Source organism: Cajanus cajan, chromosome 6 (assembly GCF_000230855.2).
Source record: "Cajanus cajan strain Asha chromosome 6, NIPB_CcT2T_4, whole genome shotgun sequence".
Lineage (NCBI taxonomy): Eukaryota > Viridiplantae > Streptophyta > Magnoliopsida > Fabales > Fabaceae > Cajanus > Cajanus cajan.
Window position 1 is genome coordinate 12,130,657 of NC_138522.1, and position 144,179 is coordinate 12,274,835.

Here is a 144,179-nt window from a genome sequence, read left to right on the forward strand (position 1 = left end):
GAGACTCTATGTGAGCTCTTCTAATTCGAAAATTTTTCCCTCTCCTAAAGTTCTAGGCTAGACTCATGTCATAAGGCATCACATGCAATTATGCATCACACATCATACATGGTCTGCCCACCATCATGATCAACAATTATACACATTCCATAAGACATCACATGCAATAATGCATCATACATCATACATGGTCTACCCACCATCATGATCAATAACCATACTCATGCCATAAGACATCACATGCAATAATGCATCATACATCATACATGGTCTACCCACCATCATGATCAATAATCATACTCATATGAACATATACTCATGTCATATCATATTTAAACATTCATATATATATATATATATATCATCACCAAGCATACATATGAAACACACCTCACCATACATCATATATCATACATACATGATCTAAAACTTCAACTTTAAACATGTATAAGCATCAATTTCAATCCAAAAACATCAAACTCACTCACGCTTGGTGCAACCAAATCACGGCCTGCCTAACATCCAACCCGAGAGCCCTAAGCTCTTCCACGCCCGGCGCGCTCAACCTGTGCCCAGCCTAATCCCAATCAAAGAGTTCAAAAACTCATCCAAACCAGCAAATCCATTCACATGCAAACACAAAAACACAATGCATAAGCTCCACACAACACAAAAACAAACTGAAAATCAACATGCACCCATCCGATGCATCAAAATTACCAAAAACCTCATTTTTTCCAAAACCTTGAAAAATGAGCGAATTCTCCGAGCCAGCCATGGATCCTCGATTTTCATGCATCAATTGAGTCACTAAACTCACATGCAACTAAACGACAAATATTCTAGCTTCCCTCACCTGAAAATTGGCTCAGAATAGCCAAGAACTGAGAAGAAGTAGAATTACCTTTCGAAGCTCAATCCAGAAACTTCAATCCACCCAAAGCAAGCTTCCTAGTATGAATTTCAAGAAAAGACAAAAGACATTAGTGATTTAGAGGAGAAGAAGAATCATACAGAGAAATTTGGGGGAGAAAGGAGCTCACAGACCCAGAGTCCTTCTCTTTAAAACTTCTCTCTAAAACCTCTTTCTAAGTTCCCTTTCTTCTCTTCTCCTCAACCACATGCATGACGCCTATTTATAGAAATCTGGAGTGGCCAGAACGGCCCATTTTGAATTCGGAACGGCCCGTTCTGGACTCAAACGTCATGTGTAAAATTCACATGTAAAACAACCCGTTCTCAAATCAGAACGACCCGTTTCTGGGGTTGCCTTTTACTCATAACGACCCTGTTTGAAACGACTCGTTCCCAACAAGGATTTATAGGCCTATTTAGTGGTTCAGAACGGCCGTTCCAGTTGGGAAATGACCCGTTTTGGGCTACTAAATCACCCTTGTTTTAGTAGTTTGGAACGGCCCGTTCCAATTTGGGAATAGCCCGTTCTGGGTTACTAACTACGTCACATTTTGTCCATCATCTTGGTTGCTCATGTCCTTTTCCTTTATTTCTTTTGTGTCTGTGTTTGTGACTGTCTTCGTCTGATGTGTTCCCTTCGTTTGCTCAGCCTTTATTTACTACTTGGCTCATGTCTCTTGGTCCTGGTATGGATGCATATCAACTTGCCTGTACTTATATCTGAAACACTAGTACACTTGTTAGAAATAACAATACGTATTATATTTGTCTCACTCAAAACCTTGTTGGAATTGCTTTCGTCTTCGTCTGACTTAACACTTTGTATGTGTTTAAATTGTGTTGCAGGTGATCATTAGCATGAGGATGTTGGTGATGAGGCTTAAGCTTCAGTTGAGTGTGCTCTGATAGGATATGTCACATCGGGGTGTAGCTAGGCTTAGTTTAGGATTTCATTATTGTTATTTTGGTTTGAAAAAAATTCATCTTTCATTTTCTTATAAATTTCGCATTTGACCATGATTTAAGTTTATGAATGTGAATTCTCTACTCTTATGTTAGTGGAACCATTATTTTAATTCAAAAGATTTTATTTAACACAAGAAGATGTTTTTATAATTATTATATATGTATGTTGGGGTAGAGGATGTCACACATATCAACACTAAAGAAATGTGAGACCTTATCCTTGATATTAGTTAAATTTGCTAATATTGTTTAATTAGAACTCCAAGTGTTGGAGCTCTATTAATTATTGAAGGGTGTCAAGGAACATGCATTATAGATTTTGATGTTTAATTTTAATTTAAGTCACCTATTTGTTGTTAGAGTACGGTATGTGATTTTACTTCCAATTTTTTCACTAATACATAATAGTGATTTGAATAATCTATGTTGTTAATGATATAAAAGTAAAAATGAATGGGGAAAAATTAGGGATTTAAAAATTAACTAAATAATTAAGAACTTAAATTAAAATTTGAATTTATTAGGAAGATCAAAATATAAAATAGTATTTTATGAGGACTAAAGCTAATGTAAAAAAAAATTGCATAAAAGTCATGGATGTCATGTGTCATTCATGTGACATAAATTATCAAGTGGATGTCATATGATTTTCTTGTCACCCAAATTGTATCCACTTTCTAAAGTGTATTTGTGTTGGAGGTATTATAGTTAATATAATAGAGTTAAGGTTCAAAGACCCAAAAAATAGATATTTAAAAATATAATGACAAACATATTACTTTAAAAGTCAATAATTAAAATCAAAGTTGAGACATTTTTAAGAAATAAAAAAATTAAAAAAAAAAAGCTACTAGTCCAATATTAAAAACTATCAATCACCCAATATAATTAGTTACTTGCAAGATTAAAGTAATCACCAAAATACACATTTCAATAACTTTATGACACTATTATTCAATAACTTATGCAACATAGTTAACCATTAGTGCCACAAGTATATATAATTGGAAATCCTTCCTCACAAGTTTTATAAGGAAGAGGAATTTTCAAGTTTTATCAAAAAAAAAAACTTAAAAAGAAGATCTTTAAAAATATATATATGATATATTTTAAGATAATGAATATTTTTATAGATGTAGACAGAAAAAGTCAAATCACATTAAATAAATTTTGTATGATCTTTTTTTATTTTTTTATAATATTGACTTATTTGTATTCTCTTATTTTTATATGTAAAAGAAAAGGTTTTTTTTCAATAATTTTTCTCTAATAATGTATAACAAAATATCAATATGGGTGAACGGGTTTGGGTTTTGTACAAAATAATTCAGCCCACGTTATTCAAACTCCTACAAATATAACTATTACTATACCAAGAAATATTTAATACACATCATCACTGTGACAGAATCTTTACGAACTTTAACGTTAAAATATCTTTTACACATCTCACTCATATTCACGAAGTCTCACCTTGTCGGAGAACCCACGAAACAAAACAAAACAAAACCAAAAATGTCTCGTACCCGAGTCAATTTAGAAGTCTTTCTTAACCAACTTTATTATTAGAACTAGCAGGTATATTTAAAAATAAATAAATAAAAAAATAAATAAATAACCTTCTTGACTTCATTAAATAAAATAAAATAATTAGAGAGTTAACTTCTTGTGTATACATTATCTCTCAATTTTATCTGGGTGTATTTTAGGGATTAAAAAATTATTTTCAGATATATAAATCTAGAGATGTCATATTTTCATGTTTGTTTAAAATTTTGAAAATAAAATATCTTCGAGTGTTTATTTATTTTTGAGAAAGTAATTACAACATGACCTGATTGACTTCACTTTTAGTTTTATGATAGAGAATAAGAAAGTTGTATTCAAATGAGAATGTAGGAATAAATAATTTTTTTATTTTAATTAATTAAAATTTTGAAAATATGTGTTAGAGTATTAAGTTTCTACTAAACTGGCTTTTAAATATTCTCATAAATAATATTTTTATGATGAAGGGTCATAATTACATTGATGTAACTTTTACTAAGTATTATACCGCTTAATAACTTTTATATTAAATGTGAATTTTGTAAATCCAACCGTTAAATTGAAAATTCTTATAAAATTTTACATTAATTCAATATGTTTTAATAGTTCATTTTTATAAAATAAAATTGACGTAATATATTCATTTTAAAATATACTAAAATATAAATATTTTGGTTACTTTCAAGTTGTTTCAATTTTAATAAAATTTGATATATATGTATAAATAAATATGAACTTTCAATCTAATGATTGAATTTACAAAATTTGCATTTAATATAAAATTATTGAGCGGCATAACACTTAATAAAAGTTACACGGGTGTTATTATAACCCCTTATATATATATATATACTCTTCATGAATTGTATGAAGCCCGAACACATCAATTCAAGTGCATATGAAACGGATGAACTACCAAATATGCCATAACGTCTAATTAACATTAACTTACTAATTAATAAAAGAGGTGGCATATTTCGAGTGAAGGGATTAATGTTGAAATAGTCAAAAAAGAGGAATAGTGAAAAGCAAAAGTTCTTTTGGTTGAAGGAGCTACTAGCTAAAAGAAAAGTAAAAGCAGAAGCAAACAAACAATGAAGTCTAGCTTTTAGTTGGTTGCACGAAATTAAAAAGAGAAAAATTAATGAACACCACGTTGTATTTCCTTGTCTTCAAAAGATATATGTCAAGAAATCTTCAAGTTTAAGACTGCCAAGAGTAGCTGGGGAAGTCAAACCTGAAAAGACAGCTATGGCAATTTTCCTCACAAAAAAAGTCTTGTAAGCTTTTTCTGTGGAACCTACTTTGCCTTATGATTTCATGCACATCTTAACTTTATACTACACGATAGAGATTGTGTATTTTGTCTATGATTGTTGATACACTTGGTTCTTTCTCAGATAAGTGGGACCTAATAACACTCATTCAATCAAATCCAACATGTAAAGCAAATTAACTTTGCTTTTTAAATGAACCAAACAAACTCAATTAATCAAAGTTACAATTAAATACCATAATTTGAATTAGGTCTTTGCTTTAAAATTGATCCAAATCAAATGAGGGTCTTTTTGTATTTAAATGTATGAGTTTATCAATATATATATATAAGGAAAGTTCAAACGATATCGGTCTAACTTTTACTAAATGTTATACTACCCAATAACTTTATATTAAATGTGAATTTTGTAAATTTAACCGTTAGATTGAAAGTTCTTTACTCTTAAATCATATATACAAAATTTTATATTAATCCAAAATAATTTGATACTTCATTCTTATAAAATAAAATTGACATAATATATTCATTTTAAAATATACTAAAATAAAAACGTTTTGATTACTTTCAAATTGTTGTTTAATTTTAACAAAATTTGATATACACATATAAAGTGATATGAACTTTCAATCTAACGGTTAAATTTACAAAATTTACATTTAATATAAAGTTATTAAGTGGTGTAAAACTTAGTAAAAGTTACACCGGTATAATTATAACTCCTCGTGTATATATATATAGAGTAAACTTGAATGACGTTTTTTTTTAACCACGGTACAAAACATCTATTATGAGCCAAGTCGAGGCAAGAATGATGGAAGCTTAAAGCGAAATTTGAAAGACTTTTATACCTGAAATAAAAAAAATTAAAAAAAAAACCTATATTTTGGGTCTCTTTATCAATATATGTACCTCTCTTTGTTTTACAAAATTTAATACTAAATATTTTTTAGTTTGTGGGTACTAAATTTACTTTTCAATATAATTTATTGATCATATTTAAGACTAAAATTCAAATTATTAAATAATTTGATTAAGAGGCAGAAGTTACTATTACATGTTAGTCTTGAATAATCACTTAAAAGCCTGTGATAAGGAAAGGAAAAGAACTAATTCAAAGATGAAACTATAATTTTCCATTATGAAAGGAATGTATCTAACTATATATATATATATATATATATATATATATATATTACTTTAATTCACTTTTCTATATAAGCATAAGTGACAATACATTTGTCACTAATTGGATTGTTTTTTCTGATTTAGGTTTTTTATTATTATTATGGAAGAACGCTAACAGCATATTATTTTTTGCTGCTATATTCTCTTATAATTAAAATTAAGAATAAATATGAATAGATAAGATATAATATTTTATTTTTTAATAAATTCTAAATAATTAAAAAATGTGTTAGTAGAATGTTTAGGCAGTAGAATAGGCACTAGGTAGGTGTTGTGCTTGAATAGGAACCTGTTGTTTGGGTATTATAAAATGTGGTGCTCCTTAATTTGTGAATGGAGATTGAGTTTGATGACATTTAATGCAGAGACAGAAGAGAAGACAATTGCACATTTGCACTATATTTCGACGTATCCTTTGTTGTCCTCTTACCATTGGCCATGGCAAAATAACAACCTTTCATTTTAAGGGTGATTCGACACTAATAAGTGCCATACAAATTATACTTCAGCGCCAACTTTTTTTTTTCTTCCTTTATTCACATTAGTGAGATATTACAAGGGTCCACACAATTGGTGTCTAGGATTATTTAAAAGAAAATAACTTTGTAATGTACGGTTTTTTAATTAAACTTTTATTTATAATAAAAATATAATGTAGAGTTAATTAATGAAAATTTTACTTAAAGAATTAATAAATTGGTCTCATTAAAATAGAGACTAAAATGGTGGTTAGACGATCACTACACCAGTATGTGCAGAATTAAAGTATTTAGTCTATATAATATAAAAAAAATTATATAATTAAATTTAAAAAATCTATTAGAGAAAGGAAAATAAATACTAATTATTAACTTTTTCTTTTTTGTGTGAACTATCATCAGTATTAACATAAAATAATAAATAAGAGTTGTCTTTAATTTTTTCTTTTTTCTTTATCTTTAATTTATTTGTTTTTTTTTTCTATTTTTTTTTTAATATAAACTATCTCAGTGTAATGAAATCTTTAAATCAAATTATGAATTTTTACCTTTCCTTTGCAAACTTCTTTGTTATGTATTATCATAATTAATCCATTTTTTCGTTACATAATCGTCTAGTTTGAATAAACTTTTCGATCAAAATATTTATAGGACAAAAATAAAATGGCAAAGATGAATTAAAATTTCTGTTAGTATATACTATAATTTACATCATAATATTATTTTTCTGAATAAACTCTTCAATCAAAATATTTATAGTAAAAAATATAAATAATAAAATATAAAATGAATTAAATTTCTGTTAATATATATAATTTACATCACGATATCTTATTTCTATCTTTTACACATATTCGTATTGCATGCATGTATATTTTCTTATGAATTTGCATAATTTCATAATTTTGGTCATGTTACTACTTTTTGTTTATTTTCTACGTAGGAAAAAGACATCTTAACCTTTGGAAATGATGGGAACAAACATGGACCAAATGGAGAAAAAAAAAAGAGAGTTACAGGCCACCATACCTACGTGTAGGGAATCCACACCACCTGTGAAATTGTATGTAAGTTAATTAGGGATGATTCAGGGCTATTTTGTTTGATTCCAAGTTCCTACTAGCTTATATGATCTTTGGGATGCTTCACAATTAATTTTTCTTTTAATATAAATGAATTTTTTTAAAATATTAGTTATCTTATTTAATAAATCGACTAATGTAAACTGAGGAATGGCCAACACATAATAGTCTTGGTCCTTATAATTTAAAATAAATTTTTTAGCTTTTATAATTATTTTTCTTTTAAGAAAAATTAGTTTATTTAGCTTAAAATAATTTTTTTAAATTTTTATGCTTACAAATTTTTAATTTCTTTAGTCTTTATTGATAATTATTTTTGTAACATTGTTTGTTTCATATTGATGTGATAGAAGTATTTAATTGTGTAAGAATAAAAAAAAAAGTATCTTAATAATGGACAACAGAAACTAGTGCAAAAAGAGTTTCTTATAAAAAAAATTTTGTATCAATGTAATTTACACGATATAGAAAGTAACGTAGTAAAATAATTATAAATATAATAAAACTTTTTTAATTGTCCTCCTTCTTGTGAGACCCGTGGCTGTTCTCCCTTTTCTCCCTCTTAACTCTCTTTTCTCACTCACTCTTTTTCTCTCAAGCTGAAGAGGTGTTTCATTAGAGGTTCTTCTTCTCAGACGCAAGCCGTGTGGAGCTAGTTGGAGCCGGATATTCTTTGCTCTTCCCCGTTGAGCTCTGTCGCCACCGGCCCGAACGGGCCTCGGCGGTCGCGAAGACGGTCGAGCTCGCTTTTATTTTAGTTTTGAGAATGTATTGGATTATTAGAACGACTTGTTCTCAAACTGAGACCTTGTCGATCCTATCCAATTTATTTATTAAAACGTCTCACCAATCCATATTAATCCCAAGCGGGACCCTCCATGGATTAGTGGTTTTCGTAAAAGGAGGGTTCGTGGAGTCGCCACCAATGTTTTACTCAAAACATTGGAAAAAGGGATAAGGCAATTGATTTTATAAATCAACTTTGGCCATTACAACCAGAGTCGGGTAAGGGAGTCGGTTACGCGTGGGGAAGGTGTTAGCACCCCACAGCGCTCCTTTCGGGTTCCCTATGACAGATTATATTCTAAAATAACAGTATAAAATTACTAAATTACCCCTATTTATTATAAGCGATTATAAATTAACTATCTACATGATGACAGTTTAAATATGCACACAGAAAGCAGTAAAAGGAAGGATTTAAGAAGAAACCTCTTGAAGCGTGCTTTTATATATTGAGTAAAACTGGGAAGCTTTTTGGCGTTCCCTCGCTCTACAAGCTCGCTCGCTCTCTCCTATAAAATTTTGACTATGGAAATCCGGAGGATTTCCCTTCGACTAGGTTCGAATCTCCAAGCTAAGTGCTCGGAATTCCAGAACTTCGTCGGATCGACTCCCAGAGAGATTTCTAGGGCAGAACACTGCTCAAAAACCCCAGAATACTCAAGGAGGGAGTCAAAACTGAGTGTGAAAGTGTGGAATGACGTCCAATTGACGTCATATTTATAGGGAATAGGCGCAATACGGCCTACAGGGGCAATACGGCCGTATTGAAATTTTTGAACTTCAATACGGTCGTATTGAAGTTCAATACGGTCGTATTGAAATTCAGAAATTTCAATGCGCCCGTATTGAGTTCGCTGCGGTTGTATTGAAGTGTCAATACGGTCGTATTGACTTCAGTACGACCGTATTGAAGTGTCAATACGGTCGTATTGACTTCAGTACGGCCGTATTGAAGTTTCAGAAACTTCAATACGCCGTATTGAGTTTCGCTGCGGCCGTATTGAAGCTTCAATACGGCCGTATTAAGTTCAGTACGGCCGTATTGGGCTTTTTCCCTCCACTTCCTTATTTTGAGCTATTCTAAGACCTCTAGACCTACAGAGAACCCTCCTAGGGCCTTCGAGGAGTCCTTCTGGCTGATTATCCTTCAGTCTTCGAGAGTCTTCAAGCTTTATTTCCGACCCGGACAATTTTAGGGGTCTACAGCTGCCCCCCCTTTACTTAGTCGGACGGTCTTTTGGTGTACCGGCTGACAAGTAAAGGAGTTGACCCAATTGTCCGGGTGATGTGCCAACCTTCTGACTTGTAGCGTCTTCCGGTGGAAAATTATAGAGTAGCCTCTCCAGGTTGTTGCATACCTCGGCGCTTCTGACAACCTCGGTAGCTAAGTTTAACACCAACGTGCCTCTGACGACGCTGATGGCTGAGTATTGTCTCTCCAGACCTTGAGTATTGTCTCTCCAGACCTTGAGTACTGTCTCTCCAGACCTTGAGTACTGTCTCTCCAGACTTTGAGTACCGTCTCTCCAGACTTTGTTTGAGTACCGTCTCTCCAGACCTTGTTTGAGTATTGTCTCTCCAGACCTCGTTTGAGTATTGTATCTCCAGACCTTGTTTGAGTACCGTCTCTCCAGACCTTGTTTGAGTACCGTCTCTCCAGACCTTGTTTGAGTATTGTCTCTCCAGACCTTGTTTGAGTATCGTCTCTCTAGACCTTGTTTGAGTATTGTCTCTCCAGACCTCGTTTGAGTATTGTCTCTCCAGACCTTGTTTGAGTACCGTCTCTCCAGACCTTGTTTGAGTACCGTCTCTCCAGACCTTGTTTGAGTATTGTCTCTCCAGACCTTGTTTGAGTATCGTCTCTCCAGACCTTGTTTGAGTATTGTCTCTCCAGACCTCGTTTGAGTATTGTCTCTCCAGACCTTGTTTGAGTATTGTCTCTCCAGACCTTGTTTGAGTATTGTCTCTCCAGACCTTGTTTGAGTATCGTCTCTCCAGACCTTGTTTGAGTATTGTCTCTCCAGACCTCGTTTGAGTATTGTCTCTCCAGACCTTGTTTGAGTATTGTCTCTCCAGACCTTGTTTGAGTACTGTCTCTCCAGACTTCGTTTGAGTATCGTCTCTCCAGACTTTGCCTCTCAAAGATGAGGTAGTTGAGTATAGTTTGTCTCCACAGTCCACAATGCTGCTTCGACGGTTTGTTTTTCTGATTTTGTGCCGCTGAGGGCTGGATAACGCAGGGATCCGTCTAGGGGATGTGCAGTCATTCATAGGTTCTTGTGTCCCAACTTGCATTGCTTAGTTGGTACCCATGGGAATTTTTGACTCCTTGGGGTGTAGACACAGATGCTCTCTCTCTGAGTTGAGCGATGCCTTATGTTTGGCTGACGTCCTTTTGACGTGAGTGGAGTATCCCGGTTGTCCTTATTCGGGTGTCTCTCTTTGATTTTCTGATTGTGTTGCCTCTGTGTAGGCTATTATCCGCTGGGGGATTTCGTCGTTGATTTTGATTAGCCTCTTCTGTTAGGCGTATCGGCTTGACGTTCGATGTTTGGCTAAGAGCCGGATTCCACTTGGGGAATACTTATTGATATTTTTGATTTTCTTCTCCTTTTTGCAGGGATGCCTCTTGAGTAGGCGATTGGGGATTTGGGGATCTTATTGTATCCCAGAGTATTATTTAGGAAGCCTCTACAGGCTTAGCCTCGCTCAGCGCTTTGAGTCGGAGAGCTATCTTCCACTGAGGAAGTGTTAAGTCCTTTGACTTGTATATACTGTTTGGATGATCGCACTTCCATTGGGGATTTGCGTCGATTTTGCTTTGATAGCTCTCGCTGGGGATTTTTCCGTGAGCTTGAGCTGAGGTTCCCTCTGGGGAGTATTATTTCTGCGAGCCTCTCCAGGCTCAGTTATTCTGCACAGTTGGGGGAGTATTATTTCTGTAAGCCTCTCCAGGCTTTAGTTATTCTGAGGAAGTATTATTTCTGCAAGCCTCTCCAGGCTCAATTATTCTGAAGGAGTATTATTTCAGCAAGCCTCTCCAGGCTCAATTATTCTGAATGAGTATTGTTTCGGCAAGCCTCTCCAGGCTCAGTTATTCTGAAAGATGTGAAATCTTTGTCTTTTTTTGTCGACTTTTGACTTTTTCTGTATGTTTGCCTTTTTTGTCATTTTTTGGCTTTTTCTGTATTTTTGCCTTTTTTGTCATTTTTTGGCTTTTTCTGTATTTTTGCCTTTTCTGTTGTTTTTCGGCTTTTTCTGTACAGAAATGTCTCAGTTATTATGAGAGAGTATTATTTCGGCGAGCCTCTCCAGGCTCAGTTATTTTGTAGGAGTATTATTTCGGCAAGCCTCTCCAGGCTCAATTATTCTGAAGGAGTATTATTTCGACAAGCCTCTCCAGGCTCAATTATTCTGTGGGAGTATTGTTTCGGCAAGCCTCTCCAGGCTCAATTATTCTGTACGAGTATTATTTCGGCAAGCCTCTCCAGGCTCAATTATTCTGAGAGAGTATTATTTCGGCGAGCCTCTCCAGGCTCAGTTATTTTGAGAGTATTCTTTCGGCAAGCCTTTCCAGGCTCAGTTATTCTGAGAGTATTCTTTCGGCAAGCCTCTCCAGGCTCAGTTATTCTGTATGACGCTGTTGATTTTTTGAATCTTTGCATTTTGTTTGCTGTTGTCATACACAAGCAATTTTCTATTTTTCTATTTTATGCGGTTGCCTCATGATAAGGTCTTTGAATGTGCAACTAATGTGTGTGTGATGCACAAATGCAATACAATTTTTTTATTTTTGTTCATTTATTTAGAAAAGTGAGTGGCTCTCCCTATCCTCTTCTTCTTGGAGGACTTTCTGTCATTGACGCGAGGGAGTATTTTTGTGAGCCTTTATGCAGGAGATTATGGATTTTACAGGAACCCCTCCAATTTTCTTTTATTGACCGATTATTAATGGAATTTCGTACAATTTTTATGAAAAACCAATTCAGAGGCATAATCACATGGTCAAGAAAGAAAAGAAACAAATGGATATTTTTATTGATATTCACAAGTGTTTTTACAGAGAGATATACAGAAGGAAATTTCTGAAGAATGGCTGGCCAAGGTAGGCTATACATTTTTGGCTTAAACAATTATATCTGTAATTGTCGCTCTTCCCGTTCCCCTAATCGTTTCGGGTGAGATGCCTGAGCCAGGAGTGTAGATACTGCAAGACGCTTGCTTCTAGAAGATTATCACTTGAACCGCCTTTCGGTTTTCGGTTCAAGTGATCGTTGCTTGCTTTGTTTTTATATCTTATTCTTTTGCCCCTAACTTTTGCTTAGGACGTATCCTAACGGGGTAAATTTGCCTTTGTTTTGCCTAGTACCCTTGTACTGGCAGGCTTTTTATTTTGCCCTAACTTTTGCCTAGGATGCCCTTTTTGGGTTTTCATCCTAGCGGGCCTATGCAAGCAACGTCTTCAAGCATAGTACTTCTTTACCACGTCAGTGTTGACTGGGTATCGAAGTTCTTCTCCATTCGTGTCTGTGAGGATTAATGCTCCTGCTGAGAAGACTCGTTTTATCACTTATGGTCCTCCGTGATTTGGGGCACACTTTCCGATTTTGCCCTTTTTGAGTTGGTAGTAATTTCTTCATTACCAACTCTCCCTCATGGTAGACTCGAGGGTGGACTTTCTTGTCAAAAGCCTTCTTGATCTTCCTCTGATAGGCTTGACCATGGCATATGGCGTTCAGCCGTTTCTCTGGGATAAGGTTTAACCGGTCGTGTCGGCTTTGAACCCTTTCTGCCTCGGAAAGTTTTGTTTTCACGATTACCCTTAGAGAAGGTATCTCGACTTCGATGGGTAGAACTGCCTCCACCCCATAAACGAGTGAGAATGGAGTAGCTCCTGTAAATGGACGTACTGAAGTCCTATAGCCATGAGGAGCGAAGGGTAACATCTCGTGTCAGTCTTTAAATGAGACAACCATCTTTTGCACTATTTTTTGATGTTCTTATTGGTTGCCTCGACTGCCCCATTCATCTTTGGCCGATATGGGAAAGAGTTGTGATGCTGGATCTTGAATTCTTGGCACAGTTCTTCCACCATTTTGTTGTTCAGATTAGATCCATTATCAGTGATGATTTATTTCTCCATGCTTCCACTAGATTATTCTAAAATCGTTGGGACAAGAGAGAAAAGAAGGAAAGGGTATATTTTTCAAAAGTTTGTGTTTTAGAGGGGATTATTTTTCAAAAATGGTTTTTGTAAGAATGGATGGCCAAGGTAGGCTTATGTGTTTAGGCTTGTTTGATTAAACACTTATGAAGTTAAAAAGTCGTGTTGTGATTTGACAACTTGGATAGCTTCTCTTGAACCTTTCTTTTTGAATTCGGTTCATGGTACCATCATGGATTTCTTTTACTTTTGTTTGTCTTTATTTTTGCCTAAAACACCCTTTTGTGGCGTTTTAACGGACTTTTGTTTTTATTCATTTTTTGCAACCCTAACTTTTGCCTAGGTCACCCTTTCGTGGGATTCCTAGCGGGTTTTTTGCTCTTATTTTTGCGCAGTCCCTTTTTGGGTTTCCTGCCGAGCTTTTTTTTGTTTTTAGGATTTCTTTTTACCCATGATGGCACTTGTCGAGGCCAAGGGAAGGTGCTCCAAGTTGTCACACACACCTCCACATAAAAATGATGTGGGTTTATTATTATTAAGATGATTTTAACCTCATTCATGTTTATTCAAACAGGGTTAAAAATGATGTGGTTTAGAATTTTATTATAAGCAAGAAAAGAAGCAATGAAGAATGATTTTATTATAATCATAGCGGAAGCATGTGTCCTTATTTCATCACTGATATGGGTCCCAATATTGACCTCTTTTTTTCTCTCGGCCATGCCCCAAATTTATAGTCTCCAATTTCTCTTGACAAGCTTCTTGATCTAGCAATCTTTGCAGATCCGGAGAAATGGTTTCCTCATCACTGTCCAACTCAACCCTTTCACCTTCGGATCCCGGTCAGAGCGAACAATTACAGACATAATTATTTTATTGGTTCTGTTTAGGTTTAGAATTATTAATGTTAATGAGGAAAGAGAGAAAAGAACAAAAAAGAGAATAATGCCTCTTTATTGATATGTATTAAAACTGTACAAAAACCCTTATTTACATGAAAAGGTTCTCATGATCTCGGGTACTGATCATGAGTCCCTAAAAGAGAAATATGAAGGGGCCCTATCGTGGCTTGTTCTTCTCTCTACTCCTGCTTTGGCAGAGGATTCTTGCTCACATCGGGCGCTGTCGAATCGAAGGTGACCCACCCGGCATCAATAAGGTTTTGGACCTTGTATTTGAGAGCTAGGCATCTCTCTGTTGAATGCCCTGGTGCCCCCGAATGGTATAAACATTTGTCTTGTGGCTTGTACCAATCGGGGTAAGGTGGGTCGATCTTCCTTGGTGGAACATGAGCTAGAAGTTTGGCTTCTACTAGCTTCGGCAGGAGATCGCTATAAGTGGTCGGAAGTTTATCAAACTTCTTCACAGGGATGAATTGCGATCTTCCTGACTTCGAAGTGGAAGAAGATGAAGAAATGGTTATGGCGTTGACTCCTTCCTCCTTCTTCTTCCCAAAGGTCTTCTTAGCTTCGAATGATTGGGAGGGCTTTGCTAGCTTCCCACTTTTAAGTCCTTGTTCCACTCTCTCCCCAATGGTGATGATGTCCGAGAAGAGTGTCGTTGTGTTCCCTATCATTTTATCGTAATAGGGACCAGTCAACGAGTTGATGAATAAGGACACCGTCTCCTTATCCGACAGCGGGGGCTCTATCTGTGCCGCCAACTCCCTCCATCGTTGGGCGTACGCCTTGAAAGATTCATCATTTTTCTTACTCAAGGCTTGAAGATCTGACCTATCGGGTGTTAGGTCGATGTTGTATTTGTAGCGCTTGAGAAAGGCGTCGGCCAACTGCCTCCATGTACATACTTGATTTCCATCTAGCTGCATATACCAGTTGAGTGCGGTATCAGCCAAGCTCTCTTGGAAGCAGTGGATCAAGAGCTTTTCGTTTGTGGCATATGCAGCCATCTTTCGGCAGTACATGGTGAGATGACTCTTGGGGCAAGTCGATCCCACGTATCTCGGGAAATCTGGCACTTTAAATTTGGGAGGGAATTGAATATCCCTTACTAAGCACATGTCGGCGGCATCTTTGATGTCAAAATCATGCCCCTCCATAGCCCTTAGCCGATCCTCTAGGGCGTGGAATTGTTCTTTTGAAACTTCGGGCTCTTTAATCATGATTCCAGCCCCAATAGGTATGGCATGTGGAGGATCTTCTTCATGCTCTTCCTCCTCTCCCTCATGATGGGACCCATGGTCACTGTGATGAGATCCATGAATGTTATGGTGACGCATGAGTTCCAACATTTGCGCCATCTGCTCTTTGAGCTGTGAAAGCTCGGTCGTGAGCTTCTTGTTTTGTTCCTCTAGCGCTTCCATTTTCTTGATTTTCTTTGCGCGTGTGAGGACAGAAAGGTGACCAGCCACTTTCTAAAATGAATGTTTATTCTAATTAGCTTATTTATGATATGAATAGACTCTTGATGTGAGCTTGATAATCTTTCATCTTTGAGGCGCTGCCTTTTTAAGATGAAAGTTTATCACCCTCCCTAGGCTATTATCTCTCCACAACGGAGAATCTCAATAGTCACGGGTCTCTTTCACTCACATCGAGAGGGTATTAGTGAACCTATAAATGATGATGAGGATGCATGAGGTATTATTGATAATGATGTCTATGCTCCTTACTTTTATTATATTTTCACACATGGTCTTTCCTCTCATGTCATGGTTTTTTCATGCATGGGGATTATTCTTTAGACCTTATCACGAGGTTTATTATTAATGCACAAACAATGTCACATAACGAATGCACAAACAATTCACTCATCCACGAACAGTCACGAGCGAATCACGAGGTAGGGGTCTCCTGCAGAAAAGTGCATATTCAAGGAGGATCTAACTGTTCTCACTTGGTCAAAGGCCCCCAAGGTGCCCCCATTATAGGGACCCAATTCCTCTCATCGTAGGTCGATGGAAAGCTCCAACGCACCGTCGGACTCAAGTTCATGGTTATCACCTTGAGTGATGTTTTCCGACAACGGTCTACGGGCACCTATAGACCCATTCGACAACCGGCCGTACTAACATCCACTCCCTATGGTTAATCACTCATGCCCCCGGGTATAGAGGGAACTGTTGTGTGCAAAGGTTTGTGTGCAGTTTTTATTTCAAACAATTGCGTAAATTTTAAAAATACAACAGTTATTTAAAAGCCACATAGATAAACATGTTATCATACAAACAAGGGGTAATAAAGTAATTTTAACTATTATTTGTTAAAAATAATCTGTCACTAAATGGGACTGACTCTCGAGGCTTCCCCAGTGGAGTCGCCATCTGTCGCCACCGGCCCGAACGGGCCTCGGCGGTCGCGAAGACGGTCGAGCTCGCTTTTATTTTAGTTTTGAGAATGTATTGGATTATTAGAACGACTTGTTCTCAAACTGAGACCTTGTCGATCCTATCCAATTTATTTATTAAAACGTCTCACCAATCCATATTAATCCCAAGCGGGACCCTCCATGGATTAGTGGTTTTCGTAAAAGGAGGGTTCGTGGAGTCGCCACCAATGTTTTACTCAAAACATTGGAAAAAGGGATAAGGCAATTGATTTTATAAATCAACTTTGGCCATTACAACCAGAGTCGGGTAAGGGAGTCGGTTACGCGTGGGGAAGGTGTTAGCACCCCACAGCGCCCCTTTCGGGTTCCCTATGACAGATTATATTCTAAAATAACAGTATAAAATTACTAAATTACCCCTATTTATTATAAGCGATTATAAATTAACTATCTACATGATGACAGTTTAAATATGCACACAGAAAGCAGTAAAAGGAAGGATTTAAGAAGAAACCTCTTGAAGCGTGCTTTTATATATTGAGTAAAACTGGGAAGCTTTTTGGCGTTCCCTCGCTCTACAAGCTCGCTCGCTCTCTCCTATAAAATTTTGACTATGGAAATCCGGAGGATTTCCCTTCGACTAGGTTCGAATCTCCAAGCTAAGTGCTCGGAATTCCAGAACTTCGTCGGATCGACTCCCAGAGAGATTTCTAGGGCAGAACACTGCTCAAAAACCCCAGAATACTCAAGGAGGGAGTCAAAACTGAGTGTGAAAGTGTGGAATGACGTCCAATTGACGTCATATTTATAGGGAATAGGCGCAATACGGCCTACAGGGGCAATACGGCCGTATTGAAATTTTTGAACTTCAATACGGTCGTATTGAAGTTCAATACGGTCGTATTGAAATTCAGAAATTTCAATGCGCCCGTATTGAGTTCGCTGCGGTTGTATTGAAGTGTCAATACGGTCGTATTGACTTCAGTACGACCGTATTGAAGTGTCAATACGGTCGTATTGACTTCAGTACGGCCGTATTGAAGTTTCAGAAACTTCAATACGCCGTATTGAGTTTCGCTGCGGCCGTATTGAAGCTTCAATACGGCCGTATTAAGTTCAGTACGGCCGTATTGGGCTTTTTCCCTCCACTTCCTTATTTTGAGCTATTCTAAGACCTCTAGACCTACAGAGAACCCTCCTAGGGCCTTCGAGGAGTCCTTCTGGCTGATTATCCTTCAGTCTTCGAGAGTCTTCAAGCTTTATTTCCGACCCGGACAATTTTAGGGGTCTACAAGCTCTTCTTCATATTCTTCCCCGTTTCTCCTTCCTGGAAGCTCGAATTTCTTCACCGAGGTAAGGGAAGTTAGTTATTTTTGTGCTGGCTGCTTGGAAGTGAGCTAGAAACTCACTTGATGGCTGATTATTGCGGATTGATGGTGGTGTTTGATGAAATTTCGTTTTCGGGGTTTTCCGGGGTTTGATGAAAAATTTGGAAATTTTCCTTATTTGTAGTTGCATGTTGAAAAAGCTGGTATTTTTGAGCTGTTGGATGAAAATGTGGAGTTTTGAACCGATTGCATGTGTTTGGATGACTTGATTTGTGCAGGTTTGATGAAAATTTTCGAACTGGTGAGAGTTACTGTTTGAATTTGCGCCGGGCGCAGTTATTCGAGCCGGGCGTGATTTGAAATGGGGAATCCCTGGGTGAATCACGTCGGGCGTGGGGAGAACCACGTCGGGCGTGGGGAGAACCACGTCGGGCGCACTATCAGATGTGAATCTCATGCTTTTGTTACTGATACTGCGCCGAGCTCAGGATAAGTGCGCCGGGCGCAATGGACCTCTGTAGGTCTCTGGTTGAGAATTGCGCCGGGCGTGATTTTAATGAGCCGGGCGTGCGTTTTTCTTTCAGAATTTGACTTTATAGTCTTCATGAAAGTTGTAACCTTGGATGTTAGCTTTCTAATGGCACTGGAAGCACCCAAAAAGGAGTTTTAGAACTCCAGATATGGTTGTTTTAGTGAAGAGGGGTCAAGCTGCCAGCATTGCTTGTAGCTGTTGCGGTTTTTATCATTTTTCATAAGGTAGATGAAGGAATTAAGACTTAGTGTCTTCATGAGAGAGTTGTAGGAAATCTTCTTATCTTTCATATGAGATAAGGATGAGCATGGTAGGTGTAACAGCCCATTTTTCGTGGGCCAAAGGCCCAATTCGTGGCCCGGAACGGGCCATTTCAAAATTGGAGCGGGCCGTTCCGGAATAGTTAGAATGCCCAAAATGTATAAGCAGAACGAGCCGTTTCAATTAGAGAACGGGTCATTCTGGTTTAGAGAACGGGCCATTCCAGTGGAGAATTTTGCGTAGTTTCGAAGGGTCCAGAACGGCCGTTCCACTTTTGGAACAGGCCGTTCTGGTAGGTGAGCCTGAAATCCTATAAATAGCGCCCCTAACCTCTCATTTTGACACATCTCTCATTCTCCCTTCTTATTCTCTGCTGTTCTCTCTTCTTTTCCTCTTCTTTTCTCTGAAGACCAAGGGGCATTTAGAGGAGGAGACCAAGAGATTCCTGTTTTAGTTCAATTGCTGTTTATCCAGGTACGGGGGAAAAGGAAATTATTTATATGTAGAGTTACATAAGAGAATTGGGTAGAAGAAGAACCCTTAGGATTATGATCAATTTTATAATTATTTCTGTTTGGAGAATTATTGGTCTTATTTGATTCTGTATGAATTTAGGATTATGAATATATGATTTATTTGTAAAAATGATGCTCTGGAAGAGAGAACAAAATTATAGAAAAGTGCCTATAGGCTAGGTTTTGGAAAAATTGGAATATTTCTGTTTGAGAAATTGGTGATCCCATTAGATTCTGTATATGTTGAGGATTAGAAATACATATTTAATTTGTAAGAATGATGATCTGAGAGGGAGAACGAAACTGTAGAAAAGTGTCTGTGAGTTAGGTTTTGGAATAATTGAGGGTTTTACTGTTTATGTTAAAATTATATTAAATTGATAATTCTATTGATTATCATATTAACTTATGATTGTTATTGCTATATTACTTGATGAAATTGATGACTTAGATGTGAATTGCTTAAGATGTATGAAACTCATTATGTTGGACTTATCTGATACGTGTATGGAATGGAACTATGAGATGTTGTGTGGAATGTGAATGAGATGTGATTGTGGTTCTTCACACCTATGACCAGGGGTGAGCATGGCTCGGGATTGTTACATGGGTATCGTGACCATGGTTAACATGTCAGGGGTGAGCACGGCCCTGGGTTAGGGGTAACGTGACCTTGGCACAGTGTTATATCAGGGGTGAGCACGGCCCGAGTATGTTACATGAGTATCGTGACCTTGGTTAACATGTCAGGGGTGAGCACGACCCTAGGTTAGGGGTAACGTGACCTTGGCACAGTGTTATATCAGGGGTGAGCACGGCTCTAGATTGTTACGTGAGTATCGTGACCTTGAATAACATGTCGGGGGTGAGCACGACCCTGGGCTAGATATGCTACAGGGGAATCGTGACCTTGGCACAGTGTTATATCAGGGGTGAGAACGGTCTTGGATTGTTAAATGAGTAGCGTGACCTTGGCATAGTGTGAAGTGCAAGATTTTTAATGATTGGTGTGATTGAGAATTATGACGTGATGACGATGCATGATTGATTGAAATATGATATGTTGAAATATTTATGAATATTAAGCTATAATGAGATAATATGTTGCGTTTTCTTATGTGCTATATATATATATAGATGTTTTCTTTTCTCACCGTACAACTCGTGGATGTTTTAGGTGAGGAAGATCCGGGCTATGTGTAGCATCTAGAATGTCAACAGTTGATTTATGGGTATGCTCTGATATTGTGACATCGGGGCAGAGGATTTCTAGGACATGAATTGCATTGTATATGGAGTTGAACATATTATTTTGAAAACATTTTGTAACCTCTTATGTTTTATTTTCCAAGTTTCATTTTCAGACTATTTTGGATATTGAAGAATGTTTCTAAAGGTTTTTATGTGAACCCTTTTACCTATGTTGAAAACTTTATTTCCTTAGTTTATTTATATTATTACAATATATGTGTTGGGGTAATAAGGGTGTCACAGTAGGAGTAGTATAACTCCTAATACGCTGTTTTATGTGGAGGTTGCCATTTTACAGTTAGTGATTTGGTTAAGTTGAAAGTTGTTTTAAGTGCTTAGGTTGATTGGTGTTGTTTGGGTGGATAATTTGGCATGATAGATGAGTTTTAAACAAGATGGATAAGTCGCATTATGTGTTGAACATGTTGTATGCTGTTTGATCTGTTATTGCTGTTAAGTTGAGCTGTGCCGAATGGTGTTGAGTTGAGTGATGATTTTGATGTGCTGTGAGATGTCTATGTTGCATCATGATGTTAAGTTGTATTTGATATCTAGTGTTGTGCTATAAGTTATTTAGATGTGCTGTGTTGTTCTGTAAGTTGTTTAGCTGTGTTGTGTTGTAAGTTGTTTAGCTATGTGTGTTGTGTTGTAAGTTGTTTAGCTGTGCTGTGTTGTGCCGTAAGTTGTTTAGCTATGTTGTGTTGTGCTGTAAGTTGTTTAGCTATGCTGTACTATGCTGTAAGTTATTTAGCTATGCTATGCTATACTGTAAGTTGTTTAGCTGTGCTGTAAGTTGTTTAGTTGTGCTGTGCTGTGCTGTAAGTTGTTTAGCTGTGCTAGATGCTGATATTGCTGTGCTGTGAGCTGTTTAAGCTGTGGTGAATATTATTAGCTGTGATGTAAGCTGTTAATGTTGTATGCTGATATTGTTGTGTTGAGCTGTATGTTGTTATTGCCGCTATGCGGTGCTGTTATTGCCGCTATGTGGTATTGTTATTGCTGCTATGCGGTGTTGTTATTGCTACTATGCAGTGCTGTGCTCTGTGCTGTTAGGAGCTGTTGTAGGCCGTAAGGCTGAGCTGTTGATTACTAAGATTAGAGGAGTTGTTTTCGAAATTATGTCATCCCATTGTATGGATGCAGCGACTGTGGTGCTCATGGGGCTCAATTTGTTGAAAACCCTCCCTGAAAAGCTGACCCTTAGAGTGGTAACTTGTTGTTCTCCTCTAAGTTCTTAGTGGTCCCGTGTGTGGGCAAGGTCGAGGCACACGTGTACAAAGCGACCACGGTATAGGGGTCAGGTCGAGCTATACCGATTACAAGCGACCAATACTAACTGATATGCGTGACGACGCATTGTGTGTTTACTGTTGTTTACCGCTGTGTACTGCTATTTACTGCTATTATTGCTGAATGATGTGAGATGTATGCTGTGTTATATATTATAAGCTGATGTTGTTAAGCTGGTTGATGTGCTGATAGCTGTAGTTGTTTACCATTCATATATTTATATATGTATGTTGATTCTTTTCACTAGCTTACCCTTTGTTGTTTCCATGTGTTTGGACTGCGATGATCATACGTTGTATGGGAGCAGAGCAGGGTTAGGTTGGTGACTTGGGGCAGGTCTGCAACTGGCAGATAGAGCTGATTCTTTTTGCTATTTTGTTGTTTTTAGCTACCTAGTGTGGCATTGTTGGATGAAATTTGTATACTCAGATTTTAGCCCAGATTGGACCTTGTATATATATATATAAATTCTAGACACTAATTGTGGAGTTAACTCAGGATCACATTAATTGTGGGATGATTACCATAACTAGTGAGTTCTTGAGGCAGGTTGGACAGAAGCAGTTGTAAGATGTGGAGTTGGTGAAACTTCATGGTTTGCTGGGAACTGAGAAGGCTGTTGGTTTTGAGCTGGGAGGAGGTCCTACCGCTAGTTGAGTTCACGTACAATAATAGCTTTCATGCTAGTATTGGGATGGCGCCGTTTGAAGCCTTGTATGGCAGGAGACGTAGGACTCCTCTGTGCTGGTATCAAGATGGTGAGTCAGTGGTTGTGGGACCGGAGCTAATCCTACAGACTACTGAGAAGGTGAAGCTGAATTCAGGAGAGGATGAAGACTGCTCAAAGTAGGCAGAAATCATATGATGATAAAAGGCGAAAGCCTTTAGAGTTTGTTGAAGGGGAACATGTGTTTCTGAAGGTGACCCGACTTCTGGTGTGGGTAGAGCGCTGAAGGCAAGGAAGTTGACAACGAGGTTTATTGGTCCCTATCAGATCATACAGCGTGTGGGTCCGGTTGCTTATTGGTTGGCTTTGCCACCGTCTCTTTCAAACCTACACGATGTATTTCATTTGTCTCAGTTGAGGAAGTATGTTCATGACCTTGGTCATGTGGTGGAGCTGGATGATATGCGGGTGAAGGAGAATCTGACGTTTGAGAAGTTGTCAGTAGATGTGGTTGATCATAAGGTGAAGGAGCTGAAGGGCAAGTCCATTGCTCTGGTGAAGGTATTGTGGAATGCAGCTACTGGTGAGGCTACTTGGGAGCTAGAGCAGCAGTACAGGGAGCGGTATCCTTTTCTTTTCCCAAGTAAGTCTGTTTTCGGGGACGAAAACTTTTGTTGTTGGGGAGATTGTGAGACCCGTGGTTGTTCCCCCCTTTCTCCCTCTCAACTCTCTTTTCTCACTCACTCTTTTTCTCTCAAGCTGAAGAGGTGTTTCATTAGAGGTTCTTCTTCTCAGATGCAAGCCGTGTGGAGCTAGTTGGAGCCGGATATTCTTTGCTCTTCTCCGTTGAGCTCTTCTTCATATTCTTCCCCGTTTCTCCTTCCTGGAAGCTCAAATTTCTTCACCGAGGTAAGGGAAGTTAGTTATTTTTGTGCTGGCTTCTTGGAAGTGAGCTAAAAACTCACTTGATGGCTGATTATTGCGGATTGATGGTGGTGCTTGATGAAATTTCATTTTTGAGGTTTTCCGGGGTTTGATGAAAATTTTGGAAATTTTCCTTGTTTGTAGTTGCATGTTGAAAAAGCTGGTATTTTTGAGCTGTTGGATGAAAATGTAGAGTTTTGAACCGATTGCATGTGTTTGGATGACTTGATTTGTGCAGGTTTGATGAAAATTTTCGAATTGGTGAGAGTTACTATTTGAATTTGCGCCGGGCGCAGTTCTTCGCGCCGGGCTGATTTGAAATGGGAATCCTTGGGTGAATCACGCCGGGCGTGGGGAGAACGACACCGGGCGCACTATCAGACGTGAATCTCATGCTTTTGTTACTGATACTGCGTCGGGCTCAGGATAAGTGAGCCGGGCGCAATGGACCTCTGTAGGTCTCTGGTTGAGAATTGCGCCGAGCGTGATTTTAATGAGCTGGGCGTGCGTTTTTCTTTCAGAATTTGACTTTATAGTCTTCATGAAAGTTGTAACCTTGGATGTTAGATTTCCAATGGCGCTGGAAGCACCCAAAAAGGAGTTTTAGAACTCCAGATATAACTGTTTTAGTGAAGAGGGGTCAAGCTGCCAGCATTGCTTGTAGCTGTTGCGGTTTTTATCATTTTTCATAAGGTAGATGAAGGAATTAAGACTTAGTATCTTCATGACAGTCGTAGGAAATCTTCTTATCTTTCATATGAGATAAGGATGAGCATGGTAGGAGTATTATAACTCCTAATACGCTATTTTATGTGGAGGTTGCCATTTTACAGTTAGTGATTTGGTTAAGTTGAAAGTTGTTTTAAGTGCTTAGGTTGATTGGTGTTGTTTGGGTGGATAATTTGGCATGATAGATGAGTTTTAAACAAGATGGATGAGTCGCATTATGTGTTGAACATGCTGTATGATGTTTGAGCTGTTATTGCTGTTAAGTTGAGTTGTGCCGAATGTTGTTGAGCTGAGTGATGATTTTGATGTGTTGTGAGATGTCTATGCTGCATCATGATGTTAAGCTGTATTTGATAGCTAGTGTTGTGCTGTAAGTTGTTTAGCTGTGCTGAGCTGTGCTGTAAGTTGTTTAGCTGTGCTGTGCTGTGCTGTGCTGTGTTGTGCTGTAAGTTGTTTAGCTATGTGTGTTGTGTTGTAAGTTATTTAGTTGTGCTGTGCTGTGCTGTAAGTTGTTTAGCTATGTTGTGCTATGTTGTAAGTTATTTAGTTGTGTTGTACTATGCTGTAAGTTATTTAGCTATGTTGTGCTATACTGTAAGTTGTTTAGCTGTGCTGTAAGTTGTTTAACTGTGTTGTGCTGTGTTGTAAGTTGTTTAGCTGTGCTGGATGCTGATATTGTTGTGCTGTGAGCTGTTTAAGCTGTGGTGAATATTATTAGCTGTGATGTAAGTTGTTAATGTTGTATGCTGATATTGCTGAGCTGTATGCTGTTATTGCCGCTATGCGATGCTGTTATTGCCGCTATGCGGTGCTGTTATTGCTGTTATGCAGTGTTGTGCTTCGTGCTGTTAGGAGCTGTTGTAAGCCGTAAGGCTGAGCTGTTGATTACTAAGATTAGAGGAGTTGTTTTCGAAATTACGTCATCCCATTGTATGGATGCAGCGACTGTGGTGCTCATGGGGCTCAATTTTTTGAAATCCCTCCCTGGAAAGCTGACCCTTGGAGTGGTAACTTGCTGTTCTCCTCTAAGTTCTTAGTGGTCCCGTGTGTGGGCAAGGTCGAGGCACACGTGTACAAAGCGACCACGGTATAGGGGCCAGGTCGAGCTATACCGATTACAAGCGACCAATACTAACTGATATGCGTGACGTCGCATTGTGTGTTTACTGTTGTTTACCGCTGTGTACTGCTGTTTATTGCTATTATTGCTGAATGATGTGAGATGTGTGTTGTGTGCTGTGTTATATATTATAAGCTGATGTTATTAAGCTGGTTGATGTGCTGATAGATGTAGCTGTTTACCATTCATATATTTATATATGTATGTTGATTCTTTTCACTAGCTTACCCTTTGTTGTTTCCATGTGTTTGGACTGCGATGATCATACGTTGTATGGGAGCAGAGCAGGGTTAGGTTGGTGACTTGGGGCAGGTCTGCAGCTGGCAGATAGAGCTGATTCTTTTTGCTATTTTGTTGTTTTTAGCTACCTAGTGTGGCATTGTTGGATGAAATTTGTATACTCAGATTTTAGCCTAGATTGGACCTTGTATATATATATATATAAATTCTAGACACTATATGTATATACTTGTTCTTTTCTGTGTGGTGTTGGGCAGTGTGTAATGACCACCCGGGTCATTACACTTCTCGTATATTAAGGTAAAAAAAAATTCTTTTGATTTTTTTTGTTATTATTGTTTAAATGTTAATAATGTGGTGGTTCGGAAGTAAATATGGTGATGGAGAAATGCAAAACGCGATAGCTACAAAAGAAGATGCCAGAACAAGGGGAAAAGAGGGTGGTGGGGAATGCAAAGAAATGTGATAAGAGAGAAAAGGAATGACAATGAAACATGAAGAGATATGATGAGAAAGAAAAGGCATGACAATGAAATGTGAAGAGATGTAATGATAGAGAAAGAGTGTATTAACGAAATGAAAAGAGATGCAACATCAATTAAAAAAGAGCATAGTAGTAGAATACGAAAAGATGCAGCGAGAGGAAAAAAAATATTTATTATGCTTAAAAATAAGATTTTTTATGTCAGTTATTTTTATAATAAATATAGAAATTAATATTTTTTATGTTTATTTTTATAATTAATATAAAAAGTCAAGACTTTTTATCTCGTCAAAATTTATGAAGAGTTTAAAATCAATATAAAAACTTATTTTTACTTGTCATTAAAAATTTAAAAATTAAAAATATGTATTTTAAACTATAGAAACTAAAAAATTAAGTAAATGAAACTAGAGAATAAAAAAGTAATTTAACCATCTATTTTACATATTTCTGTTTGGTTTACAAAATGATGTACTTTTAATAAGATTACATATGGATAGAAGAGTGAAAAAAGTTAATAAAATATGATATTTTAAAATTCCTATGATATAAAATATTTTAAGAAAACATATGAGAAATAATAAAAATATTATATTTAAATCTGTTTCTTTATTTATCTTATTAACATTATTTAAAGAAAGTTTTTATTTAAAATATAAATATATTTTTTTTCCTTCCATCACCGGTGAAGTTTAGGATTTAATGCTGATTTATTCCGTGGGATGATGTTTAAGAAATAAAATAAATAGTGAAATGAAATATGATGGACACAATTTGATCAGATGCATAATTTATTTATGCATTGCTGTGTTGAAACTAAATTAATGTACTGTAATTTACATTACATCGTTGATTAATTCCTTCGCTAATATATTTGAATTTTCCTTGAGAGAGGCAATATATGGTTTGAAGAGAAAATGAAGTTTAACTTTTGTTCATCATATCCATAATGTGCTTCTATATTTTATGAGAACAAAAGTGTTGTTGGATTTATATTCTCAACGACCTTGGTGTGGTTGGGAGATGCTGCTGCTCAAGTGATGATTATTCTGACTCATCTGTTGTTGATAAAGTGCTGCCATGTTGTGCAGAATATCCATATTAATTGGCTGCACCAATATAATGTTCTTTGTTAGTCAAAATAAAGAAGCACAAAATTCAAAGGTTTTAACTCTTTTATCTAGCTAGTTTATTATTATTTTTAATCTTATGAAGCATGTCCATTATTAAAAGGCATCACATATACCTTTTTTTAAATACTTCAAATTCAATTATTTGAAAGGAAAAAACAAATTTATTTTATATTTTTAAGTATGAGTTTAATAGTTATATATATAAAATAATTTTACACCGTCAACCAATCAAATATCACTATTAAATTTATTATAAATATCAACAATTAACTTGTAATTGAATGATAGTATCTATGCATCACTCATTTTCTCTTTTAAAGAAATAATAATATATTTTCATAATTTTTTTTTTATTTCCTTAATCAATCCATATGATATATAAAATAACAATTTTGTTTTAGATAAATGTCAACTGTCATAACATGATAGCATAATCATAAGTGGTTAATTCAAGATTCTAGACTAGTTGAGACAAATTTATTTAAAATATAATAATAATAATAATAATAATACTAATAATAATAATAATATATAATATATATAAAAAAACAATACATAAATATTGCAAATAATCATAAACGAATTTAATATATAAAATTAGATGGTATAAAATATAATATTTTTTAAATATATTAATAGTTTAACTAAAGTATGGATGTGTATCTATCTATAATGTAAGTTTGCCAAATAGTCATAATAAAAAAAAATGCATGAGAATAAAGTAAAAAATTCAAATTAGAAAGAAGTAAAAATAACAAGTGTTTTCAAAACTTCTCAAATGTGGTTATACTATTTGACCAATTAATTAGCAATTAATGACCATTCCTTAAAATGCAATGAGATTGATGACATACTTGGTTGAGACCATTAGTATATGGATGAGGCAAAGGAATGGAGGGTGAGGATGCATGTTGGGGCTTTGGAGGAATCATGGAAGGCATCATAAAGGAAGGTGCAACAAATAGTGGGGCAGTGCCAGGTGGAGCTCCTACTGTGGTTGTTTGTTGAATATTGAGTTGGGGGAGTGACCTTGGGCTTGGGCCACTTGTTTGGGCTACCATGTTGTTTATGTTTGCCAAGCCCATTCCCATGCCAAGCCCACCACCCATTCTGGCTAGCATTGACATCTGAAGCTGCTGTTGCATGGCCAAAGGCACCATCATTTGGGGCATGCTTGCCATGTTCATCATTTGGATCTGTGCTTGAAGCTGCTTTAAGTAGTTTATCACCTCATCTAACATTGAAGCTTTATCAGTCTGCAATTTTGCCATGTAAAACATGAATTAGTATATAAAACTTATTATAAATCAAACATATACATTTTTTAAAGTAAATTGGTGAAGTAATTAAGGTTTGTTTATCCATGAAAAGAATAAATTAAATTAATTAAATTAATTTTTTATAAATTATGATTCGCTTATACATATGGTTGAAAAATATACTTTTGAGAAATTTTTATAATAAAACTTCAACATAAATTAACTTCTATATAACTTGTATATTGCAGACTTTAAAATAATAGTCGACTTTAAAACAAAGTAGGTAAGTTAATTTTATCTATATAATATTTTTTTTAATAAATGTTTGTTGTACCGGAGAGACCGTATCGGTCACGTGGGCCAACACGTGCCATTTCGTCAGACACCCATGCATAGCCACGTACAAGCATCACCATCAACGTCGGCTCGGCATGAGGCCGAGAACCGACATCAGTCTGGTTAATGCAAATATGGACCATCATCACTCATCGATTCGGCTCGGTCAGGTACTGTTTCGACATAGAACATACCGGAAGTATACAGGCTGCCGTATACGGACTAGACGGCTCGGTCATTTGCCGTTTCGACTAGTATTCATTAGCCGACTCGGCCTCTTGCCGAAGGGTTAAGCAAGTCATAACAAGTAATCACAATCAAGAAAGGTAAGTACATGATTAAAGCCTAAACGACCAATTAGTACCGTATTACCTAATTTGGTAAATATCTGAGAGGGCCCATCACGCTCAGGCCCATGTCAGATGCTATAAATAGGTCACACGTAACAAGGTATGTCACTGTTCATTAATTATCCTAGAATATCGTGCTTATCCTGACTTGAGCGTTGGAGTGCCTTTTGCAGGTACCTCCCCCCCTGAAGAATCCGTTTGAAGTATCCGTTCGGCCCTTCTTACCAAGAAGACTACGAGTGTATCCTTAAGCAGGTACATTTTGGCGCCCACCGTGGGGCCCAACCGATAGCTCTCGAGAAAGACGTATCCAGCACTGTTTTGACGTCATGGTGAAGACAAGGAAGGCTAACGCTGAACACCAGTCCGAGGAGGAGCATCAGTCCGGGGCCGAAACGGTAGAGGAGATAAACTTGACCGATGTGGTACGGCAAATGAAAGAGGAAATGATTGCCATGAAACAGCAGCGAGAGAGAGATGCCGCCGAAATGGCTGCATTGAGAGAAGAAAATGCTGCCCTGAAAAACCAATACCGAGATCCCACATGGAAACCATCCGAGACGACCCATACTCAGGGGTCGTTTCATTCACACGGACACCACACCCCTGCCAACCACACCTCTATTGCCACCCCAGCCGCTCATGCTTCAGCTAGTAAGCCGATACTGCCGATGCCGGCTGGAGCACATCGGCATCCCTTTACATCAAATATCATGCAGACCGCGCTTCTTGATCATTGGAAGTCGTTGCCTCTCGACAAGTACGATGGGACCACTGATCCCGATGAACACGTAGATGTGTTCTTGACTCAAGTCACTTTAAGCACAACCGATGATGCCGCCTTATGTCGAATTTTCCCAACATCGCTAAAAGGACGAGCTCTGAGTTGGTTCACTCGGCTTCCGGCCAACTCAATTGATTCGTTTAGTACATTGGCCTCCCAATTCACAATTCAGTTTGCTACCAGTAGGCCTCACCAACTGACCTCGTTGGCTCTGGTAAGCATTCGTCAGGAGAAAAAGGAATCCCTTCGGACATTCATGAGCCGATTCAACAAGGCGGCACTGGAAATCCGAGACCTAAACCCGGCCGTCGCCCTGCATCATCTGACTACGGCCTTGAAGCCAGGTCCCTTCGCCAACAGTATTTGCAAGAAGCCACCATCCGACATGGATGACCTTCGGCGACGAGCCGATAAGTATATGCAAATGGAGGAGCTAGCTGAGTTCCGCAACCAAGCTAGAGCAGAAGTAGCGGCAAAGCCTGAAAGGCCAGTCGAGAATAATTTCCGAGGTCGCCCGAAAGAATTGGTACCTCGGGAGAGACCCCCTCGTGGCCCAAGGTATTCCCAGTACACACCACTTAACACTAACAGAGCAGCCATACTAGAGCAAGCGCTGGCCTCGGACGTGTTGGCCGTTCCAAAACGAGCCAGGGCCGACACAACAAAATCTTGCCGCTACCACCGCAATCGGGGGCATTCGACAGAAGAATGCGCGGCTTTAAAAGACAAGATCGAAGACCTAATCAAACAAGGCCAGCTACAGGGTTTCATCGACCGACCGCACACAACTCGGCACGCCGACCGGTCAAGACGGCATGACCCTGAGCAAAGGAGAATGGAACCACGTCAGTATAGAGAACGGAGCCGGTCCAGAGAAAGACGAGATGTCGAACCCTCGTCACAGCCTCGGCGAGTCATCAATACCATAGCAGGTGGATTTGCTGGCGGTGGCTCATCTTCCTCATCGCAACGGAGGCATCTACGGGCCGTTCGGCATGTTCACGCCGTTGAAACAGTCCGTCGGCAATTACCTATTATCACCTTTACCGAAGCCGATTTCAAAGGCATTGATCCCGGAACATATAATCATACACGTAAAAGAATGGGTATTTGGACGACCCTTGATTCAAATAAACGAAGTCTGGATTCGAAGCCCCGTCACCTCGGCACGGTTGGAAAAAGATAGCAGAAGGCTCTTCATCTTCGGGAAAGTTTAAAAACTTTATGGCTGATACGAAGTCCACAAGAGACTTCTTGCTCGTATACCGAGAGTATACACTACCAACTTCACCATGTACCCACGAATACCCGGGAGTCGATATGGGAGGAAAAACTCTTGACGATTCCCCACCCCGACTCGGCTGATCTTCAGAACCCACAGCCGATGCCGAATCATTCCCGCTTTGCGACCGATCGGACCCCGAAGCCGACTCTGCGGAATCGCCCCCATTCGAAGCTGAAGCCGACGCTACCTCCTGGTTCGGCGTTGTCCTTAATCTAGATCCCTCTTCGTCCCCAGAGGAGTCAACATGAACAATGTCCAGGTTAGCCATTACGTACCTGATGATTGAACTTGACCAATTGCTGTTGAGTACTCAAAACGCTCTCAAATATCTTCGGCTCGGAGCAGCTAGTAAGTTTGCATGTGGAAACCCTTCCTCCTACACATCTATTTATAGGCGTTCTTAATAGGCAACTGAAGAGACACCCCCTCGTGCCTACCGTTGGATCATTTAGATCCAACGGTCTAGGGCGCGCAACTCTTCGCATGCGTCATTAATGACCAACGGTTATATCCCTTCGCTTCCCACCATAACTTCTCGCGTACGCCATCAAATACCCAACGGTCACAACCCTTCATATCCCACCATCAGTTGTAACCCTTGGCTTCTTCTTCACGGCACCGATTCAAAAATCCTCTTTTTATTTCATTAACCTTTCGCGTCGCTTCGTTCCTCAAAGGCTGGGGGGCTTGTGTACCGGAGAGACCGTATCGGTCACGTGGGCCAACACGTGCCATTTCGTCAGACACCCATGCATAGCCACGTACAAGCATCACCATCAACGTCGGCTCGGCATGAGGCCGAGAACCGACATCAGTCTGGTTAATGCAAATATGGACCATCATCACTCATCGATTCGGCTCGGTCAGGTACCGTTCCGACACAGAACATACCGGAAGTATACAGGCTGCCGTATACGGACTAGACGGCTCGGTCATTTGCCGTTCCGACTAGTATTCATTAGCCGGCTCGGCCTCTTGCCGAAGGGTTAAGCAAGTCATAACAAGTAATCACAATCAAGAAAGGTAAGTACATGATTAAAGCCTAAACGACCAATTAGTACCGTATTACCTAATTTGGTAAATATCTGAGAGGGCCCATCACGCTCAGGCCCATGTCAGATGCTATAAATAGGTCACACGTAACAAGGTATGTCACTGTTCATTAATTATCCTAGAATATCGTGTTTATCCTGACTTGAGCGTTGGAGTGCCTTTTGCAGGTACCTCCCCCCCCTGAAGAATCCGTTTGAAGTATCCGTTCGGCCCTTCTTACCAAGAAGACTACGAGTGTATCCTTAAGCAGGTACATTTGTGAAGAAGTTTATTCAACCATATCTTAAATTAATAATAACATATGATTCATACCCTAAAGTTAATAACATGTAATTTAAGGAGTTTCAAAACAATCTAAGAGATTAAGAGTCTTATTACAGATAAATGTGAAAGAAATAACCAAATATAGGTGATGATTGTTCTCACCTTATTTGCATTAGGCACCAACCTCTGCAAGGCTTTTATCTTCTGATTAATTCTATCTCTTCTTTTCTGTACCCCAAAAGAAAAAGAGATTGTTAGTACATTAGAAATTAATTAGAACAAATTAAACAGAATTTTAATTTTTGGTTTTTGACTAATTCTGTAGATTATCCGATTAGGATTATGTAATTTAAATAATGATAATAAAAAAAAATTTAAGAACTTGTTATTAACCCGCTCAGACTGGTTATGAATAGCAGCAATTCGGCTCCGTCTCTTAGAGTTGCTTTGGGCTATTTCTGCTTTACTGTCTCTGTCATCTTGGTTGTCTCGAATTTCCTGCACATCATAACATTTAAACATAGATTGCCATGCTCTCCATCTTAATTAATTTTCAACTACTTATAGGTTTCCAACAATTTTTTAAACAGATCCTTGTGAGCCAGCACAAAGGAATTCAAAATTAATACTATCATGTATATAAATAGATATCATGAACTGTTTATCCTAAAGTTCAAGTCTAGGTGAAGGCATATGATACTGTTTCTTTTGGCTTTTATAACATCTCTGACCATTACATATAAAGAAAAGTGAAAGAAAAATTAATACTACCACTAAATGTGTACTCATATACGTAAATTGATATCATTAAATTTTACCATTTTTCACTACTGAATATATCCAGACATTTCAATGACAGTCTAATAGCACGTAATACAATAAATTTAATGATAATCAATAACAATTAAGATATGTAAAATTGAGAATCTCCATGGTTGAGTAATTTGAGAGAAATAGAGAGAAGAGCTTAGAGCAAAAACTGAGAATATGTGAAAATGATTTTCATTCTAATCGCTAACAAAGGAAGCTACAGTATATATATTACATCATCCGACCGTTGATTTCTAACTAACTTGAACCAATCAATGGTTGAGATCAATCAGCTAACTATTAATAGCAAACTAACTAATTAACTTACATTCGGATACTTGCATATCAAGTAACTAACAGCTAATAACTAATACAATTCTAATAGCCCCCCTCAAGCTGGAAGGTGTATATTACACATTCCTAGCTTGGAAATATTCAAGTGAAATGGCCCAGACGCAAGAGGCTTCGTAAAAACATCAGCGAGTTGGTGAGCACTCCGCACTGGTAGAGGATGAACAATCCCAGCTTGCACCTTTTCTCGAATTGAGTGACAATCAATCTCGATATGTTTTGTCCGTTCGTGAAAAACGGGATTGGCAGCTATATGAAGAGCAGATTGATTATCACAAAATAGAGAAATAGGTTTGTAATGTTGCAATTTCAGATCAGCAAAGAGATAGGTTAACCACTGAGCTTCATAACCAGCAAGAGATAATGCACGATATTCAGCTTCTGCTGAGGATCGAGATACTGTGCGTTGTCTCTTACTTTTCCAGCAAATCAAAGAGTCACCAATAAAGAAGCAGTAACCTGTAACTGATCTCCTTGTGTCTACACAAGATGCCCAATCAGAGTCACTAAAACCTTGTACCTTGTCAGAAGAAGATGCAGGAAAGAACACACCTTTTCCTGGTTCATTCTTCAAATATTTCAAGACTCGGATTGCAGCATTGTAGTGAGCAACTGTGGGTTTATCCAAGAATTGGCTTAAATGACTTACGGCATAAGATAAGTCTGGTCGTGTATGAGTCAAATACACCAATTTTCCAATCATTCTCCTGTAACCTGTTACATCAGCATAAGCTGGACCAGAAGCACTATGTAACTTGATGGTGCTATCCATAGGTGTAGATACAGGTTTCGTTCCTAGCAATCCTGCACTAGATAACAAATCCAGAGCATATTTTCTTTGACATAGATTAATCCCTTTTGTTGATCTGGCTACCTCCATACCTAGAAAGTACTTTAGTATACCAAGATCTTTTATACTGAATTTTTCATCCAATACTTGCTTCAATCGACTAATTTCTGTCAAAGATGTGCCTGCTAGTACTAAATCATCTACATAGACAAGTATAGCAGTGAAGTCCTGGCCAGATGATTTAGTGAACAAAGAATGATCAGCTTGTGATTGATAATAACCGCAGGATAACAAAACAGCAGTGAGTTTGGCATTCCATTGCCTACTTGCTTGTTTTAGACCATATAGGGATTTTTCAAGTTTGCAAACAACATTAGGTGCTACTGCCAAACCAGGAGGAGGTTCCATATAAACCTCTTCATATAAGTCACCATGAAGGAATGCTGTATTTACATCCAGTTGATGTAAATGCCAATTGAACTTAGATGCCAAAGCAAGAAGAACTCTAACTGTTGTCATTTTCACCACGGGGCTAAATGTCTCAAGATAATCGATTCCAGCAGTTTGAGTATAACCCTTTGCAACTAGTCTTGCTTTGTATCTTTCTATAGTCCCATCAGCATTGTGTTTTACCTTGAAAACCCACTTGCAACCTATGGCTTTTTTATTTTCAGGAAGAACCACGAGTCTCCAAGTCTTAGTCTTCTCAAGTGCCAACAATTCAGCTTGTATGGCTTTTCTCCAACACTCATCAACCACAGCCTCAGCATAGGTTCGTGGCTCAGAATTAGTGGAAATGGCTAAGGTGTAGTTTTTATGAGTAGAAGACAGTTTATCATAGCTAAGAAATTGAGACAAAGGATACCTGACATTAGAGTTGGTTGATGCAGTTATAGCTCCTTTTAAGGCAAGATTGCAATGATAATCTTTGAGGTAGGATGGAGGTTGATGGTTCCTCTCTGATCTCCTCAAAACAGGTTGGTTCTGATTTGGAATATTCTGGTGAGGAACAGGTGATTGTGGAGGAGAATCAGGAATATCATTTATGTTTGGAATTGGTGATTGATTGAGTAAATGATCTTGAGTGGCAGGAACAGGATTGATATTAGGTTCAGGGTAGTCTAAAAATTGGTCAAGATCATTGAAGGATGTTATTGGTAAGGTTTGGCTAGACATGTCAGTATGAATGTCATTGTTACATGACAGTGACTCCTTTGAAAAAGGAAAAACATCCTCATAGAAAATGACATTTCTAGAGATAAAGGTTTCTTTACTTTTGAGATCAAACATCACATAACCTTTAATCCCTGACTTAAAACCAAGAAATATACACTTCCTTGCTCTAGGATCTAGCTTTTTTCTATGAGCAGTGAGTGTAGAAGCAAAACACAGACAACCGAACACCTTTAAGTCAATAACGTTGGGCTGCTGTTTAAAGATCATTTCATAAGGTGTTTTGTTATTTATTCAATGAAGAGGGTTGTCTGTTAATAAAAAAAAAACTGAGTGAGACACAGCATAGTTCCAGAAACATTTGGGTAAAGAAGATTGGAACATTAAGGCTCTAGCTATCCCTAGAATATGCTGGTGTTTCCTCTCAACAATTCCATTTTGTTGAGGAGTCTCAACACAAGATACTTGGTGAATAATCCCTTTTGATTGAAAAAATTCAGTCATATTGAATTCGGGACCATTATCCAATCTTATGCACTTGATTCTTATATCAAACTGGTTCTCAACCATGACAGCAAAAGATTCTAGTAGTTTAGGGACTTCGGATTTCTGTTTCATGAGAAAAAGCCAAGTATGACGTGTGTGATTATCAACTATAGTTAGGAAATATTTATGACCAAAAGTAGAAGGGACAGAAATAGGACCCCAAATATCCACATTTATTATATCAAAAGGTCTATTACAGTGAGAATCACTAGAAGGAAAAACAAGTCTTTTTTGTTTTGCATAATGACAGATATCACAAGGGCTATTATTACTATGCTTGGTACATGTAATAAAAAGAAAGGTTTTGCTAAGAACTAAGAGTTTATCATGGGAAGGGTGTCCAAATCTTCTGTGCCAGATATCAGTATGATTGACCGAATTGATGTGATGAATGGCTGCAGTTGAAAGATCAGGAGGTTTGACTGGTTTGAATTCTGTTTTTAGTAAATTTGTGGTTAATCCTCTAGACATCATTGCATATAAGCCCCCTCTGAGCTCAGCTGCACCAATCATCTTCAATGTATGGATATCCTGTATGTGACAATTAGAAGCAGAAAAAATACATTTACAGAATAGGCTATTAGTTAGACGAGATACTGAAATCAAATTAAAGGTAAAACTAGGCAAATATAGGACATTAGTCAAATAAAATTGGTTTGAAAACATCACAGTCCCTGCAATCTTTGTAACTGTGATGCTGTCATCAGGTAACTTGACAGAAACTGATGGAATTTGTTTATAAGATTGGAATTCAGACAAGGAGAAACACACATGATCTGTGGCTCCTGTGTCTAGAATCCAGAAATGAGACTGGTTAAGCTGTTTACCTGATGCTGAATTGGTTTGGGTAGTGTTTAAGGTAGTAATTTGGTTTGTAGAATGTTGAGACTGTGATATTGAAGTTTGTTTGAGTAAAACCAATAAAGCTTTGTGTTGATCAGGTGTGAAGGTAAGACCAGAATTCTCTTGATTATCCTTTTCAGATTGAAGTTCATCAATTTCATCTTCAAACTGTTCCTCATTAGAACCAACCAAATTATTGGCTGCAGCAGTGTCATTGTTCTTGAAATAATGTGCAGGAAAACCATGTTTCCTATAGCAAATATCCTCTGTGTGTCCAGTTCGGTTGCAAAAAATGCAAACCTTAGTGTTTTGACCTTTTCCAGTGTATTGTCCTCTACCTCTACCAGATGTAGAATTGGCTGTGTTACTCTTGTAACCTCTTCCCCTAGATCTTCCTCTACCAACAGCATTCACAGAAGCAGTGGCTAAAGTCTTAACTGAATCATCATTCAATAAGTTCATTTGTCTCTCCTGTTGGCTTACCATAGAATACACCTTACTTATATCTGGAAAAGGTTCCATCAACATAATTTGGGATCTAACTGCTGCATATTGTTCATTCAGTCCTTTTAAGAATCTAATAGCATAGATTTTGTCTCTATTTGACAGAATTGTTGGCACAAGTATGCAGTTACACTTAATTTGACATTGACAACTAGGAATAGGCATAAAATCATCTAACTCCTGCCATAAACCTTTCAAATAAGTGTAATAAGCACTGATCGACAAATCTCCTTGTTTAGCAGCAAACATTTCTTCATGCAAATCGCAAATTCTAAACATATCTCCTTGATAAAATCGATGTTTAAGATCTTTCCATACCTCTAATGCAGTTGAAAACCACATCACACTCTGAACAATTGTTGGAGAAATCGAGTTATTGATCCACGATCGAACCATGATATTGCATCTACTCCATGCCGCAAACGTATTGCCATCAACATTCGGTTTTGGTAGTAATCCATTCACGAACATGTGTTTATTCTTGGATTCCAACGCCATAATCATCGCTTGTGACCACGAATGATAGTTACTGCCATTTTCATTCAACAGAGGAGTAACCAAGCTAGCACTTGGATTTTCACTAGGATGCATGAAAAAAGGACTTGTCGGATCATTGAGGTAATTCACCACCACATTAGCATTCGCCATTGATGAGAAGTAAGTTCAATCACTTCGATAACAGAAATAACAGAAAACTGAGAATTGTTGAAATAGTTCCCGCCAAAATTGAAAAAGAAATTTGCAAGTTCAATCGCAAGAATTTGATGTCTCCTTTGCTAAATCAAACTTCAATCAGAAAAAGAAAACCGAAGAATGAATCGATCGCAGGAAATCGATGTCTCCTTTGCAAGATTCGAATAAACGGAAAATTCGATCAAAAAAGATCGGAAGTAACAGATTGTGAAATAATCTGTGTTGAATATAAGAAGAGAATGGAGGATCAGAGATTTCGCAGCGGTAATCAGAAACTCCTTCAAAAGGAGCTCTGATACCATGTAAAATTGAGAATCTCCATGGTTGAGTAATTTGAGAGAAATAGAGAGAAGAGCTTAGAGCAAAAAACTGAGAATATGTGAAAATGATTTTCATTCTAATCGCTAACAAAGGAAGCTACAGTATATATATTACATCATCCAACCGTTGATTTCTAACTAACTTGAACCAATCAATGGTTGAGATCAATCAGCTAACTATTAATAGCAAACTAACTAATTAACTTACATTCGGATACTTGCATATCAAGTAACTAACAGCTAATAACTAATACAATTCTAATAAGATAAATTTTGAAATTATCTTAAAAAAAATAGTTTGTAACCTAATTTAACTTTATAAAATTAATGTATATGGTGAAAATTATTCCTAATTATAAACATTATATATGGATATGTTTGTTTTTCAATTACGTTGAACATAATCCAAAAACAATATATAACTTATTTTAGTTTTTTTATATTGAAAAGTGAAAAAAAGTCCGTTCAAGTGATTTTAAATGGATTTCAAAACATACACTATAACATTATTGCTAGTGAATGTAAGATTTCCAACAAATTGGATTATTAGGTTGATTTTGATCCATGTCTTCCTTCAATTTTATCTCGTAAAACAAGTTGTTCATTATATTAAAAGTTTGTTTGAATACATGTTTAGAAGTGTTTTTGAAAGTTTCTTTACTCAAAAATACTCTTTATTTTTCAGTAAAGAACCTCTCAAAAACTCTTCTAATTTATATCCAAACTGAATCCAGAAAAAAGAAGAAAAAGAGTATAGTATATGCTTTGATGATTAATAACATAAAAAGAAATATGAGCGTATAACCAACAAGCAAATAAGATACCGATCCACAATGACAAGCTGAATCTTCCTCCATGGTCTTCAAAGTTGGACCAGATTCAAGAGAAGCCCATGTCATCATGGTTGCATCGTTGTCCCTACAAAACGTGGCACCAGCACTAGCACAACCACAACCACGACCACGACCACCAAGGATGTCACATTGTTGGAGCACGTTAACGTTAGTGTTGGAGCATGTTGGCTTCCTGGTGGATGATGATGGTGCACCAATGGAGGAGTTTATTATACTAGTAGGGGCATGGCCTTGCCTAGTGAACTTCGATGGTTGTTGGCAACATTTAAACGTGGCTTGTTGAACTATAGACTCTAATGTGTCGTGGGCCCTACTTGTTATGGGCTTTTCGGGTTGAAGCCCACCAAGCCCATGCATGGATAGCTGGCCATTTTCCCATATCAGCTCTGCAACCTCCTCATAATTAGACCTGAACTTCCAACGTGAATGGAATTAGAAGTGCTACTGTTCTTGGTACGGTTGCTTTAATTAATGCTTCATCACTTCGTACATAGACATAGTGTAATTGCGTATTAAATTCTAACTTGTATATGTAGGCATTTATGAAATGATTAGAAAGAAAGAGAAGGTAAGACAATACGGCTTTTTGTTTTTCTCATACATACCATACAGCCACTAACTAAATACAATTCATTTTCTAATTAGGAATTTAGGATCTGAAATGACGACCATTCAAGTGAGAAAAAGAGAATAATAATAGTAATAATAAATATGATAAGTGATATGATGAAAGAGAAAAAGAGAGTGAAAAATTAATATTTGAAAAAATTGTGATCAATTCTTCTCAACCAACGTCGTATAATTAATGAAACAAATAATTGTAAAAAAAATGCTATATGTCATAAGGTTGATTTATTAGTGAAAAATTTTGTGTTTGAATTCTATCAGTATACAAAAGCTCCTCAAACAAACAACAATCATGGTGTATTACAAATAAAATTAGTTTTTGACCGAGTTGTGTGTGGTAAGAAGAAAAAAAAAATTAGACTATGTGTGTGACATATAAGGAAAAATGAAAAAATGATTTCATCCACCATGTGTTTGAGACAAAGAATCAAGAGCTGGAGAATGTCTTAAGCTTTTCTCCTTTACATAAGTTGTTGCCTATAAAAGAATAACTTGAGGAGTGAACAAAGTGAATATATATTATATAAACCATAGATATATGCTCATATAGAGAGAAAAATGGCCTAAATCATATGGTGCTTCTCAGAATAAAACCAGAAATGGCCCCTATGTGACAGATAGAATTCATATCAGGGAAATAAGTAAGAGATTACTGCATTAATGAATCAAGGAATTCATACAAAGTTTAAATACACAACTTCTTTGAAGCTAATTAATTAATATAACCAAAAGAACATAAACAAAAGGAGATGTTTACATTAAACTTTATTTCCTTCCTTTAGCTTAATAATTGGAAAGGAAATCGTTTTGTTTCAAAGGGGAGATAGCAAAACAAGGCCAACACACATGTAGAAACCAACGTATCCCCCAAGAAAATTGAAAACTCGTCTAATAACTCATTTGGGACAGAAATTACAATTTCTCAATGATTCATGCATGATTGCTTGTTGTGGAACAACAAATAAATCTTTTGTTGAAATGATAATAGAGATGAAACCAACAAAAGAAGAAAAAAAAATTGAAGGGTGCTCTAGATGAAGAAAAAAAGGCAAAGAAACAAAAGAAGAAATCATACATGGGGACAAGAAATTAACAAAGTCTCTCTCTCTTCCTAGCCTCTTGGACTTGTTCTTGTCTTTGTTGTTTCAGATTCAAGCATTACTTATGCTTATGGCACATATTAAACTAACACTACACATGATGACACCTCCTTTTCTTTCTCTCTCACACAGTCATACTCATCACTTGTAAATATTGCAATGAAGATTGAACAATACAATGCCTTGAGTTGGGATTTTCCCTATTTTATTCCTTAAAAAATCATTTGGTCCCTATTTGTCCAATTGAGTTGAAAGAGATTTCACACACAACATGTGGTGGCTAAAGGGACTTGAGAGGGAATTGGATATGCTTCATTGGCCCCATCAATAAATACAAGTATATTTATTCATTCAAAAATTTCGTTTCTCTTAGTTTTTTGGAAAAGAAAAATAGATAAAATGTACTACTTTGCTTCCGATTAATTGTACATTTATAAGGTTAAGACAATGTTAATCAATGCTATATTTTTAACTATGCTTTTGTCATTAATTAATTATCTGATATTAAATAATTAATATCGACAATCAAATTTCAACCTATACAATATTTCAAAAATTAAAAGTAAAAGAATTATTAGAAACTGTGGTGTTTAATGTTACTTATGCATTAATGAGAAAACATTTTTATTTATTAGTTTCTTGTGTCTAATGCGAACTAATACATGGCCTTGTTGAAACTACTATATCCATTATATACATTTCTAGTTTTCTATTATGTAAAGGTTGCAGGGACTTACATCTTATTAGTTTTTCTCTATGTAAACTTATATGGTATTAAATGTATGGTATTGAATGTAAGTTTTCTTTTGGTATTTTATGTTTTCTTTTGGTATTTTATATAGATTTATTAATTGAGATTTATGAATTTATTTTAATTGGTTGTCACTTTTTTTGCATTAACTTATACTCTTGTAGAGAAAATGAATAGTAAACATCAGCAATCACAAGAAGCAACCTTGCAATCTTCATAACAAACAATTCCATGTTAAGGTTTTACTAGCACAGGTACATCGATGAATGAATTATTGCAACCACTTTCAGAAGCATCTGATCAAATAGAATTAACAACACAAACAAAATTAGGTAAAGAAAGGGTAAAAAGTGTTGTGTGGCAACACTTTGAAAAGATTAAAACTAATGAAAAAGATAAAGTTAAATGTAATTATTGCAAGAAATTGTTTGGAGGAGAAGAAAAGAATGGAACAAAGTAATTGCACCATCATTTAGATAAATGTATTTCAAAGATTGCTTTATTAATAAGTGGGAAGGGGGACAAACAATGTTTTTTTTTCTAAGGTTAGATGTTGTGGTAAAAAAGAATTGGCATGTGATAGTCACACCACAAGAAAAATGTAAATTTTTTATAGACATAATCCGTCAAAAATAAAGAATTTTTGACAAATTTTTTACGAACACAAATCCATCGAAAAAAAAAAACGTCAAAAAAAATATTCGTCAAAAATATTTTAATTCGTAAAAAATTTCTGACGGATGATTTTGTGGAAAATATTCTTCAATTATTACTAATGAAAATTTTGTCAAAAAATGTAATCTTTCCATAATTTCAGAAAAAAAATATTTATAAAAAATTATTGACAAAAATTCTATTAAAAAGGAATGAGAATTTATTACTCATAGATATTTCGTTGATTAATGCACTATATTTCCAAAGCATAATTCATTTAGTAAGTAGTAAAGAATTTTCTGACAGAAAAATCCATCAGTAAGTATTTAAGAATTTTTCTACGAAAATTACATTGGTATAGTTTCAATATTTGTGAATGTGATTATAATAGATAAAGCTATTGAAATTTTTTTTTCTTTTTTTCTTTTTTTATAAAATTATCAATCTAATCACTTTATATTATTTTCACTTGATTAACAATATTATATATATGTATATATATATATATATATAATAATAGTAATAATAATAATAATAATAATAATAATAATGAGGAAAGATCTATTAATTTACTTTAGGAGTCTACCTAAACTTAATTCATTCAATAATTCATGTTCTAAATTAAAATTTAACAATCCAACCGTTTAAATTAAAGTTGTTAATACATAGATCAAGTCTGCAAATTTTTAAAAAATTTGAAAACCATTTGATACTTCATTTTATTAATTCAAATTGACGGATAATCATTAAATCCTTTTATACATTGATTTGAATTAATGAAACAAAGTATCAAATGATTTTCAAATTTTTTAAAATTCATCACATGTCAAGATGTGAGAAAAGACCCAAAGCGTATGAAGATTCTAAAGTAGGAAAACTTGTATTTTATCATGTTGGGAAATTAAGAAGTAGAAAATTTGATCAAGATTTGTTATGCGATGTGATTTCTCTTATGATAATAAAACATGATCCCCTCACTCTTTTGTTGAAGATAAGAGGTTTAAGGAGTTGCTACAATGCATCTTCTAATGAAAAAATGCAGGACTATTCAAAGGAAAGACTTATTTTGCAAAATGTTGGTTTATTATGTGGTGGTGAGTTTTTTCATATTTGATGTGTTTCTCACATTTTAAACCTTATAGTTCAAAAGGGTCTAAAAGTTGCTAATTATCATTTCTAAAATCAGATAAAGCATCAAGTATTTTAAGGGTTAGAAGGAAGAATGAGGGCATGTAAAGCTTGCGTTGCTAAAGTTGGTGGTATTGGTACAAAGATGGGTTTACAATTAGATGTTGTTACTAGGTGGAATTCCACTTTTCTGATGCTTGAGAGTACACTTTTATATCAATGTGACTTTGGTAATCTTGAATTTGAGGATAGGTGCTATGTAAATTGTCCTATGTACTAATGAAGAATGGGATAAAGGAGAAAAAATGTGTGAATTTTTGTGTCCATTCTATCAAATCACATAATTGATATATGGTTCTTGTTATCCCACATCCAATTTGTATTTCAAGCAAATTTGGAAAATTGAATTCTTGTTGATTAAAAATTTGAGTAATAAGGTGGGACAATTAAAGCTATGGCAATTGAAATGAAGGGAAAATTCAATAAATATTAGAGTGATTATAGTATTATGCTTTTCTTTAGGTGCATTCTAAATCTTTGGTTTAAGTTTGAAGTTTTGAAGTTGTTATAAATAATTTGGTCTTGATCCAATAGCTTGCCAAATAAAGTTGAAAGTTGTGAAACATAAGTTGTATACTCTATATAATGAGTATGTGAAGTTGTATGCAAAAGAAACAACTTCACATGTTTCTTTATATCAAGGTTCATCACATGAGACTTCATCTAGTAGCTTTGCTCAAGGAAACCCAACAGCATCACAATGGCTTATTGTGAATCTAACTTTATGTTGTTTTTTTACTTTCACTCTTTTTTTTATATTTACTTTTGCTCACTAACTAATTTTTTTTTTTTGGAAATAATGTAGGAGTATGCAATATGAAAATGAAAATTTTTCAAAAGTGGGTAAATCTCAATTAGACACATATTTGGAAGAGTAAAAACTTTCTTCTCAATATCATCCAAATTTGGATCTTTTACAATATTGGATGGAAAATAAAGTTAGGTTTTCAGAACATGCTTTGGTGGTTTATGATATTGTAAGTATTCAAATTAATATTGTAACTTCTGAATCAACATTTAGTATTGGTTCATGAGTAATTAATAAGTATCGAACTTCACTACTTGTTTAACATGTGCAAGCCTTGATTTGTACTAAAAAATGGATGTTTATGTTTAATGTGCAAGATATATATTGTATTTTTTAAAAAATAAAAGCTTACGTGATCATGACATCATAATAGGCCACAAAAATCCCAACTAGGTTAGCACCTCAAGACCTACTAATCCATCACCCACGCCTAAAAAATAACATAAAAGAAAATTCAAAATAAGAGCATGGAGGGACTAGACCAAAACTCATGAAAAATTAGCAAAACCTAAAGGAAGGTAATTCACAACGATTCTAGAAACGATTCTAGAAAAATTCATCCCTGATAAAAGTAGGCAAAATATCCCAAAAACAAAATCACCTTTATTCACCAAACCATACCTAACTAATGCATCCGCACACTGATTACCTTCACGAAAAATATACTAACTCAAGAAGGTCATTGAAGAACTATGCTTCATGTAATGCTTTCATCTACTGCAAATTGACCAAGGAACTATGCTAACATTAGAGAAAAAGCATCTAAAATCAATTTGGAATCACATTCAAGCCAAAGACTATGTCAACCCCTCGCATATGTGTGATCTATAGCAAGCATGATCGCCACAAGTTCTGCCAAGAAAGCTGAAGCAATGCCAATATATAAAAAAGGAAAAGCCCCCTAGAAAAGTTCCAATAGTATTACAAATACTAACCATCTTACTAATTTTTTTAGTTGTATTATAAATCTATGATGTTGTGATGAGTTGTAGGAAATGAAGATGAAAATATGAAGATGAAGAAGGATGATCATGCTATATCTAATAGTGGAATCAAATGATAATTGATTATATTTTCTTGGTGTATTTAATCTTTACAATATTTAATGTTTTGTTCTTAAGATATTAAGTGTTACAACTTTGATATTTGTTTGATGTGTTTGACTTTGTTATTTAGTTGGTGTATTTGGATTTTAATTGTTAAAAACATTAGGACTTTATAATGTTTTTATTTAAACGTGCCAGCCTTGATATGTTAATGCTTTGATAATTTATTTTAATTTTAAAATGTTTGATGCTTATATTTTTATATAATCTTTTTATGTATTCTTATTCTTCCTTGTGATTTTATAACATAAAACAAGGAAATGAGAAAAGAAAGAAAGAATAAAGAGAGAGAGAGAGAGAAAGACAGAGGATAGATTTATGTTTTCAACACTTTCTTTTCAAAAGACTACTATACGCATAATCATGAGATACTTTCTACAGTTCGCGGATGATACCTTGATTATTGGAGAAACTACTAGGTAGAATTTGTGGTGTTTAAAGGCCATCCTGCGCTGTTTTGCATTAAGTTCAGGTATGAAAATCAATTTTCACAAGAGCTGCGTGGTTGGTATCCATTCAGGGGCAGATTTCATTGATTTGGCAGCTGCTTTTCTACATTGTAAGGTGGGTCAATTACCGTTTAAGCATTTGGGCTTGCCTCTTGGTGCAAATCTTAGGAAGCTGTCTACTTGGAAACCAATGCTTGATGGCTTACGCAAGCATCTATCCTCTTGGAAGCATAGGCATTTGTCCATTGGGGGGAGGGTGACCTTAATTAATTCGGTTTTGAATGTTATGCCCATCCATTTTCTTTCATTTTTTAAAGCACCAAACTCAGTGATTAAGGAAATTGTGACCATCCAACGTGCTTTCTTGTGGAGAGGTGTCAATGATGGCTCAAAGATTCCTTTGGTAAAATGGGAAATGGTGTGTAAGTCTAAGGTTGAGGGTGGACTAGGAATCAAGGATGTAAGATTGTTCAATTGGGCACTAATAGGGAAATGGGTGTGGAGGTGCATGCTTTCTCCAGGTATGTTGTGGGCTAAAGTTCTTCATGGTAGGTATGGGCGCATTGAGTCCTTTTCTAATTGCTCTAATGTGGATAGGAGGGCTTCATGGTGGTGGAAGGATATAATGTATGTGCTACAACAAGGAAAGTTTTTGTTAGATGAAAAAATTGATCGTTGTATTGGTGATGGGACTAGGACCCGGTTTTGGGAGGATAAGTGGATAGGAGGTTTGCGCTTGTTGGATGTCTTCCTGTATTTATATTCCTTTGCCTTTGATCCTTTGTCAATGGTGGCACAGAATGGAACATGGGAGGGATCTACGTGGGTGTGGAAGGTTAAGTGGAGAAGAGAACCTTTTGTCCATGAAGTTAGTAGTGTGAATACCTTGTTGGATATGTTTTAAGGCTTGCAGATTTTCCCTTCTAAGCAAGATTATTAGAGATGGATTTGTGACAAAGACGGTGTATTCTCGATGAAAAGTGCATACCTTTGGCTGCAGCGCTTGGTGGGTGGAGAACCTAGATATTCTTCAGATTTTCAACAAATTATAAAAAGTCTTTGGAAAAGTAAGGCTCCGATCAAGTGCTTGGTATTTTGTTGGCAAGTGTTTTTAAATGTGTTTCCGTGCAAATATTTGTTAAAAGTACGCGGTGTAGTGTTGGATAACAATTTATGCTCTTTTTGCTCTCTATTTGTTGAAGAGCCCCTTCATCTCTTTCTAATGTGCCCTATGGCTTTTAATACTTGGTTAGCTGTGACATTTATAAAAGACGTTCTCAGTGTTTTCTGGTGGTTTGGGTTTTTGTTATCCGGTCACTATGACTTCATCGAAATGTGATTACCTTTCAACAAGGTGTTAAGGATTGCAAGGAAGTGCTGGACAGCATTAAACTGCGCTCTTGGAAGTAGATAACTAGTTCTGTCCCTAGATGTTCTTTTAGTTACATTAGTTGGTGTAATAACCGACTTTATGTTTCTCATAGTTTCTGCTTTAATTTTTTATTTCTAATTATGTCTCTGTGTTCCTTGTAACGGGTTAGAATACTCCTTGTACTCCTTTTTAATTTAAATCTCTTTTACTTATTAAAAAAATAAAAGACTATTTATTTCACAGGTCGAACTTATCCAACCTATTATAAAAGCAAACTTTGTAGAGAACTTTAAACGGTCAAACTAGCTTGCATAAATAATCTTGAAAAACTAAATAAACTTTTATAAGTTTGTAGACTTAAAAAAAAAGAGAATAAGAATAATTTTAAGTCAAATTTGATGAATAATCACGTATTAAGCCTTGTTTTATTACATAAATTTCTCCTTATCCTAAATAGCATCGACAATTTCCAGCACAAGGAAGACAAGCATACCCTACCACATGGAATTCATCGTTCCAATACAATACATATATGGTCCATTACATTTACATGTCTCAACTCAACTTGTTACCTCTAATTCTATCAGAACAGCCCTATAGCTAGCTAGGTCCCAATTTTTATACCCTTTAAATTAGGTGATACTGATGTTTGAGTAAAAAAAAAAAAAAAAAAAAAAAGGCACACATAATATTTGAATTAAAATTTTAAGAGTTTTTGACTCTTTTTTTTCAATTTGAATTAAATTTTCATTTTAATATTTTTTTATAAATATTTGCATAAATTATTCTGAAATGAATTTTTAATTTTAATTGAAAAACAATATTAAAAATATATATGAAAGTATACCTGTGTTTTGTCCTTAAAATTACATTCCTCTTTGTTTTAAAGGGTTTTGATAATGGCTAAAAACGATAATAATTTTTTATTAAAAAATCACATTCAAGATGAATTTAAAATTATATTAGAATATTTTTTAATAAAAAAATGTTTATTTTTCTCTCATTAACGGACACTGTTTAACATTTGTCTATTTTAAATTACATTTCACTTAAAAATATTAAATTGTTTATAATATTTATCATTTTAGAAAATTAAAAAATGTTTATTTTTACAATAAGTTCTTATTTATCAACTCCTCGCTTAATGATTTAATTAATTTGCAACTATACTTTAATTTTTTAATAAAAATATTTTGATCAAAAGAGACTATCTTCCTATGATATATGTAATTAATAATCATTTTAATTTTTTTTATTCATAAAATTTGTAAGACAATAACAACATTCAATTCTAAGACTTCATATAGATATTATTTCAACCCTTACTACCAAGTTGATTGATATTAATGATTATCTTATGTGTCAGTTGAATAACAAAATTTCACACTATATTATTAACTAGTACTGCTTTAAGAAATTGGTTAAGTAATTAATGAGTACTACTTTTTATTTATTTATTGGAAATCACAATAAAACTATTTAGATATTATGGTAAATTGGTAGTAATGCTTTTTCATGAATTTTTCACTTTTGATTCTAATATCTTAAAGACATTGATTAGAATTTTGTCCATTTTAAATGAAGCACTTCCCTTAATTTTATACATTCTACAAGACATGCAGTAGATATTCATTGATTAGGGTCCAACAGATATTTAGGTCTTAAAATATTGCTGTTCAGAGCTCTATATTGCTTCCGACATCTTTGATCTGACAAAATATCGTTAGGTTAAGGTTTTAAAAAAAATACTAATTTTTAACAATATCGATAGATATTCTTACTAATATTATAGTAAAAAAATATTATATTTATTAAAAAAAATTATCTATATATTATTAAAAAATATTTTTATACACACAATAAATATAATATATTGATATATTATTAAGAAGTGTGAGTATAATTAAGTTATAATAATACATAAAATATATTATCAAATTTATTCAAAATAAATATTAAAAGTATATGTAATTATATATTAAATAAATATATATTTACATATATTGATATATAATAACATTTTTAAATGTGTAACTTTTTTTTTAAGTGTTCCGACATAATTTGAGGCTAAAAAATAATTCAAATTCGATTGATATACGTGAGTGGTGACTGAAATTGTAGGGAGACATGATATGCTATATAAAAAGAAGAATTTCAAAAAACCCCACAAGTCCAATCATGTAGATAAATAGTTCTAAGCTCCTTTTTCTGTCACACGTAACCCTCACTTCCTACGTGATTGCACGAAACGCGATCAGTTATTGAATTGAGATTGAATCAATGGAACAAGAAAGTTTCATGGATATATATTGCATCAGAAGCATTGGAGCAGCTGCAGTGGGGAACAGGCACTAGAAAGATTACCAGAACAGCAAACCAGCATGACATGATATATAGATCTTGTTGAGAGATAATTTGTAAATTCTTTTATAAGTGTTCATAGAATGTTAACCTATTTTGATTCTAATTAATGAACTCCCGAAACTTAACTCATCTAATTTTTTTCGTAACAAAAATATATATGGTCCAACACTGTGCAGGCACCACACACTTGATGATCTCAGTGGGAACATTAGACTTTTATGGCTAGACTACATACATGGCTAGTAATCAAACAAAGAATTTTTCCAGTTGACTTGAGTTTTGCAATATCTATTTATACTTCTGTTTCAAAATCAAACAACACTACCATCCCACCAGAAATGATAATTATTTAATCAAAAGTTAAATTATATTTTTATTTCTATATGATATCAAATTTTTAATTTTGATTTCTTTATTTTTAAACTTGTCAATATTTTAATCTCTTAAATTTATAAAATTTGTAATTTTATTCTCTTTTTGAATGTTCATATGTTGATTATATACATAATCCAATAATTAATATTTAATAATATTTAAATTAAATTATTTTTTTATTTTTTATTTTTACCTCATTTTATCTCATTTTTACCATTTTATAAGATAAAAATGAGAACTAGAAGTAAAATTTTGGTCTAAATAGTATTAAATATCATCTGTTATGTCATCTACTTAATTTCAAATTATGGCTATCGTTGAACCACTAGGGTTAGCTTAGTGGTTGGGAGGGAAGGAGTCGGGATAGTTAGAAGCATGAGGATCTAGGTTCAATTCTCGGTCATCTTTGTAATGTTTCCTATCTTTACCCAAAAAAAAAAAATTATGACTATTATAATCTTAATAATCAAAAGATGAATATTCAATGAAGAGACTAAAATTATAGAATTTATAAAATCTCTATTTTAAAAATATTTAATTTATTTTTTAAATTTTTTAAAATATTCAATGTTGTTCATCTATCCGATTTCATTAATATTGTTTGTTTCAATTTAGATAGAAAAGTATCGAACATTAGTTTCTATACATTAAATTTGAATTATTATCTTATATGAGAGTTTTTAGAGATTATTTTTTGATAAAAGAATTTTTATAGATTCTCTTAATTTTTTATCTTATTCAATTTCATATTTATTTATGAATTAAATTTTAATATTTTTAAAATAAGTGATAGATAAAAATATCTTGTGTCCCAATATAAATTATTTATCTTAAATATAAAATATAATTTATATTTTAAAATATCTATTTATATAAATTTTAAATATTATATATATATATATATATTCAAATATAATATTTATGTGTATATATGATTTATTATAACATTTATTTATATACAACTAATAATTAACCTATAAAATCCACATGCTAAATACTAATTTTTAAAAAGTTAGAACTAAATTTATTATTTTGAAAATAGATAAACAAATTGAATAATGTAAATAAAAAATGTATTAAATTAAATAATAATTTATTTAATAAATTTATGGTTTCCTTCTATTTAAATTAGTTTTAATTTTTTTTACTTAATATTTTTATTTTATTATAAATAACTCTTTTATCCTTTTGTAGTAAATTTTTTTTATTTAAAATTGTTGATCGTAATGATTATGTGAAGATATATAATTAGTTTTTTTATGAATATTTTTTCAATTAATCATAATTTTAAAATTTAGATTAAATCATTCATTCAATTGGTCTAACTGAAGATCGATGTTGTGATTAATTTATTCTAAAAAGAAGAAAAAAAATACTTGGCTCATATTGTACCGGTCAAAACATATTCTAAGAAATTTTAACAATAATCATTTTTAATTTTCTTATTTTTTAATTTAAATCTAAGATAATTTTAAGATAAATAAAATATATTTAAATGTGACACATAAATATAAAAAAAATATTAATTATTATTTAAATTTATCTTCCTATTTTAAAATATTCAATTTGATATTTTTATTTTAAATTGTTGTTGAGCCCAATGATAAAAAAATTAATAAGTAGGTAATTTCAAGATTTTTTTAATGAGTTTCTCATAGTTCCCTCAATTTAAGTTACATTGAGTTTTAAAATAAATATGTCATGTTATTTCAATTTTTTTTTATATAAATGTTATTTTGATTTTTCATACATTACACCAAATCATTTATAGTTTATTAAGTTCAAAAAATATTGTAACAGTCCATTTTTTTTATAAAATATAACATAAATGTTTAATAAATATTTTTTTATATTTTTATTTTAATTAATAGAATTATGTTAATAATTATTTTAATTATTTAACATGTTTTGAAATATAATATAAGTTGTTTTTATTAAAGGTTTTAATTGAATATTTTATTTAATTATTAAGAGGAAAGAGAATTAGTTACTAAGATTAGGTGTTTTAACTATAAGAGGGTTAAGGGAAGTTAAATTTTTAAAAGGGAGTTTTTTAATTAGTTTTTACACATTTTCTATTTTACGTACGCTCTTCTTTTTTGCTCAAAGCTTTGAGATCAGGAGTTGGAGCTGATTATCCATCTTTTTCTATTCAATAAGGTAAGGAAGAGTGTGAAATCTCACTTTAAGTATGGGATTGGATGATAGTTTGTGGGATTGACCCTAATCTTATTTTTGTTGTAGGCTTATGCATGACGAGTTTTTTCTCAAATGTGTCTAATGCATATGTATAATAATGTTAACCGTTGTTGTTTATTATGCCATGAATTAACTAAGCGTGATAATAATATTATCTGTGTATGCTATGTCATATTGTATATCTTGTTTGTGTTTGACTATCTACTTTACACTCTTATACTGTGAGTCAAAGTGAGATGTTTCTTATTCCCTTTTCTTTTATGTTGTTTTCTTTTAGTTGTTATGTAAGCTATCATCAACATGAGGTTATAAGTGCTGGTGATGAGACTTAGGCTTCAGTGTTGGAATTTGTTCTGATAGAAAATGTGATATCGGGTGTAACTAAGACCATATTAGGATGTTATTTTTGTTAAATTATTTTGGATACATAATTTTACTTCCTTACAATTTCATTGATTATGTTATTTTGTTAAGTTAAAAATGTGATACTTTAAACATAATTGATTTATTTATAAAAATTATATTATTCAATTTATTTTACTACTTATATATTATGACATGTGATGACATGTGAGGTAGTAAGTCTCGGACTCAAATTTTGTATAAGAAAAAAGAAAGTGACTATGAAGCCAATGTTATTCTTTAATTCTTTACCGATAACATGGTTTTAAAAAAATAATTTTCAATTTTTAACCACCTTTTTTACTAATTTTTCCAAACACATCTTCTGAACAATTTTTTTCCCTTTATTTTCCAAGCTAAAATTAGAAGCATTATGGGAAAGAACTCACTGCTCACTGAATTTTGTAAATGTGAATTTGACTTTTGAAACGGCTGAAGCATAAATTTTATTTTCTAATATACACACATGCGGTTGACTTTCACGTTTAAACTTAAAGCTTACAAAATGATACATTAGCATAATGCCATCTTTGTTGAATAATACACATGCCACACAACCTGGACAATTTGATGTTACATCATTACATTAAATGTGATAATTGAACACATATAATTTGTTCTTATAATACGATTTGAACAAATTGAGCAGCATGGTTATATCACTTGTATAAAATTAACCTTAGTTATGTGTGATACAATTAGATTTCGTAAGCCATATTAAGAAATATTTTGAACCAACATGACATTTCCTACTGTTTTGTTTTCCAGGGTCTGACTAAATGACTTGATCCTTTGAAGATTTTTTTATTGATAGAAAAAGATTACAACACACAATAGTAAGAATTGAATCTAAATCTTCATGAATTTTTCCGAACTATTAAGCCGAATCTAGTGGTTCGGTCCTATAAAGATTTGAAACAGAAACATTTGACAGGGAGCTTTCCTGTTTTTCTGATTTTCTTAGCTTTTTCTCTGGCCTTGGACTCTTGTTTTCTTTTGTGTTCTTCCAACTGTGCTATTGCTCCTTGTGCTATCATATCTATCCTTGTTATTTTGTTCTTGTAATGTTGCATTTCCATTGCCCTTTTGTGCTCCAATTCTCTCTATAGTTCCATCAGCAATGAGATTATGTTCATAAATTAATATTTACCAAAAAAAAAACTAGAACTCCATGAGTTGAGATGCACACCTTCTTCTTTTCCATGTGTAGTTTGACTTGAATCTTTCTCTCACTCTCCCAAGAAAGGATTTTGGACCTTATCTTCTCATACCTGAATTTTTCTTACAATAGCAGCACATTGGTCTTGGTTATGTTAGAGTGACAAAAATGCAATTAAGCAAAACTAAATAAAAAGTTTAAGAAATGAAAATTATATACCGTTTTTGAATCCTTTCTAACTTGGCCTTTTCCCACACTTTTGCCTTGTCATTAATTTTGTGTTGTGTTATTGGGACCCCTTTATTGTTTTGATACCCTTCTGCTGGGGATATAGTCCTTGAAGAGGGTAGTCTAACAGGAAATGCACTTTCTGTTGTCCTACCAAGTTCTTGTCCAAATGACCTTTTTGTTGAAATTTCCCCTCTCACTACATGTGAAATCACAATTATTCTCAAAGGTAACATTGTATATTTAGTTAGATTGTTTATGAAAATTAATTATCTATAAAATTAATTAATATTTTGTATTAACAACATGATCATTAAAAAAATTAATATATTTTGAACTTTAATATAACTTTTATAAAGTAGATTTATATTAAGATAAAACTTCTATTCTAAATGAATTGCAGGATAAAAGAACTGTATTAATGTTTTGTTCTTCTTAAGCATAGATATGTTATCTGGAAATTTCTAATTACCATTACTAGGTTGCCTTGATATTTTCTCCTCTTTTGCTTTCACAGTTTTGGTCCTTGAAAATTTGGGACTCTCTTTCATTTTCTGCAAATTAAGTAACCCTGCTTCTTCTAATGAATGAATGGAAAATGCAGCTGCTGCAACTGCAGTTACATGTTCATCATCTGGTGTGTGTTGTCGTGAATGTGGATCAGAAAAGGACACCCTACAGCAAAAATAAGAACTTTTTAAAGTTAGTCTTAATTTAAGTTTTGTTTATTTTTAGTCCTTAAAGTTTATGATTAAAAATCATCTATTTCTAATCCTGATCAAAGACAAAAAGAAAATGAATAAACTTAAATAGAGATTCCAATTGAAACTCAAGGAGTAAAAATGTATTTAAATTAAGTGGAAAATCTCAAATAAGAATGGCATCATCAGAACTATTTACCCTTTTTGGCTGAGCCTATGATCCATTCTTTGAAACTTGTTCTAATTTCCACGTTTGAATGTGATGTGAATGAAGATGAAGTGAGAGTAGTCCACAACATTTATAAAGATGAACATGAAATGCTAACAAGCAAGATAAAATGTGGTTTGCAAGCAGCCTTAAGAGGAGGCAAAGGATCTTTTACTTTTTACTTTTCATTTTTTTTGCTTTTCTCCCTATATCATCATCACACATGCACATAAACCATAATCCTCAATTTGTCAGAACTTTTTGATGCAACCTTGGTTTATGGTTTTCTATAATCTATAATTATCTCTAAAGACAACTTTTGGCTCATAATTATTTAGTCTTTTATACATTGCCGATGTTAAGAACAGAACCTTCACCATACTCTGCAGCGATTCCTTTTTCCCTCGAAATGGAAAGGGTATAATCGCATGCCCATAGACATTGATTCTGTATAATCTAAGATTCTAATTTTAACATGTACGCAACCTTTAATTTTAGCAAATACCTAAGTTTTTTTCATTAGGAATAAAAGGGTATGGTAGAATAAATTTATCCTTATGTAATTCTAAGAAAAATAAAAAAAAGTAAATAAATGAGTTTGTCCATATATTAAAATTAACTTTTTTTGTAAATTAAAAATAAATTTTTAAACAAGTTAATATGTTAAAACTTTTACAAATTTGTTTATATGAAAACAATAATAATAACATTGAGGGTAGGATTAAAAATAATAAATTGTTTAATTAAAATTGTGGTAATGGTGATAATTATGGTAGTGATTATGGTGGTTGTTACTCCCATCACAACCATAATCTCCAAAGTCAGGTGGCAATTATAGTTATGTTGATGGTGACAAAAGTTGTGATGATGGCATGAATGGTGACAATGACAATAAAAATAATATAGGTGATTATAATAAGATTTTTGTTATAATTACAAATACTTTTTTTATCAAAAGATAATCTTATTCGAGTCAAATAGAACTATTATTTAATAAGATTTTAATCATAATGATCTATTATTTGTTTTCATGATCTCATATATGCAAGTGTTCTTACAAGAATCGCTTCATATACATATATATATATATATATAGAGAGAGAGAGAGAGAGAGAGAGAGAGTCAAGATCCTTTGACACAAAATGTAAGTTTAAAAACTTATACCAAATTTTATACATCAAATAATTTTTTATATAGTGCAAATTTAAATAATCTAACCGTTGAATTATGTGATTTTATACTTAATATCATGCATATCAAATTTTACATGACTCTAAATTATTTAGTAGTTCCTCATATTGCTTTATTTTAACGGATAATATAATATTTAAAATATATGTAAATATTCATTTTTGAATAACAGATTTAAAATTTTTTAAATTATATGAAATCTGACATACATGATTTTGAGTATAATATTACATAATTCAACAATTAAATTTGAATTATACAAACGTTATTGAAGGTATAAAATTTTGTATAAGTTTTTAGACTTACACTTGGTGTTTATAGATCTAACTCACATATATATATATATATATATATATATATATATATAGAGAGAGAGAGAGAGAGAGAGAGAGAGAGAGAGAGAGGAGAGGGATGCATTTACTTCAAAAGTAATTCTTGATAAATTTACTTACTTATTAACTCATGTGTAATATCCCATTTTTATAAAATATAATATAAGTATTTAATAAATATTTTTGGTATTTTTACTTTAATTAATATAATTTTTTAATATTTATTTTAATTATTTGATATGTTTTGAAATATAATATAAGGTATTTTAATTAAATGTTTTATTTAATTAAATAAAAGGGAATAGATTTGTATTTATGGTTAATATGTTTTAACTAGAGGGTTATAGAGAAGTTAATATTTTAAAAGAATAGTTCTGAATAGTTTTTTTTACGCTTCTTCATTTTACGTTTTCCACATACATGCTTTGTTTTATACGCAAAGCTCATAGAAAAAGATTAGGGAAAAAATCACTTTGGAATCGTGCATTTGCCTTCTTCTACTTATCAAGATAAAGGGAGAATAAGAAATATTGCTCTAGTTGTGGATTTTTATGTTGAGTAGCAAGATTGACTCCTAATCCCATCTCTATTAACTGTCCATGCATAAGGTGTTTCTCCCAATTGCACTTTTTTTACTTCTATTCTTCTTCTTGTACATAATTAATGACATGAATTGTTTTTGTTGTGATAGTGTGAAAATGTTGATTAATATGTGCGAATTGGGTGGTTTGAAATGTTAATTGCATGTTATAGAGCTAGCATTTTACTAATTTTATATGAGTTTATGTGTGTAATTGGATTTGGATAACTTGTAGTCATTGAGGATATGTGATTTCCATGGAGGAAGATCATGTTCTCACTCAACGAGAAGCTCTAGGGCTCAACTCGCTCAACAAGATATTGGTTGCTCAACGAGAAGCTTTAGAGAGCTTAGCTCACTCAATGAGGTGTTTGTTGCTCAACAAGAGGCTCAAGCGATCTCAACAAGGTAACATTCGTTCAACAATTGCTAGATGATTATTTTACTCTTGTGATCTTAATGCTACCTTTTTTCTAATGACTAACTGATGTATTTGAGAATGTACATGAGATATATGATGTGATCTGTGAAGTGAGATCATGTGTATGTTATTTTAGTGAGTCTATTTGGCATGCATCATTTGCATAAAATTTTAGCGTGTTTGTCTGCATGCATCCTTTGTGTAAAAGCTTAGTGATCAACCTTGGGGATAGCTCGGTTTGGGAAGTCCTAGTCCTACCCTCGTGTTGGATGTATCTTGCACAAATCAGCTATCTCAAAAAGACCTAGTAGTATGTCCTCCTATTGAGAGTGCATAGAGTGTGTTCCCCAACAATCTACGTGTATTATTAGTGACAATGCACAAGTGTGATGTTTTATTGCCGCTACACATGATGATATGTAGTCCGTGTCCATTGCATAATGCATTATAATGTTATTTATTATTGTTTATTATGTATGATTGAACCAAGCATGATGATGATATAATCTATGTACGCTATGTTATTGTTGTTGCTCTTGTGGCTTATACAAGTAATCATCAGCTTGATGCTGCAAATGTTGGTGATGAGGCTTAACTTTCATGTTGGGTTGCTATGATGGATTGTTATGATAAGACATGTGATAGTAGGACATAATTAGGACTAAATCGATGATCTTTTTCATGTTTTTAGTTGGAGGACTGTATTTTATTTTCTTTGTAATTCAATTATTTCTGTTATGTTTTTGAGTTAAGTTACGATGTGATTCTCTCTACTATATGGATTTCAATTCTTTATATTATGAGGTATTTCAATTTATTTTCTTTAATTATGTAATATGACATGCGAGGTAAAGGGTCTCACATCATGATCTATATCAATTTTCAATGATTTAATTATTAAATTAAAAGTTTTTAATGCATAGGTCAAGTTTACAACTTTTAAAAAATTTGAAAAATTATTTGATACTTTGTTTTCATTAATTCAAATTGATGAATAATCATAAAAATATTTTATACGTTGAATTGAACATGTATGTTTATTACTATGCTTATGCTTTGTCTCTTGATTGTGTTTGGTTATTCGACTATAGCCGACATTGTGAGTCAGAGTGAAATATTTTTCATTTCTCTTATTTTGTGTTGTTCTTCGTGTATGTTGTTGTAGGTGATCTTCAACGTGATGTTGAGGATGTTAGCGGTGATGCCTAATCCTTGTGTTTGGATTTATACACTAATAGGATACACATTCGAGTTTAGTTAGGTTTGTGTTTCTTTAGTTATGTTTTAAGAAAGTTGTTATTTCTATGGTATTAGTTTTCAATTGAATTTTAGTAGTTTTGTTTTGTTAAAAGGTGATACTCTTTATGTTAAACTTTTGAGATTTATTTATGATAAATTTTCCTATTTAATTTATTTATTGCGTATTATGACATATGGGATAAATGATGTCATAGAACTTGAGAGACACAACTATCTTGATGGGACCCTAATTGTATGTCCTCCTAATATAGAGTTTTGTGATGGCTTGATCCAACCTGAACTCTTAGGCTACTCTGCCTTTAAGCAAGAATAAATGTATTTTATTGGCATCACATGTAAATAGATAGAAGAGTTTTGTCCTTGTACGAACATAGTATACCTTGTATCTTGATATGTGAATTTAATGTATGGTGAGATGTGATATTATGAAATGTGAATGAGTGGTTATTACTTCAACTTTTGTATAATTGTGAATAGAACATTGCTATTAATTATATGTATACTATTGATATCTTTATAATTCGTATGTGTGTGGATATCCAACCTTTGTCTTACACCGCTAGTTGAAGTGAGATATGTTTTCACTCCCTTATTTCCTTTGTGTCTTGTTTTTTGTTAGTTTATGTAGGAGATTTCAAATTGTGTGAGAGTTTAAGCTGCAGATGTGATAAGATGTGACATTAGGGCTTAGTTAGAACTATTTTTATGTTATTACTATATTAGCATTTAGTTTCTTTCTTTTGAAAACGTTTTCACAATTATTTGAATTTCCTTATAATAGTTTAGTTTAGTTTTAATCTTTGAATTTTGAAATTTGAATGTAATTCCTTTTACTCTAAAGTTTTCTTCTACTAAACAAAATATGTTCCATTTTGTTATTATGTCATTTTGAAATTATGCATGAGGAGTAGAATATGTCAGATAATCGAAGACACTAAGAGATTACATCATTTAGCGCTCTCGACTATCAATACCTTATATAACTAATATATCAAGTCATTTGACAAGTCTCGACGAACTAGACACTATAAGCAACCAAATGACTATTTAATACAATATGGTTAAACAAGATAACTAAGTAAAATGTAGATTTAGACATATATTACCTAATTGATAATCCTACACCAATACCTATCAGGTTAGAGTTTATCACGATTAGTATAAATAGTAACACTTATCGAAATAAAAAATAATGTTCATTTATTACTAGCATTTATTACACCAATTAAAAATCTTACTTGAGTTGGAGAAGGAAGCATACAAATACCCTTAAGCATCTACATTTAATATTAGTTATTAGTTTTAATATGAGATGTTTAAGTGTTTTTACATGTTTTAACAAAGTATATTTATTGTTATTCTATATAGTTAAAAGAAAAATTTACCCAAATTTTAAGTGGATACAACTTTATTGTTGAACATATATTCTAATAAATAAATTTTAAAAAATAAATATCAACTATTTGTTAAAGAAATACAAACAAAAATTTTATATATGTTTTTTTTTTATCTTTATATGTTATATTGTTAAATATTATGTTATTTAAATAGTGATAAATAACTAGACAATGTTAAAATTTAATAATCAACAAATATAAAATTATCATTAAGACTAAAATTCTGTATTTTAAAAAATATGAGATTAAATATCTTTATTTTAAAATAGAGGGACCAAAATTGTACATTAAAAAAAGTATAACTTAGTCATTAAATTATATATGTATCCTTATATATACACGTTATTTAACTTATTTATAAATATATATCAATAAAATATTTTAGTATAAATAAATAAATTAATATAAAAATATTAAATTTAATAATTATTTTTATTTAATAATAGATTTTTAATATAAATATATTCATTTAAAAATTGTAAAGTTAACACAAGTATTTTAGTATTATATTTATTAAGTATGATAAATAATATTTTATAAAAAGTATCAATTTATTTATTATTGACAAAAATATTTTATTAATAACAACAATTAAATAACATAATGCTTATATATTATTTTTAATATATATAATTAATGTTATATCATAGGAATATTAATTTATTTATATATTTAAAAAATATCACATTAAAATATATTCATTAAATATTATTTAATATTTATATTATATTATATATATATTATTTTGATAACTTTAAAAATCTATACATATTATAAGAAAATATAAGGATATATAATCTTTTTCTATCATTACTTTTTAGTAAATCTTTATACTTTTTAAAAATAAAAAAAAAACTTTTTTATTTTTTTTAATAATTATCCATAATTATCTAATATTTTATCTATATAATTATTAGAGTGGTGAAGTCTCTTGACCTTTAATAACTAATAAAAATTAAATTAAAAACATTTCTTTTAAAATAATTCAGAAGGAAAAAAAAAGAAATAACGGTTGACAGTTGACAGTCACGGAAATCCATGTTAGAAAGAGAATCGAACACACTCGTATGTGTTCTTTCCGTTCGGCAATCAAACAGCGCATGGATGTATACTTCCTTTCTCCCGTACCCAACAAAGCGCGTGAAGGAACGCGCCACAGCTGGCACGTGCGTAATTCAAATCTCTGAGAACTGCGCCCCTCACTCACATCACATCACTTCAAATCAAATCTCTCGCACTCCCTCTGCACTCTGCAACTGCAACAGCAAATGGAACTGAGCGAAGAACAGCTTCAACAGGTCGAAGCCAACCGCGCCGCAGCCATGGCCAAACGCAAAGCCTTTCTAGAATCCAAAGCCAAACAACAACCCCAAAGAGAAAACACCACCAACAACAACAATCCGTGGCACCTTTTCAAGTGCCAAAAGCTCCCTCTCTCCCCCAAACCCCAACCCCCAAAGTTCCTCGCTCGCCTCCAAATATGTTCCCCCGATTCCTTCTCCGTCACTCCCCTCCCTCTCCCCAACTTCCCCTTCCCCGGTCACCAACACTCCCTCGCCACGCTCACCAACATTCTCTCACACGTAACGCAACTCTTAACTCTTAACTCTTAACTTCACTCTCACACTCTTCCCTTTTGCATAACCCTAATTTCATTCATTTCCCTTTCCCTCTTTCAGGTCACGCCCTCGCATTTCACGCAGACCGCCGAGGGCGCCAAGGCCTGCGTCTTCCACCTCGCCGACTACCGCCACGTGCTCAGGCCGCTCAAGGCCGCCGCGGAGGCGCTGCAGGTTGAGGAGATTCCTTGGGCCACGTTCAACGTCGTCGAGCGCCTCTCCCACTCCTTCGCGGCGGGGCGGTGGACGCCGCTGCTGCCGGAGCACCTGCCGGAGGACGAGGTGGAGCGCCTCGTCGCCAAGCTGCCGGCGACTCTCCGCGCCGCGCTGCTCCCTTTCCAGCACGACGGGCTGAGGTTCGCGCTGCGGAGGGGCGCGCGGTGCCTCATTGCGGACGACATGGGACTCGGGAAGACGCTTCAGGTGCCGGTTGTTTTGGTTTTCTCAGCGATGTGCGATTGTGGTTGTTTTGATTGGTGGTTTTTTGTTTTTGTGTGTTTTTTTAGGGTATTGCTGTTGCCGGGTGTTTTATGGATGAGGGGCCTGTACTTGTGGTGTGTCCTGCTGTGTTGCGGTACTCGTGGGCGGAGGAATTGGAGCGCTGGCTTCCCTTCTGCTTGCCGGCGGATATCCATTTAGGTAATTTTCGTGTTTGTGTGGGGCTTGTTAATGTTGAGAGACAGCATTGGTTGGGATTGAGGGAAATGGTTGCTCTTGATAGGAAATTAGGAATATAGGATGTTTATGATGAGTGATGACAGTACAATTGATGCATTTGAAGGTTATTATGTGAATGGAAGTGTGGTTTGTGATGAGTGAATGGAAGTGTGGTTGAGAACTCTACTGTGAAAATAACTGTATGTGTATGGGGGCTTTGTTGATTGGAGGGTTAGTTACGAGTGATTTGCGGTTGTGGACAATTAGATGAGAATGAGTTAATGACCAAGTTGGGGGTGCTGCCATGTGGAAACTTTATCTGCTTAGAAGGTTTGGAGCTCTCAGGTGGGGTTAAGAATGTTTGATGATGTTATGTGGTCATGTTGATAAATCCAACTGTTTAGTGCCTTATTGCTTTACAACTTGATGTGATTGTGTTGTGCGATCAAGACCACAATTCGCTGAAAGTTAAAAATGGAATATGGGTTTGTGTTAGTAAATCACCAATTAAACAAGTGTATTGTAGAAAAAAAGGAAGAGGGAATGGGTATTAATGCCTGGTGTGAGTGCAAGCACTGTAATCACCGAAAGCAATGAGAAAAAGCATAACTACCTGTACCCATGGCAGGAGGCATGGGAATGGAATGCACATGGGAGGGTTTAGTTGGTTGGAAGAGAGGAGAAAAGGGGAGGAGGGAAAGGAAAGAGAGAGAGGAGGCAGGAAAGATCTGAGTAGAGGGAATTGCAGGTAGAGACCAAGTTCCTCAATGGCTTTGGATTATCTGTATGACTGTATTTCTTTTCCTATTTCTGTTGCTACTTTTTCTGTATATAACTAGTTATGTGTGTTACTGATACTGACATCACGCTGATATCTGTTGCAGACATAAGCTTATACATTATATGTACCATTTTCTATTGGGATCTGGTATAATTCTGAATTTCGTATCATTATGCCAAGCTAGTTCTCTCATGAGCACAACCTTCTGCTACTACCATATAAATAAAATGTTATTTTTGCTGAGCTTTGGCTGTGATAGAAGGACTTTGTGTCCACCTCTGTATGCTTCCTCCTTAAGAAATTCTATTTTAGCCAGCCCCTATGAAAGAGGAAGGTTGTATTAGGCTCTTGAGACGGCCAATGTAAAACATGATGAAACCCCAAACAACTTCTCTTATAATTAAAGACAAGAAAAATAGAGAGCGAAATCTACATGAATTTACTGAATATACCCAAGTACCCTTCAACTGAATATACCACAAACTAAACTGAATTTACTGAATAGCTTCCTCATGCTGGTAGCTTATCAGTGTGGCCTGGCTATCATGTAAGCCAATATTGGAAAGGCCATAGTGATGCCCTGCAAGAAAAAAATATTTTTCTGGTCATATTATAATTTTTTTTTTTCATAAGCTATTTTATTAAAGCTTATCTTTCTTCTAATGTTTCACATAATGTTGGCTTTGAAATTTACACTATATTGGATTTACTGTTATGCAGTGTAAACAATGCTAGAAATCAACTAAGAGTACACAAATGAAAACTTGAATATTGGATTTTTTCTTCTTCTATTTTTTATTCTTCATATATAGTAATTTTGCAGATCAAGTTCAATCCTATTAATTTGAAATTTTGGATATTATTTCCCCTTTTGTTGTATGGACTTTTTATTCATTATTTGTAGCAAAATCTTTATTTTCTTTCATTAGCTAGTTGACATTACACGTTTCTTCAAATCCAGTTTTTGGCCATCTAGACAACCCTGTATATTTAACAAGAAGTCCCAAAGTTGTGGTTATTTCTTATACCATGCTTCATCGTTTAAGGAAGAGCATGCTTGAACGAGAATGGGCTCTCCTGATTGTTGATGAATCTCATCACGTGCGATGTACTAAGAAAACAGAGCCAGGAGAGGTATGCAGTGTTTCCATTTCATTTCTCATTTTTAAAATCTAAAACTCCAAAACAAAATAATGAATGAATCCAGATTTCCTTTCTATTTACTAAAATTGATACATATACATGTGACATTTATGGAGGTAGAAAATTATCAAAGTGAGAACTATTGTTTTTTGTATGTGTAGTAGCAATGATAGAGTGAGAACTGTTATTTATGTGAGTGGCATTGTATGTATGCTAAAAGTTTGTTTATTTTTGGCTGCCCCTCCCTTGCATGTTTTCTGGATCCATCTGTGCATTTATTTTTGTAAAACAATGATTTTCCATTGCCTTTGTGTACATGAGTGGTTGGGTGGAAACTATTGATGTGCTATTCCAAGATAGATGCTTCCTGGTTCCTGCAAATGATGATGACATCATAATTGTTGTAGCTACATTTACAAACAGTTATCTCTTTTTTGTCCCTCTTTGTAATGGGCATTTACAATTTATTAAAGTGAGTGTATAACAATGCAGGGTTAATTTATAATTGCTTGCCGGTAATGAAAACCACTCAGGATTAAAGCACTCTTTAGATATTGGCATAATCACTAAAGCTTATAACTAGTTTTGGGAACTGATATAAATTTGGGTGGAGAGGAAGGAGATTTAAATAAGTGGGAACAGAGGATTTGGTTTTGGGGGGGGGGGGGGGTCTGGGAATTAAATTACAAAGAGTCGGAAATCAAATCTGGTTAGTTAATGTTCATTTTGATTTTTGAAGAACTGCTTTCAGAAGGCAGATTCATGTTCTTATTTGAGCCTTGTAATTTAATGAACTACCCTGTATCTCTGTATCTTTTATTTAGCTAAAGCCTAAAAGTTATTTATATTTTGTCATCATATATTTTGTTTTAACAGATAAAGGCTGTTCTTGATGTTGCTTCGAAAGTCAAGCGTATAATTCTGCTATCAGGGACACCTTCTCTGTCAAGGTTGTAGCATAGATCACAGCAAACCAGCTGTGTATGCAAAATTTTATTTTGATATTTTGGTTTCAACTCCATATTTCTTAACTTTCTGTTATTTGTTGTAATTTGGGTCCTCTGTTCATTTTTTTTAATTATTTTAACACTTGCGTTTTCTTATATCTTATGGTGCATTTCTACCTAGGTGCTCATAGACCGTACGACATATATAACCAGATAAATATGTTATGGCAAGTATATTCTCATTGAGCATCTTCCATATTTAAATTTTCTTTTTACGAAGCCTCTTAATTGAGTTGTCTGCAAAATGCTTCTATTTACAGGCCTGGTTTGCTGGGAAAGACTAAATACGAATTTGCAAAAACTTATTGCGATTTGAAATATATGAAAGGCATCCAAGGAAAATATTTTGCGGTAATCCTGTTATAAAAACACTTCATATCCTTTCTGTGAATGTGTGAATTTGGAATGTATGTATTTGTGTATTTGATTAATCATTATGAGTATCTTCTAGCTGTTGATTAAAAAAAGGAGTATCTTCTAGCTGCCAAGTAGTTATTTCTTACAACAAGAGCATTACCTTCTGTATGATGTATTTCAGCATGATCACCTGTGTTATTCCCATACCTTGGTTGGTAACTTGGTTGGATAATGAAAATGTTATAGAAGTGTTATGTTCTCTATATTAGAAATAAAAAAAGGGAAAGAAAAACTAATTCAAAGGTCTTAGATTGTTTAGATTCTGTGATTGGAGCATTCAATTGCTTCTTTTTCTGTTTTGACCTCTTGAAAGTGTTGTTTAATACCCATCATTGACATAAAAAAGGTTATCATCTTTATAGTCTTTAGTTACTCGTGATGAGGGAAATTGATGAAATTTATATATTTCCGGGTTGATATTTCTTTTTGGGTAGTAATTTGTTAAGAAATTGACAACTGATGGAATTGTGCTGCAGGATTATTCAAAGGGTGTGCGCTTGGAAGAGTTAAACGTGCTATTAAAGCAAACTGTTATGGTGAGATCTCATCCTTATATTAATCATCTTATAGTATTTTACTTTTCATATTTTTTTTCTTGGACTGTTGTCATCAATTACTTCTCTAGAAGCATTCTTCTGTTTTGTCATCAGCTCTTCAAATGGCTAGCCTGGCATTTTGATGCAATGAGAGCAATTTTTTCCTGAAATTTGTGCAGCAGCAGCTTACTAGACTCTGATGAAAATATGATCTGATTGTTCTTTCTTTTATTTAGCCAACCCCACGTAGCAGTATAGGGCTTGATTGTTTTAATTGAGGATGTGATTATTACTCAATGTTTATATCCTTTTTTAGTGTATAAAAAAACCCTTGGAAACATTATTATTTTTAAATAACTTTATTTTGGGTTCACAACTTCACATTAGTATTCCGAGGAGTTTATAACACTTGAATATGAATAATTTCTTATTATTAAATCTGAATAGGTACAATAAAATAAATAGGCATAAAACATAATCAATTCCTAAAGTTTAGGGATTTAGATAAAACTGACTAAAGAGAAGATAAACTAGTATATCTAAACTATATCTTATAGAACTATCTTAACACTCCCCCTCAAGCTAGAGCATATATATCATATGCATCTAGCTCGTTACATATATATGTTATCCTAGGACCTCGTAAAGATTTAGTAAAGATATCTGCAAGTTGATCCTTGGAGCAAATTGAGGAGGTCTTGATGATACCAGAGAGGATCTTTTCTCTGATGAAATGGCAGTCAACCTCTATATGCTTTGTTCTCTCATGAAATACTGGATTAGAGGAGAGGTATAAAGTTGACTGGTTATCACAAACTAGTTCCATATGACCAACCTTGCAAAACTGCAACTCTTGAATTAAGAATTTTAGCCACAAGAGCTCACATGTGGTGTGAGCCATAGCACGATATTCTGCTTCTGTACTTGATTGTGCAACAACACTTTGCTTTTTACTCTTCCATGAGACAAGATTACCACCCATGAAGACACAATAGCCTGATGTTGACCGCCTATCACTTGCATCACCTGCCCAATCTGCATCTGAATATCCAATAATGTTTGTATGTCCTCTATCATTGTAAACAAGTCCTTTTCCTGGTGATCTTTTGATGTATCTAAGGATTCGAACAACTGCAAGCCAATGACTCTCACAGGGAGAGTTAAGAAACTGACTTACAGCACTGACAGGAAAGGATATATCAGGTCTGGTCATGGTGAGATAATTCAATTTTCCCACTAATCTTCGATATCTCCTTGGGTCAGGATAAGGCTCCCCCTGATTAGGCATAAGCTTCACATTAGGATCCATGGGAGTGTCAACTGGCTTACAATTTGTAAGTCCGGTCTCTTCTAAAATATCAAGGGCATATTTTCTCTGAGAAATAGCAATACCGGACTTTGACTGAGCGACCTCAATCCCGAGGAAATAACGTAGGGGACCTAAATCCTTAGTTTGAAAGTGTTTAAATAAGTGTTGCTTCAGTGCCTTGATGCCCTCCTGATCATCACCTGTAATCACAATATCATCTACATAAACAACAAGATAGATAAATCTATGTGTCGATGAGCATCTAAAGAAGACAGAGTGGTCTGTCTCGCAGCGGATCATTCCAAATTCCTGTATAACTCTGCTAAACCGACCAAACCAAGCACGAGGTGATTGTTTGAGGCCATACAAGGACTTTTGTAATTTACATACAAGACCAGACCCCCCTTGAGCAACAAACCCAGGAGGTTGATCCATATAAATCTCCTCCTCCAAATCACCATGTAAGAAGGCATTTTTGATGTCTAATTGAAACAAAGGCCAATGCCTCATAGCAGCCATAGCTAAGAAGAGACGAACTGAGGCCATCTTCGCAACTGGAGAGAAGGTGTCGCTGTAATCCAAACCATATACTTGTGTGTATCCCTTAGCCACAAGACGAGCTTTCAATCTATCCACCTGTCCATCAGGGCCCACTTTAACATTAAATACCCACCGACAACCAACAACAGATTTTCCAGGCGGAGGTGGGACAAGTACCCAAGTGTGGTTGGAGTCTAAAGCTGTCATCTCATCAATCATTGCTTGACGCCATCCTGGATGGGTTAAGGCCTCCTGTATTGTCTTGGGAATGGTAATAGAGGAAATAGCAGAGACAAAAGCATAATAGGTAGGAGACAAACGATGATATGAAAGAAAGTTATAAATAGGATGAGGATTACAAGTAGAACGACTACCTTTATGAAGAGCAATGGGCAAGTCAACTGAGGTAGGTGGGGCCGGAGTAGGTGAGGAGACTGAAGCAGGAGTAGAATCACATGGCTCAATTGAAGAATCATTGGGAGGAACAATAGTATGTGATCGACGCTCATAGGTTATCCCAAATCGGTGTAGAGGATGGTCAGACCTTGGTAGTGCGGGAGGATCTGGTGCCTCTAAAGTAGCAGGTGTGGTAGGAGGCACACTATGATCAAAATGAGGAATAGGCAATACCTGAGAGAGGAGATCTGAGTCAACCGGAGAAACATCTGTGGCAATAAAATATGGTGTATCTTCAAAGAAAGTGACATCTGCACTGGTGTAAAATCGATGCGTAGTAAGAGAGTAACAACGGTACCCCTTTTGGACACGGGAGTATCCTAAGAAAACACATTTGATGGCCCGAGCAGACAACTTAGCACGTCCTGAGAAAAGATCATGGACAAAACAGGTACAGCCAAAGACACGAGGATGAACAGAATAAAGGGGATCCAATGGGTATAATAGGGAATGAGGTACTTGATCATTCAAGACAGACGATGGCATTCGATTTATTAAATACCCTGCAGTGAGGACAGCATCGCCCCACAACTTTGGGGGTGCATTGGCATTCAATAAAAGAGTACGAGCAGTATCCACAATATGTCTATGTTTTCGCTCAGCTACACCATTTTGTTGAGGTGTATGAGGGCAACTAGATTGATGTAGAATGCCATGGGAAGCGATAAATGATATGAAGCAATCTGAAAAATATTCTTTAGCATTATCACTTCGTAAAATCCGAATTACTTTGCCAAATTGAGTTTTGATCTCCGAATAGAAACTTAGGAAAATATTGAATAACTCAGAACGATTTTTCATTAAAAATATCCAAGTACATCTAGAAAAATCATCAATAAAGGTGACGTAATACCTATGTCCTAAAAGGGAAGGAACGCGACTAGGACTCCAAACATCAGAATGAATAACATCAAAAAGAGACATAGCTCGACTATTAATACTATTAGGAAAAGAAGCTCTAACATGCTTTCCTAATTGACACGACTCACACTCTAAGGACTCCAACCATGAGAGATGAGGTACCATTTTCTTTAATTTATTCAAGCTTGGATGACCTAGGCGACAATGAATTAAACCAGGAGACTCAATAGATGCACATATGGTAGAGGTAGAAGGCTGAAGGTAGTAGAGACCATGTGATTTAGATCCGGCTCCAATCGTCTGTCCCGTACTCCGGTCCTGTATCAAGAAAGAATCAGAAGTGAAGGTTATGACACAGTTTAGTGACCGAGTCAACTTACTTATAGAAATCAAATTAAAGGGACATCCAGGAACTAGTAAAACAGATTTTAATGGTAGTGATGGGAGAGGTGATATTTGACCAATACCAGTGGCTTGAACTTTTGACCCATCTGCAAGAGTGATATGGTGTGGAGTTCTAGGAGATGATAGGTTAGGGAAAAGGGAGACATTACCAGTTAGGTGATCAGAAGCACCGGAGTCCAAAACCCAAGGTCCAATAGACGTAGAATGAGAGAGACAGACTGTAGAATTACCAGTATGAGCAACAGTGATGGAAGAAGAGACCTGTTTAGTTGCTTTGAATTGAAGATACTCTTGGTAATCATCGGTAGATAATGTGATTGGATGATTGCCCTTCGGTTCAATCTTGAGCTCTGGAGTTGAAGTTGGAGATTGAGCCACATTAGCTGTCTTGCTCGGAAAGCCATGCAAGGAATAACACCTGTCTCGTGTATGTCCATCTCTCTGACAGTAGGTACAATGGAGGTTTCCTGTACCCCCTTTACCGCGACCACGACCTCGACTTCCACGGTCAGCTGTGCTAGAGATAAAAGCAGAAGACTCAGATTCTGTGTGAGGATCTGCCTCTGGTGAAGGGACCCGAATCAATCGATCTATGAGTTCTTCTACTGTAGGAATGACAGGATTTGTCAAGATTTGATCTCGAACAGATCCGTAATCTTTGTGGAGTCCTTGAAGGATGAACACCATAAACATATTATCAAGTTTGTTTAATATTTGTTGAGGATCATCACTAACCAACATTAGCTTGAGCTCATCAATAGTGGATTGAGCACGATTCAAATATGTCGGCAAATCATTATCAACCATACGAAGAGTTGCCAGACCATGAACAGACTCGTATATTCTTTGGATATCATTGGCATAGACATTTCGAGCCTTCTTCCAAATATCATAGCATGTATTGTACGGACGAAAATGCACCATTAATTTAGGCTCAATGGACTGCCACAATAGAGATACAAGTTGATAATCTGTCCATTGCCATTCATCTCTCACCTCTTTATCAACTTCGGACGCCCTTTTAGTAAGATGATCATAGAGACCCTGACCTAAAAACCACATTTCAACCGCAGTGGACCAATCCAAATAATTTTTACCATTAAGCTTTTCAGATGTAATAGTAGGTGATCCAGAAAAGGCAAAGGAGACCAGCCCCCTTTTGGAAGATTCAATTTTTGGGTTCTCCTTGGGAATCTCTGCCATGAGGAGAAAAAGAAGAAAAACACCAAACAATCAACCACGAACAGAAACCAAACAGCCACAGAACTCCGAGACAGCAACCAATCAACACCAAACGACCACGAAACTCCGAGGCCGCAACCAAACGACCTCCAACAGACCACCTAGAGTGTGACCCACATCCTGAAAAGGGTCAAAACGAGAAGAGGGAGGGCCGACGAGTCCAACGGAGTAAACCGCGTTGCAAACGGAGGCTGGTAGGGTGGCGCGTGAAGCCCGCGCGCCAACGAGCTTCCTCAACGAGAACCGCGCGTGGGAGCGCGTGAGGCGGCGGATGACGGCGGCTCGCGACGGAGAGGCCGATTGACGACCTCTGAGTGTGCAGGCGGTGTCAATTCCGGCAACCGCAGACAAAATTCGAAAACCCTAGAAACCCTAAATGTTGGCGGCTGGATTAGGGTTCCTGGACCAGAGTGCTCTGGTACCAACTTGAATATGAATAATTTCTTATTATTAAATCTGAATAGGTACAATAAAATAAATAGGCATAAAACATAATCAATCCCTAAAGTTTAGGGATTTAGATAAAACTGACTAAAGAGAAGATAAACTAGTATATCTAAACTATATCTTATAGAATTATCTTAACAATAACAACTACTTATTTTGAAAACAATGCTGTGCATTACTTCAATGATGATTTAGATTCAGTGATTTTTGATTTTAAATGTCCATTTGGTTTACTGACTGCATCATTTTACATTTAAATACTTAAATACTGCTGTTTACTTTGTGCCTTTTGTTTATTGTAGATAAGGCGTCTGAAGGAACATGTGTTGCTACAGTTACCTCCAAAACGTCGGCAAATTATAAGATTGTTGTTAAAGAGATCGGATATAGTTGCTGCAAAAACTGCAGTTGGGGTATTGAATATTGATGCCTCTGAAAGGGCAAGTGAAGACATGTCTTTGGAAAATTTGGATGAACCTGATGGTATTGTTAAGGAATCTTTGCCTCTAAATGTTGGATTTCTGTGTCAACTTATGTGTCACATAACAGCTTTGAGTTAATTGTTTTAATAATTAGGATAAATTGCATAAAAATATCCAGAGAAGGCAGTCTCAAAAGCTTTTGAAAATTTTAATTTCAAAAAAGACAAATTCTAGTCCTAGGCATAGATGGTTTATAATTAACTTATGATACTAAAAAGACAAATAATAATGAGGATATCCAATAGAAGCCAAAAAAGTAATAAAACAAGTCCAATTGCAGTCTTCTTGATCTTATACATCACTAACCTACTTTTGAATTGTGAAGAAATAGGAAACTAAAATAAAATTCCATATGCTTGTCAATGTTTGCTTGTACTTTCATAAAAAGTGTTGCTGTAAGTTGGTTTCTTGTGTTGTTCAAAGAAAAATGGCCATGCTACTTTCCATTCTATCGAGATAACATTTCTTTTTCTGTATGTGCATATATAGAAAAGCAGATGTGCTCTGGTTGGTTGTAATGCAGGAAGATTATTATAGAAGTTTCTTCATTCATCTCTTCTACCTTTTGTCAGGAAAGCTTTCTTATCAGGAACTTGGAATTGCAAAGCTTTCTGGTTTTCGTGAATGGCTTGCCCTCCATCCAATCATTGAAGGATCAGAGAATGCTTCAAAAATGATAATTTTTGCTCATCACCACAAAGTTCTTGATGGAGTACAGGTTGGAAGCTGTTGCTTGCTGAAAATCCCTTTGGCTGCATGTAAAATAGTGGAGTGATGTCAGTGACTCAATGTTCTCCTTTTGATTTTTCTAGTTTGCTTTGGGCTGGCTACCATGATATATCAAATTTAGGTAGTGTTTGGTCCAACTTTTTTTGGGTTTTTCGTCTTCTCAAAAAGAGAAGATGGGTCAAACACATTTTCTTAAAAGTTCTTAAATTAAGCAGCTTATTTTTTTTAAAAAGGAAAAAAGTATCTTTTTGAAAGAATTGGGTGGAGGAACTTTTTAAAAAAGTCTAATTTCTCATCTCTCTCTTTCCCCTTGTCTCTCCTCTCTCGCCGGTCTCTTTCAGGTCATCTGTTTTAAGTTAAAAGAAATGAAAGCTATCAAAAAGCTTCTAGTTTACTTCTAAAACTATAATTTTAAACTAGTAACTATAAAGCAAACAAAAAGTTGGACCAAATATAACCATAGTAAATCACGCTCTTAGTCTACCTTCATGAAGGAAATCAGAAGTACTGTTACTTTTATAATCACTTTGACTGTCCGTGACCCTCTTTTAGTGACTGAAACATGTTTTCCTTCTGATGTCTTCTTCAATATCCATTTGTTCGATTGGCTATCATCATACTTTTTGTTGATGATGACCCTCTGATTATTTGATAACTATGATGTCCCACGCACATTTATATCTAGTTTCTGATATAAAGTTTCTCTTTCTGACCCATTCAGGAGTTTATATGTGAGAAAGGGACAAGTTTTGTGCGAATTGATGGAAATACTCTTGCCAGAGACAGGCAATCAGCAGTAGTTTCATTTCGGTCATCACCAGAGGTATCATAACCTTTGCATATTTCTCCTCAATATATCGTGAGAATTTTCTGTTCTCTCTCTCTCTCTTATTTATTTATTTATTTTTTTCTCTCGTTATTTACGGCCTTTCTATTTCTATAAGTTTATTGTATTGGGAATAATAATGTGTTTCTTTTCAATGCTTTATTTCTCCTATCACACAAATAAAATCTTCAAAATACATTTCCGTTGATCAGGCTCCATTGATTATCATTGTTCTATTTGCCAAATTGATGTGATTTTTTTTTTTTATTTAGTTGTGGATACACACGGACTTCACATATTTATTAAACAACTTAACATGTCACATTCAATTCCAAAAATAAGAACCACTTACTAAAAGAACAATATGCTATGAACGGTAAAAATAAGAACTAAATGATTCCTAAAATAACCATCTTGAGCATTTGTGTTACCATCAAACTATATACCATTGAGTGCCCTACTTTTGTATGCACTTTACATGCAAAATGTGTTCTGTGTCATCTGTATCATTTAATCAAGGTTGAACTATGCCTTTTCATTTTGGTTTACTTAGACTAATGAGTTTCATTTTTATGTCAGGTTAAAATTGCGATAATAGGCATTCTAGCAGCTGGATTTGGACTTGATTTCTCAACTGCGCAAGATGTTGTGTTCTTGGAGCTACCACAGTGCCCAACTCTCATGCTCCAGGTTCTGTTTTATTGTATATTACTTCATTAATAAATTTTTATTTATAACTATTGTTGGTTTGTAGAATTGGTATCATATGCCAGTGACTTGTGTTTTTCTCTTCGTGTGCCAATTGATTATGAAAAACATTCATTTGATTTCAAACAATATGTGCAAATGAAGTATCAATACAATTGTGAAAGGTACTGCAGAAAATGAGAAAATTGCATATCCCTAAGTGCATAGAACTAATTAGTGTAGCAAAAGGAATAAAGTAGTTTTATTTCTGTGTGATTAACAATAATAATGAAGCTGTCTGTATTTTGTCAATACCATACATGGAATGTCTATCAATTTGGCACTGTATATATTTGAATGGCAACAGGACTGTGGGGAGTACGGACTCATCTAAAGATGACCGTCTTTAAAGGAACAAAAAAAATGGACACTTAGGTGCATCTGTATTCTGTATAAGATAGTTGATAATATTTTATTGCAAAATTGGAACAGGGCTGAATTCATTTAAAATAACATGAGGCACACTAAGCCAATAGATGTCATGGAACTTATATTCATCTTCTAACAATAATTATGCCATGTATTACACTTGCTGCAGTCTTTTTAACCACCAAATTGATGCAGGGTTGATAATTAACACCTATCAGATGACACATGTAACACATATTTTAATTATGGAATCACATACATTTTGTTCAATCTATTCTTGTTGTATATGATGCCTCCATCATATGATGAACTGTAACATGTGGGATTTTCCTGATATTGTATCTTATGTAAATAATATTTTTATGTTTTGAAGGCCGAGGATAGAGCTCATCGTCGGGGACAAACAAATGCAGTTAATGTATACATATTCTGTGCGAAGGTGATTTAGGTTCTCATACATTCTGAAAGTTTGGGATTAGGGTTTGTTGTGAGTCTTCTGTTATGCCTAATGCTTCTCACAAGTTGCATTTGTTGGTATAATCCATCTGCAGGATACCTTGGATGAATCACACTGGAAAAACTTGAACAAAAGTTTGCAACGTGTTTCATGTACAACTGATGGAAAATATGATGCGAAGAAAGAGATAGAGGTATCATGTTTCTGTTTTTCAATGCTTTTATTAGCTAGTCACTGTTAGTTGTTATAGTGAAGTTTAATTTCATATTGAAAAGCACAAATATTTGAAAATTTTCTTTATACTAGTTGGCTATTTTAAGTTGTACATTAGTATGTTATGATTTATGAGTCTACCCATTTACTTCAATTTCAAATAACTTCAAATTTAAAACATTTGATTTGATTACATATTTGTAACACAAATTTTTAAGCATTTACTTTGTTCCTGGTTGTAACGCTTCTCATACTCATACAATGTGTACTTTTTATGCTCAATGAAATGCAAATGAATACTCTGTACAACTTGGGCAATAAATAAATGGATTGGAGGCTTATGGGATGCTGATGAATTCCTTTTCCAACTTGTGAGATGAACAAAACATATTGATGCTCTTTTCAAGTAATAACATTGTCATAAGTTTACTAAGTTCAATTTTACTTTTCATCCATATAGATGAAGTTCTTTGACCTGATTTCAATACTGTGCAAGTTTTTTCCTGTGAAATGTCCAGAGTTTTAGCTTCTGATAACCTATATATATATATATGATAAGAGACACTTCCGTTGCCACTATTATGAAACAAATGATTGATATTTTGTGATGTGTTAGAATTTTTTTCCTCCCTTGTATAACATCAGCGTCCTTTTGGGGACATTTGGTGGCAGGTTGAAGGTATTTCTTATTTAGACTCATCTTTGAAAATTGATAATTGTGAAGAGCAATCCTCTTGCAAAGATGCATTAGGTGAAACACAATTGGCTACGCAACCTTCTGAAGTAAATCCAAATGAATCAGAAGCAAATCAAAATGATAAAACTGATGAGGGGACTTGTGTTAATAACTCAACTCAGAGTTCTAATATTATGGTAATTCTTGAAGTTTAAACTTTAAATTGCTTTGCCTCACTTTAGCATGTTATTTGGTTGCCTTTGTTTATTTGCGTATTACTTACTCTTTTATTTATTTTTAATTATTATAATTTTTTTGGTAGAATAGGTTGATAATGTCTCCTGCCAAGATTTAGGCAAGGCTTCAGGTCTGGATGGAACTTGTGGTGTTGATGTTTTTGATGCTGTGGAGGGCTTTCAGAAGTGTTTTGAGGACAAAGAACAAGTAATAGGGGTGCATTTTTCTGTTTTTTGCAGCTTTCTAATGTAAAGAAGGACTATACTTTATTCGTGTCTGTGCCTGAGTGCTTAATGGTCTTATTTTTCAGTTGAAGGATATGAAATCAGTTTCAACAACAGAAGCAGATGACGACCAGTCTGTTCATCCAGTTGAAACCGATGGACATTGTTCTAATCAAGTTGATTTTCTGCGATTTGAGGTGAAATTTGTTTTTAAAAGTTGTTGATTGATGTTAGAATGAGTCAGTCCATTGTACAAGAAAATTGACTTCAATTTAGTCTTTGATTCATTAGTTAGCACTCTACATAAGTGAAGCAAAGTTCATGAAACAAATTTATGCTTATTTGTTTTCTGAAATTGTTGTCAAGTGTCAACCATTTAATGTGACTTTTGACCTTTATGATGTTTTTAAGCCTGTTTTAGAAGGAATAGGTGAGCTTCAACTTCCTGGTTGTAGTGTGGGGTTTATGCTTTTCATGGTATATTTTGGGTTAGTGCAGAATGTATACATCTTCAACTGTAAGTGCAGTTAACCTTGGTGCTATGCACAGAGGTTGGATCGTTCAATTGATCATTCTTATGAATATAGGAATAACATTTACTTGCTCTTCAGGTGAGCCCATACACCGGAAGGATCCACTTGTATACTTGCATTTTGGGTACTGATGAAAGACCACAACCACTTCATGAAAATTTTCGACCAGAGGAACTTGAGTTATTAAGTTCTGTTGCTGATGATGAGAAACAGGCACATGATGAGAATCAGAAAATAGAGTCTGTATCTGTCAAGGAAAATCCTGCTTATAGGTCGACTCTTCTGGCTTTTGCGGAGGAGTGGAAGAATTTGAGGTCAATTGAACGCAGGAAGTTACTTGGAAAACCATTACAACTTCCTTTGGCTGTTGAATTATGCTACTTGAGTGAAAGCAATAACCACAACAACAAGGTGAGCACTGTGAAATTAAACTCTGTTTCAATGGATGTGATTATTTTTCTCAAAGATAATCCAACCTTGCTACTGTTTTTTGCTTCTCTAGTTCTTTGGATGCATATATAATGTAACAGAAGTCTATGATTGACAGGGTTTATTAAATGGTGGAAGTAGAAGACGCAAGACACCCTTAATGGAGATTAGCTGTCCTTTACCATCAGATGCTGTTTGGAGAAAGGTTTATCTTCGAAATGGCATCAGTAAAAAGGAAAAAGAATACACTCAAGGCTGGAGTCTGACCGATGAGCCACTCTGTAAGCTTTGTCAAAAGCAGTGCTTGTAAGTCCTATACCAATTATATATTGCTTTTATCTTTTATATCAGTGTTTACTTATTAGTAACTTTACTTTCAGGGAAAACAATGCTAGGACACCTGAATATTTTGAAGATCTTTTTTGTAGCCTTGTCTGCTACGAGGAGTATCGAATGAGAACTAGCAACAGATATCTTCGTGAGGTCAGAACATTGATCATATTCATTCAAATTAAGATGTGGTTGACTAATTTTTCTTTGTTGTTTAGATGTTCTACCTTAGGAACAGAATTGTGTAGCTTTGTCATGTCTCTGAGCTAGCAACTAATGTACTTGAGTTGAGATCTTCAGGAACTTTTCAAAATTGAACATGGTGTATGCACAAATTGCCAATTGGACTGTCATAAGCTTGTTGAGTATATAAGACCTTTGTCATTGGAAAGGCGGCGAGAGTACATAGAGAAAGTAGCACCCAATGTTGCTAAACGAAAGAGCATGTAAGTCAATGAAAGTGAAATATTTTAGGTCAATTCTCTGATGTTATGAAATAATATTTTAGGGTTGTTAAAATGCTTGGTATACAGAAGAGTGTCAATAAACTTGCTTTACCTTGCACGAACAGTCTTCTGAAACACCAGTTGACAATCTGCAGGCTTGAGAAGCTTCTCAATGAACCAACAGAGGGCAACGCGTGGCATGCTGACCATATTGTTCCAGTATATCAAGGAGGAGGTAGAATTTATTTCAAAGTTTAATCCTACTTTCTTTAGGAAGAGTGATGATATCAATTTCTAGTTATAGTGACCTGTTTTTCCAAGAAATGACTATTAGATTGTGTTTCAGACTTAAACATCTTTTTGCAAATATAATTTTGGAAGCGATCAAAGTGTTAAATACTTTGGTACACTTTTGATGGTTTTAGTTGGCTCAATGGAAATGTCAAATATAGAATATTGATGCATGTGAAACATCCATGTTATGTGCTGATACCTATGAATAGATATTATTTGTATTGAATTATCTAAATATCAAGAGAACAGCATGTAACCATATAATTCAAATAGTGTAGTAGTTTTCAACAATGGCCACCTCAGCCACAATAAACCCATTTATACTCGTGAAATAACATTCTTTAGGGGTTATTTGGGGTAAAATTGTGATTTCACCCCTATTTTTTTCATGCATTTTTTCTTCAGAAACATAATATGATTTGAAACCCTTCTTCCATGACCATTCACACAAAAAGTTACCTTTGTTTTGACCTCTGCTCCTTCACACTTTACATGACTTCTTTTACTTGTGTTTTTTCTTTAGAGTTTAGATTTCCTGGTTCACATTCTGCTAATTTTTATCTAATAGTCTTTTTCTATTGATTCCATCATCTTTCATTTTTTGACTTCATTACTATGTTTCTACTGCTCCTAGATTGATGGTGACTGTGTGTGAAAACTGTTCTGTGACTTATTATTTATTATGAATCTCTTTTTTGTTTTTTGTTTTTTTAGTATTGATGTGTAGTCTAAATTATTAGTTTGTATTATAATATTTAAATTATTAAAATAGTGGCCATCCCACTAGCGTTTTCAGAAGTGTCAGCTATGCTGCCATTTGGGATTGATAACTATGTATTTAACTACAATTTCATGATGAAATTCATAGAACTTGCATTGTGGATAACTCGTTAGGTCCAGGCATTTGTAAGGACCATGTCGGTGGATAGTTTATGCTAGAAGAGAAACTGTGAGGTGGGCTAGAATAATGAGAAATCGTGTGAGGAAATGGAGAAAGTAAATTCACTTGGGAACATGAGCAAGAATAATAAGATACCATTGAAGCAAGTATACTGATTACCCTTTCCAGTTTCCACTACTAACTATCTGGGTTCTAAATGGCTTGAAGTGTACGGGTGTCGGGTGTGCATCCAGTATTAAAAGATGCTTAATAATAAGATTGGGTCTGGAAGTTGATCAAGAGTTTCCTTTTCTGGAGAATATTACTGTGAGTCTTTGTTCCTACAGCTCTAACTAACCACAGGCTGGATTTGAGCTTGGCTCTCAAACAGTCCACCACAAGCCTATTTCATGCTAACACATCGGATTGGACTCTAATCAGCAGAATTTACAGAGCTAGGGGCCAAATGGGTCCATCAAGTGTCAACCCCAATCTGTGCACCTGACCAAAGGAGCTATATTAGCATGATTCAGCATCTCCTATATTTGTAAATTTAAAAGCCTGGCTTTTTGTGTGTTCCATCAGGTTCCTTTTTTTAACTGGATAACAATAGTTTTTGAATATTGAGTGACCTTGTAATATATCTTGCTCGGATGGAATTGATTGTGCTGTCATTTTATCATTATGATTTTCTATTTCTTCTTATTGATACCAGAAGAACCCTTAAATGGTGGTTGAACTGATCCAGATGCATTTTAATATTCTGCCAAAGACTGAGTCATTTCAGTTTCTTAAAATTTTCTTCCAACTTTACTTTTGGCTAATTTATTATTGTATTTCTTGTCTTGTTCTGTATATTTTTCAATTGAGCTGTGTATCCACGTCTCTCCCTCCATAGCTATTCCCTTTCTGTGCAGAGTTGTATTATAGCTTTGAGTTTATATCTTGTGTAATTTTTGACGGAGATACTTTTCTGTCTAACCATAATTTCCTCTATTTTACAGAAATAATGGATTTTGGCTGAGTTTATTTTCATACCTTATTTAATTATTTCTATAGGTGAATGCAAACTGGAGAATTTGAGGACTCTCTGTGTGGCTTGCCATTATGATGTTACTGCAGCACAATGTGCTGAACGGCGCATAGCAAGAGCAAAGGCCAGGAAACAACTAAAAGCGTTAATGAATAGCATGAAAAATGATATTAAGAGTGCTGCTAGCTCTAAAATTAAGGTATGTTGCAAGCCTAATTCCCTCTTTGGCTGATGCATAGATATGTATTCCCGGTGGTAGTATGTATGCCAGTCAGTCTGAGATGTATTAATGCCGGTATTTGTATGACAACTTATCTCAGGTGTTCATTTCCATTTAGGTAAGGATAAGACTTACTTTTTTGGATTTTAACAACAGGTGTGTCAACTGCAGCTTTAAGTTGAACATAACCTTATCAATATTATGGTGAAAACCTGTACCAACTGTAACAGGTGAATTTTCCAATTATCAAGATTGCTAATTTTCCATCTCTTTTGGCATGCATGTGCATGGGCAAAAGGTGTTGCAAATCAGCCAATACTAGTTGAATTTCGAATGATGAATGGATCTCTTTTCTTTCATCGTAAAAGTGAGAAAAACAATTGTCTGTCTGACATGAAATTCTAAAGAAACAGTATTATTCCTGAGAGTATTAATTAAACCCAATGGACTGTATGATAGTAGCCATTCAAATCTTTAGGGTGCATTTGGTTTGTAGAAATATTTTGTTTAATATAAAAATGCAAAATTATTTAAAGATTTGTATAAAAAAAATGGTGCATTTGGCAAAGTAAAAACAAGGTACCATTTTTATAATTATTTGTGAAAACAAAAAATGTTTTCATAGATCAAAGGAGCCCTTAGTTGGCCAGTATAGGTTCAGCCGGAAATTTCTATGCTGGGATTTAAGTGGTTTGTTGCTTTTCATTTAGGTGCAGTGTGTCGGTTGGAATTGTCAATCAGTAAGACAAGTCTGCGTGCATTAAATAATTATACTTGTTGGCCTGATATTCAATTCTTAATATTTGATATATGTGAAGATAATAAACTTCAGATTAGTTATTTTGATGTGTTCTAATATTGGTTACTCACTCAGCTATTCTGTATTGAGTTTGTTTCCCAGGATTCTTCTGTATTGGTACCATGCTTGTTATGTTCCATTTTCTTGTTGGCTGCATTCGGCATTAACTTCCAAAATATTTCTTTACATCCTTTACAGTCAAGGATATTACTATACTAAATAGCACCTGATAGTAATTTCCTAGGTTGCTTTGGTTATATTTACACACGCAAGTAAAACCATTAACAAGATAACCCTTGATATTAGAGATCCAAAGTTGATGAGTTATGAGTTTTATTCACATAACTTCATGAATCAAATTCAGGACTGTAGGCGTCTCGAGGACAAAGAAGGGAATATGCCTGAGGATGAGCTTTTAGTCGAGGTTCCTGGCAGTGCCTATTCTTTAGCAGACAGCTAAGCAAGTGGAGATGCAGCTAGGAAGGGATTATGAACAGTTTTTGTAAGAAGAAAAGTAAAATTTTGCAGCCACAGTGGTGGCAACCACATCAGTGCTCCGGAAGAGGTCGACCATGGTAAGGAAGGAGAACTTGCATCGTAGTGTCCAGTCTTTGGCTGCACACCCTACCAATTATGTTCTTCGTAGAAATTCTTTTGAACAGAGATTTTTGTGGTGTCTTGTCCAGTTGAAAAGCAAGCAGCAGTCAACATGTATACTTTTTCTTCTCAAGTATAAGATAATTTTGGCAGTGTAGTGACACAGTTTGGATCCATCCATTTGTAACCTCCACGCTCCACCCATCATTGATTATTGATTGGCATTGTATTCCAACCAATTATTTTCGAGCCATTGTTTTGTAAATAATGTAAGCAATGGTTGTTGAATTTAACTACAAGACTCTTTTGTCATGGTTCTTGTTTAGAGGAATATTGCCCTGCATGGTTTGAGATAATGATTTTTCTACTAGTATAATTAATCATAATGATATTATTATTAACTTAATTTTATTTTCAAAGAAATGAAAAATAAAAAATAACTATAAAATGTCATTCTAGTCTTACTTTATTCCCATTTTTAGATGTTTGTGCCACATCATTTCCTGTATAATTTTTTAAAAACAAAAAATTGAAAAAAATGTGACTTGTAAAAATAGATTGAGAAAAAAAATCATTATTCTATAGGTATTTGAAAATAAGAAATACAGTAAAATAAGGTGATATATGGAGTTAAGAAATACAAAAGAACGAGAATAAGAAAATAAACTGTGCAAAACATCACCTTTGAATAATTGAATTATATAGTTTAAAATATGTATATTTTCTAACATCTCACCCCACAAGATGTGTCAAGTTTACCACCAAACATGTACGCAGGACTAGTTTAATTAATAGTTGAGTTTAAATTTTGGATATCCAATCAAATTTGAATGATAATTTTGAATTTATAATTGTATTTGAAAATATTTCTATTTTTAATTAATGGATTTTTTCTCGTTTGAAAAGATTAAAAAACATGACAGTAGTCGTGTCCCAAAAAGAGAGGGCAACAACATAAACTTCCGATTCCGACCTGCTCCCACCCAATATGAGATAATACAAGTGTGACTATCTTTGACCTTATTCATGAAAATGTTTGTGTGTAACGCTGCTCTCATAAAAAAATAGCATCCTATATCTCTAAAACAAAAGGTGGGTCCACTGCTTGCAATGCAACAATACTAATACTACCATATCCCATTCGGCCGTGGGACAGTAACAAGTGTCCACACCAGGTAGCAAAATACTCCTACCAATTTTAAAAATATTCTCCCAAAATCAGAACTCACAAAAGTTGTCCCACTTTAGTTCTTAAAAAGTTCCAAAAACTGTGTAAAACATTTTTATCTTCCCAAACATGATACTCTGCACAATGAAGATGTATATTACAAAATTTGAGTAACTTTAAAAACAAAATTTACAAGGACATGATAATCCTTTTCAATAAGAGTAACATATTAATCATGAAAGACTCTCCATTTAATACCACTTTCCTTCACGGCACCCTAAAAATGAATAAAAAAAGGGAACATCTTCTGTTATCCTTGCCCTGAAAGCCTAACAGCAGAGAGATAGACATCACTGTTAGTTGATGGCTTAGGAACAGAACATAGACCCTCTAGCATTTGGAAAACTTTGTTCATGGAAGGCCTCAGACAACACAATTTAGCTGCTGCCCATATGATCATATTTTGTGGCACATGTTGCAGAGTTCACAATCTGTCGTGTACTTCAAAACATGAAAGGATTTAAATTTATCTAGCCCTATTCTACATTTTAACATTTTATTCTTATTAGAGGTGAGTAGGTAGAACCTTGATGTCTTCACTGTTGCTTAATGATGCTATGTGTAAGGCCAAGACTTCATACTAAATTGAATATGACATTATGATGTAAATGAATAACATTTTTACAAAATAGCTTTATGTAGAGATGGACCATTGTTCAATAACTAATCATGATAATTGCTTACTCTTTTTTCCTGGTAAAAACAATCCATCTAGCATCCTCCCTTTTTACTTTTTAATTTTTCAAAAGCCATGACAAAATTGAGTGCTGACCAAAGCTATTCTCAAAAGAGTAGCAATATCCTAATTTCCATAATCTTCTTGTCATTCTCTAGTTCAATTCCCTTTTTTATTTCCTTGCTATATATTGAATGGTGAATCCAGTATTAATTGAACCATACATCATACCCAAATTATTCGTACATTCAACATAAAACTTGAAGGCATAATGTATAAATCAAGAAGGGACAGCAACCTGTTTAAGCATAGAAAACACAATCATGTATGCATTTCATATCATTGATTCATAGTTCATTACATATACCAGAAAAATTGTGTTTTCCACCGAGTGTGAAATTGAAAAAGAAACAAAACAAAACAAAACTCTTATTAGTTATTCATTGAAAACCAAAATTAGTTCCTTTATGGAACAATGTCTTTTGGATCAAATATAGATTGTTGTTGTGGTGGTGGTGGTGGTGGAGGTGAATGAAGAACAGCCTCATCACAATACCCCTCCAACACATCAGTCTCTTCATTGGTGAATCCTAGAGAGTCCACAATGTTGGGCCAACAATCATGTCCAATCACCCTAATTGCATGGCAGCAACTGTGTCCAAGGTAAGTCTCACCATTCAGAAAAAATGTAACAATTTCTCCACTGCATGCTTGTAGTTGCCAAAGTGAATCCCAACAATTGGAGGGTTCACCCTCCAGCTTCAACCTAACTGCAAGGCTTGAAGAGGGGTCAGAGAGTGATCTGGACTGAACCAAAGATGCTGATGAGAGTGAAACCAATGCAGTAATAGCCACCAAAGAAGAAAGAAAGAAAAGATTATGAGTGAAAGCCATTTTTGTCTCAGAAGAAAAAATGAGTGTGTGCATGTGTTGTGGTGAAAGCATGGTTGGGATTTATATAGAATATAGTAGGGTGAGAGTGTTTGGTAACAATTAATGTAAGGAGAGATGAAGCGTGTGAAAACCAGTGAGTTACATAAGGGAAGGTTGGTTCATCTTCTGTGTATTGATTGAGATCAAGATTTTATGGCATTTAAATGTTAACTGGTTCAGCAAGTGTCTCTGTGTCTCCTTTATAACATCCTCAATGATACAATTATTAAGCAATTCACATTATATATTTTTATTTAATTTTGCTTTATCATTGAAATATTAACTTTTAAGTAAAAACTATTCATTATTATTTTTTAGTTACGAGTAACCCACCTTACCCGCAAGTTCAACTACAATGGAAAAAAAAGTTTCCTTTATTTAAAGAACCCAGTTAAACAATTTCCGAGAAATTACTCATAACATGAATATTTGTTAACGATGGATCAATTCATATTTGTCAATTAGGTTCTTAAGCCGTTATGAATGATTAAAATAAACAATAGAATAATACATTTATGAAATAAACAGTTTGTGTATTATATTGGACCGGATCCTGTCTGGCAGAAAGTTCTTCCCATCATTTCTATCTCTTCAGGATATTTATTTGTTCTATATTATTAAATTTATAATAAAAATATTTTTATTATAATTAAAATTTGTAACAAATAAATAAATTTTAAACATATAAATTATACTTTAAATTTATAATAAATAATTTATATTGTGATAAAAAATATTTTTAATTATTTATAACCTTTTAAAATACTAAAATAAATATGAAAATAGTATATTTAAAGAGTTAAGAATTTAAAAATATCAAAATAAATATAAAAATGATGTAAACGGATAATATTTGAAACCTGAAGATAAAATATATATTTTATGCTAATATTTAGTGACCATTTATTAAATAATAAATTGTTGATTTGATATAAAAAATATAAGAGACACTCATATGTTTGAAGAGCAAAGTTCATCTCTTCATCGAAGGAAAATATTCAAATCATAATAAGTGGGAGAAAAAGCGAAGAGAGTGAAGTATTTACAAATCATAGAGAATTATTGTTTATATAGAGATAGTGATTAGACATATGGTTGTATAAGAGTTAGTGAAGCATTATTAATTTTGTTGTTTATATAAAAGGTTTGATGTAATTTTTTGTAGACAGGTTTTCTAAAGTGGTAATTCAACATTTCAGCACTACATCATATAATAAACCAACCGCAAAAACCGTATCATGTCTTTTCTTTTCTATTTTCCCCCCTTATCCAAAGTAAAATTTAACAAGGGTAATATATGATATATCGATCGATAAAAGTTCATACAAAATAGGAAATCAGAAAAGAATAAGCACCTATATATGTCAAAGCTATTGGTCAATCTGATTCTGAAGAATTAATACATACCATCTTACCATCAATCAACATAGCAATAGTGTCCTAGCAAAAAGGAAACCTCAAACACTTCATGGCACACTCCTAACTAGACTTCACTTATCAATTTGTGCCCCTCTTCAATTCATACTTGTCATACAACACAAGAAGAGACAAGCTAAGAAGAACACCAATGTAGATCGAAGTCAAGAAGTTGAACAAACTACCAATGTAATTATAGAATCCTTAAAGGCTAAATAGGATTTTAGAATCTGGGGCGTTGGTAAATTTCTTTTTAATTAATAAAACTCTAGAGAGAAATTAAAGCTTTGAGAACAAGGATATCATTTCTTATTTTGATACTTCTAGGGCTTCAAGACCCTCTCCTGAAATTGAGATTAAGCTTTGGTAGTTGATGAAGAGTCCATAGAGCACAGATTTGAAAAGAGAAGTCAACACTTGGGTTTTTTTATTTATTTAAAAAGTTAATCCCTTTTCTTTTGAATTTAGCTTATAGAAGGTCATTGAAGTAAAAAAAAAAAAAAAACTTATTTATTTATTGTTTGAAGTAGAATTCAATGTTGAAAGTTGCGTTGGAGAGCTAATTTGGACTCAATATTGAGATTCCCTAAGATTTATTTATGTTGTGGTTGAGTTTTAGATCTTGTTGAGGAAAAATAATTAATGAGTTTTGTGGTTGCATGCATGATCAGGATCACATATACAGTGATATCCTAGATATTTTTTTCTCTCTTGTCATGTCTATTAATATGAAATAAACAAAACTAGTATTTTGATTTAATTATGATATATTAAAAAATAGTTGTTAAATAAAATAAATAAATAACAATCTAGTTTTAATTAAAATTATATATATATATATATATATATATATTCTTAGTAAAAAATTAAAGAGTAATTTAGCTCATGTTGTTGATAGAGTTAATAGCAAGCTAGCTGACTGGAAAGATGACTCTAGTCAAATCTATGTTAAGTTCTATCCTACCTGCTTCATGTTGAACCCTTGGTTATAACGATCAAGTATGGTCGGATATAGTTCAAATTATATAATCCACAATTTGTATTATTTAGATTTGAACTCGACAAAATAACTTATCAGTTTAGATGGGTTTTGATTTGAATGGGTCTCAATTTTGTCAAATGATTTTCTATGGATAAAGATGTATTAGATTTTGAATTATTTAATTGGTTCAAATATTTTTTTTCCTAATTTATTATCTTTTTCTTTTCACTTCTTGTATTCTTTTTTTATACATCAAACTATTCAAATATTATTTAGTTCATTTAAAATCAAAATAAATAAAATTATTTAAGTTTCACATAATTTAAATATTATAATAATTTTCTTTAGGTATATAATATAATAAAGGAAATTACAAACTATACTCTCAATTAAAAATTTTTGTGCATTAACTATAAAAATTAAATATGAACCAAAATAAATTTAGTTTTTGAATCTAAATAATAATTACTTTGACCTTTATTTTGTTTGAATGGATTAAGTCCAGATATCAATGAGTACAAAGACTCAAATCAAACCCGATTAAAATTAATCATTTTAAATCATATTTTTAATTCACCTAAATCGATAATCTATTTAAATTCACCCATCACCCTTACTAAAAACATGTGTGAGGCAATCGACAAAGCCTCAAGGTCCTTAATTTGGGGGTTCCTCCCATAATCAGTGGGTGAAAGGCCTTGACCTTAGAACAACTTGTGACATGAATGTGGCATTGGGAAAGCACATGTGGACTAAAGGAACCCACAAAGCTTTTGCTTACTTTTATTATAATTTAAAATATAAGTAAACGTTTTTAATTAATTTATTTACTTCCCTGTTTGTAACATTTTAAAATTAGTTACTATTCATAAATTCTTTATTAGTTGTGTCTGTGCATGTTTCAAACTGGTATTTGGAGGTGCAGTTTGTTTGTTACTATTGAGATTTAGTTTTTGTTTTATCATTATTTATATTCTTTCATCTAATCAGAATGTGATTTTGTGCATGTTGAGATTGTTACTTTTTTTGCAACATTGTACAGGTTGCATAAGCTCTATATTTCAACTTCATGGATCAATAACTACACACAATACACAATATACATCTTAAAAGTGAAAGTTATATCTCTCTCAATTTTTTTTAATATTATTAAACATTTTTTGAATGATGCTCTTTCATCTAGGAATCTTTTGCTACACATGAATTGCTTAACGAGCGAGGAATCTATAAAATTCAAACTATTAATATAATGTAATTTTTTTCTCTAGTATAACGTTTTGTGTGCTTCAATTTAGGTTATTCTAATTTTATAGTAAGAGTGAGTGTTTTTTCTTTAAGGATAACGATTTGTATGTTTTAACTTGGATAATTTTATTATTGCTTTGTTTTTTTAATTTAAAATATTCATTGTATCGTTGATATTAATCTTCTTAAATTTTTTTTTATTCATTTGTGTTCTTAATTTTTCCAAAAATCTTGAAAAGAAAAATATTTTCTTATTCAATATTAACATATATGCAACAATATTTTAAAGTTTTTGAGTAGTAAGGCGAAAAAATTTAAAGGTAAAAATTGTTTATATTAACAACAAAAAATGAAAATTTTCTGATATAAAAAATTTTTACCACTAAATTTTTCTGATTTACTACTTAAAACTTTAAAATATCTATTGTAAACAGGTTGATTTTGGAAGAGAAAAAAAAATAACAAGAGCACAAATAAATATCAATTATATTTATCAAGAAAATTAATATCAATAATATAATGAATACTTCAAATCAAAAAGTAGAACAATTAATAACAACCAATTAAACATAGAGTAAATTAAATTTTAAAAAAATAAAATTAAAGTTGTCAAGATTGAAATATGTAAAATATTATCCTTAAAGAAAAAACACTCTTATTTTACCTGTAATTTGAATTTTAGAATGTATTCATCTCTTAAGATACATCAACCCTTAAATTCTTCAAGTGCAATGAAAGATCTTTAAATCAAAGAAATTACTCTAAAATGTTTAATCGTATTAGAAATTTTTTGAGAAAGAGATAAATTTCATGAAGTACCATGAAGTAACGCATGTTTGCATTTGTGTTAGTGACGTGATTTTTCACGTGCAGCTGAAACTACTCCAATTTATTTCTTCATTAAATCTTTTTTCTTGACATAAAAATATAGAGAAACGTGTTTCAGTGACGTATAAGCAAACACACATTAAATAAGAAGTTAAATGAATAAAAATAAATAAAAGCAGACACACATTAAATAAGAAGTTGAATGGTTAAAAATAAATAAAAACATACTAGAAAAGTAATCGCTGCACGTAAGAAAAGTTAAACTAATAATAACTAAAATAATTAAATTTAAACGGATATATAGATTTAAATTTTAAATTATAACAATAATTTTCATTATGTGACAGTCTATTGGGAAAGCATGTGTGGGACTATATTTTAAAGGAACCCACAAAGCTTTAAGTTACTTTATTAATTATGGTGTAAATACGATCCATCCTTCACTCGAAATCTATGGTTGGAAGCTCTTATTCTTGGATGTCTATGTGCAAGGTGGTTGCTATCCTCAATGACAGGTGAAGGCAACATCTCGGTCTGGTTTCATAAATGGAACTACTACTAGAAAATTACTGTTTAACATCGTCAATTCTACATTAATTTAGGTAAAAACGATGTAAAAATCAAATGCGGTGATATTTTTGTAAATATGCGTATAACATAACATATTTACATCGGTTATGGGTGAGACTAATGTAAATATTGTGTGTTTTACATCATTTTTAGTGGGACTGATGTAGTATTGAAGCGCGATGTCAATTTTGTGAATAATTATAAATACATCTACATCGGTTCACCCAATAATCGATGTAGTATTGAGAAGCTTATATTGACTCGCGAGAGCCCTTTCTCCATGAAGAACATTCTGTTGAAGCATCATCTTCTTCTACAAAGAAAGTGTGCGTTCCTTAATTGTAAGCATCATCTTGTTTCCTTTGTTTGCTAACCTACACAAGCCCTTTCCCCCCTGAAGAACCCTCTCTCGAAGCATCATCTTGTCCGTAAAGAAGTGTGCGCAAACTGTGGTATAACCCTAACCGATGTAAATATGCTTTATATTATACGCATATTTACAAAAATACCATCGCATTTGATTTTTACATCGTTTTTACCTAAACTGATGTAGAATTGACGATGTTGAACAGTAACTTTCTAGTAGTGTTGCTAATAATCATAATTTTTAAAATTGGACTGAACTGTTTGGTCAGATTGACGAGAAACTAATCCTTAATCAATTCGATTGATCTAGAAACCATTTTACAACAAATAAATGAAAAATTGACAGTAACTATTAAAATCGGTTAAAAAAAATCAACTAAACCAGTTTGAATCAATCTAATTAAAAATATTTTAAATTTTAAAAATTTAATTTAAAATTTTGGTAATAAATAAATACATATTTAATATAAAAAAAACTAGTATTTTAACTTGTGCATTGTATAAACATGTTTATTATATATAATATAATTAAAATTTATAATAAATTATATATAAAAATATTATTTTTGAATATATAAATTATATTTAAAACATATATACATAAATATTTTTAAACATATAAATTACATTTTAGATTCATGATATTTTATTAAAAAAAATATTTTTTATTTATTGATAATTTATTTTAAAATATTAATATTTAGTTGATAAAAAATTATGATAAATAAAATAAATTATAAAAAGTTAAAAAAAATCCTTATAAACCCTCTCAATAAGGAAAAACTCTTAAAAATACTCTTACATAAGATAGAGGTTCGAGTATAATATATAAGAGTTGATTACAAATTAAAATAATTTATTTTTAATACTTATCTTAATATAAATATAATTTAATCATTTATGTTAATATCTATTTTATAATATCTTTATTTTTTATAATTTATATTATATTAATTTGATACCTTTTATTTTATGTGTAAACTTATTATTAATGGAATTTATTGTATTTTATTAAAATTTAAACATAAATATTATATATTTAGTTTAAAATTTTACGTATACATTAAATACTAAAAACTTATAAATCATAATTTATTTTAATTTTTAATTTTATAAAATTATGATATTATATTATTTAATATTATTTTTAATAATAATAATTATTATTATTTTAAAAATATTAGTTTAACTATAGTTCAAACATAATTGAACTATTAAACTTTAAACTAATGTCTAAAAGAAGTTCAATAATCGATCTAATTTTAAAAACATCACTCATACCTTACAACTGAATATCATTAATTAATTGTATTTTTTTTTTACACTATCAAAACATTTTAATTATTGCAAACAAATCTACAAGATAGTTAAAATATCAAATTGCTCCACTACATTTTTCTTACAAGATTCTCCCAACAACTTTAATTATACGTAATTACCTTATAAATCACCTCATGATATTCTACATCTGCCAAATTTGTCCAAAGGTGCTTTTTTCTTCTTCTTCTTCTTCTTTTGAAGAACAGAAGTGCTATCTTAGAATTGAAGAAATAGGAAAAAAGAGATGCTCCTCCACATGATAATTTGATGAAAACTTTTCTTTACCTTGAAATGGAATGGCATTTCTTTCTTCCAAAATATATATCATGATTGAAAATTTATGCATTATCATTTAGGGATGAGAAAAATGTTGGTATATATATATATAGACGTTGTGTGTATAAATCAAGTATACTAATATATTCATCGATAAACATCATCATTTTGATTTTGAACTATTTGACATTTGACAACCACATATAAATCCAGATATATAATTTAAAACTTAATAAGTAGGTGAATAGTGTGACATTTGCATGTTATGGAAACCCCACCGAACAACATTCTTGCTGCCATCAAAAGCAAACAAAGAAACCTCTCCTTTTCTTGGAATATGGTTCCCACAAAAGCAAGTTAAGCGTTTTCCTTAAGCCAGGTTAGCCTCATTCATAATACATCAAATAGATTTTTTTTTCTCACGATAGCGGTGACTAATCTCCTCGCTACACAAGGCAGGATTCGAATCCCTGACCTTGCTTAAGCGTGGATCAACCCCTACCGTTGAACCACACACTTGGGGTTAATACATCAAATAGATAAATTACAAATGAAAATAATGTTCGATTAATAAACTCCTATATATTAAATACTTAACTCTTACATGTTACATACAAATAGTTATATTTTCATGAAAGTATTTTTTTTATATAAAAAATCTTGTTATTTTTAGAACTTTTTAGAATAGTAGATCTGAACACATCCAATGGTGGATGATCATTAAAGGTGGTGATCCCCTTTTTTAAGGATCTAAAATAATTATGATGTCATCTTAGAATAGTGAATTTGAACCTTATTCAATCTTACAAAATTGGCTCGTAAGGTGAGAATTGCTCTCTACTTATATACCATTTAATTATATAATCTCTAGTTAATGTAGAACTGCGATTTTTTCCGATAAAACTGATTCAATCGATCCAAAACTGATATATAGAAAAAACTGGTTTGAACTGGTATTGTTATTTTTTATTATATGATTATTTTGGTTTTAAGAGTATATTTACATTTTTCTTGTAAAAAAAGAAGAGAGAACTGTATTTGGTCCTTTTATAAATGAGACCAGAAACGTATTTTCTTTAACCATTGAAGTTTGAGTTATTTATGCACAGAAACGTATTTGTACATCTATTATTTTCACATTAATTGTCATTATATTTAATACGCTAACAATTACTGAGTATTATTGTTAGGAGAATTTAGATGCGTAATACTAAGAATCTCAAATTGTAGGCGTAAATGTACATTAATAATGATAAATGATATTATGTGTTTAATTAATTAACTCTCCTTTCCTTTTAATGGAAGATGATTTTACTCAAGTTAGTATCACTATAGATGGCAATTTTTTAATATTTGATACAATTGTGTATATAATATTTAAATTTAATATTACTAATTATACTATTTTTTATTATTAAGAAAAATCATAACGATAACAATGAAAATAAAACTTAATTTTTAATGCATCGATCTGACTCTCCATTACCATGTGGTTGTTAGTGGTTAAAGTAATGAATACAATTTAATACATACTATTTTTCTTCTGATCTTATTTATTATTTAAGTACAATTAAAACATATTTTAATTAAAACATATTTTAAGAAAATATTTAATTATATATCCGATATTCTATTCTTAAAAAATATAAAATATATGGACAAAATATCCTTATCTATGGTTGCTGCATGATTAGATAAATATCAGAATTTTTTTTTAATTCTTCTATATTTTCTTCTCACTAATACTCCTGCTTATTATTGAGAAAATATTGAATATATATATATATATATATATATATATATATATATATATATATATATATTCAAGGTTTCAATTGCATTTTATTTTATATTCAATACATTCTCAATAATAAATGAGAATTAGAAAGAAGAGGAAAAAATAATTAATGTATTACCAGTTGAAGTATCAATAAGACGATCGTTAAAAAAAGTAATTAATATATTCTTAATATTTTTAAACGTCATATAAATTAAGACTAAGAAATATTTCAAAATTAAAAAAATAAAATGAGATAAAGAAAGTAAAATTTTATACAGAATAATATATATAACATATAAAATATATGGATTAGTTTTTAAAATGATTTTCAAAAAAACAAATAAAAATGAGGTTCACATACCCAAATTTTGTAACACAGTATGATTTTTATATTTTATTGATTAATTACATGATATGTGTTATTTAATTATTGAATTGTTGTATTTATAGTTGTTTTAGAATTTTAAGGGTCAAAAGATCCTTAAAAGTTAAGTTGTTATGAAGTTATTTTAGTTAGAGTCAAGTTGACCAAGCTTAGGAGATAATATATATAAGATTTTTTTAAGATGTGAATTTCATACGTTCATATTCTTAGAAAACTTAGAGAGAAGTTAGAGAGAGAAAGTCTGGAGCTTGGAAAAGTTTTCCTCCTTCTAATCCATAAACCCCTTATAAGTCTTTCCCAATAGTTGATTAGTAGAGAAAGATTGAAGATTTAAGGCTTGGGAGCTAAGAATTTGAGTTGAGAGAGAGTCATATGACAACCTTGGGAAATCCTATTCCTCCTTTTTCCTTTTCCTTGATTTTTGAGCAATTTGAGGTAAGAGGAGTTTGTGATTGATGATTTTTGAGTTATGATATTTAATTGTTCTTTGAATTCATCGGTTGATGACTATTTTGATTGAATTAAGGTGAGATGATAAATTGTCTTGAGTTTTAGTTTCTTGAAAGCGTTTTTAAGAGAAATGGATGATTCTTTAAAATCTATGGTTGCATGTTGTTTCTAATACTGAAATTGTATCAATTGAGGTGTGTGTATGTTATAAATGAAATTGCATGCTGGCTGGATTTGTGAAAATTGCAAGTTTGAGCCAGATTGAGATTTATGCCAAGTGTGGAAATCCTCATCTTGTTGAGTGCAACTTCATGGCATTGAATGTGATGAAGTTAGGGGTTCTCTACCTTAATGACACTAAATGCAGGATTGGTAGTGCCGAGCGTGAGTTACTTAGAGACTTTTTGACTTGGTTAGGTCAAATGTGATTGCTCGAGAAGCTCTTTGACTTGATAATGTTGGGTCCAAGATGAGTAGTGTCAAGCCTAATCAAGATAGAGACTCTCTACCTAGACAATGTTGAATACAAGTTTTATGGCATTAGACGAGAGTCATGCGGAGGCTATTTGTTTGGATGAAGTTGACTGTAGGTTTATCTATATATATATATATTATACATGATTAACATAGAGGCTATTTTCCTCATCTACACCAGGCGCAGATGGAATGACGTCGGGTGTGGGCTAGCTAGAAGCTCTCTACCTCAATGATGTCGAGCATAGTAAATGGCGTCAGGCTTGGTTTGTTGAAGGAAACTTGTTCTTAGTTGCCTAAGTGTTGAAAATTTGTTAAGTATGTTGATTACTTACATGATATATGATGTTGTATGCTTCTAGTTCATCATGCATTTAATCTGTGATGTATAATGATGTTTAAGTTGCATAAGTTGTAATTGGCCTATGAATAAAAGATGACTAAGTTGTAAGTTGATTAAAAATGTTAACTTGTATAGACATGTGATGCATGCTTAAGTTGAGATGCATAAAATTTGGAAGAGAGTAAAGTTGTTTTAGAAATTAAATTATTCCATTGTGTAATTATAAGGTGAGGTGATCTTAGAACTCAAAATGAAAACCCTTCAGTGAGTAAATTGCTTTTTGAATAGAATTTTTTTAAAAGTTGTTTCCTATAGATTTTTGTGTGGAAACCATATGAGAGTCGGGTCGAGCCATATGTGTTATAAGCAAACAAAATTGAGTAAGGTATGAGGTCAAGGGTTAAAATTCTTAATTGATTACTAGGAAGGCACGTACTATTTGGAGGGTAGTTGATAGACTAATTTCATATTAGGCTTAGTTATGTATGCTAAAGTTGTGGTAGACTCACATTCGAGTTGTTCTACCCTAACAATAATACTAAACTTTTCTAGTTTAAGTGACAAAACCTAAGAAATCAACATAGTTGTTAAACAAGTGCTCAAAGAGACTTGAAGTTGTTTATACTTGACCTGGTTGTGATAGGTCAGACGTTGTGGTTCAGTAGGGTTAAACTACTTAGACTACTCTTTTCATTTGTTGGAGATCTTTATAAGTTGATATTTGTAATGATGCATTAGTTGTTTAAAGTTGTTAAGTTGTGGATAAAGTTGCTTGTGTTGAAAAAGTTATACATTATGAATGATAATCGAAGTTGAAGTTATGTCTTGAGATAACTTGTTGATTTAAGTTGTTTATGTTATTTATAGTTGTGATATTATTGCTTTCTATTATATTATTTTCTTTCACAAATTCATCCTTTCTTTTCTTGTTGTTGGACTGCAATAATCATACTTAGTATGATAACAAGGTAGGATTAGGCTGGATGACTTGCTTGGTGGAGGGTCATGCTAGAGATGACTTGGTTTTGTGATACTAAGGATGGCAATAGGATGGGACAGGTATTGGTTTCAATGTCTTGTGCCTTATACCCATCCCTGTCCCCATACCCAACGGATATGAATTTTGCATCTCATTCCTGTCTTCGTTGGATATCAAGTATACCTATACTTGTTCAAAAATTATTAAAATAGTTTTTTTTTTGCAAAAAAGATATGAAAAAGACAAAATTTTCAACATAGAATAGCAATTACAAAATTATATTGATTATGTTTCATTTGAAATAAATTTAAAATAGAGTAAGAGTTACATAAATGTTAAGTAGATTCTAAAAAAATAAATAAAGTTTCTAGAAATTTAAAGCGAGTATGGGTATAGGTACAAAAACAGGGAGGGTATGTATATACTTATCTTTATCTCCGTACCCAATTTAATAAATCGTATTATCTACATCCATATATGTGCCTAGTCAAATTAGATATTTCTTATCAAAGTCAGGGCGAGTTTAAGCATTGCCATAGGTACGAGTTTAATTGCTACCTATATGTGATATTATTCTAATATAGTATCTTATGTATAGACGTTTAGTACTTTGTATATTTTGATGCATATTGTATATATGTAAATGGTTTATATGTAACATCATAAGGAGATTTATGTTTTTTAGTCATCTAAGTAGCAACTATTAGGTCAAAAAACAATCTTTAATCCCTCACTTTATGTTTTAATGATAATAAATATAGATATTATTCTAAAAAAAAGTTTTTCAAATAAAATGTTAAGACAAATAGTTGAAAGAAGATAAATTATTATGACATTGAGCCTCATAGATGAAGCACCTCATTTGTAAGACACATATTATGCATTTATATCATTTACGATGTATGGTAACTGAATCATCTTTGTTTATATGATTCGTTAACAAATCAAAAGAAATAAAAAGCTTTTTCAGTACTCGCACTTCACTAAGGAACAAAAGACATTTTGCATTATAAAAAGGACTAACATATCCCTCAAAGCACATAAAATCTTAGAAAAAGTTGTTTTGGACTGACACGTGCATGATTCTTTTCTTTTAGTACTCAAAAGGTGATAAGTAGCTTTGTCTATTAGATAAAAAGTGACAATTTGGTGAAACACATTTAATATTTGCATTTATTGCGCCAACACATTTTTCCTCACAAGGAGCAAAAGATGAAGACAAATGAAGCAAGCTTGTGATAGATGCTCAAGGATTTTCAGCAATCATCTTCATGAAGCACCTATATAAAGAAGCTTAAAGATTCAAAAAGAAGAAAAGACTTACATGAACACAATTTTATATTTCATTCCTTTTGTAGAAAGCCTTGTACTTAATTGGTTGTATCATGTCTTGGTAGTAAGATGAAACAACATTTTTTATTTTTCCAACTTTAACTTTATGTTATTGCTTTAAGCCTAGAGAGTCTTGATTATAAAAAAATATTTGGTTGTTGAAGCTTAAAGAGACTTGTCTGTAAAAGAATACTTAGTTTTTGAAAATTGGAGAGATTGTGTTTAAAGAATACTTGGATAGTTGCTTGAAGACCCAAGTCGAAGAACACTTAGTTTGAGTTCAAAGTGACTTGTGAAAGAATACTTGTATCATTGCAAATAAAGTGGAACTTGATTAAGTTAATATAGAATTGGACGTAGTCTCGATAACTGAGACGAACTAGTATAAAAACATTGTGTGTTTTTCTTACTTAGTTATTCATTTCAACAAGTCAAGTATTCTTGAAACAACAAAATCTCTCCAAAAGAACAAAACCTCCTCAAGCTTCAAGCTATAACACAAAATTAAAGTGGGTAAGCATAGTTTTTTGATATTACTTACAAGACGTGATATAAAAATAATTAACTATAGAGCTTTTTGTATAAAATGAATTTACAATGAATATATTCTTCTATATCTACGTTGCTTGTTGTTTATTTTGAATCTTCAAACTTATTTATATAGGTGCTTTATGAAAATAACTGTTGCAAATCGTAGAGTTTCACACTTAGGCTTGCTTTATATTTCTTCATCTTTCTTCCTTGTAGAATAAAGTGTTTGTTGATACACTAAATATGAGCGTTAAATGTATTTCACCAAATTATCATCTCTTATTTAATTAAGGAGACTATTTATTACTTTAAAAGTATAAAATGGAAGAAGTTGTTGCGTGTGTCAATCAAAAATGACTTTATCTAATACTTCACATGCTTCAAGATACTTGTTTGTCCTTTTCTTTAATGAAAATAAAATATTTGTTCTTTTATGAAATTCAAGTACAAAAGAAGCTTTTATCCATTTGTTTTGTTAAGGAATAACATAGATATAAATGATTTAGTTTTCAAACATCATAAATAATATATTTAATGTATTCATCTTAGAAAGATGAAGTGATTCGTTTGAAAGACTACATGTCATTACGACCAATCATCTTTCTAATTCGTGTTTCTTATAGGATCTAAAAAACAATTTTTTTTTATAAAAAAAGTTTATGTTTGTTACATTAAAACTCATTCCTAAGGGGTCTAATATCGCTTTTGATCTAATAATATTTCTTAATGTTGAAAATTATTTTTTTAATACAATTTTATATATCATTACGTGTATAAATAGGATTTATTATATATTTTTTACTCACCACATTCCTAGTTTTCTTCTTCTTTTTCACTCTTTATCTCTCAAAATTCATTATTAAGCCAATTTTATCTACCTTGATGTTTTAATCACCATAAATTAACTCCACAATGGATCATGACACTTCTGGGTATTAGTGAAGGTCAATCTTGTGAAAGAGATCTAGAAACAACATTTGAGTTTACATCTGAACCACAAATTCCATTATTTTAAACTCAAATTGGTTTGGATAATGTTACCCTCGATGAAAAAGAAAAAATGAGTGAACTCCTAAACAATAAAGATCAAGGTTCAACATGGACGACGATAAACTTCTCACCCAATCATGTTAAATATTTTGAAGGATCCAATTATGAAACTGGACCAAAAAGAATTTTCTTTTTAGTTAAGGTATGTTAGGTAACATAGATTGTATGCATTGGGAATGAAAAAAATTTCCAGTAGCATGGAAAGGTCAATATTGTTATGATCATGGAAAACCTACAATCATGCCTGAAGTAGTGATATAGTATATCCATGGATTTTGTAGTTGAGTTACCTAGAACCACAAAGAACCTAGATTCTATCTTGGTGATAGTGGATAGACCAACTAAGTTTGCTCATTTCATTCCGATTAACATTAGGTACCCTTTGGATAAATTAACCAAGTTTTATATAGGAAAGATTGCGAGATTGCATGAGGTCTCATTTAATATAGTTTTTGATAAAGATCCTAGATTCACCACTAGATTTTAGGAGATTTTGCATAAGGCATTAGGAAAAAACTTGGGTTGAGTTTAGTCTATCATCCCAAACAGATGACCAAATCGAGAGAACCATCCAATCCTTAGAGGATTTTCTAAAATCTTATGTCTTAAAACACAAGGGTAGTTGGGATAATTTCCTACCTTTGATAAAGTTCACCTACAACAACAACTACCCATTCCAATATTGGGATGATACCTTATGAAACCCTTTTATGGTAAAAGATGTAGGAAATCCTTATGTTGGGTAGAACTTGATGAGAGTTCTATGTTAGGACTGGAAACAATCCAACAAACCACCAAAAAAATGAGGTTTATCCAATATAGGATGAGGACAATCTAGAGTAGGTAATAGAGTTACCATCATAAGAGAAGGAAAGACCTTGAGTTTAAAAATAAGATTGTGTTTTCCTTAAAGTAGCTCCTTGAATTGGTGTTGGTGAGCACTAAAGTCCCACAAACTTACTCTCTATTTCATTGGTTCTTACCAAATCCTAAAGAGGATTGGTGAAGTAGCCTATCAAATACCCTTACACCCACCTCTTTCAAATTTACATAGTATCTTTCATGTCTCATAACTCAAAAAATATGTGCATGACCCTTCACATATCCTTGAATCTACCAATATCCAATTTAAGGAAAATCTTACCTATGAAATTGTTCCTTTAATGATTGATGATAAGAGAGTGAAACGATTAAGACGAAAAAAATACCCTTTTGGTTAAGGTTGTTTGGGAAGGGAACACAGAGGAGAGTGCTGCTTGGGAGTTGGAAAGTCCAATGTAAGAGTCATATCCATATTTATTTGATTCAGGTAATCTCAAGGATGTAATTTCAAAAATGGGGAGAGTTGTAACACCCCAAAAATTTCTAAATAAATTAATAAGAGTTGCTAGCAACACACTCTTTTAAACATACTCTGGCTAATTGATTAAAATTTATTAAAAACACAAAATTTGGTGGGTCTCACATCCTATTTAATGACTATTTTACTTGATTTTGTAGTTTTCAATGGATTTTAACCAATAAAAGTGGACATGTTATGAGAAGTGTGTTACTAGTATTCATCCTTATATATATAAGGTTAAAATATTTTTTAGTCCATATTATTTCACTTATTTTACCTTTTAATTTCTATAGTTTAAAATACTTTTTTAGTTCTCATACTTATCTTTTTCAATCCTTTTTATTCCTTGTAATTTTAGATATCTTTTTTTAATCTCTATACTTACAATTTTCTAATCTTTTAGTCCATATTGTTAATTTTTTGGTAATGTTTGTTTAATGTTGATGTGATAAAGATTTTCAATTTTGTGAGGGTAAAAAAAGATATCTCAACAATGAACATAACATGTGAAGGTATAGGAGAGGTACAAAATGTCGGGAGTAGGGATGGCAACGGGGTGGGGCGGGTACGGGTTTCATGATACCCGTCCCCGTTTCCGCGAGCCAAACCCATCCCCGTCCCCGTCGGGTATGTGATTTTCATTCCCATCCCCGTCCCCGTCGGGTATCGGGTATACCCGTACCCGTACCCGTACCCGTCAATTTTTTTTTTTTTTTAAAAAAAAAAATATATTTTTAAATTATTTTTTTAATTATATTATAATTATAATTAGGTTATTTCTCTATCTCATATTATAATAAATAATCACACATAAAAAAATATTAAAATTCTTTAATATAATTAAATTGAAAGTGAGTATTAAATTAAAAATTGGAACGGGGACGGGTATGGGTACGGGTACGGGGCGGGTAAGTACATACCCGTACCCGTACCCGATTTAATATATCGGGTTTTACCCGTACCCGTACCCGTACCCGGTCAAACCGAGTATTTCCCGTCAAAGTCGGGACGGGTTCAAGTATTACCTGCGGGTACGGGTATATTTGTCATCCCTAGTCGGGAGACCTAATTTACAGTATCTCCAACAAAATAAATTTAACATAAGATACAAAGTACAATTAATATTTCTTTCATGTTAACACAAAAAAGATAATATTATAAAAAAAGATAAACCACAAAGACTTAAAAAGATTAAAAAAATTACAAGTTTATGGAAGTTAAAAGATTTATTTTAAATTATAAGAACTAATTTATTTAAAAATAAATATAAAAATTTTAAAAAATATTTTAAATTATAAAAAATAAAAAATAAAGTAATTAAAATTATAAAGACTCAAAAATATATTTTAATTTATATAAAATCTATTGGTCTTACATTTTTTTTCTCCGCACTTCCTTACTAGCTTCGATGCATGTAACCACGGAGGGGGAGAGAGAAGCGTGCGTGCAGGATTTTTTTTTTTCTTTTTTTCTTTATGTATTTTTCATCATCATGTAATTTCTTTATTATTAATATTTAATAATTTATGTACATTAAAATAATTATGTGGATTATTTATTACCATTTTTATACATTTTAAAATGTTGTTTATTATATTTATACAAAATAATATCGTTATCCACATTATATTAATATATCTAATTATAATAATTAAATTCATTTTTAATTTTTAAAAAAGTGAACTGTAAATAAAAATAATAATAAAAGTGTGTATAAGAACAAAATTTGTAAGAATATAGTGTGATTCGCTCAAAAATAATGTAATATATTAGATCCATTTAAAGTAAAATAAGAAATGTGGTAAGTTGCTTGTAAAAACCCTTAATTAGAGATGCTCTCAAGTATATAAGGGTATTACTTACTTATAAGTCTTATATAAAGTGATGACAACTCTTATTAGTGATGATGACCTGCAAACACTCTAATAGCTGAGTCACTATATGTTTTAGCATAATAATAAGGAAATCATAAAATGTAAAAATACCTAAAGATGATACTATTTATACAGGGGTTAGTGAGTGATGTTGAATGTGAAAAGATGGTTAGACCATACTAAAATTTGTTGGATTATTTTACATAAAGTGTGACAAGGTTGACCAAGGCGTGAAAAACACAAGTGGATTGATTTTATGGAGATCTCATTGTCTCAAACAAGTCTTCATACATTAATTAGATTGTTAGCCAGTTAAATATGAATATAATAGATGAATAATGTAAAAAGATATTATAATCATGATTAGATTGACTTGACCTCAAAATATATATATATATATATATATATATATATATATATATATATATATATATTATTTGTAATAAAAATATATAGTTGAGACAATCTAATTAATTAATATAAGAGATATAAAGTACAATAAAAATTTGCACTATAATTTTGATGAAATCTAAAATATTAATTACATTTCTTAATATTTATGCAAAATCATTAAATATCAACTCAAATGAAATGAATGAAACAATTATGGGGTTTAAGTATGTAGAGTTCTCAAATTTAGTTCAATCTAACTAGCTTGTTGATCCCATCTAGTTAGGTAGATCCAAGATCTTTATTTTTAGGCTCAAAAATGATCGAGCAAATTGGCCTAGCCCAACAGGGCAATCAAGTCAATAAAAAATAGGCAAGATGTTTTATCCCTTTTAAATTACAGGTAAGAGTATTAAAAATAAATAATTAAAAAAACATGATTATGTAAAAGTCAAGACCAACCTAATGAGTCCATTTGACAACTTTAGTAATATGCATGAGGACCTATACTCGAGCTTCAATGTAATAATTGTACACCAAAATATAAAGAAAAGAGATCAAAAGTAATTAGGTTTAATATTTGTTTTCATTAATTAAAAATTGAAGTTTAATCTCCACCTTATTTTATAATAAGACTTGAATAAAAAATATCGTTGAATCATTAGAGTCAACTTAGTGTTAAAAGATCAAATAATATGTATAAGATTCTAAATTCGAACTCTTATATGATCATTGTAATTTTGATGAGTAAAAATATAAAGAAGTTGGTTAGTCATTTTTATAAAGATCAATTTAAAATAATTTTGTATTAATTATTTTTTTACAAAATATCTTTAATTAAAGTCGTTTATGATAATATTTATTTTAATTAAATTTGTTTGTCATAATACAATAAATAGTTAGTCAAATAGACCACTAGGGTTAGCCTAGTAGTTGGGTGGAGAGGGATTGAGGTAATTAGAAGCATGAGGACCTAGGTTCAATCCTCATTGCAATCATCTTTGTAATTTTTTCTATTTTTACAAAAAAAAAAAAAATAGTTAGTCAAATAAGTGTCTTATTATTATGAGCAACTTAAAAAAAACATAAATTAAGATAAATTAAATATCATTCACTAACTTAATTAATCTCTTCAATGATCTCTTACATAAAAGATCTAATCTCTTTAATGATCTCTTACATAAAAGATCATTGAGGAGAGTAATAACTAATACTCCTTCCATTTTTTTTATAGTCGTTTTGTCAGAATTTGTTACCTTTTTTTCACTGTCATTTTTCTAAAACCAATAACTAATTAATTTTTTTTTTCATTTTTATCCTTGATAATTAATGTATGTTTATTGAACAATGTATCTATTCATTTTCCAATGTATCTATTTTTTTTCCAATTACCTAAAGGATATAACAGGAAAATAGGTAATAAATACTTTAAAAAATTAAAATATTAATTATTTTCTTAATTTTTATGCATAATCTTAAACGACAATAAAAAAAATGGAGGAAGTAGTCTAATACTAGCAATAACCTATATCTCAAAAGAATTTTATTTTTATGACTTTTCTTTTTCTTCTAAAAATATAAGATAAGATTTCCTTAATTTTCCCATAACCTTTTAAACAGCACATATTTCAAAATAACGGGGCAGTATTCTTCACAACCAGTTTATCTTATTTAATGCTCAAATTTCACTTTGATTCTGCAATCTCAAACGCGACCGTGAAAAAGGAGTGAATGTAACGTAAGAGGCATGATTATCCTTTCAACTTTCAAATGCAACGAGCCAAGTTTTTCATAGGATTATTAATTTTTAATTTTTTTAAAACTATTATTAGTGTCAGACACAAACCTTAGCCTACCGACACTGAAAACCAGAGAAAAGAAAAGCACCTTTTTTCCGCCATTATTGACCCTTGACATCATCAATGGCGATGGAGGACTCAAGTTGACTCACCCCATTTCCAAAGTTTGCTCCTTTCTCTGCCCCTTCTTCTTCTTTTTCATTTTTCTCTTCTGGGTACCTCTTCCTCTTGTCATGTGTTGTTTTTACCTCAGCTACACATTTTGCATCAACTACTCATGACATCCCAAAAATCTTCATGTTTTGATTTTTAAAACCTTGGTCCTTCTTATTTAATATAAACTATGATCTCATAATTCTTTTGAAGTCTCATTCAGATCTCTCTCTGAATATATAAAACATTATCTATGTGGTTACGTTTCCGGTCTTTATCTCTGGTTGACCCTGGTAACGAGCTTATTATTATTATTATTTTTATTTATTTTAATTAACGTGTGATTGTGGACATAATGAGATTTCTGACTTTGAAAGTTACTTCTGTAGTGCTCAAGATCTTGAGAAGCGGTTCCAATTTTTGTAGTTGCCTTTCAGTACAATAAAGTTGTTTAGGACACTATTATTACGTAATGAATTTATTTTGAGTGTTGATTGTGACAGGAACACTCCATGATAGGACACCAATGTTGCTCTTCATTGTTTCCATCATCTGACTAGTGCTAGATTTTGTTTTGACATAATCAATTTGGGGGATCATAATTATCATCTTTTTAGTAAATAATTATTTTTGTATTATCATTTTCCGTTTTAGAAAAATTAGACAATCATGATATTCATTCTCCTTTTAGTCTTTTTAATTTAGCCATGGCCAGTTATTAGGTAGTGTTAATTTAAAAGGTTTTGCAATTATCTAGCTGTAGAAGATCTGTGTATAATTTTTCTTTTATCTTTTACTGCAGTTGATTTCGAATTTTGGATTGGTTGTGTTAGATTTGGGTGCTGCTGCGGCTGATACAATTGATCCACTAATGAGATTCCACCTTGCATTGTTTCTCTTGTTGGCTTCTTTTCAAGCCACTTTAAGTCAAGATATTGAACATGGTTCACTTCTAGTAGATGGAGCTCAGGCTAAAGCTCAAACAGGTGATAACTTCATTTGTGCCACTATTGATTGGTGGCCACATGATAAGTGTGACTACAACCATTGCCCCTGGGGATATTCTTCTGTTGTAAATTTGGTGAGTGTTTTGGATTTCATTTGCATAGAAAGTGAAATGAACACTTTTGAGAATTTATGTTTTCCTTCCACTCCCAGTCTCCCATATAGATTCATGGAAATTAGTCAGGCAGTTTTATTCACTGTTCACTTCAATGTGTATTGATTTTTCAGGACTTGTCTCATCCTTTTCTTGCCAAGGCAATCCAAGGTGTGTGTATATCTGCATTGCTTCTATATGATTTAGAAAATCAGTATTCTTATGAGTGATGGCATTCTATTGTTTTGTGATTGCATTGGGTTACAATGTATTTTATGAATATCTTTATCTTTGGAGTAATTAAGTTAAGCATGATGTTATTCTTTTCATATTGGTTGCTTGATAGCCCTCAAGCCATTGAGGATAAGACTGGGTGGTTCTTTGCAAGACCAGGTGGTGTATGATGTAGGAAGTTTGAAGTCTCCTTGTCATCCCTTTCAAAAGGTTAAAGGTGGATTGTTTGGATTTTCAAAGGGATGTTTACACATGAAAAGGTGGGATGAGCTGAATCAGTTTTTCAATGAGACAGGGTGAGAATTTTAACATTGAGACTTATTATTCTTATTATCTTCACCACCTCTTTCATCTCCTCCAAGCCAAAGCAAAAGTATGAAAAATAAAATAAGGTGTTTAATTTGGATACTACAACAAAGTAATAACTTCCATTTGCTTGTCACATTTTCAACCCTGATAGCTGCTGATGGAAGTGCCTGTTTCTGTTTAAATGTTTACATGCTAGTGAACATCCCTTCATCGATACCTGAGGCTAACTGCTTGCATTCTGTGTTATTTCCTCAACCTTAGTTTGGAATGACTCTTCCAACTTAGCTGCTTATTCTAATAATATGCAGTTACTTTATATGCCTTTCATCGGTGGTATAAAAGGCTCTCTAGTTGCAACACTGGGTTATTTGTCACTCTTGGTCACAAAGTCATGCAAATATAAGGATATAATTTCAAAGTAGTTACTTTATCCTGATAACCACACACTCTAGATGCTTTATTTATTTCTATTATTAAGATCATGAATTATGGTCTCTTCATTGCATTATTGGTTAATATCAGTAATAGTTTTTGTTATGGTGAATATCTTAGATATTAGGTTATGGTCTATAGGCATTCCATTCTTGTAACCTCACTTTGTGTAAATAAATTAAGACAGAATTTGAATGTCAGTGTGTGTGCATGATTTAATATATTGTGTCTTTATACGCGTTATGTAAGAAAGGAATGATTATCTATGATGGTATTTAGCCAGGACTTTGAAATTTGCAGGGCCATTGTGACATTTGGCTTGAATGTACTCCATGGGAAGCACCAAATTACTCATAATGTTTGGGAAGGAGCTTGGGATCATACAAATACTTATGATTTTATCAAGTACACTATTTCAAAGGGATACAAGATTGATTCATGGGAACTTGGTAGGATAATCGACAGGGTCATTTGTTTTGTTTATTTTTGTTTGATTAAACCTTATTCTTGCATCTGCTGCTGTAGGTAACGAGTTGAGTGGTAAGGGCATTGGTGCAAGTGTTGGTGTTGCACAGTATGGGAGAGATTTGATAAAGCTTAAACAAATTCTAGATATGTTATACGATAACATAAAGTTCAAGCCTTCACTTGTAGCACCAGGGGGATTTTATGACAAACAGTGGTATGACAAGCTTCTTCAGGTTTCGGGTTCAGGCATAATCAATGTTCTGACTCATCATTTATATAATTTGGGCCCAGGTTTGTTTGTCACTAAATTCTTTCTACTTTAGGTTTTCATACTAAATATTTAATAATCTAAAATATCTAGATAATCCTTCCTTTGCTCCTATTCTCATTTCCTGTGAAGTAGTACACTGGCATCAGTTACAATCAGTTAAGAGAATAAGTCATGTTTAATTGGAAGACTATTACTTCTATTTCATTAACAAGATGGATGGTATTTATTTTCATTTTTATTATTATTATTATTATTATTTTTATAATCATGTTATTAGTATGAAGTATTTACTAACTTTATTGATGACTAATTTCTGTTGGGATATCTGACTAACCATCTTTAGTGCAGTCTCCTTAACCATTTTTTTATATTTTTAACTACAAGACTCATCCGAAATTTTTTTTAAGAGCATCGAATCTAATTTCATTCGAATCAACAACTTGTAGGTTGTTTATTTTCATATTTATTTGTTCTTTTTCAATATATTACATTATTTTAAAAGAAAACGGTGTCTTTTCTAAAAATCAAATAGTTGCTAGAAGAATTTTGATAAATTAGACTATCTACAAAGCTAACTTATGAATACTGTTCACTTGCTAATTTATGCAGAGATACGTCTTAGCCTCCCATCTCCCCGATTATCTACAAAGCTACCAAAAGATATTTACACTAGTATGAATGCTAACGTGGAATCATGCCATGCAGAACTACCCTGTCATAAACTCCAATACCCCTCAGCACTTCTGTTCAATTAAATTTTCTCATAAATATTAACTTTTTCCTTGCATTGAAAAAATATGCACTGGCAATTGATATATTTAATTCAATATTTAACCATATCTTGTATCAAAGATGATATGAATACTGTTCACTTGCTGGAAAAATACTATTGTCTGTCCTTCATACTCATTTTCTTAGTTGATTTCTCTTTCAGGCAGTGACGAGCATCTTGAAAGGAAGATTCTAGATCCTGAGCGCTTGAACAAGGTGAAATCAATTTTCAGCAATCTTTCAGAGACCATTCAAAAATATGGTCCTTGGTCTTCTGCATGGGTAGGAGAAGCTGGTGGGGCATACAACAGTGGTGGCAATCATGTTTCTAACACATTTCTGAACAGCTTTTGGTAGGTGATCTCGGTTGTCCATGCCTTTCATCATTTTCTGTTCTTTTTAATTTCTAAAGGATGGATTGTAATGTTCTTTTGTTTTATTTAGCAAAACAATTACTTGTGATTTATTGTAAATTTTGAAATTTAAATGACTCAGGTACTTGGATCAACTTGGAATGGCATCCACCTATAGCACTAAAGTATATTGCAGGCAGACTTTAATTGGAGGGAACTATGGCCTTCTCAACACCACCACCTTCACTCCTAATCCTGATTATTACAGGCAAGTACTAATTGAAAATTGCAAAAAATGAGAAGAGAACACTCTTTTTCTCTTGAAGGTTCCTTGAATATTATGGTGATTATTATATCATGTTTGAACTTATCTAATTCTAGGTTCTGGTTTTGTTTCTAAACAGTGCACTATTGTGGCATCGGTTAATGGGAAAGAAGGTTCTTGCAGTTTCAAGTGACATTTCTTCACCCTTTTTACGCACTTATGCCCATTGTTCAAAAGACCGAGTAAGTTCCCTAATTTAACCTGATTGTAACATTATATGAAGCTTAAAATACTGACATATGATATGTGAATTGACCATTTGAATCAAGATTATGTTAAATGGAGTTATATGCACAAATGTTTATAACAAATTAAATTTTGGCCCATCCACCCAATAAAAATATTTGATTCCTGGATTTTGTTGGTATTCAAAATATATACAAAATTGTTGGTAATGAATGTGTGAAAATTTGTGTTTAACCAATGACAAAAGTTTGATCCTTGTTTTGGACATGAAATTGTAACTAAAATTATCACTTTGCTCTTAAAATGGGTCGAGTGGATGGAAGAGTTACTTATATTAAAAAAAAAGAAAAAACTGAGTAGTGTGACTTTGCCACTCACTCACAGTATGCCACTGATTCTTTATATTTAAGTGAAATTTGCAAGGACTTGATCTTTATACCCTATGACTTAAGATTAGATATAGGTTCTAAAGGATCTATTTTGACTCTTTCAATATTTACTTTTATCATCTTTCTAGTTCTTATCAATTACATCCTGCAGGCTGGTGTGACATTACTTCTGATCAACTTAAGTAATCAGACTCATTTCATACTCGGTGTTCGAAACCCTGTGACTGCAAGTGTTGAAAATGAAGTGGTAACAAGCATCCATAAAGAAAGTTCATTCTTTGATAAACTCAAGAAAGCATTTTCTTGGGTTGGAACAAAAGGGTCAGAAGTGACATTCAGGGAAGAGTACCACTTAACTCCAAAAGATGGTTACCTCAGAAGCCAAACCATTGTGCTGAATGGTATTCCACTGGAGTTAACAAACTCTGGAGATATTCCAAGGTTGGATCCAGTACAAAACAATGTGCAATCTCCAATATACATGGCTCCTTTGTCCATTGCATTTATTGTATACCCCAACTTTGATGCCCCAGCTTGTGCTAGACTGCGAAAACTTTAGTTTAATGTTTCTAATATTATAGTAAGTAACTAGGTACTAGGACTAATGCAATTGCAAGCTCATGGTAATTGTAAGTAGTGAGCTATTATTGTAATTTAATATTGAAGACACATGCAATTTGTATCATCTAATTGTGAGTAAATTGTTTGATCAAAATTAGTTTCAAGTTCAATGATAAAGAAGTGATTTTGTTTCCCTTTCAGTGGCCTACTCCTACACTATCGATTAATTCAATCGTAATTGCACGCGTGTAAATTCACACCTCTTTCAAATTATAATGATTATAGATTGAGTTGAATATTGTTTTGGTGCTAATCTAAAAAATTTATTTATTTTTACACCTTATGTTGAACAAAATAATGTGTAGTTTTAGCTCTTCACCACGGACTAAAACCATGTATAATGAGACACTAAAAAAGAATATTTTTATAATGACTTATGGTATTCTTTAGTGTATAATAATAGCAATAGGGTTATAATTTAATGTTTTGTGTATATTATATTTTTTTTTTTTGATAATCATAATATTCATATGAACAGAAATAATCTTTGTCAAAGACTGCAATCGTTGTATATTATCTAGGTTTTCCACAACTAAAATAATTAAAAATATATTTAAATGAAAAAGATTAATATATTCATGCTATATTCACGGCCAAAATCCAACTCATTCTGCCCATTTGATAGGTGCAGGTGTGATGCATGGACCCTAAAGTTATGCATAACTGTATGGCTCATGATATATACACCTCTTTTTTTCTTTTTTTTTATAAGTACACCTTCTATATTTTTTTTAAATTATAAAATATTTGTTTTTCTTTAATTTTATATCTTTAACTTTTAATTTATTAGTTTTTTCTTTTTTTCACACATCTTTTTTTCTTTTCCAGTTTTCACATGCACCATTTCGTCTTTCTCTAATTTTTTACTTATTGTCGAAAAAGTCACACACACCTATAATATTATTGAAAACTAATTCTACGTTTTACATGTGTGTGAAAACTAAAAACGGGAAGAGAGAAGATAAGAGTAAGAAAACTGAAAGAGGTGGAAGGAAGAGTAATGTAAGACTAAAAGAATTAACATTACTTACTAAAATAAGTGAGGTGAAGAAAAGGTAAGGGAGTGTATGTGAAATTTGAAAAAATGAGAAAAGATGTGTAAAAAAAAGTACTAAATTAAATATTGTGAATATAAAATTAAAAAATTAAAAAATAAAAATTAAAAATATTTTAAAATTTTAATTTTTTTAAAAGGAGGTGTACTTATAGAAAAAAGAAGGTGTATATATCATGAACCTAACTGTATTTTATGGGCCTAAAAGAATCTGAGCCCAACATAAAGTTGTGTAAAAGCCCAAAACCCGGGACAGATTATATCTACAAATAGACAGTGAAGTTAAACATGTTAAATTTTCTTGTTAAGATGTTATATGTCAGTATGTTTACTATGGCTTAAATTTGAAAAAAAAATCACTTGTTTTTGGAAATTCTCTAAAAAATCTAACATAAATAAACGATTATTTCTCAAATAATTTAAACGGAGAAATAATTTTAATCACCTAAAGGGAACAATTGATTTGAACTAATTAATATATATACATTGAGAACCTTACTTAAGTTAAGGACTATCCCTCTTCCACTAATCCAAGGAAAAATAGCATGAACTCTTGTAATTTGAATCACATTAATACAAAGTATTACTTTTATTTTGTGTGGTGGAAAATAATGGGTTATAAGCACATATGACTTATCCCTTTCGTAGTCAAAGTACACACGGTTATGGATTGAATCATGCTAGAAAAATGGCGTATGTATGACTATATTTATGATATAAGCATAAATCATAAATAACCTCAAAATCAACACTATATATTTCAGAGACAAAAAAATTCACAAGCGGATTGTACAACACTATATTGATAAATAAAAACAATACTATATTTGAAACTAGTATATCGGAACATTGGAAGCTCCTTAAATTGAATGCACAGTAAAAAATAGTATCAATCTTGTGATATACACCCCTATTTCCCAAGCAAACGACGACCACGTTGATTAGCACCCTTCACGCGGATGGTAATCTTTTCCATGTCATTGTCAAAGCCGTTCAAAGAATCATTTTGCCTGCAACATTAGCAAAATCAGTATAAATCATGCCATCTTGAAAAGAGTGAAATGGTTCTGAACAATAACACAACTATTAGCTGGTTAGTTAAACTATTCACTTTTGCTAAAGATTTGAAATTTCGAATCAATCAGTGTTAAAGAATCTCGTTAAGTTAGATAAAGCATAGAATCCAATCAACTTACTTATCCATTTCAGTTCCCATGTCAAGGGCCATGTCTTTCAGTTCTCCCAAGAGATCACTTATATCTGACAGTGCATCATCTTGCTTCCCTTTTTCAACCTGTTTCAGGTCATTCTATTTAGTAGCTGAATTCAATATTATGAATAAATATTTGGACAAAATTTAGATACAGTATCATAAGTTCTATTAATGTTGTCCTCGAATAAGAATCAGAGTTTCACCTTTAAAATATACATTCATTTAATGTAGACTACATTAATGAGTTTACGCATATTATGATATTACCGAGAGGAACTCCTATATTATACTAATATTTAGGCATATGACTTCAAGAAACACCTAAATACTCAATTCTTCACCAAGTCAATACGAACCTCAACTTGTTCGAGGGCATTTGTTGGCTCAGGAAGTTTTGTCCTTGACTTCGACTGCCCTTTAGGGGCAGAAGTCAATCCTAACTTCTCTCTTTGCTCCAAGTGGTTGCCCTTTCTTCTCACCGGATCATCTGTATCATGAAGCACATGACATATATGATTATCATACAACCCAAATAATTAAAATTAAAATGGTGAGCATGAAGAGAAAATACTAACCTCCAAAAACAACAGGGCCAGTTATTGCACCTGTCTTCTTAGGTTTCCAAGTTTTGGAGAACATGCCACCAAGACTTCCCAAAAGCTTTTCTCCCTGTAAACACAGCAACAAAACAGTCAAAGAGCAGTCCAGAATACCAATTGAAAGCTCTTCCCAAGAGGAAAATATTAGGTGGCGTTGGACCAACAAGTGTCCATGTTCCCTAACTAGAGTATCATTTTTTTTCGAATATTGAAAAACTTAAATACATGTCATACTAATTGACTGAGACCATGGAAACTTGGTGGTCAAGGACTACCTAATAAGGGAGGATGCAAAGCAAAAGCAACAACAATGTTTTCCATAACATGATAAATATGGCCATACAGGTAGCACCAAGGGATAACAAGATCTCTACCCGACTTAAATCGTGATCAATATCAGCAGCAACATGGTGAGTCCTTGTAATCTGCTCACCCTGGTGGTGCAGCATCACCAAAGTCTTGGAAGCATCCTCCCTCATTTCCTCTGCTATCTTCAAACAATTGTTCACAGATTTTGTGGTCTCTTCAGCCTTGTAAACAGCATAGTTCTCCAATTCCTGCACTGATTGACTCTCCAATCCACCTGAGTCGCGGAAATCGTTCTGATACCTATTTCGATCCGCATAGGAACGAGCATAAGAAGACGATGAAGAGTGGCCGGTGGAAACAACATCATCATCAAAGGGGTTGGTGTTGGTCAAAGTCTTCTTAGAGGAATTGTACTTTGTGTCTTTTGTCTCTTCATCAGAATCAAAGGGGTTGTGAACAGGGCCAACAGAGCTAGGTTTAGCATCTCTCAAAGGACTTTTCTTTGAACCAAACATCCTCTCTCTCTATCTCTATCTCAAACAAACAATGATCTTGATATCAATTTGTCACTGGAAAGGCAAAGAAGCAAAAATCCAAATATCAAATTCAAGTTTTTAGCATGTACCCTCCACTCAAAATTGAATTTTGAAATTAAGATGAATACATATTCATAGCAATTAAGGTGGAATTATGAAAATTGCAGGTAATACAGATACAGAATTACAAAATTGAAAGTGAAAAGTAAATAAGAAGGATATAAAGAATGCCCAGAAGAACCAAACATAGTGGTAGAAAAAGAAAGGAAGAGAGATAGGTACCTGAAGAAGAAAATGAAATCACGAAGGAAGAAACTGAAGAAAAGAGCTACAACGAATTTAAGGTTAAGACTTGGGAGGGTGGATGGTTTCAACGCGGAAGAATGCAAAATCGCGTTGAAAATTCACTGTGGGAATGGCTCAACGCTGATATATGCGCTCGTTTGAATTAATATTATATTAAAAGGAGAAGGTTATACTTTTTCTTTTTATTTTTTAAAACTTATTTTTTACCTTATTCTTTAAAAATATTTATCATTTTTCATTTTGTGATACAAATTTTTATTGTTTTTTTTAACTTAGTGAGATCATAAAATTTATCATATTAGATTTATTTATATAAAAAAAATTATTATTTAATTGGACATCACATGAAGTATGAAGTAAATGTTAGTTAACAAGAAAGAAATTGGATTGTTGTATTTCTTAAAAATCAAGTCTTTATAAAATTCTAATACTCAGGAGAAGGTGCTTTTGAAGGTTTTTACCTACTTAGTTTTATCAAGGTCTACTTCTGAATGATTTACTATAAGACGATTCTTCAGAAGCTGATACTTCTGATTCTATAAACTTGGTTTTTTTTTTTTTTTTTTTTTTTTATAAAGTCCTTTAATAGATTTTTACATAACGATTGAACATGTAACACATAATTAATAATAAATAGTTGAAGCAAGTAAAGGAGATAAGGTAAGAGAAATTGTAAACAATGATTTATACTAGTTCACCCAACCTTGAACTACATCCAATCCTCACACACATTGTGAGATTCATGATCAGTAGCAACTGCTCTGATTACAAACACCAGTCACATGCTGAATTTTCCCTACACAAACCAGTCACCTACTGTTTGAATAGAACCCTAAGCTATATGCTAAATAACTTTCTCAACACTTGTTGAGAACCTCACTCTCATAACCTTCTTCTATGAGTAATCTCAACCAATTGGTTGAAAAAATTTTCCACCCTCCTAACCCTCTACACCTAGATCTAAGTAGAACAGGTTAATACAATCTCAAGTTTTGAATACTAGCAGTTAAGATTTTAGTACACTCTCCTTGATTAGGAGCTTCAATTGAGGAAATATTCTCACTTCTTTTTCTGTTACTAGTATGTCTACAAATGTAAAAGATAAGATTTTTGTGTTAAAAAATTTATTTTTAATAATTATTGTGGGCTACATATATTATTTGTAGTATTTATATTAGTTATTTACATTTAGTTGGGCTCAATAAAAGTGATATAATTTTAGTGAGCCTTTAGACTGCTAACAAGAAAAATTGATATGGACCCAAATAAGTAGAAACCAGATTTGGCCCGTTAAGGGTTAATAGGAATCCTAACAGGTTTAAAATCGTAAAGAAGGTCATGGTCCCCAATATGCCAAATTAGAAACACATGTCTCTCTGTCTCCCCATCATAAAAGTAACATCAAGTCCCATTAAGGAATACAATGATTTGGCTGAGGAAGATCATTGCACAAAAAGACTATTCCGCTGCAACTTTTTGATCAACGTCAATGGATACAGATATGTGTTACTAACATTAACTCTGTAATCTGAGACAACGGTTCTTAATATTATTAATGAAAAATTTCTATTTGACTTAAGAAATTTATCCCAACAAGTGGTATCAGAGCCTTCTTTTTCATTAGGTTATAAAGTTCTAAAGCGTATTATTACAATTTTTTTTTCATTGACTGTAAGTGTATTTGAATGCGTTGGTCGTATGATAGCTTCAATTTGGTTTAATTCGTTGTATGGATCCGGGGATCAATTAAAAATTGAATTTTTATTAACGGGATTGATTAAAGGGATTTTTTTTATGTATTGTGAAATTGTATAATTTTTCATGAATGTTATATATATATATATATATATATATATATGTATATGCACACACATAAAATTTTTGCAATGATCTAGAAGACATTGTCAAATGAAGAAATTTTAAGCATTTTAATTTTCTCACCGGAAGTGAGATAATTATGCAATAATGAAATAAAAGAATATTTTCTCATCGAAAGTGAGATAATTGTGCAACAATGAAATAAAAGAATATTTTCTCACTGGAAGTGAGATAATTGTACAACAATGAAATAAAAGAATTTCCTCACTGGAAGTGGGAAAATAATATGAAAAGTGAAAAGGAAAAGAATAGATAAAGACACAAATATAATATAAATATTATGTTTGTTCCTTTAAGTACCACCAAAAGTGGAATAATTTTGTCAAGGTCATTGTTGTAATATTAAATGATATTTGGGACAATTATATGTATATATGTATTAAATTCCACATTATCGAAATCTTAATGGAATTCACGTCAGAATTATTTTCTTGAAATTTAAAATTCTCTCAACCATTGATATTATGTTCAAATTTGAATTGATTTTTTTTTTTCAAATTTGAGTGCGAATTTTGGCATAATATAGACCCTCTTTATTAATCAATTGTCTACTAATTTTAATTAAATTAATTGATGTAATATATTGCCAAAGCAATCTCTGTTATATCAATTAATTTAATTAAAAAAATTACAATAGATATTAGTATGAGATTATTTATGCAATTTGTGTTAATCTCAAATGAAGATACAATTTGGCCAAATAATAACATGTCTGTGATGATAAATATGTGACAATTATAAAGTTACAATCATGTGAATAATAGTCGATCCAAAGAAAGGCTATTATGTGATAGAATTAATTTTCAATATTTGATCGTTGCATTGAGAGTACTACTAATAAGTTAATTTGTATGTTCAAAGACAAAGAATTAATGTTGTGCTCGATATCTTTTAATGGGTCTATTATGTAAATAATCTGCATGTTTTATTTATTTTATTTTATTTTTATTTTGCTTTGTGAGCATGTAATTAACTTTTTTTCTATGTTCTATTACAGTTGTTGTTGCTAGTGCTATTAACTTGTCTGCTTAAATTAATTGTATACCCATGCTTAATGGGACAAACTTTAAGGCCTGGAAGGAAGCAGTTGAAATAATTCTTGGCTGCATGGATCTTGATCTTGCACTTCGGGCTGAGAAACCCACTCCAACTCCGGAAAACCCGGATGAGGATAAGGTTGAAAAGTGGGAACGCTCAAACTGAATGTGTCTGATGATCATGAAGCGATCTATTCTAGAAGTTTTCGGGGCTCTATTTCTGAGAGCCACAATGTTAAAGGTTTCCTTGATGCTGTTGAGCAGTATTTCACTAGCAATAACAAAGTTGATGCAAGCAGTTTGCTTGCTAAGCTTATCTCTATGAGATACAAAGGTAAATGAAATATAAGGGAGTACATTATGGAAATGTCTAATCTCACGTCAAAACTAAAAACACTAAAGTTAGAGTTGTCTGATGACTTTCTCGTGCACCTAGTTTTGATTTCCCTTCCTACACACTTTGGACAATTCAGGGTGAGTTATAATACTCAGAAAGATAAATGGACCTCGAATGAACTGATTTCTCACTATGTGTAAGAGGAGGAAAGGCAGCCAAGAGAAAAGACTGAAAGTGCTCATTTAGCTTCAAGCTCTCAGAATAGAAAGAGAAAGAATAATAAGGATGTTGTAGAAAGGACTTCTCAACAAAAGAAAGTCAAAAGGATGAGAATACACCTACTTGCTTCTTCTGCAAGAAGTCTGGGCACATGAAGAAAGAGTGTCCCAAGTACGCCTCTTGGTGTGTAAATAAAGGCAATTTTCTTTCTTTTGTTTTTTCTAAAGTTAATTTAGCTTTTGTACCACATGATACTTGGTGGGTAGATTCTAGTGCTACTACTCACATTAGTGTATCCATGTAAGGTTGCCTCTAGAGCCGACTGCCAAGTGATAATGAAAGATTTATCTATGTAGGTGATGGCAACAAGGTCACAGTGGAGGCTATTGGAACATTTAGATTACACTTAAAAACTGGATTTCATTTGGATTTATTTGAGACTTTTGTTGTACCATCTTTTAGGCAGAATTTAATTTCTATTTCTAGTTTGGACAAATTTGGTTTTTCTTGTTCATTTGGAAATAATAAATTAGCCTCTATAAAAATTCAAATGTTGTTGGTTCTGGTTCTTTAATTGATAACCTATACTTACTAGATGTAGTTAGTTTCAATAAAGAAATTTTTCGCATTGATTCTTGTGGTACGAAGCGTAAAATAAATAAGAACTCAACCACCTTATGGCATAAGCGTTTAGGCCATATCTCTAACAGAGAATACAAAGGCTTGTGTCAGATGAGATTCTTGAACCCTTAGACTTGTTAGATTTTGAGGTTTGCGTTGAATGTATTAAGGGTAAACAAACAAATTCTAGAAAATTAGGTGTCGAAAGGACAAAAGACATTTTGGAATTAATTTACATAGATATCTGTAGACCATTCCCTACGGCATTTTGGAATGGGCAACAATATTTTATTACGTTCATAGATGATTATTCAAGGTACGACTACCTATTTTTAATTCATGAGAAGTCTCAATCCCTAGATATTTTCAAATCTTTTAAAGTTGAAGTTGAGTTTCAACTTGGAAAGAAAATTAAGGCTGTCAAATCTGATCGTGGTGGTGAATATTACGGTAGATATGATGGATCAGGTGAACAATGTCCATGGTCTTTTGCGCTTTTCCTGAGGGAATGTGGCATCGTTCCTCAGTATATTATTCTTGGGAAACCTAGCATGGACGGTGTTGCAGAACGTAGAAACAAGATTCTTAAGGATATGGTGAGAAGTATGATTAGTTATTCTTCCTTACTAGAGTCATTGTTGGGAGAAGTGCTTAAGACTGTAGTTTACATCCTAAATAGGGTACCAAGTAAAGCACTTAACAAAACTCCTTATGAGTTATGGATTGGTAAAAGGCCAAGTCTAAAACATTTACATATTTGGGGTTGTCCAGCTGAAGTGCATCCTTATAGGTCGCAAGCAAGCAAGCTAGAATCAAGGACTGTTAGCTGTTATTTTGTTAGTTATTATCTTGAACGCTCACGGGGCTATTTTAGACATCCAATTTCGTCCGGACTAACAAATGCAATGAAATAGACGTCTACTATGAAGAGGAGGAGCTCCCAAAGTATGAAGGCAACACCAAGGAAGCTTGAAGCCCAAACAAGCTGGTTTTAGTAGCCTAGAATGGGCTGTTCCAAATCCAGAACGGATCATTCCCAACTTGGAACGGGCTGTTCCTAAACTGGAACGGGTCATTCCCAACTCGGAACGGGCCGTTCCTAAACTGGAACGGGCCGTTCCAAGTTACTAAAAAGGCCTAAAACCCTAGTTTGGAACGAGCCGTTCCAGCACAGGTTATTATGAGTAAAATTCAAACTCAGAACGGGCCGTTCCAAATTCATATTTTACCCATAACAGACTGGCCCAGAACGAGCCATTTCGAATCTAGAACGGGCCGTTCTGGTCAGTTCTGACGTCTATAAATAGATGACTCGGGCATAGTTCTCAAGGCCGGGAAATTTCGTATAAGACTACTTTGAGTTTGAAAATTCTCTCTCTCTCCCTCCTATTGTATTTCTTGAGATTTGTGAGACATATTGTAGTGTGAAAGCTTGTCACAAAGCACCTAGAACTTCCATATTTGGAAGATCTAATAAAGCTTACTACGAGGTATTTCAATCAATCTTCTCCTCTCTATTTTATTTCTCATCTTTAATAGTCTTCTCTCTCTTTTATTTTTCATCTTTAATAGACATTGTTATAACAAAAGCAATTATGTAGACATTTCAGGATCAATTGTGTAATTTAAATTTCAAGCATGTAAATAACTATTAATAAAGGGGATTAAATATTTAACTTATTAATTCTTGCTATACTAACTTCATCATAAGGGTACCGATTGAGGGCATTGTAGGGGTGCTTAATACCTTCCCTACACGTAACCGACACCCGAACCCAATTTTGGTTATCAAGGCCATTATTGGACTTTCAAAAACCTTTTCTTTTTCCAATGTTTTGAGTAAAACATTGGTGGCGACTCCTAAGAACCTATTTTTCAAAATTATTAATTAAGGATTAGTCTGGTGTCTAAAAATTTTTTAATTAATGAGATTTTCGAAAGGATGTCTAAACCATAGGTCGCAAGATCGGAAATTTTTGGGTTGCGTCAGATGGCGACTCTACTGGGGACGTTTAAAAAGGGTCAGGCCCATATAAATGATGAAGTTAATAAAATAAGAATAATAATTTAAATATTTTTCCCTTTACTTTGTTTGTTTTATTTGTTTGGCTTTAATATCTGTTTGCCTGTTTAAATTCTGCACCTGTTTGAATAAAAATTGTACACAAACCTTTTCACACAACAGTTTCTCCTACACCTGGGGGCATGAGGGCATTAAATATAGAGAGTGGTTGACGTACGACCGGCCCAAGTTTGGCTTTGGAGCCTGCGAGCCTTGTCAGAAATCACACTCAAGGTGATAATCGATTACTCTAGCCCGAAATACTGCAACAAACCTTAGAGTTTGTTAGGTGACGGCGATAGAGATACTGAGTCCCTATAATGGGGGCACCTTGGGGGCCTTAAGACCAGTGAGATTAGAAATATCCTATACAATGCACTTTTCTTAATAGGGACCACAGACTAAGGATTTGAACATGACTGTTCGTGGGTGTACATCTGTATGAGCATATGTTTGTTGCATTTGTCGTATCATTTTCCAAATGAATGAGGATTAAGGGGGCAATAACAAAAAAAAATGTCTTCTCGTATGTTCAATTTTTTTTCTCTTTCTTTCGCATCATAAATCTTAGAAGAAAACATGATAAAAGTAGGTAGACAAACCCCCATCATTTCTTTTAGGATGATAAACCATTTTTTTTTAGATATGGAAGCTATAGATAGTAGCATGTATGGACCGCTGAGGAAGGTGAACGAATTCTGCAATGCCTAGAGTAAATGAGCTATGCGCCTTGATGCCAAAAGAAGCCAAAGCAGAATTTGAAAAACGCTACGGCAGAATCCTTGACTTGCTGAGAATACCCGTGGACCTTGCTTTCATGAGAGCTTTGATACACTTTTGGGAGCCAGAGTTCCATTATTTTCGATTCCTACACTTCGACATAGTACCCACTATAGAAGAGTATGACCTAATGACTAAGTGGCCCAAGTCGACAGGAGTTTTCTTCGTTCAAGAAGGACGTATGTCCTCAGACAAGGTGGCCGAATTGATTGGCTTACCCTCTCACTTGTCCATTCTAGAAGGAAATGGAATAGTCAAAGGATGGAAGCTCTCCATTTTGGAAGAACATCTTTCCCTTCCGAGTCACCAAGAGAATTGGATAACCTTCAACAAGACCCTAGCCTTAATCTTGTTTGGGATAATCCTCTTCCCTTTTCATGAGAGGGTGGTAGACCATGCCGCAATCGACACCTTCCTTGCTTGGGACACTCACTCAAACAACCTTGTACCTGCCATCCTCGCTGATACCCTGCTCGTAATCGACCTCTGCCGCCAAAAATCAGGAAAATAGATGAGATGTTGCAATTCACTCCTTTATGTGTGGGCATAAACTCATTTCTTCGCCAAGAACCATATGGGAAAATTACCCGATCCATTAAGAAGCTTCCCTAGGATTCCATCATTAAGGAAGTATGCCATGGCATGGAAAACTGAAATGGAGGGATGCACTAAAGACACTCTCACATGGATGTGCCCTTGGTTTAGATTGAGTCATGTGTTAATACGATGTGGCTATTTCTCTAACCTACCTTTGATGGGATTGAGAGTATGCATGCCTACTCCCCATAGCTGGTGTTAAGGCAACTTGGAAGGACACAAACTCTACCAAATCAAGAAGACTTCGGCAGAATTTGCTTCCTCTACACCTCAAAGCAGCAATCACAGGTTGAAACCATAAGAGAGGCTTGGAAAAAGCCACTTTATTTCGGAGATAGCGAGCTCGGTAAACCTCAGGTGACCTCCTCAGACGATTATCGAAAGTGGAGAAATCAAAGAGAAGCCACGGGTACGACCAAGACAGAAAACCAGAACGAACAACATCGAATTGATCCCCTAACCAAAAAGATAGAAATTTTGGAAGCCCAGATAAAAGCTCTCGAAGAAAAGGATGAGGAAGCCAAGATGTGCATTGATGGTCTGCAAAAGGAAATGTAAGAAAAAGGACATGGAGATTGAGAGGCTAAAGGATGAATGTGCCAATATAAATATCCAGCCAATGATAACTCCAAAAGTTAGCTCAGATAGGCCACTTATGGAAACTTCATCAAATGTAGCACAACTCAAAGCTAGACTCCAAAAAGAGACACTGGCAAAAGAGCAAGCCTAGAAAGAGTTGTTCAAGTCCCAAACCGAGGCTCAATCCTGGTGGGAGATCATGCAAGAGCAAGCCGTGACCATTTCCGATTTTCAACAAAGGGAAGAAAGGGGGTTCGAACTACTTAGAGAATATGCCCGTCAAAGAGACCAAGCTCTAGAGGCAGTCCATGAGATGAAAATGATGAATGGATACTATCAAGAGAAGGCCAAAGAAGCACATTATGCCTGTGATCACATGAGCAAGGCGGTCCACGGACAAGAAAAGGCAATGAAGAGACATGTCTTGGATGCAGAAGATAGCGTACCTATTCGCCAACCTAGCTTGAGTTTTTTCAGACTCCTACGATTTTTCCAAAACATATTGAAAAGCATTGCATTAAGAATGTTCACTAAACAAACAAATTAATGAGAATGATATTTTTTGAATTCCTCGATTGTCTTTGCATCCTAAACTGCATTCATTTAGAACATACACCTTTCTGGTAAAATTATAAGGAATAAAAAGGGAAATCTAATCTGTACATGTTAACTAGATAATGAAATCGCTTATCGTCAAATGCAAACCCGAAACATCACATCGGGAAGCGCTGCATGAGAAGTCAACAAATACTCGAGAAAACAAAGCGCAAAATGCGCCCAAGCTTACCGTCCGAGTGCCGAGTCCTCTCCCTAACAAGGCAGTACCATGGATTTATGACGTGCAAAGCTTGTCGTTGTTAGAATCATCGAATATCACCGGGATCGGAGGAATGACTAGAAGTGGACGCATTTATACCCCCAAGGACTCAGTAAATAAATCCTCGAAAGGAAAGGACAAAGAGGAAGGAAGTACAGAGTTCGATAAAGAAGATGAATTCCTCTAGTTCATTCGACAAAGCAAATATTCCATAATTGATTAGCTTAACCATACCCCTGCAAAAATCACTTTGCTTTCGCTGATCATGAGCTTTGAACCATATCGAAAGGCTTTGTTGAAAGTTTTGAATGAAGCCTATGTGACACACCACGTATCCCAAGACAAGTTTGAAGGGATCGTGAGTCACATCACGACTAACGATCATTTAACCTTCACCAATGATGAGATACCCGACGGTTGACTAGACCATAACAAACCCTTGCATATATCCGTAAAGTGCAAGGATTTTCTCATCGCCAAAGTCTTGGTAGATAACGGGTCTTCACTGAACGTGTTGCCTAAGAGCACCTTCGACAAGCTAATGGTGAAAGAAGCTCACTTGCAACCAAGCAATATGATCGTTCGAGCTTTCGACGGGTCTCAAAGAAAAGTAATGAGAGAAGTTGTCCTACCCATTCAAGTGGGACCTATTATTTTCAACGTGGAATTCCAAGTAATGGATATCGCGCCTGCTTACAACTATCTCCTTGGAAGGCCATGGATACACCAAGCAAGGGCAGTACCCTCCACGCTTCATCAGAAGGTCAAGTTTGTAGTGGAAAATAAGCTGGTAGTCATTCAAGCAGAGGATGATATGATTATTAGCAAATTTTTGACTACTCCGTATGTAGATGCGGCCGAAGAAGCATTGGAAACGGCCTTCCAAGCACTTGAAATCGCTCATGTAGAAAAAAGTTCAAACAATGACTCGGCAGCATGAACCTTATTCAGAAATGGCTATCAACCGGGACAGGGCTTGGAAAGAATGCTTAAGGGATAAAAGAATTCCCGAACTACATAGGCAACCTAGGGCGACGAGGCTTAGGGTACAAGCCAACGACAAAACCCAGGAAGAGAGGGACGACCACCCCTGCTCTATACGAAATCTTCCAGAGGCGGGTATTCGAGCAAGCTGTGGGATGACTTTGGTGATTAAGTCAACTAGATCCTGTTGAGGAATGTCTTCTCTTGTATTCCTGTGTATGAATCACGAACTTGGGGCGTGCCCGGGCCCTTAAGATATACCAAATGGGCACGTGTAAATCAAGGATTCTATTTTAATACCATGTGTTTTTCTATTTCGTTTCTCTTCTCCCTTTTATCTACTCTAAGTCTCGTTAATGAACCTTAAATGAACAAGTACATTTGAAATTAGGAAGATATTAGAAACAATGGCTTAATACGTGATAAGGAACACATAAAGATCAATCAAAATCGGCATGACTTACGGACAAAAGTCCAAACGAAATTAGTGCAAGGGGCATCCCCTGTTAATAAAGGAATAAAAGATAATCAAAAATGCTACAAAGACAAAAGTTCGGCAAGAAACCCATTGAGAGGGCAACACAAAAATTAGGGCAAGGTCCACTAGGAGACCCACAAACAAAAAGGGTAGCCTAGGAAAAAGTGAGGATCGAAGAGAAAATGTCTGCTAGGGAACATATCTCAAGTAACCAGGAAAAAGTTAGGACAAAGCAACATACCGAGCCGAAAATCGAAAGGCAGCTCGGGAAAATCTTTTAATCAATATGTAATCCTAAGTCATCGCTTAACTATGAAGGAGATAATGAACTAATGCATAAAATGATTTCTTCATTTTGAACGTGCTTGTTCATCAGCCTAAACCACTAGCCTACCTTGGTCAGCCATTCTTCTAAAAAACATTTTAAAAAAAATCATTTCTAACAAAACTTTTGCAAAAAAAAATATATGTATATATCCCCTTCTTATCTTTCCTCTTGACCTACATGGCATTAAGATAAATCGGAGAAATACACGGAAGGTGCACAGTGAATACTCACAGGAAACGTGTGAAACATCTTTTAATAAAGGGTCGAAAAACATTCTTCACCAAAGTAGTATCCACAACAAGTGAAGAGCGGTAAAACAGGGATAAAGAAAGTTTCTCGACAATCAAAGGAATGAAAAATGATAGATCGTCATAGTGTATGGGCAGGTTGGATTTCCTGAAATTAAAAAAAATGAATTTTGCATTTAGGGTAAAAACTGCATGCATACTGCACGAACATGTGGAAATGTATTCAGTCAAAAATAAATAAATAAACCAGAAAGGGTTGTTTCCCCCTCATAATCCTCATTCATTTCCTAAAATCCCATACACTGACCAACCATAGATAGAAAAAGCTGCAATACCCAGACAGAGGCCACCTCAAAGCGACTTCAATATAATAATCATCAGCACAACAAGTCGCTTGGATAGGCATCACAATACTCACATGGCAGGGGCAACACTAGAATCCCTACCAACCGTCCACTTCTCTGCCCACCAACACAGGGGCACATCAAACATCTGCTGCCCATCCACCTAGGGGCAGTCTTTCATCCCACAACACCAACGAGGAGACACCATCAGAATCCTCAAGAACAACAGAGAGGGTTACTAGACCCTAAAACTAGCATTGGGCCGGATGAAGCCTTAAAATATCAATCCAGCCTGGAGAGGCTGGGCTTCAAAAATACTACAACAACAAAAAGGGTTGCTAGATCCTAAAACTAGCATGGGGCCGGCTGAAGCCTTAAAATATCAGTCCAGCCTAGAGAGGCTGAGCTACAAAAATACTACAACAATAGAGAGGGTTGCTAGACCCTAAAACTAACATTGGGCCGACTGAAGCCTTAAAATATCAGTCCAACCTGGAAAGGCTGAGCTACGAAAATACTACAACAATAGAGAGGGTTGCTAGACCCTAAAACTAGCATTGGGCCGGCTGAAGCCTTAAAATGTCAGTCCAGCCTGGAGAGGCTGAGCTACAAAAATACTACAAAGGGTTGCTAGACCCTAAAACTAGCATTGGGTCGGTTGAAGCCTTAAAATGTCAGTCTAGCCTAGAGAGGCTGAGTTACAAAAATGCTACAAAGGGTTGCTAGACCCTAAAACTAGCACTGGGTCGGCTGAAGCCTTAAAATGTCAAACCAACTTGGAGAGGATGAGCTACAAAAATACTACAAAGGGTTGCTAGATCCTGAAACTAGCATTGGGCCAGCTAAAGCCTTAAAATGTCAATCCATCCTGGAGAGGCTGAGCTACGAAAATACTACAAAGGGTTGCTAGACCCTAAAACTAGCATTGGGCCGGTTGAAGCCCTAAATGTCAGTCCAACCTGGAGAGGCTGAGCTGCGAAAATACTCCCTCTTCAACAAGCTATGAATAAAAGAACGCGCTATCACAAGAGAAATAATGGAGCATCTATTTAAAGACTAAAGATCAGGTGTATAGTTTTTCATCCTTGTTAGCTAATAGAGTACACAATTAACACTCAACTGCTCTAAAGGGCAAGGATACAAGCAAATACACCTATCTAAGGGAAATAATGCAGAAGTGACAGCGCCAAAGAGACGAGGAGAAGACCCGGACGAAATGTCTACGTCTTTACTTGCCTTTGGAAAAACAACATATAGCTATTCCAAAGGACAAGTAAAGAGGGGCAGCTGTAGACACCCGATTTTGTTTGGACCAACAAAAACAATGAAATAGACATCTACTATGAAGAGGAGGAGCTCCCAAAGTATGGAGGCAACACCAAGGAAGCTTGAAGCCCAAACAAGCTGGTTTTAGTAGCCTAGAATGGGTTGTTCCAAAACCAGAACGGACCGTTCCTAACTCGGAATGGGCTGTTCCTAAAAGGGAACGGGCCGTTTCAAGTTACTAAAAGGCCTAAAACCCTAGTTTGGAACGGGTCGTTCCAGCACAGGCTGTTATGAGTAAAATTCAAAACTAGAATGGGTCGTTCCAATTCTGGAACAGGTCGTTCCAGATTCATATTTTACCCATAATGGACTAGCCCAGAACGGGCCGTTCCGAATCTAAAATGGACCGTTCTAGTTAGTTCTGATTAAATATTTAACTTATTAATTCTTGTTATACTAACTTCATCATAAGGGTACCGATTGAGGGCGTTGTAGGGGTGCTTAATACCTTCCCTACACGTAACCAGTCTTCGAACCCAATTTTGGTTTTCAAGGCCATTATTGGACTTTCAAAAACCTTTTCTTTTTCTAATGTTTTGAGTAAAACATTGGTGGCGACTCCTAAGAACCTATTTTTCAAAACCATTAATTAAGGATTAATCTGGTGTTTGGGAATTCCTTAATTAATGAGATTTTTGAAAGGATGTCTAAACCATAGGTTGCAAGATCAGAAATTTTCGGGTTGCAAAGCTATAATTTTACAATCCCACTACTAGATCATTCTTTGAGACGGGGAATACGAGATTCCTTGAGGATGTCAAGTTTGGGGAGGAAGAGAAAATAAGAAATTTTGTCTTAGAAGAAGAACCTGTCATTAACAGTGATCAAGTCCTTGTACCTATTACTATTCTAGTACCTACCCTAGTAATAGGTGACAATCATGGAGTTATTCCTGACATTGTCCCAACACAAGACAATATTGAGGTTCTCCCTCAAAGACAACATTTCTTATGTTTTGGATCATTGCAAAATTTTTATATATATAGATGATTACCTATAGAGCAAGCTCAACAACCTTAAGAAGTGTCATTAAGGAGATCCACTAGAGAAAGGAGAAGTGCAATTTTAGATGATTACATTGTGTTTCCCCAAGAACATGAGGAAGGAATTGGTTTAGTAGATGATGATCCAATCAACTTCTATCAAGCTATGCGCAGTTCTATCTCTCAAAAGTGGATTGATACCATGAAGGATGAGATGAAATCTATGCAAGACAACGATGTTTGGGATCTCATTGGAGTACCTGAAGGTGTGAAACCTATTGGTTGTAAATGGATATTTAAAACCAAGAGGGATTCAAAAGGTAATATCGAGAGATATAAGGCTCGTTTAGTTGATAAAGGTTTCACTCAAAAGGAAGGCATTGATTATAAAGAAACATTTTCTCTAGTTTCTTCATAGGATTCTTTTAGAATAATAATCGCACTCGTAGCTCATTATGATTTAGAGCTGCATCAGATAGATGTTAAAACTGCGTTTCTAAATGGTGACATTGAAGAAACAATTTATATGATGCAACCAAAAAATTTTGTGTCTGGTGACTCAAAGTCTATGGTATGCAAACTAAAGAAATCCATCTATGGTCTCAAACAAGCTTCCCGTCAATGGTATCACAAGTTCCATCAAGTTATTACCTCATATGGTTTTGAGCCAAATATAGTTGATGATTGTGTTTATCATAAGTTTAGTGGGAGTAAATATATATTCTTGGTGTTATATGTCGCTGATATACTGCTTGCCAGCAATGATATAGGCTTATTGCACGAAACCAAGAGATTTCTGACAAAGAATTTTGAAATGAAAGATCTTGGTAAAGTCTCTTTTGTATTAGGTATTAAGATACTAAGAGATCGTTCTCATGGTATCATAAGGTTATCAAAAGAGAACTATATTGATAAAGTTTTAGATAGATTCGACATGAAAGATAGTAAACCAAGAGATATCCCTATAGTCAAGGGAGACAAATTTAGCCTCAAATAGTGTCCTAATAATGACCTTGAAAGAAACGAGATGCAAAAGATTCCCTATGCTTCAGCTGTGGGAAGTCTAATCTATGCTCAAGTTTGTACTTGTCTCAATATTGCATTTATAGTGGGAGTTTTGGGCAGATACTTGAGTAATCCTAGGATGCAGCATTGGAAGGCAGTAAATCATGTAATATGCTATTTGAAGAGAACAAAAGGATATATGTTCACTTATCAGAATTCTGACAGTTTAGAGATCATTGAATACTCAGACTCTAATTTTGCTGGATGTCAAGACAGCAAACGCTCCACATCTGGATACATCTTTATGTTGGCTGGAGGAGCTATCTCTTGGAAGTCTGTTAAACAGACTATTATAGCTTCTTCAACCATGGTTGCGGAGTTCATTACTTGTTTTGAGGCATCCAACCATGGGATATGGTTGTGAAATTTTATCACTAATTTACGTGTAATTGATGGCATTGAAAGGCCATTGAAAATCTATTGTGATAATAACTCTACAACTCTTTATTCCAATAATAATAGGAGTACAACCAAGTCAAAATTCATTGATATAAAGTTTCTGGTTGTTAAGGAAAGAATTCATAATAAGCAAATTTTTATAGAAAATATAAGGACTAATTTTATGCTAGCTGATCCACTTACTAAGGGTTTGGTGCTAAAGTCTTTCCTGAGCACACTACTCATATAGGTGTAATTCCTTATAATACCTTAGTTTAGTGGGAGTCTCATTTATGTTTTGTGTCTTCTTTATTTTTAATTTTTTCATATATTTGTATTATTTGGATTTTTTTACAGAAATAAAGTTAATAATTCTATTCTGAGCTTGTTTTGTGCAATATATATATGTTGCATTTTGAATGGATCTCTATAAAGAATAAAGTTTGGACCAATTGGAAATAAACATGATTGCGATCACGTTGCATGTGATTTCCATGCCCCTTATCCATATTTGATCTATGTCATTGAGTGCATACAATTGTAATGATCATTGTGGTTTAGTCACATTAGATAATGATGAAAGCTGTAGTGGTTCCCTGTTGTTGTATGAGATGGACCAGATTATATAAGGGGAGTCTAAAAGTAAATAGCATACGGTTGCGCACCTAAAGAATTTTGTGATATAAATACTTAAATGAATATGAAGTCCAAGTGGGAGATTGTTAGAAATTTTATTTCTAATAATTATTGTGGGCTACATATATTATTTCTAGTATTTATTTTAGTTATTTACATTTAGTTGGGCTCAATAAAAGTGATCTAATTTTAGTGATCCTTTAGATTGCCAATAGAAAAAACTGATATGGGCCCAAATAAGTGGAAACCAGATTTGGCTCGTTAGGGGTTAATGGGAATCCTAACAGGTTTAAAATCATAAAGACGGTCATGGTCTCCAGTATGCCAAATTAGAAACACACATCTCTCTGTCTCTCCATCAGAAGAATAACATCAAGTACCGTTAAGAAATCCAGTGATTTGGCTGAGAAAGATCATTGCACCAAAAGACTATTTTGCTACAACTTTTTTGATCAACGTCAATGGATACATGTATGTGTTACTAACCTTAACTCTATAATTCTGAGACAATGGTTCTTAATATTGATTAATGGAAAATTTCTATTTGCCTTAAGAAATTTATCCCAACACTTTGAAAATAAAGTATAAAGCAAGGATTATAGCTATGAAAGCTTGTACTTCAATGATTCTCTTTTTTATATTGCTTGCTTCAAATAATTCCCTTGATCTTCTTTTTATATACTCCAAAATAGGTTCTTTGGAGTTGACTTGACTCTTAAGTAGTGCTAATGTCATCTTGTATTTTTATTCTGGTGTTATCAACATATCCTTCAAAAGTAGTTTACTTCAAAAACTTCCTTTTGAGTATGCTTTTGATTGACCTGCTGAACATACTCTTTGGTACTAGTCTATTGGGAAATTAAGTTTGAATTAAGACTTGTTGCTCCTGAAACTCCCTTTTGAGTGCACTTTTAAGTAATCTTCTGAACAAAGTCTTCAATACTAGTCTTTTGAGAAACCAAGTTTGAACTGAGACTTGCACCTTGGGAGGCTCTACTAGAGAGACTAATGTTCAGGACACTTCAATGTATCTTCCTAGACAGAAGATTTCCAACTTGAATCTCCTTGAAACATCAGAATTGTGCACACATAAATAGCTATGACCGAGGTGTTTTTCATCAACTCAAAGACATGATTGTGCTTTTGGGAGTTCTTCTAAGCAAGAACACTTATAATATTTCTGAGTACATAACAAATTAAAACTAAAATACTTAAGCAAAATTATTAATACTCTTTTTGAACATTCTTTAATGATAAAAACATGGAACTAAGGATTTGTCATTATTAAAACATCCATTTATGGATGGATTCATCAAAATGAATACAATAAGTAAAATTATGCTATTTTTTCTTCGAGGAAAACATTTTTTGTTAGCTTTTATTATTATTATTTTTTATTTTTTAACATAAGTGATTTTTCTTAGATTTTTAATAACCTGTTATCCTTGAAGATATATCATTTGAATATAATAATAAAAAATGTATATCATTTTTAATATAATATTATATTACCTTGAAATAAATCATAAATAATAATTCTTACTATACGAAATAGAATAATTCTCTTGAACAACTCTACTTTTTTCTATACCATAAAAAGAATAACATTATTCTTAGAGAATCTTTATCAATGAAATCATTTTCAAAAATTTTCTTAAAAATATTTTTTTAGAATTTTATGAACATTTTATTTCTTTTATCTATTATTTTGAGTTTTATTTCTAAATTAATTTATTCATTAATAGTCTAAAAAGTTTGTGTTACAATATAAAGTATTTATCATAAAATTAAAATATAATTTATATAGTAAAAGATATTTATTTTATTATAATGGTTATTTTTAGTGATGTCTTCCCTTCTAATAATGTTTTTTTTTCATCTATAAGAATCAAACTTGAAATATTGTTTAAAAGGATCGATAAAGGTGAAAACAAATTACTCAGCTCTTTGACCTACAACAAAAATACTAAGTTGGAACTTAGCCTAATTACTCATTGTAGACATGTTATTAAGACCAGATTTGCCTTGAAAACCTTTTTACATGGTGATAAATAATAGGGATCATAATGGATCCATTAACATCAAGTTGACTCAAAGAATTGAAACAAAATTGAGGAAAAACTAAAGAAAAGTGGAATTAGACAAGGAATGTAAAAAATAACACCGCAATCCCTAATGATTGAAAAATTAAGGAGGATTTGTTGTTGAACCAAAGACCAAATATGCATCTAATACTCTATTTTTGATGATAATGAAGTGACAACCTTAATATACTGACAAATTGTCTAAGTTATAATAGGAACCATTCCTCCAATAAGTAGAAGAATGAAGGGAAATTTTTTTTTATAACAAACCATCTTCAATAAATATGTAAAAATGAACAAGTGTAACATTTAGTAAAATAGGTTAGTCAGAATCTGTGTCTGGCATCAGATGTGCTAAGACCAACACTCATGTCTTTAAGTGTTCACAAGTCCAATGTTTCTTTAAATGTCTACACATCATAAAACAAAATTATAATTGTTCAAAAACATTTATTGATAAGTGTTTTGATAATTTGTGCTTGTTATAAATGCATAAATGCTTTGTTTCATTTTTTGTGTATGCACACAAAATGGTATGAAAAAGTAGAACCAACGCAACATGCAAAAAAGGAAAGTTAGCTACAAAAAGAATTGTTAGATCCTAAAGCATTGTGTTCAGACAAAGCCTTATCTACCTCAATCTCTCATCATGACAAGACATTTATAAAACTTTGAACAAGTGAAGAATGAACATATTCAAGTTCGTTGAAAACAAATCAAAATGACTAAGCTACAAGGATCTCACCACAAAAGATATATTCTTAAAGCCTATAAATATGAGAAGACTTGAAAATAAGAGAAAAACTTTTTGAATATTATGAATACACGCTCTTTTTAGTTAAGTCAAAACTGATCATTTTATTTCTTTAAGTCCCTTGTAACATTCATCTAGTGGACGGTCCTTAAGAAAAACCTAAGATAGAACACCCTTGCCTTAGTAAGTTAGTTCTCTTTGAGTGTACTCAAATTTATATATCCTCTTTGTGAGAGTTATCCAGTAAACACAAAATCTTTCCAACCTTGTAAGCATGAAGAGACTAGCTAAAGAATACTACAACATGTTGCATTTGTAAGCCAAAAATAACATTATGAAAACTTGTTGTAAAAAGTTTCTAAGTTAGTGGAACCCGTTGAGTTCAAAGGTAATTGGAATCCTTTGAGTTTGAAGGTAACTTATCGCTACCCTTTTTACTTCACATTTGTTAATGAAAAATTTTTACGAATTAATATTTCCTATTTGGGATTAAAATCTCCACACACACACATTCAGCCTGCCTTTTGTGTGCTTCTTTATTACTTCATCTAGAGCTCAACCTCTTGCGTTTGAACATCTAACAATGGAAGCATAAAAAGATATTATAGAGAACGAGGTTCAACTTTTCAACCATCCACCTCTCTTTAGAAGAGTCAAGTATGACAACTAGAAGTAAAAGATGATATTCTTTGATGTATGTCATATGGGATGTTGTCGAAAGAAGAGATTAGATTTCATTGAATAACAAATCAAAAGAGGTCCTTAAAGATAAATAGAGTAATAAGCAGGAAAAAAAAAGATATCTACTCGACTCAAAGACTCGCAACTCCATCATGTACATCCTATCTGAAGACGAACACACAAATGTAAACAACTTCAAGAGTGTAAGACAGATGTGGGACACTTAGCTCTCACGTATGCATAGTCCATAGAGGTAAAACACAACAAGATAAGCTTGTTGACTCATTAGTATAAATGGTTCACCATAGAAGAGAATGAAAACATTTAAATCATGTTTGGATACTTCCAAACTATTGTAAATGAATTATCTTTTCTTGGAAGAACTTATGATAACTTTGATCATATTGATAAATTGTTGCATATTTTACCCAAGTAGTGGAAAACCACACATAACAACTTTGAGAGCATCCAAAGACTTAAATAACTATCACTCAAAGAGATGATAGGCCTGTTCAAAGTTCATGAACTCAAGTTTCAACAGGTTGAAGTTGGGAAGAAAAGAAAATATCTAGCTCTTATGGTCTAGAAGCCAAGTAGAGGCTCGTCATCCAAAGCCATGAAGGCTAAGGAATCCTCATGTGAATAGCTTGACAAGGAAGAAAGAGATTTTGGGGATGAGATATCTTTTATCTCTAGAAGATCCATTCCATGATGAAGGAAAAGGTAGTCCAATGATGGAGAAATTTCAAGAAAAAGACCTCCAAGGAAATGAAGGAAAAGGCATTCGTGATATGCCACGAGTGCAAGAAACCAGACTACTTCAAGTCTAAATTTCTAAGTTAGAAAAGGAAATGGCGATGAAAAAGCCTACCTTCTTCAAAAAGAAGAAGGGTTTTATGGCTACATGGGAGGACTTGGACGTCATCTAAGGAAGAAGTAAACAAAGAACCAAAGCCCTACCTCATGGTAGATGGAGATGAAACAACCTGTTCAGAAGAACAAAAAAAGGTAAACCACTTTAACTTTCTTTTTCTACAAGACACATATGACGAACTCCTTGTTGATTCCTCTAAAATCTCTCTTGCTTATAAGGAGTTAAAGAAACGTTATTTTTCAAACTTATCCAAGGGTAATTACTTGAAAAATCCAAAGTTTTAGAAAACTCTCCCAAAGAAGATTTTTGAAAGAGCCTTCAAACGAAATAGATAAACTTAAGAAGGAAGTGGATTCCTTTAAGATAAACTTATCCAAGTTCATTTAAGGTACGTAAAACTTGGATAAAAAAGGCAAGAAGTATGTCAATGATGAATTTGTATTTGTTTGGTACTTTTGCAAACAAATGGACATGTTATGTCCAAGTGTAACCACCTACCTAAAAAGGGACCACCTAATGTCTCTAAAACTAATGCTAGAGGACCCAAGTCCATTTGGGTACCTAAGAAGAAAATAATTTGTGTTGTAGATTTCCATGATAATAGGAACAAAAACTAGTCATGTTACCTAAACAATGGATGCCCATGTCACATGATAGGAGAAAAGTGTATATTTCAAAGCGTGAGGCCAAAGAATGGAGGTCAAGTCACTTTTGGAGAAAATCAGAAAGGAAAAATCAAAGGGATAGGTAAGATAGGTATATCATTTTCCCTATCTATTAATTATGTGTTTTTCGTTGATGAGATAAAAAATAATATGCTTAGCATAAGTTAATTATATGATAATGGATTTGGTGTGCCATTCAACAAGGATATGTGTATTGTCAAAAACAATAATGAGACTCAACTCTTCACTGCCAACAGATAGAATAATTTATACAATATTAAGCAAGATGAATTGACAAATCAAAATGTGAAATGCCTAATATCTATTGAAAACTATTGGATGTGGCACAAGAAACTTGGACATGAAAGCTTGAGATAAAACTTAAAAGTTGAAAAAGCAGAAACTTGTAAGATGACTTCCAAATCTTGCATACCACTCTAATAAGCTTTATGAAACTTGCAAGAGGGGAAACAATTTAAAACCAAATTTGAATCTAAAAATGTTGTTTCCACCTCTAAGCCTTTAGAGTTCTTACATATTGATCTATTTGATCCGATTAAAACTACTTCTACTAGTGAAAAGAGGTATGGGTTCGTTATTGTAGACACCCAATTTCGTCCGGGGGCACACAAACAAGGACATGGATCTCTATTACGAAGGGAAGGAGCTCTTGAAGCATGCCAACGAGAAGACAGGACTTCAGAGGGCCCAAAATCACAAATTAAATATTTTTATGGGCCCGGAACGGGCCGTTCCAAGGTCCGGAACGGGCTGTTCCGAGGCTCCCAAAAAGCCAAAAACCCTAATTTGGAACGGGTTGTTCCGAGATTGGAACGGGCCGTTCCAAGATTGGAACAGACCGTTCCAAACTCCTCAAAAAGGGGTAAAAGCTTATTTGGAACGGGTCTGAAACGGGCCGTTCCTAAATTTGGAATGGGTCTGAAACGGGCCGTTCCTAAATCTGGAACGGGGCGTTCCAAGGCTGTTCTGGACCCCCTACCCGAAGTCTATAAATAGACAGTTTGGGGCTCATTTCTCCGGACTCCAAAATTTCGTCCAAACGTCCTATAGCTCGAAATTTCTCTCTTTTTCTCTCTTCCCCTCTCTTTTGTATTTCTTGAGATTTTGTGAGACATTGTAGTGTGAAGGGTTGCCACAAAGCACCTTTTTGAAGATCCAATAGAGCTCATTCAAGAGGTATTTCAGTCAATTTTCTTCTCTTTATTTTATTTCTTATCTTTAATAAATATTGTTTATAATAAAAGCAATCATGTAGATATTTTAGGATTGACTGCATAATTTAAATTTCAAGAATGTAAATAGTTATTAATAAAAGGGGATCTAATATTTAATTCATTATTTCTTATTACGTTAACTTCATCATAGGGTACCGATTTAGGGCGCTGTAGGGGTGCTTAATACCTTCCCTACACGTAACCAACCCCCGAACCCAATTCTGGTTATCAAGGCCATTATTGGACTTTTAAAAACCTTTTCTTTTTCCAATGTTTTGAGTAAAACATTGGTGGCGATTCCATAGAACCTATTTCAAAACCATTGATTAAGGATTAGTCTGGTGTCCGGGCATTCCTTAATTGATGAGATCTTTAGAAGGATGTTTAAACCATAGGTCGCAAGATCGGAAATTTTCGGGTTGCGACAGGTGGCGACTCCACTGGGGACGTTTAAAGAGGGTCAGACCCATTTAATTGATGAAGTTAATAAAATAAAAAATAATAATTTAAATATTTTTCCCCATTACCTTGTTTATTTTCTTTGTTTGGCTTTGATATCTGTTTGCTTATTTAAATTTCGCACCTATTTGAAATAAAATTGTACACAAACCTTTGCACACAACAGTTCCCCCTACACTCAGGGGCGTGAGGGTATTAAACATAGGGAGTGGTTGACGTACTGGGTCCCTATAATGGGGGCACCTTGGGGGCCTTAAAGACCAGTGAGATTAGAACCATCCTATACAAAGCACTTTTCTTGACAGGGACCACAGACCAAGGATTTGATCATGATCGTTCGTGGGTGTACGTTGATTGAGCATATGTGTGTGCATTTATTTGTATAATTTTGTTCTAATAAGAGTGGATTGGAATTTTAAAATAGGCAAACAAATAATATAAAAAATAATAATAAAATTTTATACCTCTTTGTACATTCTTAGGTCAGCATTCCATTAACATCATATAGGTAGTTTCCTTTTTGTAAAAAAAAAAGAATCAATAAAAATCAATATAGGTAGTCTCATCTTTACCATGCATCATTCCCCTTTAGATAATAGAAATATGATAAAGATTAGGCAAAAAAAAAAAAAGGACTTGCATTCTAGATTAGTTCATTAATTTCATTCATTTTATTTTATTAGCTAAGGAGGATTAGGTTGCCGTTTGTGTAGAAAGTTAAGAAAAGTGAATGCTCTAATATACGACAGTATCTTCTTTATAAAGAAAAAAATCCCAAATCAATTTTTTTAAAAAAATACTATGGTTGGGCCCTTGCTTTGATATGTTTGTTGAAGTAAGTCTTCTTAGAATCTAATATAGATTCTCACTTAATACTGTTGAAATCTATTTGACCATTCACAAATAAACAAATCAATGAAACTGATATTTATTATTCTCAACTTTCTCTACATTCTGCATTACATTCATTTAGAACATATCCCTCTTTGTAAAAGAATAAATAAGAATAAAAAGGGAAATTAACCTATGTGCGTTAATCGGAAGTAATGGAAACAAGCCATGCATAAAGAGTTGAGGGTAAAGAACTCCACAATCATTAAGACGCCAACGCTTACCCTAAGAGGATAAAGTCATGTCGTGCAACCGTGAAATCCAAAGGGAATGGATGGATCCACACTCTTAACGAGTTGCAAGCTAGTAAAGAGAACCTGAGGATGACGAATCTCTCAAACACTAAGGCAAAACGATTAAAGATTTCTCAAAAGGTGATTTCAACAAGAGAGAAGCATTGCTTGTTAAGAAGCTGCTAGATTGAAAACCCGCAAAGGACGTTCTAGGAAAAAAAAAAAAGCAATGTTTGTTCGAGCTGAAAATCGAGAGACAACTTGAATGTTCCTCTTCAGATTTCATAGAAAGCTCTATCATCGCTTCTACCCATTCCTACATCTCAGGAAAGATACGGGTTGAGAAAACCATCATGAGAGAAGAAGCCAAAGGCCCTCCCTCTACACGAAATCTTCTGAAGCGCCACATCCAAGCAAGTAGAGGACTAGCTCTACAGTTAGATGACCTAAGCCTCTCTAAGGGGCAACCTCCTTCTTTTTCTTTGTGTACGAATCACGAACTTGGGGCTTGCCCGGGCCCTCAAGCTACATTAAATGGGCACGCGTAAATTGACAATTATATTTTAATGCCATACACTTTTCTACTTCATTTCTCTTCTCCCTTTTATCTACTCTAAGCCTCGTCATCAAACCTTCAATGAACAAGTACATTTGAAATAAGGACGTCATCAGAAATAATGGCTTAATACGCAATAAAAAAACACATAAAGATCAATCAAATTGGGCATGACTTGTGGATAAAAGTCCAAATGAAATCAGTGCAAGGGGCATCCCCCTTTAATGAAGGAATGAAAGATGATCACAAATGCTGCAAAGACAAAAGCCTGGCAGGAAACCCACTAAGGGGGCTGCGAAAAAATAAGGGCAAGGTTTGCTAGGAGACTCAAAAACAAAAGGAGTAGCCTAGGCAAAAGGGAGGATCAAAAGAAAATGTCCACTAGGGAACACATCTCAAAGTAACCTAGGCAAAAGTTAGGACAAAGCAGCATCACGAGCTGAAAACCGAAAGGCAGCTCGGGAAGATCATTTAATCAATATGCAATCCCAAGTCATCGCTTAACTTTGAAGGAAATAATAATCCAACGTGGAAAATGATTTCCTCACTTTGAATTTGCTTGATCATCAGCCTAAACCATTAGCCTACCTCGACCAGCCATTCTTCTAAAATCATTTTTGAAAAAAAATCCTTTCTAACAAAACCTCTGCAAAAAATATATATATATAACCTCTTCCTCTCTTTCCTCTTAACCTATATGGCAATAAGATAAATTTGAAAGATACCCGAAAAATGCACAGTGAATACTCACAGAGGGAAGGTCGAGATGTCCTCAAACAGAGGTTAGAGACGCTTGACCACACATCGACTGGATAGTCAAGGAGCTACTGAAGTTTGGGCTCAAAAGAACATATCCCGACAGTAATCAAGATTGGCATGGATAGAAAGAAATCGTCAACATTAACCTTAACGCGTACATGTTAATTTCCCGACAAAAATTGAATTGCATATGTAGGAACAAACACATGAGCATAAATTGCATCGCATGCATATGAGGTAGGGGCATATGGAAGGGCGTTACACAAATAATAATAATAATAATAAAATCATTCCTGTCTTGCATTTTCATTGCATCCATGCATCCATGCATTGTACTTGCTATGGGTCAGAAGGAATCATCAGGACAAAGCACTCGTAAAAGCTCAATAGCCAAGCATGGGCCGAAGCAGTGGCAAACAGCAACCCCAAGTGATTCTATGTGCCCACTAAGCAAAGACATATCAACAGTGGAATAGAATAGAATCGATCAAACACGCAAGTCTGTAAGCATGAAGAGGGCATCGCGCCATACTCCTCAACTAAATGAAGGATGATCCAAGAGAATGCCAAGACTAGGAATGGTTTCCTTACCAAAGCCAGGAGTGGCTTCCAAAATAATACTCATCAATAAAGACTCAGCAAATAACATCATCATGACATAGATCCCTCTACCAATGATGACAATAAAGAGCAACAGCAACAACATGAGAAAAAGGCAAGCTTCGTATATGTTGAAAAAGCCGAAGCATTAAAAAAAATAGCAGAAAAAGGCAAGCTTCGTACATGTTGAAAAAGCCGAAGCATTTAAGAAAATCGCAGGAAAAGGCAAGCTTCAAATATGAAAAAGCCGAAGCTGAACAAAAAAATAAATTCAAAAAAATCTACCACAAGCAAGCGCCTGGAGAGGCATCACAATACTCAAGCGGCAGGGGCAACATTGGAATCCCTGCCAGCCATCCACTTCTCTGCCCACCAACACAGGGGCACAACAAACATCTCCCGCCCATCCACCTAGGGGCAGTCTTTCATTCCACAACCATCCACCAACAATCAAACAATCAATCATCAAAAGGACTCAGCAGTACGCCTGGAGAGGCATCATAATACTCGCATGGCAGGGGAAACACCAGAATCCCTATCACCCATCCATCGCCCACCAACACAGGAGCACATCAAGTACATCTCGCCCATCCTCCTTGGGGCATTTTCCATCACAAGTCAACAACAAGGGTATCGCCAAGTACCTCAAATAAAAAAAAAAAAAAATCACCATCAAGTATCCACCCAAGATTTCAAAGGTCCTCCTTCAAAGGATATCAACAACCATCCAAGTTGAGAGCCGCCATTGAGCCGCTCAAATCAATGAATGACAACGAGGGTATCGCCGAGTTCCTCGAAATCAAAATCGGGATTGCCGCCGAGCTCCCACCGTAGGTCGGTTGAAGCCTTAAAATCAGCCAAGCTTGATCAAGAGCCGCCATCGAGCCGCTCAAATCAATGAATGACAACGAGGGTACCGCCGAGTTCCTCGAAGTCGAAATTGGGATGCCGCCGAGCTCCCACTGTAGGTCAGTTGAAGCCTTAAAATCAGTCAAGCTTGATTAAAAGCCGCCATCGAGCCGCTCAAATCAATGAATGATAACGAGGGTACCGCCGAGTTCCTCAAAGTTGAAACTGGGATGCCGTCGAGCTCCCACCACAGGTCGGTTGAAGCCTTAAAATCAGTCAAGCTTGATTGAGAGCCGCCGTCGAGCCTCTCAAATCAGTGAACGACAATGAGGGTACCGCCGAGTTCCTCGAAGTCAAAATCTGGGATGCCGCCGAGCTCCCACCATAGGTCGATTGAAGCCTTAAAATCAGCCAAGCTTGATCGAGAGCCGCCGTCGAGCCTCTCAAATCAGTGAACGACAACGAGGGTACCGCCGAGTTCCTCGAAGTCAAAATCGGGACCACCATCGAGCTCCCACCATAGGTCCATTGAAGCCTTAAAAATCAACACAGTTTGATCGAGAGCCGCCGTAGAGCCTCTTAAATCAGTGAATGACAATGAGGGTACCGCCGAGTTCTTCAAAGTCAAAACCGGGATTGCTGTCGAGCTCTCACCTGTGGGCCGGCTGAAGCCTTAAATATCAGTCCAGCCTGGAGAGGCTGAGCTCATAATATACTCCCTCTTCAAAAAGCAACAAATAAAGGAACACATTATCATAAGGGAAACAATGCAGAAGCACCAAAGAGACGAAGAGAAGACCCGGACGAAATGTCTACGTCTTTCCTTGCCTTTGGAAAAGCAACACATTACTATTCCAAAGGACAAGTAAAGAGGGACAGCTGTAGACACCCAATTTCGTCCGGGGGCACACAAACAAGGACATGGATCTCTGTTACGAAGGGAAGGAGCTCTCGAAGCATGCCAACGAGAAGACAGGACTTCAGAGGGCCCAAAAGCCCAAATTAAATATTTTTATGGGCCCGGAACGGGCCGTTCCAAGGTCCGGAACGGGCCGTTCCGAGGCTCCCAAAAAGCCAAAAACCCTAATTTGGAACGGGTTGTTCCGAGATTGGAACGGGCCGTTCCAAGATTGGAACAGACCGTTCCAAACTCCTCAAAAAGTGGTAAAAGCTTATTTGGAACGGGTCTGAAACGGGCCGTTCCTAAATCTGGAACGGGCCGTTCCAAGGCCGTTACAGACCAATCATATGTGCTTAATTTGGACCCCAGAACGGGCCGTTCTGAAATCAGAACGGGCCGTTCTGGTCCCCGGAACGGGCCGTTCAGGTTTCAGAACGGGCCGTTCCAGGGTCCAAATTAACCCACAACGGCCATATCCAGAACGGTCGTTCCGATTTTGGATCGGGTCGTTCTGGACCCCCTACCCGAAGTCTATAAATAGACAGTTTGGGGCTCATTTCTCCGGACTCCGAAATTTCGTCCAAACTTCCTATAGCTCGAAATTTCTCTCTTTTTCTCTCTTCCCCTCTCTTTTGTATTTCTTGAGATTTTGTGAGACATTGTAGTTTGAAGGGTTGCCACAAAGCACCTTTTTGAAGATCCAATAGAGCTCATTCAAGAGGTATTTCAATCAATTTTCTTCTCTTTATTTTATTTCTTATCTTTAATAAATATTGTTTATAATAAAAGCAATCATGTAGATATTTTAGGATTGACTGCATAATTTAAATTTCAAGAATGTAAATAGTTATTAATAAAAGGGGATCTAATATTTAATTCATTATTTCTTATTACGTTAACTTCATCATAGGGTACCGATTTAGGGCGCTGTAGGGGTGCTTAATACCTTCCCTACACGTAATCGACCCCCGAACCCAATTCTGGTTATCAAGGCCATTATTGGACTTTTAAAAACCTTTTCTTTTTCCAATGTTTTGAGTAAAACATTGGTGGCGACTCCATAGAACCTATTTTCAAAACCATTGATTAAGGATTAGTCTGGTGTCCGGGCATTCCTTAATTGATGAGATCTTTAAAAGGATGTTTAAACCATAGGTTGCAAGATCGGAAATTTTCGGGTTGCGACAGTTATAGTGGATGATTATACTATATAGACATGAGTCTTATTCTTAACCCATAAGAATGAATCTTTTAAAGAGTTTTATGTTTTTTGTACACGAGTTCAAAATGAGAAAGGCATATCCATTGCCTCTATCCAGAATGATCATAGGAGTGAATTTGAAGTGAAAGTTATCAAAGGTTTGATGAGGGGAACAAAATTCTCCACAACTTCTCTACACCACATGCACCACAACAAAGTTGTGTAGTTGAGAGAAAAAATAGAAATAGGTCATTGCAAGAAATGGCTAGAACCACATTACGTGTTAATTCAAATCTCAAACATTTTTGGATAGAAGCAGTGATAAGCCTAACATATTATATTTCCAACCTTTCGAATGTCAAAGTTTCATTCTAAACACTAAGGACAACTTAGGAAAGTTTGACTACATCTAACAACCCAAACACACTATAAATGAGAAGGATCCAAAGATTTTTAGAAGTATATAACTATACACTTGAGGATGACTTAATGAAATTAATTAATACTACTTATACCAACACAGGCATATACTTTTTGGTAGTTTGTCACTAAAACTTCACAGTTAAGTGTGTTTGACTCAGAGCAATTAAGGGATGGATGACCTTCTGGGAAGTTTTCTAAGAAGCATGCAAGTGAGGATAAAACACATTGAAAAATCTTGTGTTGATTTATGGGGACATTTATTGATTCTAAAGGTGGCTGGATATTTTAAAAAAAGTTATCCACGAAGGGTTCTGACATGTGAAGGGCTTTAATCAATGAGGAGGAGTTAAGTGAAGTGTTATTATGTGACGTTTCATGGAATGTAGTTGTTGAGATGTCAAAGTTGATGGGTGTTACAAATGGTATCATAATAGGTTCTCTGTCTTAGTACAATGTGGTTCAGGGATGAAACAAGCGAAAAATGGTGGGCTTGTAATAGCCTCAACATGCTAAAATGAGAGTGATCTAGAGATTTATACAAGTATGAGACTATATAGTTAAAGAAGACTTAAATGAATTAATTAGAAAAACATATACCAACAAGATACATCTAATTTTTAATAGCTCATCACTTATGAACATCATAGTTAAGCATGCTTAATTGTGAGAAATTTAGGGATGAATGACCTTTTAGGAAGTTTTCTAGAAAAGTGGAAGTGAGGGTAAAACATGCTGAAAAGTCTTGTGTTGGTTTATGGGGGGTAGTCATTGATCTTAAAAGAGATTAAACATCTAAAAAAGAGCTACCCACAAAAGGTTTTGACCGGTTAAGGATTCTGACCAATGAGAAAATAAGTGAAGTGTCATCATGTGAAGTATTATAGAGTGTAGTTGTTGAGATGCCAAATTTGAAGGGTGTTACAAAT

General features: G+C 33.9%; 6 protein-coding genes and 1 pseudogene across 15 annotated transcripts; 3 read left to right on the forward strand and 4 right to left on the reverse strand.

Moving 5' to 3' along the window:
* Positions 1 to 26,816: 26,816 nt before the first annotated feature.
* On the reverse strand, positions 26,817 to 41,621 carry LOC109808835 (transcription factor UNE10). 2 transcript variants are annotated; one of them, XM_020371986.3, is made up of 6 exons: positions 41,084 to 41,621; positions 39,352 to 39,790; positions 32,891 to 32,995; positions 32,660 to 32,725; positions 28,021 to 28,422; positions 26,817 to 27,142 (listed from the first exon to the last, which is right to left on the reverse strand). In XM_020371986.3, coding segments are annotated over exons 1-6 (1,125 nt in total). In that variant the 5' UTR covers positions 41,086 to 41,621; the 3' UTR covers positions 26,817 to 27,031. The 2 variants fall into 2 exon arrangements, with proteins under 2 accessions (XP_020227575.1, XP_082932872.1); XM_083076746.1 differs by having other exon boundaries at positions 39,352 to 39,863.
* Positions 41,622 to 53,335: 11,714 nt separating this feature from the next.
* Positions 53,336 to 55,202, reverse strand: LOC109807504 (uncharacterized). The gene is made up of 5 exons (XM_020370039.3): positions 55,064 to 55,202; positions 54,636 to 54,838; positions 54,155 to 54,362; positions 53,966 to 54,047; positions 53,336 to 53,879 (listed from the first exon to the last, which is right to left on the reverse strand). The coding sequence occupies exons 1-5, from the start codon at positions 55,087 to 55,089 to the stop codon at positions 53,679 to 53,681; spliced, it is 720 nt and encodes a 239-aa protein (XP_020225628.1). The 5' UTR covers positions 55,090 to 55,202; the 3' UTR covers positions 53,336 to 53,678.
* A 6,165-nt stretch (positions 55,203 to 61,367) lies between these two features.
* LOC109807956 (SNF2 domain-containing protein / helicase domain-containing protein / HNH endonuclease domain-containing protein) lies at positions 61,368 to 82,550 on the forward strand. Of its 4 annotated transcripts, none has more exons than XR_014434557.1 (25): positions 61,368 to 61,836; positions 61,933 to 62,295; positions 62,379 to 62,511; positions 64,272 to 64,444; positions 65,330 to 65,403; positions 65,592 to 65,627; positions 65,721 to 65,811; positions 66,354 to 66,413; positions 71,976 to 72,156; positions 72,728 to 72,873; positions 73,606 to 73,707; positions 74,290 to 74,400; positions 75,200 to 75,265; positions 75,378 to 75,476; positions 76,169 to 76,369; positions 76,500 to 76,625; positions 76,720 to 76,830; positions 77,245 to 77,577; positions 77,714 to 77,901; positions 77,976 to 78,078; positions 78,226 to 78,371; positions 78,527 to 78,606; positions 80,605 to 80,777; positions 80,955 to 81,028; positions 81,962 to 82,550. XR_014434557.1 is itself a non-coding variant. In XM_083076747.1 (24 exons), exons 1-24 carry the CDS (start codon positions 61,522 to 61,524, stop codon positions 82,055 to 82,057), a joined length of 3,507 nt encoding a protein of 1,168 aa, XP_082932873.1. In that variant the 5' UTR covers positions 61,371 to 61,521; the 3' UTR covers positions 82,058 to 82,550. The 4 variants fall into 4 exon arrangements, 2 of the variants coding, with proteins under 2 accessions (XP_082932873.1, XP_020226303.1); XR_014434556.1 differs by lacking the exon at positions 80,955 to 81,028 and having other exon boundaries at positions 61,371 to 61,836; positions 81,962 to 82,172; positions 82,284 to 82,550; XM_083076747.1 differs by lacking the exon at positions 80,955 to 81,028 and having other exon boundaries at positions 61,371 to 61,836.
* Positions 82,551 to 84,563: 2,013 nt separating this feature from the next.
* Positions 84,564 to 84,992, reverse strand: LOC109809953 (egg cell-secreted protein 1.2). The gene has a single exon (XM_020373385.3). The coding sequence runs from the start codon at positions 84,990 to 84,992 to the stop codon at positions 84,564 to 84,566; it is 429 nt and encodes a 142-aa protein (XP_020228974.2).
* A 19,612-nt stretch (positions 84,993 to 104,604) lies between these two features.
* Positions 104,605 to 110,514, forward strand: LOC109808388 (heparanase-like protein 1). 6 transcript variants are annotated; one of them, XM_083076750.1, is made up of 10 exons: positions 104,605 to 104,702; positions 105,719 to 105,997; positions 106,150 to 106,186; positions 106,362 to 106,545; positions 107,291 to 107,439; positions 107,516 to 107,749; positions 108,664 to 108,853; positions 108,996 to 109,121; positions 109,258 to 109,360; positions 109,905 to 110,514. In XM_083076750.1, the coding sequence occupies exons 2-10, from the start codon at positions 105,788 to 105,790 to the stop codon at positions 110,310 to 110,312; spliced, it is 1,641 nt and encodes a 546-aa protein (XP_082932876.1). In that variant the 5' UTR covers positions 104,605 to 104,702; positions 105,719 to 105,787; the 3' UTR covers positions 110,313 to 110,514. The 6 variants fall into 6 exon arrangements, with proteins under 6 accessions (XP_082932876.1, XP_082932878.1, XP_082932874.1 ...); XM_083076752.1 differs by lacking the exon at positions 104,605 to 104,702 and adding an exon at positions 104,725 to 104,927 and having other exon boundaries at positions 105,750 to 105,997; XM_083076748.1 differs by lacking the exon at positions 104,605 to 104,702 and adding an exon at positions 104,726 to 104,927.
* Positions 110,515 to 112,162: 1,648 nt separating this feature from the next.
* On the reverse strand, positions 112,163 to 114,525 carry LOC109808153 (SNAP25 homologous protein SNAP33). Its single transcript, XM_020371023.3, has 6 exons — positions 114,368 to 114,525; positions 113,615 to 114,118; positions 113,217 to 113,310; positions 112,998 to 113,128; positions 112,625 to 112,722; positions 112,163 to 112,438 (listed from the first exon to the last, which is right to left on the reverse strand). The coding sequence occupies exons 2-6, from the start codon at positions 114,062 to 114,064 to the stop codon at positions 112,339 to 112,341; spliced, it is 873 nt and encodes a 290-aa protein (XP_020226612.1). The 5' UTR covers positions 114,065 to 114,118; positions 114,368 to 114,525; the 3' UTR covers positions 112,163 to 112,338.
* Positions 114,526 to 129,036: 14,511 nt separating this feature from the next.
* LOC145958563 (secreted RxLR effector protein 161 pseudogene) lies at positions 129,037 to 129,438 on the forward strand (annotated as a pseudogene).
* Positions 129,439 to 144,179: the final 14,741 nt, after the last annotated feature.

Bases quoted from the DNA above. Each gene is read 5' to 3' on its own strand.
- LOC109808388 (XM_020371377.3), top strand. From the start codon at position 105,170: ATGTGGTTACGTTTCCGGTCTTTATCTCTGGTTGACCCTG. The intron at 109,122-109,257 runs GCAAGTACTAAT...GTTTCTAAACAG, and splicing joins CCTAATCCTGATTATTACAG to TGCACTATTGTGGCATCGGT. The intron at 109,361-109,904 runs GTAAGTTCCCTA...TACATCCTGCAG, and splicing joins CCCATTGTTCAAAAGACCGA to GCTGGTGTGACATTACTTCT.
- LOC109807956 (XM_083076747.1), top strand. From the start codon at position 61,522: ATGGAACTGAGCGAAGAACAGCTTCAACAGGTCGAAGCCAACCGCGCC. The intron at 74,401-75,199 runs GTTCTGTTTTAT...TATGTTTTGAAG, and splicing joins GCCCAACTCTCATGCTCCAG to GCCGAGGATAGAGCTCATCG. The intron at 76,831-77,244 runs GTGAAATTTGTT...CTTGCTCTTCAG, and splicing joins TTGATTTTCTGCGATTTGAG to GTGAGCCCATACACCGGAAG.
- LOC109808835 (XM_020371986.3), bottom strand. The intron at 32,996-39,351 runs GTATCTTATTTG...TATGATGTGCAG, and splicing joins CAGCTTGTCATTGTGGATCG to GAAATTCGAGACAACCAAGA. The intron at 32,726-32,890 runs GTTAATAACAAG...TTTGGGGTACAG, and splicing joins TTCATAACCAGTCTGAGCGG to AAAAGAAGAGATAGAATTAA.
- LOC109807504 (XM_020370039.3), bottom strand. From the start codon at position 55,089: ATGGATCATAGGCTCAGCCAAAAAGG. The intron at 54,839-55,063 runs GTAAATAGTTCT...TTTTTGCTGTAG, and splicing joins CATAGGCTCAGCCAAAAAGG to GGTGTCCTTTTCTGATCCAC. The intron at 54,363-54,635 runs GTAATTAGAAAT...TTTCACATGTAG, and splicing joins ATCAAGGCAACCTAGTAATG to TGAGAGGGGAAATTTCAACA.
- LOC109809953 (XM_020373385.3), bottom strand. From the start codon at position 84,992: ATGGCTTTCACTCATAATCTTTTCTTTCTTTCTTCTTTGGTGGCTATT.
- LOC109808153 (XM_020371023.3), bottom strand. From the start codon at position 114,064: ATGTTTGGTTCAAAGAAAAGTCCTTTGAGAGATGCTAAACCTAGCTCT. The intron at 113,311-113,614 runs GTAGAGATCTTG...CTGTGTTTACAG, and splicing joins TTGATCACGATTTAAGTCGG to GGAGAAAAGCTTTTGGGAAG. The intron at 113,129-113,216 runs GTTAGTATTTTC...TTCATGATACAG, and splicing joins TGGCCCTGTTGTTTTTGGAG to ATGATCCGGTGAGAAGAAAG.